General features: G+C 42.3%; 1 protein-coding gene across 1 annotated transcript; it reads right to left on the bottom strand.

Annotated features, from left to right (window-relative positions):
* Positions 1-43,696: 43,696 nt before the first annotated feature.
* HNF1B (HNF1 homeobox B) lies at positions 43,697-110,447 on the bottom strand. The gene is made up of 9 exons (XM_044286182.1): positions 109,932-110,447; positions 100,382-100,581; positions 97,417-97,681; positions 96,325-96,569; positions 62,304-62,461; positions 59,118-59,259; positions 54,709-54,900; positions 52,848-52,966; positions 43,697-44,715 (listed from the first exon to the last, which is right to left on the bottom strand). Exons 1-9 carry the CDS (start codon positions 110,267-110,269, stop codon positions 44,695-44,697), a joined length of 1,680 nt encoding a protein of 559 aa, XP_044142117.1. The 5' UTR covers positions 110,270-110,447; the 3' UTR covers positions 43,697-44,694.
* Between the last annotated feature and the right edge of the window lie 33,732 nt (positions 110,448-144,179).

Below are 144,179 nucleotides of genomic sequence, written 5' to 3'. Positions count from 1 at the left end.
TGCCGGGTGGATCCTGCTTTCTTCCCAGGAAGTGAGATCTCCATTTGATTTTGTTAACATGCACATAATTATGGACACTTGCATGAAATTATATTTAACTATGTTTAAAAAATTAGAATTGACGGACTTATGGATTTTATAGTATTGTAAATGTAATATTGGTATGTAGTTTTTGTATGATAATAAATAAAATATTTAAATAAAAATACTGATTGAGGGGTGCTATTGCTATATACCTTCTTCCACCAAATACTGATTAAGAGCTGCAATACACCTGCTTCTACAAAATACTGATTGAGGGGTGCTATATACCTGTTTCCGTCAAATACTGATTGAGGGGTGCCATATACCTTCTTCCACTAAATACTCATTGAGGGGTGCTCTTGCTATATACCTTCTTCCACTAAATACTGATTGAGGGCTGCGATACACCTGATACCACAACAAACTGATTGAGGGGTGCCATATACCTGTTTCCACCAAATACTGATTGAAGGGTGCTATATACCTTCTTCAACAAAATCCTGATTGAGGGGTGCTATATACTCGTTTCCGCCAAATACTGATTGAGGGGTGCTATATACCATTTTCGACCAAATACTGATTGAGGGGTGCTATATACCTTCTTCCACTAAATACTGATTGAGGGGTGCTATATACCTTCTTCCACTAAATACTGATTGAGGGGTGCTATATACCTTTTTCCACCAAATACTGATTGAGGGCTGTGATACACCTGTTTCCACAAAAATACTGATTGAGGGGTGCCATATGCCTGTTTCTGCCAAATACTGATTGAGGGGTGCTATATACAGTGGGATGCGAAAGTTTGGGCAACCTTGTTTATCGTCATGATTTTCCTGTATAAATCGTTGGTTGTTACGATAAAAAATGTCAGGTAAATATATCATATAGGAGACACACACAGTGATATTTGAGAAGTGAAATAAAGTTTAGTGGATTTACAGAAAATGTGCTATAATTGTTTAAACAAAATTAAGCAGGTGCATAAATTTGGGCACCACAAAAAAGAAATGAAATCAATATTTAGTAGATCCTCCTTTTGCAGAAATTACAGCCTCTAAACGCTTCCTGTAGGTTCCAATGAGAGTCTGGATTCTGGTCGAAGGTATTTTGGACCATTTCTCTTTACAAAATATCTATAGTTCATTCAGGTTTGATGGCTTCCGAGCAAAGACAGCTCTCTTTAAGTCACACCACAGATTTTCAATTATATTCAGGTCTGGGGACTGAGATGGCAATTCCAGAACATTGTACTTGTTCCTCTGCATAAATGCCTTAATGGATTTTGAGCAGTGTTTAGGGTTGTTGTCTTGTTGAAAGATCCAGCCCCGGCGCAGCTTCAGCTTTGTCACTGATTCCTGGACATTGGTCTCCAGAACCTGCTGATACTGAGTGGAATCCATGGTCCCTCAACTTTGACAAGATTCCCAGTCCCTGTACTGGCCACACAGCCCCACAGCATGATGGAACCACTACCATATTTTACTGTAGGTAGCAGGTGTTTTTCTTAGAATGCTGTGTTCTTTTTCCTCCATGCATAACGCCCCTTGTTATGGCCAAATAACTCAATTTTAGTTTCATCAGTCCACAGCACCTTATTCCAAAATGAAGCTGGCTTGTCCAAATGTGCTCTAGCCCACCTAAAGCAGCACTTTTTGTGCTGGGGGCGGAGAAAAGGCTTCCTCTGCATCACTCTCGCATACAGCATCTCCTTGTGTAAAGTGCGCCTAATGGTTGAACAATGCACAGTGACTCCATCTACAGCAAGATGATGTTGTAGGTCTTTGGTGCTGGTCTGTGGGTTGACTCTGACTGTTCTCACATTCGTCGCTTCTGTCTATCCGAGATTTTTCTTGGTCTGCCACTTCGAGCCTTAACTTGAACTGAGCCTGTGTTCTTCCATTTCCTCAATATGTTCCTAACTGTGGAAACAGACAGCTGAAATCTCTGAGACAGCTTTCTGTATCCTTCTCCTAAACCATGATGATGAACAATCTTTGTCTTCAGGTCATTTGAGAGTTGTTTTGAGACCCCCATGTTGCTACTCTTCAGAGAAAATTAAAAGAGGAGGTAAAATTACAATTGACCCCCTTAAATACTCTTTCTCATAATTGGATTCACCTGTGTATGTAGGTCAGGGGTCACTGAGCTTACCAAGCCAATTTGAGTTCCAATAATTAGTTCTAAAGGTTTTGGAATCAATAAAATGACAACAATGCCCAAATTTATGCACCTGCCTAATTTTGTTTAAACAATTATAGCACACTTTCTGTAAATCCAATAAACTTCATTTCACTTCTCAAATATCACTGTGTGTGTCTCCTATATGATATATTTAACTGACATTTTTTATCGTAACAACCAACGATTTATACAGGAAAATCATGACGATTAACAAGGTTGCCCAAACTTTCGCATCCCACTGTACCTGTTTCTGCCAAATACTGATTGAGGGGTGCGATATACCTGTTTCTGCCAAATACTGATTAAGGGGTGCTATATACGTTCTTCCCCCAAATGCCGATTGAGGGCTGCGTTATACCTGCTTCCACAAAATACTGATTGAGGGGTGCCATATTCCTGTTTCTGCCAAGTACTGATTGAGGGATTCTATATACCTGTTTCTGCCAAATACTGATTGAGGGGTGCCATATACTTTCTTCCACAAAATACTGATTGAGGTGTTCTATTGCTATATGCCTTTTTCCACTAAATACTGATTGAGGGCTGCGATATACCTTCTTCCACAAATACTGCTCTTCTCTACGGACTTAGGAAGAGGGTAATTTATAAAATGACAGGCAGAGGAAGATGCAGACCATTCCGCAAGGATTGTAAGGGTCGGGCAGGTGCACAAGGCCAGAGCCTATGTGGTAAGTTGGAGAAGGCGCGTGCGATAACTTCAAAGGGCGCACCAGAGTTGGTTGAGCACCCTCCTCATCCTCTGTATCTGCACCCTCCTCACTCTCTGCTGTGTGCACCCCAAAGACACCACCACCACCACCACCATAGCCCCTCCACTCGAGTCAGAGGAATTATTTTCCCATCCATTCCTAGACCTTACCAATGCATAGCCATAGCCATTCTTGGCATTGGATGAGGAAGAGGAGGTAGCAACTGCCGCGGTCTAACGACAATAGCCAGATCAGCCCAAAAAGGGTGGTCCCTGCTGTTGCTGCCTACTCTTAGATCTCTAATGTCAGTGGTGGTAAAGGTGACGATGGTGACGTGTTGATGGACGTCACGTGGGTGTCCACATGAGAGGAAGAGGAGGGGAGTTCAGAGGGAGAGACAGAGCAGCAGATAGGGAGGAGAAGGAGGAGAAGCAGGCAGAACTCGCAATACAAAGGAGGCAAAAAGCAGACTTCAAATGTATCTGGAGTGAGCCATCCACAATGCACGGTCACATCTTGCGCTCCCAGGATGCCGGCACATGGCTCTGCAGTGTAAGCTTTTTTTTAACGTGTTAGCTGCTAATAATAGTGTTGCCATCTGCAGCCTGTGCTGTCAATGCATAAGTTGTGGTAAACTCAACACTCACCTAGGGACAACCACCTTAAGAAGCCACCTCCCATCACCGAGCCCAGTGGGAGCAATGACGTCACAACCCAAAAGCCACAGACTTATGCGCCAATTTGATGAGTTCACCAAACTGGTCACCAAACCTTCTTGTGTCGTGTCATTGATCAAGCCGTCGAGGAGCAGGAGATGGAAGATGAGGAAGTCGCAATGCTGAATGAATACCCAGGGGGCTACTCCATCTGAGACAAGTCAGAAGGAGTCTAAAGAGGATTCAGAGGAGGATGGTGGCTGGGGGGAGGAGGAGCAAGAAGAGCACGCTTTAAACTTTTCGCGGATCCCTGGTGTTGTCCGTGGCTGAGGGGAGGAGACTGAGGACTAGGCGATGTGATCCACCGCTTCCAATTTAGTGCAAATAGGAGCTTCATGCTCAAGTGTTTGAAGAGGGACCCCCATATAAAAAGCATAAAGGTCATGGACAAGTACTGGGTGGCAACATACTTAGACCCCCAGTACAAACACAAAATGGCGGACACATTACCAGCATCACAGAGGGCTGTCAGAATGCAGCATTCTGATGTTGCGGGCACTGGCAGAAGAATTTCCACCCACAGCGGAACAGGTGCGGGTACCAATCCTACCATGCCTGCAAAAAGAGGGCGGTTTGAAGATGTGTTGGATATGAGATTATTCTTGCAGCCAACACATCGACAGCAGCCCTCCGGATCCAGCCTCAGGGAACGCCTAGACTGACAGGTTTCTGACTATATCGCGTTAACAGCCGATGTGGACGCTCTGGGAAGCCCTTGACTACTGTGTGTGCAGGAGCTGGCACAATTTGCCATGGAACTCTTGGCTTGCCCCTCGTCGAGTGTCTTGTCCGAAAGGACGTTCAGCACAGCAGGGGGGATTGTGACCGACAAGCACTCTCGCCTAGCTCACGACAGTGTGGACTACCTCACATTTTTTTTAATGAATGAGGCATGGATCTCGGAGGAATTCAACACCTGTGATGACCACATGTAAATGAATTTCCTCATGCCAGCCCACACATATCCCCCATCACCCAGAACAAAGAATGGTATTTGCCTTATGTATATACAGCGGCCTAAAAGGCCTTTTTATGTCAGGTGAATGCCTAATTTTTGGGGCCTGTACTGGCCGACAGATATATTTTTATCCTGTGACCGCCTAGCTCCAGCCACAGAATCCGAAGTTCTTTGCTGTCAGGTGAATGCCTATTGCCTAATTTTTGGGGCCTGTACTGGCCAACAGTTACATTTTTGTCCTGTGGCCGCCTATTGTAGCTCCAGCCACAGAATCCAAAGTTCTTTGCTGTCAGGTGATTGCCTATTGTCTAATTTTTGGGGCCTGTACTGGTCGACAGTTACATTTTTTATCTCTAGCCACATAACCACACCCCTGTCTCACTCCTCTGCCTCTCATTACGGTGGTGTATGAACTGCATTCACCATAAGGACCTTTTAATGTCACATAGATTCTAGTGTATTATACTGTGCCCTGTATTTCCCGGTAGAAAATGATCCTTGGGAAACACAGTCCCCATCCTTGACCACCAGAACCAGGTAGTGCTCTGTCAGTACATGGCAGCCTCCCCTCTCCGCCACGCTTATCCGCTGTGTACTGGTGCTTATTCTGACACTAGGGCTGGGTTCACATACTATTTTTGCCATCCATTTAATGCATACCAAAAATGTATGCGTTAACAGATGCTTTACACTAATGCCGTACAGTGGCGTCCGTTCACCATACAGTTCCGTGATAGAAAAAAAAAATTACGTTAACATATGCATTTTTTTTATGGACTCCTGCACATTTGCATACATGAAACTGATAGGAAATGACATTTTTCTAGGCTCTGGCAGGGCACATTTTTGAGAGTTTCCCTTTAAGACACATAAAAATGGCCCCTGATTAAAATACATATTTTTTATGGGAATTTTTGCCAATGATCCCCCTCTGGTATATCACTGTCCATGTTTTGGGACTATTTGTGTACTTCTAGTAAGTGTTTGCTGGCTGCAAATATGACCTGAAGGTTTTTCAGGTATGCCTGCCAATAAAGTGAAGTGGGGCCCGTCACACAAATCAATAGGTCCTGGCTTTGTTGCTATTGTGCTGCCTCACCACTGCTGCAAAAACATTGCCCCAGTGGGCCATGAAATACTTGTACTGTCCCTGCCCCTAACAGCTGTTAGAGGTGTCCACAGTGGTGAACACTGTGCTGCAGGATGAGAATTGCAATTTTAAACAATTGGTTTGGAGAAAAAAAATGGATAGCTTGGCAGAAGTATGAATATCATAAAGCAAAATTGTATTCTGTTGAAGGTGCAGACCTATGCCACCATTACCACATCTAAGGGGTATGGCAGCAACTCCACTGACAGCAAATTGGCCAGGTAAGGGTTCATCTTGCACATAAGCTAATTGCTGGCCAAGAATAGTTTTCTCATGGCTACACATTCTGTTATGGATGTCTTATGATGAAGTAGAGGACAAGGAGGAAGAGGAGTCTGAGCAAGAGAAGAAATAGCTGATGATGGTGACAAAGACACTGTAATATTTGGGGATGCGGATGGCTCCAACAAAGAAGACCAGGAGGACAGACTTGTTTGGATTCGGGATGCTAGCCAGTTGTATTTTCCTACAGGTTCCGCTGATCCTCCTCCTCATGTGCTGCAATAGAGCCCTGGTACATATGTTTGTGTTTGAACTCCCATGGCTTATTTTAATCCTGAAGTTGTTGTACACAGCTGTGGTTTTGTCTGCCGGCCTTGTGGAGAAAAAAAATATACAAAGTTGCTTGCACAGAGGATGGGAGCTTGGCCTAGGACTGGCATGTTTTGAACCCTAAGGATCAGCGGCATCACCAGTTCCCAGACTGACCAGAATAGAATAAACAAAAAATACCAACCAGCCCTAATAACAAGCACTAATAACACCTAAATCACATTTATACAGTACACTGTTCTTAAGCACTACCTGCATCTACTATAGTAACCAAGGTACCAGCTCAAAAACTGCAAACAACCTAAAAAGAAGAAACAAGCCCAAAACGGTACCCATAAAATATAATAAAAGCTTTATTGTGTATAAAAATAACATAAAAAGTTTTTATTACAAATCACATGATGCAATGACAGGTGGCAAAAAAAGGATCCTCCAGAAACCAAATAATTTACAAATGGGGGTGAATATGGAAAGATGTATATATTATAATGTATGGTCTGGACTACATCCACTGGGATAGCACCCTGTAAACAATGTAGCTACAAATAGTGCCAGGAATGAATAGTAATAACTGTGTCCAGACCATACTATAAAAAACTACTTCCAATATTCAAACTCACCTATTTGCAATTGTGGTCAATGTTGGGCGCGACCCCAACGCTCGTTTCGGCGTACTTTCGTCTGGGACAATTGAAGCATAGCTGCTCTGCCAGTTTTTGGGAGGTTTTTGTTGTACTTTGCCTTTGTTATCTATTACCACTGTGGCCACCGCCCAGGTTTGGACTGGCCCACAGGGGTACAGGGAAATCCCCAGGTGGGCCCCTGAGCAAGGTGGGCCCCTAGTCTCGAACCCCTGCACAAGTGGCACATAACACATTAGATTTACTGCACTACATACATATATTCAATGTACAGCACCTCAACCAGCCTATGTTCACATAAAAAACTTGTTAGATTATTTATTATATTTTAATGTATCCGTACAGTGGGCCCCCAAAATAAGTTTTACTGCTGGGTCTTAGGTACCCCACTCCGACACTGCCACCGCCCTTCTACTCTGTGTAACCTCCTCCTTAGCACCCTGATCTTTCCAGGTCCTGTCTAACAATTATGATCATAGTCCTCGCCCCCTCCTGCCATTTTTATCACACTGTCATATGTCACTTGTGGGCTTCTTGGCCCCTCTCCCGATTTCCTGCTCTGTATTTGCCCAGAGTGGCATTGTTGCTTCCACTGTCTCTACCACCATTACTTTGGCTACAAGTGCCACTACTACTACTACTTCTTCTGGCTGGTTCTGCTACTGCTGCTATGAAGCTCATTCTGACTCTGAGATCACAAGGCCAGTGTCTTTTGTTTTGCCAATTTTATTATGAGGCCTATAAATGAAAAGTCACAGGTTTCCTATAATTGAAAAGTCACTGGTTTGGTACACGCAGATTATTAAACGGTACTAGCAAAATTGCAAGTGTTTTTTCTGTAATTTAAAGACAGAGGTACAATTAAAAGTCCCCTTCTATGAACACACTGAACACTGGTATTGACAATGTATAATGGTGATAATGCAATTTTTGCTATGAAACATGTTTGAGCTACATACATGCAGTAATACTAGCCAATCGCTAAAACATGTGTGTGACAACGCCATTTTTGTATTGATGTAAAACATTTTTTGAACTAGACACGGATGGAATAATGCCTTCAGTAATTATTATTATTTGCGTTACTGATTTAAAATGCATTTGCTGCTTTGTCCTATCCACCCATTATCTTGCAGCAAGGTACAACGCTTACAGTAACACAGCTATGTTAATGGTGTTATGATTGCTGTATTATTATTGCAGTAACATAATTGAACAATTCTTTTAAAGAATAACATACGTTCACTGAAACACATCTCACAATACAATTTTTTTGCTGTGATGTGAAACGTCTTTTGAACTAGACACTGTGATGCAGTAATGCCTTCAGTAACATTGTTATAATTTGTTAATGATGTGAAATTCATTTGCTACTGTATCCTATTCACTCGTTATCTTGGAAAACGGTTTCTAAAAGGAAGGGGGGGGGGGGCAATTTCTCAATGTTTGTGAGAATGTAATGTGTATTGAAATATAGAAAGAAACTTTTTTCCTAAAAAAAATTAGTTTTTTTGCAGGAATCTGTAATGCAGAACTAGCTGCCAGAAGCTGAGCTGATAGTAGCCTTCCAGAAAATATACATGATAGTGACCAGTTCTTACTCCCTCATTCATTTTTATTTTTTTACAACTCTTAATATATCCCAAATTCTAAATATATCTCCTATTGTCTCTCTATAATCTTCTGGCTGATCCAGGCTGCCTTTTAGGGCCCGCCCCGCCCCTCCACTTCCTCCTGGTGCCATGCGACCATCCTTCTTTTTCCTCCATCACGGTTTTTGCCCACCAATATGGACAGTAAAATGGCTGTTATAAGCCAGCTGCATATGTAGAATATAATGAGGGAGACTTACTGTTCAAAATGTGCTAGAAATGTAGCCAAAAACTGTTGTACATACTTTGAGCTTGAACCATATTTGTTAACTATTTTAGACGCTTGTGTAGACTTTTTGCAAGTCGTCAAGGTGACAGATTTATTAATGTATATATATATATATATATATATATATATATTTATACAATCACCTAAAGAATTATTAGGAACACCATACTAATACGTGTTGGACCCCCTTTTGCCTTCAGAACTGCCTTAATTCTACGTGGCATTGATTCAACAAGGTGCTTATAGCATTCTTTAGAAATGTTGGCCCATATTGATAGGATAGCATCTTACAGTTGATGGAGATTTGAGGGATGCACATCCAGGGCATGAAGCTCCCGTTCCACCACATCCCAAAGATGCTCTATTGGGTTGAGATCTGGTGACTGTGGGGGCCATTTTAGTACAGTGAACTCATTGTCATGTTCAAGAAACCAATTTGAAATGATTCGAGCTTTGTGACATGGTGCATTATCCTGCTGGAAGTAGCCATCAGAGGATGGGTACATGGTGGTCATGAAGGGATGGACATGGTCAGAAACAATGCTCAGGTAGCCCGTGGCATTTAAACGATGGCCAATTGGCACTAAGGGGCCTAAAGTGTGCCCAGAAAACATCCCCCACACCATTACACCACCACCACCAGCCTGCACAGTGGTAACAAGGCATGATGGATACAAGTTCTCATTCTCTTTACGCCAAATTTGGACTCTACCATTTGAATGTCTCAACAGAAATCGAGACTCATCAGACCAGGCAACATTTTTCCAGTCTTCAACAGTGCAATTTTGGGATATCTCGTGCAAATTGTACCCTCTTTTTCTTATTTGTAGTGGAGATGAGTGGTACCCGGTGGGGTCTTCTGCTGTTGTAGCCCATCCGCCTCAAGGTTATGCTTGTTGTGGCTTCATAAATGCTTTGCTGCATACCTCGGTTGTAACGAATGGTTATTTCAGTCAACGTTGCTCTTCTATCAGCTTGAATCAGTCGGCCCATTCTCCTCTGACCTCTAGCATCAACAAGGCATTTTCGCCCACAGGACTACCGCATACTGGATGTTTTTCCCTTTTCACACCATTCTTTGTAAACCCTAGAAAGGGTTGTGCGTGAAAATCCCAGTAACTGAGCAGATTGTGAAATACTCAGACCGGCCCGTCTAGCACCAACAACCATGCCATGCTCAAAATTGCTTAAATCACCTTTCTTTCCCATTCTGACATTCAGTTTGGAGTTCAGGAGATTGTCTTGACCAGGACCACAACCCTACATGCATTGAAGCAACTGCCATGTGATTGGTTGACTAGATAATCGCATTAATGAGAAATAGAACAGGTGTTCCTAATAATTCTTTAGGTGAGTGTATAGTGAGGCAGTGACAGGCCTCATACATAATAGAGGTGTAGATGGCGTGGATATTTCAGTCCACACCTCTATTCCAACACAGGTGAGGCCAGCTGGGTTTTATCACAGGGGGATAAACCAGCCCTCAGTGTAGGAGTCCAGAGAAGACTTGGTAAAGGAAGCCTGCAGAGGCTCTGAGTCGTTCCAGCCAAGAGGGCTGTGGGCCACAAGGCTGTGTGAAAGCCAGGAGGGTGCTGGATCTTATGGATGAGGAAAGCCAGATCTAATCCTGTGGTGAACTGCGCTCTATAGGTGAGGTAGAGATGACCTATGTATTAGGTAGTGCCTAGATGGGCAAGTGTTTATTTTGCTTTGTTTATGTTGGTGTCGGTGTTGAAGAGCCAAAATAAAGCACCGTATGGACTTTAACTCCACCAATAAGAGTGGTCCCTTGCCAATAAGCACTCTGATTGGTTAGTGTCTACAGACCAACCAATCGGAGCGCTTTAGTGTTAAAATGCCTGTTTCAGGCTGTAAGACCCCTTGTGTGCCCCCAGAGCCTCTGATCATGTCTGTGGCCCCCTAGTGCCTCTGATAATGCCCCCCATATGCCTCCAGATGCCCCGATTGCACCCTGTATCCAGCTTCACTGTGATGGCAGCGTCTCAGGAATGGAGCTGCCACAATGAGCAGAGAGTGTTAGCTGTAACTTACAGCTAACACTCTGCTGCTATGGCCAGTATCGGTGCTGGCACCGATCTTGGCCATTTGACCCCATAGATGCCACAGTCAATAGCTGCCCACGGCATCCATGGGGTTGAGAGGGAGGGAGCTGCCTTTCTCTAACATCGGCCCGCAATGACAGTGGCCCAATGGTTGCCATGGCAACCGAACGCGTCCGGGCTGCCATGTACCTAAGGCTGATCAGACTCTGAGGGTCTAATCAGCCTTAGTCTAAATGTAGCAATGACTATACAGTGCATTGCAATAGATGACTATTGCAATGCACTGTACAGCCATCAAGCCCACTGGATCTTCAAGATCCAAATGGGTCTTGATAAAAAAAAGTGTAAAAAATAGTACAAAATGTAAAATTAAATAAAAATTTAAATAATAAAATGAAAATTGTGTTTTCTCATATCCATTCATTTCGGTCACAAAAAAATGAAAGAAAAAAAGAACTACACATAATTGGTATCACCACATCGTAATGACCTGATCTATAAAATTATCATGTTACTAATCCTGCACCGTGAACGCCGTAAAAAATAATGTAAAAAAAATGACGGAATTGCTGTTTTTGTCACCTCACCTCCACATTAAAATAAATAACAGGTGATCAAAAAGTCATAAGTACCCCAAAATGATAACAATAAAAACTACAGCCCCTCCCGCAAAAAACAAGCCAACACACAGCTACATTAGTAAAAAAAATTAAAATGTCATTGATGCTAGTATATGGTATATACCGTATCAACCCATAGAATATAATTATCATATCATATTTACCACAAGAGGTACCCAATAAAAAAAATTTAAACACTGAAACAATTGCTATTTTTACCCAATTCATCTCCACAAAAAATGTTATAAAAAGTGATCAAAAAGACTTACAGTGCTGTCCATAATTATTCATACCCCTGGCAAATTTTGACTTAAAGTTACTTTTATTCAACCAGCAAATAAGTTTCTTTTTTTTTTTTATTCTGTCTCTCAGAGTGGGAATACACCTACAATGTGAATTTCAGACCCCTCCATGATTTCTAAGTCGGAGAACTTGCAAAATCGCAGGGTTTTCAAATACTTCTGTTCTTCACTGCATGAGGCCTTACTATCCGGGAAAGCACTTATTGGTTAACCCTTTAATGACCAGGCCTGAAAAGGCCTTAATGACCAGTCCAGTCCTTAGCAACCATGCATGAAAATCGCATTGCATCCGCACTTGCTTGCGGATGCTTGAGATTTTCACGCATCCCCATTCATTTCTATGGGGCGTGTGTTGCGTGAAAAACGCAGAATATAGAACATGCAGCGATTTTCACGCAACGCACAAGTGATGCATGAAAATCACCGCTCATCTGAACAGCCCTATTGAAGTGAATGCGTCCGGATTCAGTGCGATGCAATGCGTTCACCTCACACATTGCACCCGCACGGAATTCTTGCCCGTGTGGAAGGGGTCTATGTCCCCCCAAGAGGTCCTTAAAACAACTCTGTGGGACACTATTTATTATTTTTTTGCACTTTTTTCCCCCTTTTTTTTTTTTTTTTTACTGTGTTTTCAATTTTTTTTTACGTTTAAAATATATATATTTGCTACATAATTTGTCCATAAAAGACCTTTGGGGACACATAGTGCAAAAAAAAAAGTATTTCCACTTTAACTGGAGCATCCAAAGGAGCCCGAGTTACAAGAAAAAACAGCCTCCTGACGAGGCTTTGTACAGGACAGAGCTGGTAAGGCTCTGCAGTTCTCTGCCCCTGACACCCGGCCATTACGTGATCTAAACTGCACAGCGCGCCGCTCACCTGTGTGAGGAGAAGGGAGAAGCGCTGATACACTGCTTCTGCCGTCTCCTCGGCTCCCCCACTGTCTCTGACAGCTGGGGATCCATTCTGCTCCTGCTACAGTGTGGGAGCAGGAGCTGTAATTCTGCAATTGTGCGGCGACCCCAGCAGAAACACAGCTGATCGCATGATCAGTTGTGTTTCTTTCCAGCAGGACGGGGGCCGCAAACAATGTCTCTGGGGTCCGCAGGTTGTGCATCCCTGCTCTAGATGCTCACCAACAAGTATTCTGGGTTATGCCCGCCATACTGGGCTTCCTGGATATGGGGCCAGAGACAGATACCACGGTGGCTCTGACCTTTGTAGCAGTCTATGATTCTGTACAGTGAGAGCTCTTGAAATGCGAGACCCTGGAGGTAGAATTTGTGCTGGGCAGAGACCTTCTGTGTTTTTTGGCAGCTATGGAGCAGAGAAAGAGCTTCAATCTGTGTGGCTGGAGAATCAGAAGAAAAGTGTGTGACTCATCATCCTGAGAAAGAACACTGGATTCAAGGTCAAGGCATAGCCACAAGAAAGCTAATTGCACTATATAAACGCTTACAACAGTCCTGCTCAAGATATATTAAGTCCTAAATCAATATAATAATGGGGACACAAAAAGCACAAAGTGTTGCAAGTAAACTGATAGAGTTTGCGGTCTCCTTTACAGCAGCAAAATATGCATACTAGTGCTAGCACTGTATTAGATACTGCAATCCCTGCAATAACTCCTGAGGAAGCTCACAATGTACCCACCCTTAAACAAGTAACAGCACAAGTCCTAGAAGCCATCACAGCCTGCAAGACATCTCTTACAGGGAAATTGGATGAATTTAAGATTGATCTAGGCCTCCTGCATCAAGACATGCATAACTTGCGTGACAGAGTCCAACATACTGAAGAACGCATATCATGCATAGAAGATACAACGGCCACTGTTCCCAGATCCATATCCGAGCTTAATACTAAAGCATAACTCTGGAAACAGAAAGCAGATGACCTAGAAAATAGGCTCCGGAGAAATAACATAAGAATCTGAAAGAGCAGAGAACCAGATGAGTTTATAGAAAAGTGGATAAAATAACTTTTCCCGGATGCAAACTTCTCTTTGGCCTTTGCAGTTGAAAGGGCTCATAGAGTGCCAGCTAGACCTCCACCATCTGGAATCCCACCTCGACCCATGCTCGCAAGATTCCTTAATTGCAAAGATAGAGATAAGATAAGAAGACGACAAGAAATCAAATATGATACACAAACAACTAAGATGGGAGGCAAAAGAACTTGTCATTAATACGGAAAGCAGATATGTCTTTGTTCATGCTCTTATTGACAATGTACAGTGTGTTTTATTAGGGGTATATGACCCTCCCCCTGGTTCCATGCAGATCTTACACCTAGCAGCCACCTAAATCTTTTCATAAAATGCTCTATTTTTGTTTGCAGAGTCACATTTACAGGTATCTCCCTCAATCAACAACAAAATGATGCAATTATAAATCATGCATCAGACATATTTAACACAAACTAGGATGTATAGAATGGACAGAGTGTCATCCACAGCATGTCCGCGATGCAGGGAATGGGAGGTGGACTTCTGGCATACGATATGGAGCTGCAATCCAATAGCCATATTCTGGAGGGAAGTGACTGACTTTCTTTCCCTTCTACTACCAGTTCCAGTTCCTTGCATGCCTGAAGTTCTACTATTAGGGGTACTGAATGAAGACAATTGGGATCATTATATGACAACATTCCTGAGGGAATCCCTGTTTATGGCACCTAATTGTATTGCTTTGAGATGGTACAGCCCTAATACAACAAACTTGACCATGTGGAAATTGCAGATAAATCAGATTCTACCATATATAATACTAGTATACAAACATCGCAATAAACCGCAAAAGTTTGATAGAGTTTGGGGCCTATGGTGTGGGGCAGCACAAACCATGTACTCAACCTCGAGACTGTGACAAGCTATATCAGCAGCTCGAGGAAGCGTGGCTGAGTCGGTTTAGTGGGGATACCTGTACTGATTAAAATGTGTAATGGCTGAAATTGTTTAGTCGGTTGCTGTATTTTTTGTTTGTTCATATAACTGTCTGTATTAAGAGAAATGGATCACATAGGTCTTCTGTCCTATATTTCTACACTGCATTTGGCAACAAAAGTGTATAAGAGGTATGTTGTTAATTTACTTCTGTTAATAAAACAGTTGAAAAATGTATGTGATTTAAAGATGCTGATTGATGTGGAGAGCACGCAGCTGAGGGAACCCACTGTGACAAATGTGCAGGAAAATGTGGCAGTGCTGCAGGGTGTACCATACGTACCAGGTGCGAATACTTAGTTTCCACACTGTTCTATAGTTAGTGAGCTCTGATGCAGGGTTGATAATGATGAATTACAAGCCAGAGAAGATGCCAAGTTGCACGTAGAAGTTAACCTGCAAGCTATGAGGGCACAATTTGAGAGAGATCTGCAAGGACGTGATGAGCACAGTGAAGACAAGAAGATAGAACTTGTCAGACAAGTAAATATAGAAGAAGAGCTTGAAGATGAAATGAAGCAACGTGAATTGGCTGTAGCAGCCAGAAAGAAGCTTGAGATGGATCTAAAAGACTTAGAGGGACAAATAAACTCTGCAAACAAAAATAGAGCATTTTATGAAACAAATTACTAGAGAGAGTTGGAATATAATCCAGGGATGATATTTTAAGTCAGTCTAAAGAAAATGAAAAGAAACATAAAAGTCTGGAGGCGTAGAGAATCCATATGCAGGAGGAGCTTTCTGCGGCAGAATGGGTCTGGATGAAGGTGATGCTGTGGTGCCGACCGAGGCAGATAAGATAGAAAAAGTTGATGCAGCTGATGTGGAAACAGAAGCCAAGAGACTCATGGCAGTGAGTAACCGGGACCTGGTCATGAAAGACATCCCCTCCACCGTCAATGCCTTCCAGGAAGCAAGCAGCCTTCTGGGGAAGAAATACGGGGAGATGGTAGACGAGAGTGCAGATGCCTTCTACTTCTATGGGATAGGTCTCCTGGAGCTGACATGAATGGAGAACAATGTCCTGGGTAACATTCTGGAGGGAGTGCCAGAAGAGGAAGATGAAGAGTCTGATAAGGACCCCAATATCCACAGTGCTTCCAACCTCGATGAGAAAGAAAGGAAGAAGCTCTGCAGAGTAAAAGAGGAAATGCTGGCCTGGGTGTGGCAGAACAAAGGGAAAACTGTAGGTAATGTGGATGCCCTGCCACGAGCATCCTGTTTTGGTGCCAGTGTTCACCCCAAAAGTTTGAACAGAGGAGGGGGGTATGTGAGGCAGTGACAGGCCTTATACATGATGGAGGTGTAGAGGGGGTGGATATTTCAGTCCACACCTCTATTCCACCACAACTGAGGCCAGATGGGTTTAATCAATGGGGGATAAACCAGCCCTCAGTGTATGAGTCCAGAGAGGACTTGGTAAAGGAAGCCTGCAGAGGCTCTAAGTGGTTGCAGCCAAGAGGGCTGGGAGCCACGAGGCTCTGTGAAATCCAGGAGGCTGCTGGATCTTATGGTTGAGGAAAGGCGGATCTAATCCTGTGTGTGAGTTGCGCTCTATAGGTGAGGTAGAGATGACCTATTTATTAGGTAGTGTCTAGACAAGCAGGTGTTTATTTTGCTTTGTTTATGTTGGTGTTGATTTTGAAGAGCCAAATAAAGAATCTGTCATCGCCGCCCTGCTTGAAAGATCGATCCCTTACAATATATAACTGCTGGCTACTTTTTTTTTTTTTACAAATTTCACTTACTGTTGGATAGACTAAATGTAAATTCTGTGGTATATATATATATATATATATATATATATATTTCATTCAATTTACCAATCAGCCCAAAAATATATGTTGTCATAAAGGTGTTTTTTATTATTTAGTACCGTAAAGTCACTAGAACTGCCTTATATATAATTGTGATGTTGTCATATTAAGGTAACAACTATTATCATGACCAAGGTTAACAGAGTAAACACATAGAATACTGTCAGAACTATTGATACATTTAATTTAAATGACAAAATGATCACACACAGATATCAGCCACACTGAAGGTCTGTATCTCCTTTATAAATAACAGTATTTGCTAGATTTTGATATAGGTCTTTCATTTTACTTTTCATGAATTTTTATTACATTTCATTGAGGAACTGCTTTAATCATAGTTAAGTTTCCATGCATCAACTCCTTGTTTCCAATGTGTTGCGTTGGACAGGATTATGAGACCAAAAGGCCAATCCAAAATTTTGTTACTTGAGCAAATGAAAGCACACAATTTTCATGATTTGAATGATTTATTTAACATTTTTTGCTTCTATTGCATTTCAGCTTATGGCTAGTTTCACACTAGAGGTATGAGATCCGGCAGACTATTCTGGCAGGCTGTTCTCTCTGGGGGGGTTTTCCAGCCTATTCTCGCCATGTTTGCTGTTTTGCAGCCAGATCTCTGCTGGTTCCCATTCTAGTTTGTTGGGGCCGGACAAGAATGCAGTGGCTTCTAGCAATGTCAGATCCAGAGAGACCTGGCAGGCTGTTTCCTAGTGTGAAACTAGCCTTTACAGGCAGATGCCTAAGGATTCCTATATAAGATTATAAATTCATGACAGTTTTTTTCCAGAAATAGAGCCGACCAGGAAACAAGTTAATGGGACTCTGAACAAGGGGTTTTCGGCTTTTTTATATTGATGACCAACCCTCAGGATAGGTCAACAATATCATATCAGCAGGGATCCGGCTCCTGGCACCCCAGCCAATCAGCTGAAGAAAAAACAATGCTTGTACAAGCATTGCCTTCTCTTCATTGTTTACCTGCTTGATGTCGCAACCACAGCAGCGAGTAGGTCTAATTACGACTAAGCCATCCCATTCATTTCAATGGAATGGCACCTTCCTATTCACCTGAATAGTAAGGAGCTGTCCCATTGAAGTGAATAGGACAACTGAGATGTAATTACACCTGCTCGCCACTGTGGTTGTGATGGCGAGCAGGTAAACAATGAAGAGAAGATGGTGCTTTTGCAAGGGCTGCCTTCTCTTCAAACAGCTGATCGATGGTGGTGAGGATAGGTCATCAATATAAATAAAAATGGATAACCCATTTCAACTCCATATGCAGCCCATGAATAAGTATTTAGTTGTTTCTAGGCAAATAAGGAGGTAATGTTATTGTTATTTGATACATTTACAAATCCTTTGAGAATTATCTGCTACAGATCAGAAATTAATGGCTCTTTTAGTAATAGCTGCCTCAGTCATGAGGTAACAAAACATCCCAACATCATCGTGACAGCACCATGTTTTTCTGATGTATTGAGAAATGTTTTGTCTACTTTACCTAATAGAACCCGTGAAGTACAAATTGTTTCATTTCTATTACATTTGTCCATAGATTTACTTCAAATGGATTGGGTAAAATCAAGTATGTTTGCAAATGATCAGCGAGTATTAATGTTAACCCCTTCCCAACTGCCCACTAACTATATACATCCTATCTGCACATACCCTGTGCATATTTAAACGGTCAAGCAGCCCTTTAATACCAATGATATACAGCGCTAGAATTAAAGCTCCTGCTCCTGCAATCTACAGACACAGCGGGGACCCTGAGGAGAAGACAGTAGCTGTTACCGCTCTTGCCTTCTCCAGTGTCAGTGTGTACAAGAGCAGGAAGCGGCCAAGCCGCTTCCTCTATTAGTCCTGGTGGTCACTCTCAGGGCAGGAGCAGAGCTGTATGGTCTAAGGAGACCCTGATAAGCTCTGCCTGTGTGTAATGCCCCCATAAGGTCTGTTTTCCCTTATAACTGGGGCTGTGGCACCTGAGGGGTTAATTGCGCGGATCACAGGTCGGGTGTTGGTACTGTTCTTCAGTCTCTGCATTGGTGGCAGTGGGCACAGGGTCCCCCTCCCCCCATCATTGGTGGCAGTGGTCAGTTCCGATCGGAGTCCCAGCAGTGTAATGCTGGGGCTCCGATCGGTTACCATGGCAGCCAGGATGCTACTGAAGTCCTGGCTGTCATGGTATGTTAGTGAGCAGCATTATACTCACGTGCGCCGTGGCCGCCGGGCGCTCCTTCTTCTCATAGGTCTGTGCGGCGCATTGCTAATTCTATAAGCATTAGCAATGCGCCGAACAGACAGAGGAAGGAGCGCCTGGCGGCCACGGTGCATGTGAGAATAATGCTGCTCACTAACATACCATGGCAGCCAGGACTTCAGTAGCATCCTGGCTGCCATGGTAACCAATCGGAGGTTGAGTTACCAGAGGTGGCTGATAAGAGGGAGAGGCTGGGGGGCACATGAGAGGCTGGGGGGCTGATGAGTGGCTGGGGGGGATGATGAGTGGCTGGGGGGATGATGAGAGGCTGGGGGGCTGATGAAAGGCTGGGGGCTGATGAGAGGCTGAGGGCTGATGAGAGGCTGGGTGGCTGATGAGAGGCTGGGGGCTCATGAGAGGCTGGGGGGCTCATGAGAGGCTGGGGGCTGATGAGAGGCTGATGGCTGATGAGAGGCTGGGTGGCTGATGAGAGGCTGAGGGCTGATGAGAGGCTGGGTGGCTGATGAGAGGCTGGGGGCTCATGAGAGGCTGGGGGGCTCATGAGAGGCTGGGGGGCTGATGAGAGGCATGGGGCTCTAATCTGAGGTCAGAGTGAGGGTCATTCACATTGAGGTCTGATCTGAGGCGTCATGAAAAAAAAAAATGAAAACAACCAGACAAAGAAATACCATATAATGGCCGCACATCAAAGTAGAAAATAGAAAATATTTTATTGAAATATCAAAGTTAAAAACAGCATGCACATGGGGCAACCCCAAGAATGGTGCAGTAAATGGTGTAACAGTAATTATGTCAACATTACAATAATGTCCCACAAAGATGACAATAAATAAGCGGGATAACCATAAAATCACTGTCAAGAAATTGTATCCCTCAATCCTATGGTGAGAACATAATCAATGGTAACACACAAGGCATACAAAACCCATCCAAGAGGAATGCACAGCAGCCTAACGCGTATCGCTGGTTCCTAGACCAGCTTCCTCAGAGGTCCATGTGCATTGTGATCCTAAAACTCAGCTTTTATAGTCAATATCATTAATTGAATAAATGTTACATAAATTGTGGTCATACCTGATAGGGCAATTTAGGTATTCTTCGGTAAGAGGGTCGACAGGTATCACCTGTATATGTCCCGGTGCATGGTCCACGCGCACCCGCGGATGCCAGCTAGGCCGGCGTGTTGACATCGCGGGTGCGCATGCGCAAAATGGCTCCCGGAAGTGACCCCAGCCCCACGATGCGCTCCAAACGGCGGAAGTACACCGTGGAGCCCGACGTCACATCCGTGAGCCACGTCGCAAGATACTCCCCATATGACGCAAGGCGCGAGCACGCACAGCCACAGCAAAAATTGCTAATATACAATGCTTATGCGATATTCTTAACCATGATTAGGTCCTCAAAATGCATGATGATGGAACAATATGTGAGAGAAATAATCCATTTCGGAGTATTCTCTTAAAGATGGATCTTATATCCCACAATAAATATACAATAATACAGAAAGTGTAAAAAAATGCAAAATATATTTGCAGTGTATATTTGTTCATGTGATCCACAATAATCTTAACAATAGCAATATAATTTATAAAACCAAATTCATAGAATTCTAGGGGATATTACATATCATACATGATTGAAGGAAGAATGAAAAATCATCATCATAGTGTGCAAACATACAAGAATATATATATCATGAACTATACAATCTGATCAATATAATTTATAAAACCAGTTTTTTTTAAAGAATATTACATATTATACATGATTGAAGAAAAGGTAAAAAATCATCATCATAATGTGCAAGCACACAAAAATTTCTACCGCAAAGACCATGATTATATATGGGGCCATAATTCATATCAATAATCAATAACCATAATATCTATTAGCATATTACAATTCACCAAAAATATATTTTTATGCTGAAGCGGTGATCGCACACGCACCCCGCACATCCAAGGGATTTATGGACCATGCACCGGGACAAAAGGGACCAAACAAATGCAAGCGCATATATGAGCAAAAAAAGAGCAAGCCTGGAGCACTCATGGAGGGATAAATAGTACATGTCTGAGTTACCAATTATCAGTTACAGATCCCACTATTATTATACCAAAATCAAATTATCAGTGGTCCATGCAACATACAATTACCTACTACATATTACAAATCCCACCATTTTCATACCAACACCAGATTAACAGCGATTCATACAGCATGTGGATGGAGATATATAATATAAAAATGTAAAAAAGGGGCTGGGTAAACATCAGGATGGGTTAAAATGAGGACATTATGTGTATTAGAAAGAAAAGAAATATGGCCTAGGGTCATTGGAATCGCGCAACCATCCAGCGAGTCCAAGGATCCGAGGTCAGTGAAAATATATATTAGAAGTGTCAGTTTGATAAGTCATCCCTCTGTTGTAGGGTCAATGTAGACAAAAGATCCAGAGGAAGAGATATTCGTGTTGTAGTGAGTCCATGTTGCAGTGAACTTTAAACCTGTGGTCCTAAACACAAATTTTTTTATAAAAATATATTTTTAATGAAGTGAAAAAAAAGAAGAAAAGAGGAAAATCAAACAAAGTAATATATAGGCCCATGACTATAAAGGATGGGTCTACATATAAAAACCAGTGAAGGTGAGTTCCTCATTGAGCCCCCCCGGCGATTGTGAACCGAGGTTATATATCCATCTTGCTTCAGATCGGAGCAAACATCTGGAGATATGTGTGCCCCTAATGTTCCCCCGGATCAGATCCAATCCCACCACCCGTAGGTCATCATACCTGCCGTTGTGGTGGTCCAAAAAATGAGCTGCCACTGATGTAAGTGGTTTCTCGCCCTTGCTACTATCTCTTGCTGCCAGTCGAATATTGGATGTATGTTGTTGCACTCTTTTCCTCAATTCTTGCATTGTCTGGCCCACATAGATCTTCTCACAGGGGCACAGAAGAGCATATACTACGTTCCTAGAACGGCAATTGATATAATGTTTAAGGTATACTCTAGAGTTGTCCCCCTGGGAAAAAGTGTTTGAGTTCAACATGAGTTGACATGTATTACAATTCCCACAGGGATATGTACCTTTGAGGGTAGTGCCTCTACCCGTAGAGGTTGTCGGGCGTTGAAAATGACTGGATACTAATGTATCTTTTAAATTGGTTGCCCTCCGTGCTATGATCTTGGGTTTGACATCAACATGTGCTGCCAATTTGGCATCCGATTGGAGTAGAAACCAATGGGTGTTCAAGATTTTATAGAGGTCCGACCATTGGTTGTTGTATTTGGTGATTAACCGTACCTTGCCATCCCTTGGTTTGGGTCTAGGTATAAACAGATCCTCACGTATTGAACCTTTTGCATTCTCAAATGCCCGTGATATAACTTTTTTTGGGTAACCCCTCTCATGAAGTCTCATGGATAAATCTTCTGATGCCATCTTAAAATCATTCATTGTTTCTACTTGGTCTATTGAGGTTTATTTTATTTAAGAATTATTTCTTATTTCGGGATGATTACTATGTACAGTTAAGAGGGACCGCGATGGGGTCCAATGTGGAGCCCACCTATGCAAATATATACATGACATTTTTGGAAGACTCTTACATCTATGGGTGCCGCCACTTCAGCCATGTGCTGGGGTGGTGGCGCTACATAGATGATATTTTTATGATATGGGTGGGTGCTACAGAGGACCTCATGGCTTTCCACTCATTCTTGAATGGCATTGACCCTAGTGTCAAATTTACGATAATGTATTCTCATGACAAATTACAATTTCTTGACACGGAGGTGGTGATTCAGGGTGATACTCTGGCCACTGACCACTATGTGAAGCCTACAGACAAAAATACTCTTGTCAGATATGAGAGCCACCACCCGAGGCCAATGATTGAATCCCTTCCCCTGAGCCAGATGTTGCGTGTGGCCAGGATAGTAGGTGAGGGCCCAGTGAGGGATCAGCGGTTATTAGAAATGGCTAGTAAATTTAAGGCCAGGGGTTACCCCAATAAACTTGTTACAGCGAGCATACAGAAAACTAGAGTCAGGCTGAGAGATGGAGACCAGATGAGATCGAGGGAGTCTACACAAAGGATCCCGTTGGTATCGGACTATTGCAGTAGTAGCCCCCAAGTCTCCTCTATTGTCAGGAAACACTGCCCAATTTTAGCTAGTGGCTTTGACAATATAGAAGAATTTAAAGTTCCTCCTTTATGCTCTTTTCGGAGAAGCCGAAATTTGGGAGACAATTGTGTCAATTGCCCCTACATGCTGAGGGGTGATTCATTTGTAAATCCAGCCTCTGGGAAGACAGTTCGAATCAAACAGTATTTGACTTGTGATTCAACATATGCAATTTATCTTTTATCGTGTCCTTGTGGACTATGGTATGTTGGGGAAACAACCTGGGATGTCAAAACCAGATTAAATCAGCGCAGGTATACCATTAGAAAAAAGAGACTAGATTTACCTGTACCTAAGCATTTTACTGAAGCAGGCCATTTAGAGCGTGATTTAAAATTTAGGATACTTGAACAAGTGCCCTTACCCAGACGGGGTGGGGACAGGACGATACGTCTCAAAAGAAGAGAGCTCTATTGGATTTTTGAGCTCAAGACTCTGAAACCAAGGGGGCTGAATGTAGATTTCAGAGTAGTTTGACTCTCTCGGTCTTGTTTCGTGTTCTTTCTCCTTTTCGTATGTTTGTCGTCATTGTAGGTGACCCTTTGTTACCCTGTCTTGTGAATTTTATGTGGGGTTCTGATAAATTCTCCTCATCCCAAGTGGAAGGCTGTCTTTAAGTGCATCTGTTGAATTAAATTGATTAGTAATATTGCCTCTCTATATTTTTCAGATGAACGTGAGGTTACATCTGAGTATTGGAGCATCTCTAAGAATACTGGAGGATGGCAGGACCTACCGGCATTAAATAATTGTTATCTTTGATCTTTTTTATAATATTGTGCGGTTTATGGGCAGATGTCTGGGGCCTGGGATTTTCGTGGGGGCTGGGCATCGGTGGCGACCTGAGACGTGGCTCTTCCTGCCAGACATGAGGGTGGGCAGTGACATGACACATGTGTGATATGGGTGCTACTGCTAACATGTGCTCTCCTAATGGGGCAACTGTGGTACAGAGTCAGCCTTTGGTTAGGTCTCTGTCCACATATGCCCTAATTACCGGTGACTTCTGAGTGGTACTCGATTCGAGTCCTCTGACATAGGAGACACCAATTTGAATGTATGTGATGCACGGCTATGCAGGGCCTTAATAATTAATTTGTTAACATTATGGGGATGAGGCAGCTAAATATGTGAGTGGTTTTCCCACTGTTTTGATAGAAAACTGCTGGACCCCCTTTTTTGTTTCATGACACTGTAGTTTGTGATCATAGATCGCTGCAAGCCCGTCACGTGCTGTGTATGTGTGTATCATGTGACTGGTCACATGATTGTCAAGTCTGCCGACCGTGTCCACCCATGTTTGGGAACGAGCGTGCGCAGTGTGCCTCTGCTGCCTGGCGGCCATCTTGGTTGCGGGCCTCCGATCTCTGCCTGTTATAGACAATATCGCGGTACGAGAGATGTCCTGCGCATGCGCTTTATCAAGTTCCGGACGCCGAGTGAACCCTGCTCTCTCCCCCAGTATGTGAGATCTCCATTTGAACTTTTTTAAATATTTACACAATCATGGGCACCTGTATGTAATTATCGTTAATCATGTTTATAAATTAGAATTAACTTGTCTATGGATTTTATATTTTATATGATATCACAAATGGAACACTGATATGAATTTTGTATAATGATCGATTATATATATATGTCATGAATTTGGATCATGTATTTTTCACCTTGTTATAAAAATTCTTGTATAATCATGTAAATTATATTGTAATTATAAGCACCTGTGTGTGCACTGACTGTTATGGCTTGACAAAGGCTCCATAGAGAGAGCTGAAACGTTGCTGTCTTCACATGGGGGAATAAACACCCTATTTTTCATGGATTTTTGTGTGCTGTCTTGGATTTTTTCTTTGCATATCTGAATTGGATCCAGTCTGTGGTCTGCCCCAAGGAATTGCACCTTCCTAGTGTGTGCTGCTCATCTACTTTTTGTTTTCTAGATAGATAGATAGATAGATAGATAGGAGATGGATAGATACAAGATGGATAGATTGATTATAGATAGATAGATAGATAGATAGATAGATATTAGATAGATACGAGATAGATATGTTATAGATATTAGATAGATATAAGATCGATATGAGATAGATAGATACAAGATGGATAGATTGATGATAGATATTAGATAGAAGATAGATAGATAGATAGATAGATAGATATGAGATAGATTATATATAGATAGATATGAGATAGATAAATAGACAGACAGATGAACTATATATATATATATATGAAATAGGAGATATATAGATATATAAGAGATAGATGATAAATAGATAGGCAGATATATAGATATTTCATAGATAGACTTACATGTTTATACTGTACTGATCACTTTATTTTCTGTGAACGGAATAATCTTAATTCATTGCTGGTAATGAGAGATTCTCATCATTAGGGAGCATTCACATGACTGTGTTTTTCTTCTGTGTCCGTTCCGCAATTTTTCCGCATTCATTTCTATGGGTCCGCAAAAATTGCGGAATGCCTTTCATTGTCATCCGTGTGCTGTCCGTTCCTTTTATTTAGAACTATACTTGGCTGCAAATTGCGGTCTGTGGACCCATAGAAAGTAATTGGGTCCGTAAAAAACTGATAGCACACGAAAATGCATCCGTATGTCATCCGTTTTTTTTGCGGATGAAAACATTCTAGTAAACCCCATTTCAGTTTTTTGCGGACCGTGAAAGCACCACGTCCGTATTATACGGACTTACGGAACAGAAACGGTAAGATAACTGAACACACAGATCCGTGATTTGCGGACCGCAAAACCAACACGGTCGTGTGAATGCTCCCTTATGCTGACTTGTCTGTGATGAAATGACACCTGAGGTGCTGTTGTTACTATGGTATCATAGTTGGCCAGGGATGTCCTGTGACCACTCCTCCGAAGATGCTTGCTGTGATGCATGCTGGGATTTTTACTTTCACTTTGCAGCTGCTCCACTAACACAGTCTCTCATCTATGAGAGCATACTATGCTGAACACATTAGAAAAATTATACATACACAGTATATCTCTCATTATACTAATACCTCTTGGCTTTAATTATTATCTGGGACAATTTTTTCTTCTTTTGCATTTAATGATCTTGTAGAAAGCTTGCACAGTAAAATATCAATTTTTACAGATGACACTAAACTGTGTAAAGTAATTTACACTGAAAAGGACAGTATACTGCTACAGAGGGATTTGGATAGATTGGAGGCTTGGGCAGATAAGTGGCAGATGAGGTTTAACACTGACAAATGTAAGGTTATGCACATGGGAAGGAATAATGCAAGTCACCAGTACATACTAAATGGTAAAACACTGGGTAACACTGACATGGAAAAGTATCTAGGAATTTTAGTGAATAGCAAACTAAGCTGTAGAAACCAGTGTCAGGCAGCTTCTGCCAAGGCCTATGAGATAATAGGTTGCATCAAAAGGGGCATAGATGCCCGTGATGAGAACATTAGTCCTATCACTTTACAAATCACTAGTCAGACCACACATGGAGTACTGAGTACAGTTCTTGCCTCCTGTGAATAAGGCAGATATAGCAGAGCTGGAGAGGGTCCAGAGGAGAGAAACTAAAGTAATAACTGGAATGGGGCAACTACAGTACCCTGAAAGATTATCAACATTAGGGTTATTCACTTTAGAAAAGTGACTGAGGGGAGATCTAATTGCTATGCATAAATATATCAGGGGACAGTACAGAGATCTATCCCATCATCTATTCATTCCCAGGACGGTGACTGTGACGAGGGGACATCCTCTGCGTCTGGAGGAAAGAAGGTTTGTACACAAACATAGAAGAGGATTCTTTACGGTAAGAGCAGTGAGACTATGGAACTCTCTGCCTGAGGAGGTGGTGATGGTGAGTACAATAAAGGAATTCAAGAGGGGTCTGGATGTATTTCTGGAGCGTAATAATATTACTGGCTATAGCTACTAGAGAGGGGTCGTTGATCTAGGGAGTTATTCTGATTGGAGTCGGGAAGGAATTTTTTTCCCCTTAAGTGGGGAAAATTGACTTCTACCTCACAGTTTTTTTTTTGACATCCTCTGGATTGACTTGCAGGATAACATACCGAACTGGATGGACAAATGTCTTTTTTTCTGCCTTATAAACTATGTTACTATGTTACAAAAACTGCATATTTCCATAAGCATCAGAGCTACTTTGCTCTAATAAATACAATGCCTTGAAAAAGTTTTCCAATCCCTTGAACTTTTCCAAATTTTTCACATTAAAGGGACACTGACAGGCCCAATAGATCCGGCGCATGCCCAATACAATCCTATGGGCATCGGCCTTTAGTATTAACCCATTCTGAGGTGTAAGAGAGCAGCGCTCTGAAGCACTGCTCTGAACAGTGCCCGGTGCATGCGCATACCGAAGAGGCTGATGCGACCTCGAAGATGCTGACTGAACGCAGGCGCGATGTGATCCCGGCCAGTGAGGGTGCCGGGCGCATGCGCTGAAGATAAGACGGAGGCCGATGCCCATAGGATTGTATTGGGCATGCACCGGATCTTGTGCAGTCGGGGACAGTAGTAGTCGCCCAGCGGCGCTTCAAAACGGCAGTTGGGGGCGGCTGGCTGGGTGTGGAGATGAAACGCCGCCCCTTGGGCAGAATGAAAACGCTTCACCCAGGTTATAAAACCAGTTTACTGTATTTATAAGGTGCATAGGATTTGAATACACTTTAGAAGACCTGTACTGTCATATATATACCTAAATATGATTATTGGGCCTGTCAGTGTCCCTTTAAACCCACAAGCGTAAATGTATTTTATTTGGATTTTACGTTATAAATAGGGATGAGCGAACCTGAACAGTATAGTTCGGGTTCGTACCGAATTTTGGGGTGTTCGTGACACGGACCTGAACCTGAACATTTACGTAAAAATTTGAATTTTGTAAGCCTGCAAAGCAACCAATCAGCAAGTGTCATACTACTTGCCCCAAGAGGCCATCACATCCATGCCTACTATTGGCATGGCTGTGATTGGCCAGTGCAGCATGTGACCCAGGCTCTATTTAAGCTGGAGTCACGTAGCGCCGCACGTCACTCTGCTCTGATCAGTGTAGGGAGAGGATGCAGCTGCTGTTAGGGCGAGATTAGGCAGTGATTTACTCTTCATAAACACTTAATGAAGTGATCGATCTACATCTGTGAATCATTCAACCTCTGCTATTTAATTGCTCTCTGTTTTTAGGCTGCTCAGAGCGTTTTGCTGTCACTTTTTTCTGGGGTGATCAGCGGCCATTTTGTGTCTTGTGGTGCGCCAGCACAAGTTGCCACCAAGTCCATTTAACCATCAATAGTAGTTTTTTTGTTGTTGTTGCTATATCCTACATCAGGAGCTTGGCTGTGCTTATTGTCACCCCTAGAAACTCAGGATAGAATTTTCTATATTTTATTGAGGGGTGAAATTCACTTGCAAAAATAGCAATCCCCTAAATCTGGTGTTCCAGCTGTGGCTAGCCAAGTGTAATACTGTCTGCTGTCTGGCAAAGGATATATTTTTTTCTGGGGTGAAATTCAATTGCCAAAATAGCAATACCCTAAATCTGGTGTTCCATCTGTGGCAGGACAAGTTTTATAGTGTCCGTCAAACATAGCTTTAGTTCTGGGGTGAAATTAAATTGCCAAAATAGCAATACCCTAAATCAGTGGTTTCTGCTGTTGCAGGCCAAGTGTAAATCTGTCTGTAAAAGGGTATATTACACTCAGCGTGCATCTCCAAGTGTATTTTTTTCCGTAAAAGGGTATATTACACAAAGTGTTAAATTACCATTGCTGATAGCATAAGCCTTTAAATTTGCACACACTATTGTGCATCTCATAGTGTCTTTCTGTCCGTAAAAGGGTATATTATACTCAAGGTGTAAATACTAGTGCTGATAGGGTCATCCTCAATAACTTCACAAGCTACCGTGCATCTCCAAGTGTAATTCTGTCTGTAAAAGGATAACTTTCATCCAGGGCCAAAATACTAGGCCTACAATTTATATTCAGCTAAATCTGTGGTTACTGCTGTGGCTGGTCAAGTTTTATATTGTCCGTCAAAGCATTGTTTTTGTTCTGGGTTGAAATTCAATTCCCCAAATAGCAATACCCTAAATCAGTGGTTTCTGCTGTTGTAGGCCAAGTGTAAATCTGTCCGTAAAAGGGTATATTACACTCAGCGTGCATCTCCAAGTGTATTTTTTTCCGTAAAATGGTATATTACACAAAGTGTTAAATTACAATTGCTGAAAGCATAAGCCTTTAAATTTGCACGCACTATTGTGTATCTCATAGTGTATTTCTGTCCGTAAAAGGGTATATTACACTCAAGGTGTAAATACAAGTGCTGATAGGGTCGTCCTCAATAACTTCACACGCGACCAGGCATCTCCAAGTGTATTTCTTTCCGTTAAAGGGTATATTACAATAAGTGTTAAAATGCAAGTGCTCAAAGCATAATCCTATATATTTTTTTCACATGCTACTGTGAATCTCCAAGTGTAATTCTGTCCGTAAAAGGATACCTTTCATCCAGGGCCTAAATACTAGGGCTACAATTGATATTCCCCTAAATCTGTGGTTACTGCTGTGCCTGTATTAGTGTAATACGGTACATAAATAGATAGCCAGATAGTGTTAGGTGCCTGTAAAAAAAGGCCTGAATTTGAATTCAATACATTGGGCCAAATCATTTTTTTCTTATTGTGGTGAACGGTAACAATGAGGAAAACATCTAGTAAGGGACGCGGACATGGTCGTGATGGTCGTGGTGGTGATAGTGGACCCTCTGGTGCTGGGAGAGGACGTGGCCGTTCTGCCACAGCCACACATCCAAGTGAACCAACTACCTCAGGTCCCAGTACCTGCCAGAATTTACAGCGACATTTGGTGGGGCCCAATGCCGTTCTAAGGATGGTAAGGCCTGAGCAGGTACAGGCATTAGTCAATTGGGTGGCCGACAGTGGATCTAGCACATTCACATTATCTCCCACCCAGTCTTCTGCAGAAAGCGCACAGATGGTGCCTGAAAACCAAGCCCATCAGTCTGTCACATCACCCCCATGCATATCAGGGAAACTGTCTGAGCCTCAAGTTATGCAGCAGTCTCTTATGCTGTTTGAAGACTCTGCTGGCAGGGTTTCCCAAGGGCATCCACCTAGCCCTTCCCCAGCGGTGGTTACATAGAATGCACTGACACACAACCACTTATGTTTCCTGATTATGAGGACATGGGAATACCACCTCAGCACATCTATGATGATGACGAAACACAGGTGCCAACTGCTGCGTCTTTCTGCAGTGTGCAGACTGAACAGGAGGTCAGGGAGGAAGACTGGGTGGAAGACGATGCAGGGGACGATGAGCTCCTAGACCCCACATGGAATGAAGGTCGTGCCACTGTCTTTTCAGAGTTCAGAGGAAGAGGCAGTGGTGAGACCGAGACAACAGCGTAGCAAAAGAGAGAGCAGGGGGCAAAAGCAGAACACCCGCCGCCAAGAGAGTTTGCCTGTTACTGGCCACCGCCACCTGGGACCAAGCACCCCAAAGGCAGCTTCAAGGAGTTCCCTGGCGTGTCAGTTCTTAAAACAATGTGCTGACGACAAGAACCGAGTGGTTTGCACGCTGTGTCATCAGAGCCTGAAGCGAGGCATTAACGTTCTGAACCTTAGCACAACCTGCATGACCAGGCACCTGCATGCAAAGCATGAACTGCAGTGGAATAAACACCTTAAAAACAAGGAACTCACTCAGGCTCCGCCTGCTACCTCTTCTGCTGCTGCCTCGGCTTCTTCCTCCACCTCTGGAGGAACATTGGCACCTGCCGCCCAGCAAACAGAGGATGTACCACCAACACCATCACCTCCGTCACCAAGCATCTCCACCATGTCACACGGCAGCGTTCAGCTCTCCATATCACAAACATTTGAGAGAAAGCGTAAATTCCCACCTAGCCACCCTCGATCCCTAGCCCTGAATGCCAGCATTTCTAAACTACTGGCCTATGAAATGCTGTCACTCAGGCTGGTGGACACAGACAGCTTCAAACAGCTCATGTCGCTTAATGTCCCACAGTATGTTGTTCCTAGCCACCACTACTTCTCCAAGAGAGCCGTGCCTTCCCTACACAACCAAGTATCCAATGAAATCAAGTGTGCACTGCGCAACGCCATCTGTGGCAAGGTCCACCTAACCACAGATACGTGGACCAGTAAGCACGGCCAGGGACGCTATATCTCCCTAACTGCACACTGGGTAAATGTAGAGGCGGCTGGGCCCCAGGCGGAGAGCTCTTTGGCGCACGTCCTTCCGCCGCCAAGGATCGCAGGACAACATTCTTTGCCTCCTGTAGCCTCCTACTCGGCTTCCTCCTCCTCTTCTTCCACCTGCTCATCCAGTCAGCCACACACACCTTCACCACCAACTTCAGCACACCCTGGGGTAAACGTCAGCAGGCCATTCTGAAACTCATATGTTTGGGGGACAGGCCCCACACCGTGCAGGAGTTGTGGCGGGGTATTGAACAACAGACCGACGAGTGGTTGCTACCGGTGAGCATCAAGCCCGGCCTGGTGGTGTGCGATAATGGACGAAATCTCATCGCAGCTCTGGGACTAGCCACACATCCCTTGCCTGGCGCATGTGCTGAATTTGGTGGTGCAGAAGTTCATTCACAACTACCCCGACATGTCAGAGCTGCTGCATAAAGTGCTGGCCGTCTGTGAGCACTTCCGGCGTTCACATCCTGCCGCTGCTCGCCTGTCTGCGCTACAGCGTAACTTCGGCCTTCCCGCTCACCGCCTCATATGCGACGTGCCCACCAGGTGGAACTCCACCTTGCACATGCTGGGCAGACTGTGCGAGCAGCAGCAGGCCATAGTGGAGTTTCAGCTGCAGCACGCACGTGTCAGTCACACTGCGGAACAGCACCACTTCACCACCAATGACTGGGCCTCCATGCGAGACCTGTGTGCCCTGTTGCGCTGTTTCGAGTACTCCACCAACATGGCCAGTGGCGATGACGCCGTTATCAGCGTTACAATACCACTTCTATGTCTCCTTGAGAAAACACTTAGGGCGATGATGGAGGAGGAGGTGGCCCAGGAGGAGGAGGAGGAGGAGGAAGAGGGGTCATTTTTAGCACTTTCAGGCCAGTCTCTTAGAAGTGACTCAGAGGGAGGTTTTTTGCAACAGCAGAGGCCAGGTACAAATGTGGCCAGCCAGGGCCCACTACTGGAGGACAAGGAGGATGAGGAGGAGGTAGAGGAGGATGAGGATGAAGCAACGCAGGTCGGGCCCATCACTGGTGCGTGGCTGGGGGGAAACGGAGGATGATGACGATACTCTTCCCCCAGAGGACAGCCTTACCTCTAGGCAGCCTAGCACACATGAGCGACTACATGCTGCAGTGCCTGCGCAACGACAGCAGAGTTGCCCACATTTTAACGTGTCCGGACTACTGGGTTGCCACGCTGCTGGATCCCCGGTACAAAGACAATGTGCCCACCTTACTTCCTGCACTGGAGCGTGATAGGAAGATGCGCGAGTACAAGCGCACGTTGGTAGACGCGCTACTGAGAGCATTCCCAAATGTCACAGGGGAACAAGTGGAAGCCCAAGGCGAAGGCAGAGGAGGAGCGGCCAGCTCCTCTGAGAGCAGGGTTAGCATGGCAGAGATGTGGAAAAGTTTTGTCACCACGCCACAGCTAACTGCGCCACCACCTGATACAAAACGTGTTAGCAGGAGGCAACATTTCACTAACATGGTGGAACAGTACGTGTGCACACCCCTCCACGTACTGACTGATGGTTCGGCCCCATTCAACTTCTGGGTCTCCAAATTGTCCACGTGGCCAGAGCTAGCCTTTTATGCCTTGGAGGTGCTGGCCTGCCTGGCGGCCAGCGTTTTGTCTGAACGTGTATTCAGCATGGCAGGGGGCATCATTACAGACAATGCAGCCGCCTGTCTACAGGCAATGTGGACAAGCTGACGTTCACAAAAATGAACCAGGCATGGATCCCACAGGACCTGTCCATCCCTTGTGCAGATTAGACATTTATAACTACCTCCCCTAAACCATATATTCTTGTACTCCAGGGCACTTCTTCATTCAATCCTCTTTTTTTAATTTTACCATTATATTGCGGGGCAACCCAAAGTTGAATGAATCTCTCCTCTGTCTGGGTGCTGGGGCCTAAATATCTGACAGTGGCCTGTTCCAGTGGTGGGTGACATGATGCCTGATTCTCTGCTATGACATGAAGCCTGATTCTCTGCTATGGGACCACTCTCCTCTGTCTGGGTGCCGGGGCCTAAAAATATCTGACAGTAGCCTATTCCAGTGGTGGGTGACATGAAGCCTGACTCTCTGCTATGACATGAAGCCTGATTCTCTGCTATGGGACCTCTCTCCTCTGTCTGGGTGCCGGGGCCTAAAAATATCTGACAGTGGCCTGTTCCAGTGGTGGGTGACATGAAGCCTGATTCTCTGCTATGACATGAAGCCTGATTCTCTGCTATGGGACCTCTCTCCTCTGTCTGGGTGCCGGGGCCTAAAAATATCTGACAGTGGCCTGTTCCAGTGGTGGGTGACATGAAGCCTGATTCTCTGCTATGGGACCTCTCTCCTCTGTCTGGGTGTCGGGGCCTAAAAATATCTGACAGTGGCCTGTTCCAGTGGTGGGTGACATGAAGCCTGATTCTCTGCTATGGGACCTCTCTCGAATTGATATTGGTTATTTTTATTTTTTTTATTTTAATTAATTTGTCTATCCACATTTGTTTGCAGGGGATTTCCTACATTTTGCTGACTTTTGCAGCCCTCTAGCCCTTTCCTGGGCTATTTTACAGCCTTTTTAGTGCCGAAAAGTATGGGGTCCCCATTGACTTCAATAGGGTTCGGGGCGAAGTTCGGATCGAGTTCGGATCCCGAACCCGAACATTTTTGGGAAGTTCGGCCGAACTTCTCGAACCGAACATCCAGGTGTTCGCTCAACTCTAGTTATAAACCAACACAAAGTAGAAAGTATGTGTGAAGTGAAAAGAAAATTTAATAATTTATAATAATAAATAGAAATCTGGAAAGTGTGGCGTGCATTTGTATTCAGTCCCCCTGAGTCAATAGGACCACCTTTCACTGTAATTACAGCTGCAAATCTTTCAGGATATGTATCTACCAGCTTTGGGCTGAAAGTTTTGCACATTCTTCTTTGCAAATGGTCTTTTACAACCTCTACCAGATTTTCTTCCAGGATTTAGTTTTCACAGGGCCCCCCTTTGCAGGAACGCACCACCAATTATGTATCACTGTCCGCAGAATGACGATACAGTTAAATGCTGCAGCAGGGCCCAGGATTAATGTCTCCCTGCCTCTGATAGGCTTAATCCTCATCACTGAGGAAGCGATCACACGCGAAACGTGCGTCGAGGAGCGCCATCACCTTCTTATTACCTCCCTCCACATTGGTATGTTGCCATTTATGTAGCATTAGTAGTTAACGAGTATACATGTTTGCAACTTTGCTGCTCTTTATATGCACTGGTCACTTTTTGGCACATCCTCACACTCATATGCACTTTATGCAGATTCGACCGCCATACCCTGTATTGGCATTTGTTAGTAACATCTTTTGAGGTCGCTATTACTGTTGCATTTTGTCATAGTTGGAGAGTCCGTATTTGAGGTGGTGTATAACTGTCCGTTTGTCCCTACCCATTCGCAATCATGTACTGGGAATATTACTTATAACATTTGTTATTAATAAACTTTATATTTTATGACTTATTATTGGTATGATTTGCACTCGTTTCTGTGGTATATCTATTATCCTCATCACGACACCTGGGCCAGGCAGCATACAGCTCATAAACCAGGCCAGAAGAGGCCTGCACACAGGCGGACAGCTGCATGGACCTAAGTATTTGAGTTTGTTATTTTTTATTTAACACAATGCTGCTGGGCTACCATGGGGGGCACATATTATGGGGAGCACTATGGGTACACTGGCTCTATTGGGGGCATTTTTTGTACTGGCTAACATTTTAAGGGGTTATTTTTTTGTACTGGCACACATTATAAGGGTATTTTTGTGCTGGAGCACATTATAAAGGGGTATTGTTTGCACTGGAATGGATTATAAGGAAGTAATTTTTGTACTGGCCCTCATTGTGGTGCATTTTTCTACTGGCACACATTAGGAGGCCTACTACAACTGGGGAATTAAGGGAAACATGATTATTAGTATGGGCACAATTAGGGAATTATTACTATTGGGGGCACTGTTAACACTAAGTGCACTCTGGCAGAGGATTATTACTATTGGTGGGACTTTGGAGAGCACTATTACTGTGGGGGAGACCTTCACACAGTATTAGCTTTGCACAATTATTTTTGGGGGCACTATGTTTATGGCATTGTTATTGTCAGGGTCACTATTAGCTGGGCACAGTTAATTTTTAGGGCACTGTGTGCCAATAATTATTGAAGGGGTATCTATGTGGTACTAATATTGTCAGGAAGTATAGTCTGCAGTATAGTATTGGGGAGCACAGTTTTTGGGGCTGCAGGATGGGGTGTTAAGAAGTTGTTAGGATGATTGAAAACTAGGAAACTAAGGTGTCTCTTTGTCAAACATCATGGTGGTCTGGTCCGAATGCATAAGATGAGGAAAGAGAACATCTACATCAGAGGAGACATAACTGAATTTAAGAGGTATGTAGTGCCCTATTACCCTGTGTGTCTTGTAGCACTGTATGTAATGTTTTCCAAGTATATCTTTAACAGTAGGGCTTGAGGGAAGGGGTCAGATTGAGAATTTGGCATGTTTAAATTCTCCCTTCAGGCAGCAAAAAGTCTAGGTGCACCCCTGCCTCTTGCCACAAATTACTAAGTGTAAGCTGAACATTTGCACCAGGACCCATAAGCCTTTAGCCACTTTGTGGTCTATAAAAATCACTTTTATGCAGTCATCTCCTTATTATAGAGTCAAAGCACATGTAAATCAAACAAATCGCTTTATTACGTCAATTAATTACATACATATAAAGATGGACAATTAATATTGAAATAGCTGAACAGTACTTCAGAGGGGACTGGTTTGTAAATCTACATATCAAAAGCTAGACTAGTATCTGCGGCTGCAAAATACACTCATAGTGTGGTCCCATAATATGGAATACAAGGAGAAGAGAACTATTCATCAATAAATTAGTAAAAAAAAAATAAAACTGCTCACTCACATGTATGCCAGAGACCCACACCTCAACGTGCGTTTCGCACTTCTTAAGGAGGCAACAGTAGCTACCTCATGTATATGAACAGCCTTATATATAAAGGACTTGTCTCATCTCGCTATTACTAAGGCAAGATGAGACTAACCGCTGACCACCAGGTGTCCATATTGCATGTCAGAATGTTGGACACCATTTTTTCTGTATTTCTGCTCCTTTAACAGAGAAAACTAGAAAATAAACATCTACATATCATTTACTGTACATAGTAACATAATTTATAAGGCTGAAAAAAAAAATCTGTCCACCCAGTTCAGCCTCTTATTCTACAAGTTGATGCAGAGGAAGGCAAAAAAAAAATGTTAGGCAGAAAGAAAATCCTTCCCGACTCCAATCAGGCAATCAGAATAACCCTGGATCAACAACCAATCTTACTGCTCTTACCGCAATGAATCCTCTTCTATGTTTGTGTACAAACCTTCTTACCTCCAGATGCAGAGGATGTCCCCTCGTCACAGTCCTGGAGATAAATAGATGATGGGTGAGATCTCTGCATTAACCCCTGATATATTTATACATAGTTATTAGATCTCCCCTCAGTCGTCTTTTTTCTAAAGTGAATAACCCTAATTTTGATAATCTTTCAGGGTACTGTAGTCCCCCCATTCCAGTTATTACTTTAGTTTCCCTCCTCTGAACCCTCTCCAGCTCTGATTTGTCTGCCTTATTCACAGGAGCACAGAACTGTACTCAGTACTCCATGTGTGGTCTGACTAGTGATTTGTAAAGTGATAGGACTAATGTTCTCATCACGGGCATCTATGCCCCTTTTGATGCAACCCATTATCTTATAGGCCTTGGCAGCAGCTGCCTGACACTGGTTTCTACAGCTTAGTTTGCTGTTCACGAAAATTCCTAGGTCCTTTTCCATGTCAGTGTTACCCAATGTTTTACCATTTAGTATGTGCGGGTGACTTGCATTATTCCTTCCCATGTGCATAACCTTACATTTGGCAATGTTAAACCTCATCTGCCACTTATCTGCCCAAGCCTCCAATCTTCACAGATCTCTCTGTAGCAGTATACTGTCCTCTTCCGTATTAATTACTTTGCAAAGTTTAGTGTCATCTGCAAAAATGTATATTTTACTGGGCAAGCCTTCTGCAAGATCATTAATAAATATATTGAAGAGAATAGGGCCCAATACTGACCCCTGAGGTACCCCACTAGTGACAGTGACCCAATCTGAGTATATACCGTTAATAACCACCCTCTGCTTTCTATTACTGAGCCAGTTACTTACCCACATACAGTGCCTTGCAAAAGTATTCACCCCCCCCCCCCTTGACTTTTTTCGTATTTTGTTACATTACAGCCTTAAGTTCAATGTTTTGTTAATCTGAATGTTATGTGATGGATCAGAACACAATAGTCTAAGTGAAGTGAAATGAGAAAAATATATAAATAAAACTATTGTTTAGAAATAGAAAACAGAAAATTGGCATGTGCGTATGTATTTACCCGCTTTGTTAGGAAGCCCATAAAAAGCTCTGGTGCAACCAATAACCTCCAGAAGTCACATAATTAGTGAAATTATGTCCACTTGTGTGCAATCTAAGTGTCACATGATCTGTCATTACATATACACACCATTTTTGAAAGGCCCCAGAGGCTGCAACACCTAAGAAAGAGGCATCACTAACCCAACACTGCCATGAATACCAAGGAACTCCCCAAACAAGTAAGGGACAATGTTAGGCTAGTACAAGTCAGGGTTAGGTTATAAAAAAAGCCAGGGTTAGGTTATAAAAAAACATCCAAATCTTTGATGATCCCCAGGAGCAACATCAAATCTATCATAATCAAATGGAAAGAACATGGCACAACAGCAAACCTGCCAAGAGATGGCCGCCCATCAAAACTCACGGACTGGGCATTAATCAGAGAGGCAGCACAGAGACCTAAGGTAACCCCAGAGGAGCTGCAGAGTTCCACAGCAGAGACTGTTGTATCTATACATAGGACAACAATAAGCCGTACGCTCCATAGAGTTGGGCTTTATGGCAGAGTGGCTAGGAGAAAGACATTACTTATAGCTAAAAACAAAAAGGCACGTTGTGAGTTTGCGAAAAGGCATGTGGAAGACTCCCAAAATGTATGGAGGAAGGTGCTCTGGTCTGATGATACTAAAATTGAACTTTTCGGCCATCAAAGAAAATGCTATGTCTGGCGCAAACCCAAAACATCACATAACCCAAAGAACAATAACATGGTGGTGGCAGCATCATGCTGTGGGGATGTTTTTCAGCAGTCGGGACTGGGAAACTGGTCAAAGTTGAGGAAAAGATGGTTGGTGCTAAATACAGGGATATTCTTATGCAAAACCTGTACCACTGTGTGCGTAATTTGAGGCTAGGATGGAGGTTCACCTTCCAGCAGGACAATGACCCCACACTGCTAAAGCAACACTTGAGTGGTTTAAGTGGAAACATGTAAATGTGTTGGAATGGCCTAGTGGTATCCCAGTGGTAAGATGTGGCAAGCTCACAAAGACTTATCCAAAGAGACTTGGAGCTGTGATTGCCGCAAAAGGTAGCTCTACAAAGTATTGACTTTAGGGGGGTGAATAGTTATGCACAATGACTTTTTCTGTTATTTTGTCCTATCTGTTATTTGCTTCACAATATAAAAAAAATAATAACATCTTCAAAGTTGTGGGCATGTTATGTAAATTAAATAATGTAAATCCTCAAACAATCCATCTTAATTCCAGGTTGTAAGGGACCAAAATACAAAAAAAGTCAAGGGGGTGAGTACTTTTGCAAGGCACTGTACAGACATTTTCTCCCAGTCCAAGCATTTTCATTTTATATACTAACCTTTCATTTGGTACAGTGTCAAATGCTTTGGAGACGTCCAGATATATGACATCCATTGATTCGCCGCTGTCAAGTCTAGAACTTACCTCCTCATAGAAACTGATTAAATTAGTTTGACATGATCGATCCCTCACGAAGCCATTCTGATATGGCATTATTTGCTTATTTTCATTGAGGTACTCCAATATAGCATCTCTTAGAAAACCTTCAAACAGTTTACCCACGACAGAAGGCCTATAGTTTCCGGGCTGTTTTTGGACCCTTTTTGAATATTGGCACCACATTGGCTATGCGCCAAACCTGCGGAACACTTTCATATTGCTTGAATTCTGTTGTTATAATTAAACACATGGAAGTAAAGACAAAACACTAAGTAGTTTATGCATATTTTTGTTTTACTTGAAAAATTGTCTTTACAGCAAATATAAATATGATTAAAAAAGATTGGCTTCAATTTCTTACAAACAAATAATATATTACAACAAATCAAGTGGAATCTTCCTTCCCTATAGAGAACTGAATCTTTGGCAGTAACTTGGTGAACAGACTTTTGTCAACTTGTTCTTTTCAATTCTAGTACACAAGAGAGAAATGTTTGCCAAGAATCCGTAGTGGGAAGACTTTGTCCAGTGTGAACACTAATGTTTAAGCATCATTAGATAGACATATTCTTTAAAAACATTACAATGAAACAGAAGACCCGAATTAAATTAATACTGTTACATATAAAACATTATCAAATGATCTTTAAAAATACATGGCATGTACTGTACAGTTAGAAATGTACTGTAAATTAAGGACGTCTTAAATAATACTGTTCAGTATGCAATGGACTTGTTTGCGTTATGTTACTGCTGTCTGGGTTTGAAAACCATTAGAAAGGGACAATCATAAATGTCCGCTGATGTTAGCCCACTGTTTCCCTAGTAATGTATTGATGTTTAGTTTTTTCTTCCTTTCCCAATTCCTTTTGAGAGAATAGTGGTATTTAAATGACCTTTGTTCCAATTCAGCAGTTTAATGGTTTCTATAGACTGTCAATCTTCCAATGAGAACTGTATGAAGGTGCTAGTTTGTGTAGTGAGGCTTAAAAACAGGGGTCACGTGACAGGGCCATATGTCAAACTCACTTCTGTTCTCAGTTAAGAATTGAAAGGTTTGAGATCACTAAATCTGGGAATAATTGGTGTGTGTGTTATAACAGTTGTGCTGTGGGAAACAATAAAACATTCACAAAAAATGTAAAACTTAATGTGTACTGTGCAGATACAGGATGTTCCTAATGCACTTAAAAGGGTTGTCTCACTTCAGCAGATGGCATTTATCATGTACAGAAAATTAATACAAGGCACCTACTAATATACTGTGATCGTCCATATTGCCTCCTTTGCTGGCTTGATTCATTTTTCCATCACATTATTCACTGCTCATTTCCAGGGGTAACGACTACCCTGTAATCCAGTGTCAGTGGCCGTGCTTGCACACTATAGGAAAAAGCACTGGCTTGGACCCTGGGAGTGTGCATAGTCCAACACTTTTTTTTTACAGTGTGCAAGCATGGCCATCTCTGCTGGATTGCAGCGTGGTTGTAACCATGGAAATGAGCAGTGTATAATGTGATGGAAAAATTAATCTAGCCAGCAAAGGAAGCAATATGGATAATTACAATATATTAGTAAGTGCCTTGTATTAACTACATTATAAAATCCATTTGTGGAAGTGAGACAACCTCTTCAATACACAAAGAAATACACTTTTATTAGAAAGTAAAATATATTTTTTTGTTGACTTCCTAGCCCCATTGTCCGCCCATGGATGTTGTGTATTGCATTGTTTCCCTACAATAAATAAACCTTGATGAACACACAGATTATAATGGTCTTCTGCTGGGTAAAGGGAAAATATCAGGAAATTAATACACGTTTAAAAAAATGTTTTCTTTGGGGTCAGCCATTCTGTTTGACTTAGAGCCTAACCTATTTGTGGTAACAAATACATTTTTCCTGAAATGGCGGTAAAAAACTAAAAAATACCTACTCACCTCATCCATTTGCTTGGGGAGAGGCCATCGTGGCCATCTGCGTGCTGCCATGTGATGTCATCACATCAGCCCGTGAGAGATTTTGCCAGTTTTCTTCAATCAAGATGGCCGTGACAGGGTCTCCACAAACAAATGGATGAGGTGAGTAGTTTTAAAGTGACTGTCAGAAGCCGTGATCAGGGTTGAACGTTGAATCTGAGGGGTTCAATAACGAGGGCAGCATGATCACTGTTCCCCATCATTGCACCCACTGCATACAATGGAATGTGATTCGTGGCGAAATAATGAATCACAAATCAAATTTGTTTGTGAAATTTGGTGAAGCAACCAAATAGAATATTTACAAACTTCGCTCATCTCTAAACACTATGGGGGTCATTTATTACAACTGGTGTAAAGTAGAACTGGCATAGTTGCCCATTGCAAACAATCAGATTCCTCCTTAAATTTTTTAAAAAAAGGAGCTGTCCAAAATGAAAGCTGGAATCTTATTGGTTGTTATGGGCAACTAAGCCAATTCTACTTTACACCAGTTTGATAAATGACCCCATATATGTAGATAAGCAGTATAAGTGTGTTCTTCCTTCAGTTACAGAGCGTCAATACTGTCAATAACTATCTGGAAACCTAGATAATGTCATCTGAGCACAGGTCATTTCCCTTAGTAACACTGGCCTAAGTGTGTGATATGATAAGATGTAATTTCATACTATGGGAGTCGTACTTTCAATTATTTTAGTTTATACAGTGAAATGTGTTTTGGCAGTGATAGAATAATAGTAAAGGTATATCAAATAACTTAGATGGTAGTACAAGATTGTTAACCTTACTGGCCAGCATAATGTAATTTTTCTACAGTACTGTGCAAACGTTTCAGGCAGGTTTGGAACAAATTGCTAAGTAAGAATGCTTTAAAAAAAAAAAAGAAATGTTTATGTTTTGTTTTTTTCATCAACTAACAAAATTCAAAGTAATGGTACAAATAAGGAATCAAATTACTATTTGGAGTGACCACATTTTTGCCTTCTAAACAGTATCATTTCTTCTAGGTACAATTTCACACAGCTTTTGAAGTAACTTATCAGGAAGGTTGTTACAAACATCTCAGAGAACTAACCACAGGTCTATTGTGGATGTACAAAAATATCTCTCAGCCTTTTCATATAATCCCAAACAGACTCAATGATGTTGAGATCACTTCCAGGACTTCTTATACTAAAGATACTGCAGTTCAATAAGGCAGAAGAAAATTATACTGCTTCAGCAAGGTCTCTACAAGGCAAAAATTTCAAAGCAGACTGAGGTTTGAATATGTGCTGTTCAACAATATTAAGGATCACAGATGCAGTGGTTGACCAAAGAAATTTAGTGAATCAGATGAAAGTTTCCTGTGGATGCTGGAAGCATTTCCTGGGTTCCACTGCTGGAACCAGTGGAACCCAGGTATACCCATCTACCTTTGAGAGAAGTATGGCCAGAAGTGGTCTTCATGGATGAATTCTGACCAAAAAGCCATACCTTTGATATGAAAACAAGGCCAAGCGACTTAACTATGCATGAAAATATAAGAACTGGGTTACAGAAAAATGGCAGCAGGCACTCTAGACTGATGAGTCAAAATTTGAAATATTTGGCTGTAATAGATGGTAGTTTGTTCACCGAAGAGTTGGAGAGTGGTACAATAAGGAGTGTCTGCAGGCAGAGATGCATGGTGGAAGTGCCTTGAAGTTTGGGACTGCATTTCAGCAAATTAAGTTGGGGATTTGGCCAGGATTTATGGTCCTCAATGGGAAATTCAGGCAGATACCATGCAATACCATTAGAGAGGCATCTAATTGGCTAAAAATGTATTCTTCAGCAGGGCAATGACCCTAAACATACAGGCAATGTCATTAACAGCTACCTTCAGCATAAAGAAGAACAAGGAGTCCTGGAAGAGATTATATGGCACCCACAGAGCTCTGATCTAAACATCATCGAGTCTGTCTGGGATTACTTGAAAGGGCAGAAGGTTTTGCACAAGCCTACATCCACAGGAGATCTGGGGTTAGTTCTCCACAGCCTCCCTGCTGTGTTTCTTAAAAAACTGTATGCAAGTGAACCTAGAAGAATTAGTGTTGTTTTGAAGACAAAGGGTGGTCACACCAAATATTGATTTGATTTAGAAATTTCTCATTTGTACATTTACTTTGTATTTTGCTAACGGATAACTGTCATGTTTTCATCCAAAAAAATCTATTTTAGCATATGTTACTGCTACAGTTGCATTATGCATAAAGCAATATTTAGTTTCTTCACATACCACCGTTTTCCTTGGGTTTTCCCCTTAGTTAAGGCTGTCTTGAATCCTACAATATGAGGATCTTCTCAAGATGGCTCCTCTGCCAGTTCTCTGAGGCCAAAACTGCATTCCCTTACTTCCCATACACACTTGCTGTAGCCAGCAGCTTCCTGCCAGCAAATCAGATTGGATTCCTGAAAGACACGCCTCCTCACTCTGAAGCCTAATGCAGGCATGCAGTGTGAAGGACCGCCCCTCTGTCTTCTGTTTACATTAAGTTGGGAGAAAGATGAGCCATAGCAATGCTCTTTTAAGTGAGCAGTGGAAAGGGACAGGAGAAATTAATGAAAGCTGTTATTATAAGGTAATTACAGATCTTTTAGCAATCATTGACTCAGGTATGCATGCGTAGCTCTAATAAACTAGCAAATTAAAAAAAATATGACAGTCATCCTTTAACTGATTAAAACTTCTAATTTGAAAGCATTCTTACTTTGCAGCCTTTTTTCCACACCTGCCTAAAACCGAGTTTGCACAGTACTGTACTTTAGACAAGGACTAAACAACAATTTAATAAGAAGACGTGTTACATATTGGTTCCAATGCTATCAGTATGGCGACATCCTGAACGGCATCTTGCACAATACACAATACTGAAAAACCTTCTTTGTGCAACATGGCAAATTCATCCAATGGTTTTATCTATGTTGATCAAATGCTTTCTTTTTGGCTATTTGACCTATCCCGTTAAACAAAGTCAAACTTTATATTATGCATTATATACAATATAATTGCACTTTTTTACAATTTACAACTATTCAACAGATTAACGTCTATAGCAATCGCTCACTGTTTTATTCCAACAATATTTACAATGGCTCAGTTCAGCTTTGTGTCCTTTTTGGCACCTGATTTTGTAGTTTCAGTCACACTGATCCAGTAGCACTCTGTACACACCTCATGGGTTTATAGTTTTGCTCAAATATAAGTTTACATTTATGTCTGGTTCATGAAAATGAGGGAAACACTTCTTCAAGTTCAAATCACCTGAGGAGCAGACTGAAAATCAAGCACTGTCATTGATATTAGAGAGTATTCATCTCTAAATAACATCTATCTTGTTCAGAGTTCATAGCTCTCAATCATCCAGCATCTAAAATTGATCTTGAGTCAGATCGGCTTGGCAACATCAGAGTTCTAAATGTTTTCACTGAGATGTTCATGTAGCTATGCAAAAGGAAGATAAGTGCAGTAGGATATCACCAGGCTTGCAAAGGACACTGCAAGGGGAAAAAAGAAAAAAAAAATACTTTTTTAAACTGGTTTTCATAATGATAAATTACCCTAATTCAGCAACATGATTTTATGGCGTAGCAAATAAATTTTATGACATTGTTACTTGGCCATGGATTATAGACATTTGCCCTTACTACAGCAATGAGATATATACATAAGTATGTATGCACCAGAAAGCATAGAATACAAATTCCAGCAGATCTGTGCAAGCATCAGGAAAGAAATGCAAATATAAAAGAACTACAGAGCTTTATTACTGTAGAGTTGTGTACAAGTATATTTGTGAATTGAGATTGTGAAGGAAAATGCAAAGATCAAACATGCTGAAAAAGCAGACTTGCAGATATTTCATTCTCTGCAAACATTGTTAAGATAAGATGACACCAGAATTCTATAATATACCTAAGATACAATATTTTATGTTGACATATTCTTAAAGGAACTATATGGCCTTAAATATAGCTGAACACATACTGCTACATCCTATTTTGCATTCAGATTCTACCAGAGTACACATTTTACAGAATCAGTAGTGTAAAGGTCCTTTACACAGGCAGATTATCGGGCTGATTACCAGGAACGAATGTTTGCATGAATGCTCTTTCCATGTCATAGTTTTATTCCGTCCGCCTCTCGGCATGTTTGCCAAACTTGCCTATCGTGAGTGTAGATGATTGCTGAATTGCTGTATGGGGATGAATGATCGATACTACTGTTCTTAGTTATTAATAAGCTGCCATCACTAGAAAACTGTGGTTGTTCTTGCCCAGTAGGAAGGTATTTTCTCCCTGTCAACAGTGACAATTGTTTTTGGGGAAATGGCATCCATCCATTCCTCATTTGTTGGTGCTTTGAAAAGTCATTTCATGTATATATTTATGTTACTTACTTATATATTGTATAACTATTCTGCAGTGCTTTACGTACATTATCATTACTCACTGTGTTCTGTGGGGCTCACAATCTAGAACAGTATGAACCTTAAAGGGGTTGTTCAGGATGTAACTATTGATGGCCTATCCTCAGGATAAGCCATTAATATCTGATTGGTGGGGCCATGATTTCGGGGTATTCTGTGTAGTGGGTGGAGCTGGTTACTGCAGTGCTTCTTTCATTCACATCAGTGGAAGCAGCACTGCAGTAACCAACTTTGTCCACTAAACAACAAAAGGAAACGGTAGTTTCAGTGCTGACTTCCAGGGCTGGAGCTACCCCAAAACAGTTAATTGGTGGTATTGTGGGGCCCCACTGATCAGATATTGATAACCTATCTTGAGCACATGCCATCATTAGTAACATTTTTTTTTACAAATCCTTAGAGCATTTAATCACTAAAATTACAGAAAATGGTAATGACAATAGTTGGACACTACTGCTCTTTTGGAATTTGAAAGCCTAGAATTTACAACTACAATACTGGTTAAATGCCTAAAATATTTAGTTAGCTAGAGGGGAAAAAAGAAGAGAAATAAACAAATTTGACTTATTTAATGTTACTCTTGTCTGACAAAGTAATGAAAATGTAATTTCTTGTATCCTGGTCAGTTCTTTTTCTGATTTCCCACTCTTTGTAGTCGGGAGAAAACATTTATCTAACCCCACAAATCATAATCAGTCAGGCAATCAAGCACATCAAGGTTCCACGGAATACTATTTCCTTGAAAGGGCTTATCAATCCATCTGGTGGGTACTCAGCCCTAACCAAACCTGATTAATTATTCATCTTGCCCAAGCAGACTTTGATGCTTGTTGAAACAAGCCCTACAGATGCTGGACCTAATTATCTAATCCAAGTACATTAGGATTCTGCCTGATGGGGTGTCACATTTACCAACAACTACTGATCCATTAAAAGTGCAGTGATTAAGGTTGAATTTGATGCTCTTTTTGTATTCTGCATCATGTATTTGTGAGTAAACTTTAAATGCACAATTCTACTGCTATGCAACTGTCTACAATATTTCAATAACCATTGTCTACTGTACATGGAAAATGTATTTATTAGAATATGAAGTGGTGTGAATGTTACCTTGAAAAGGCTATGATGCCACTAGTTGCACAAAAGATTATTACTTTGTAAAAAAGTATTTCTAACATCTTGAGGGTATTGCCACATGTAGCGTAAATGCTGAGGAATTATTTTTTGTGTGTAGAAAATACAAAATGTTAATAAATTGTTAACAAACTGTAACAGTGAAGCGGATGAGTTTTTTAAAATCTTATCTACATGCTAAGGAATTATTCAGCAAAAATATCAGCACATAACAACATACAGTGCAGATTTTAAATCTGCACCGTGTCAATTTATGTTGTGGATATCTGCCACAGATTTCACCCTTTCCACCGAATATCAGTTATATTTTTCACAAAAATCAGCTACACTATTTGGGGATAATTTTGCTGCAGAATACTGGCAGATCCGCTTCAGACTATCTGCTGTGGAGTAACGAGACTTTCCATGTGTGAACTATCCCTTATGAATTACTATATTTCAAACAGGCTGCTTTTCACATTTACCTTAGATGAAAAGGAAGATTACGTCACTGCTCAAGGATGAGGAGAACAGCATAATAATATAGAAATATCTTCTATCAGAGACACAGTCCAAACTTATTTTTTTTTTTTACACATACATATATATATATATATATACATATATATATATATATATATATATATAAAAAGAAGTATCTGACATGATTATTTACAGATATTCATTGTATCTCCTAACACTCTTAGGCCTCCTGCACACGAACGTGTGCGCCCCGTGGCCGTGCTGCGGGCCGCAATGCACGAACACAGCAGCGTATTGCAGACCCATTCACTCTAATGGCTCTGAGATATGCCCGTTCCGCAAAAAGATAGGACATGTTCTATCTTTTTGCGGAACGGAAGTACGGGACGAAACCCCACAGAAGCACTCTGTAGTGCTTCCATAGGGTTCTATTCCATGCTTCCGTTCTGCACCATTCCACATCTCCGGATTTGCGGACCCATTCAAGTTAATGGGTCCGCATCCATGATGCAGAATACACATGGAGCAGTGCCCATGTATTCCGGATCCGCATATGTGGTCCGCAATACAGCAACGGAACACCTACGGTCATGTGCAGGAGGCCTTAGCAGGATTCTTAGATGTCCTGTGGATTTTAGGTGTCCAATAGAAATGAGAAATTCTATGATTAAAATAAGTTTCAGTATCTCAATTATTAATAACATGGTTATGGCTTTTCAACCAGCTGCAAAGCAATTTCAACTTATCATGCTTATGGCATGTATTATGGACGATGTAAAATATGATCTTTGAACAGGAATCAGATTTTTAAGTTTAGGAAACAGTGGTGTCACTGGTACTGAATTGAGTTATGTTTCAGGTTCCTTCTTTTTTCCCCAGGCTTAGTTCCTCACCTCTTCTCCAAGGGTAAGGGGGTAAGTAATAGATTTGTTTCCCTTTATTTTTCAGGATATTAAACTTTTTTTCTCCTTGTTTTTTAATTGTAATAAATAATAATCTTTATTTATATAGCAACAACATATTCCACAGTGCTTTACAATTCAGATGTTTATGTATAAATAGTAGTGTTGGGTGCGAATATTCGAATCGCGGATTGTAATGGAGAATATCGCCACTTCGAGAATATAGTGCCATATATTTGTATTCTCCCCCCCCCCCCCCCCCCCCAAAAAAAAATCACCAGTAACCTCCCTTCTTCCTTGCGGGCCAATGAGGAGGCTGCAATGTCTTTGTCTGGGCTTAGCAACACCCCTAGCAACCAATAGGAAAGTTGCCTACCCCTTACTATATAAGAACCTCCCCAGCAGCCATTTTCTGTAGTTTATTTGTAGTTCTGAGAGAGACAGCAGTGGCATTGCTGTGCTCTGTGTTTTACTGTTTAATTACATTAGTTAGTTATTTAGCATATATATATATATATATTACAGATAGTTAGGGAGAGATAGTCAGTGTAGGTTAGATAGTGATATAGTGTAGCTGATAGGCTCCAGTGCAGGGTGTTAGGTAGTGTGATAGGTTCTGTTGTTCATACATACATAGTGCTGTGATGTCACAAGTTCACAACAATACTTAGTGGACCAATCAGTAATATGTAGTCAGACCTGCAAATATGTGAAGTTGCACATGTTGCGCAAAAATATGCGCATCATTATTTGCCGACTTGCGCAATCACAAATACATTGGAGCACTCTATCTGCATATACAGGGAGTGCAGAATTATTAGGCAAATGAGTATTTTGACCACATCATCCTCTTTATGCATGTTGTCTTACTCCAAGCTGTATAGGCTCGAAAGCCTACTACCAATTAAGCATATTAGGTGATGTGCATCTCTGTAATGAGAAGGGGTGTGGTCTAATGACCTCAACACCCTATATCAGGTGTGCATAATTATTAGGCAACTTCCTTTCCTTTGGCAAAATGGGTCAAAAAAAGGACTTGACAGGCTCAGAAAAGTCAAAAATATCTTGCAGAGGGATGCAGCACTCTTAAAATTGCAAAGCTTCTGAAGCATGATCATCGAACAATCAAGCGTTTCATTCAAAATAGTCAACAGGGTCGCAAGAAGCGTGTGGAAAAACCAAGGCGCAAAATAACTGCCCATGAACTGAGAAAAGTCAAGCGTGCAGCTGCCAAGATGCCACTTGCCACCAGTTTGGCCATATTTCAGAGCTGCAACATCACTGGAGTGCCCAAAAGCACAAGGTGTGCAATACTCAGAGACATGGCCATGGTAAGAAAGGCTGAAAGACGACCACCACTGAACAAGACACACAAGCTGAAACGTCAAGACTGGGCCAAGAAATATCTCAAGACTGATTTTTCTAAGGTTTTATGGACTGATGAAATGAGAGTGAGTCTTGATGGGCCAGATGGCTGGATTGGTAAAGGGCAGAGAGCTCCAGTCCGACTCAGACGCCAGCAAGGTGGAGGTGGAGTACTGGTTTGGGCTGGTATCATCAAAGATGAGCTTGTGGGGCCTTTTCGGGTTGAGGATGGAGTCAAGCTCAACTCCCAGTCCTACTGCCAGTTTCTGGAAGACACCTTCTTCAAGCAGTGGTACAGGAAGAAGTCTGCATCCTTCAAGAAAAACATGATTTTCATGCAGGACAATGCTCCATCACACGCGTCCAAGTACTCCACAGCGTTGCTGGCAAGAAAGGGTATAAAATAAGAAAATCTAATGACATGGCCTCCTTGTTCACAGGTTCTTGATCTGAACCCCATTGAGAACCTGTGTTCCATCATTAAATGTGAGATTTACAAGGAGGGAAAACAGTGTCTGGGAGGCTGTGGTTGCTGTTGCACGCAATGTTGATGGTGAACAGATCAAAACACTGACAGAATCCATGGATGGCAGGCTTTTGAGTGTCCTTGCAAAGAAAGGTGGCTATATTGGTCACTGATTTGTTTTTGTTTTGTTTTTGAATGTCAGAAATTTATATTTGTGAATGTTGAGATGTTATATTGGTTTCACTGGTAAAAAAAAAAATTTGAAATGGGTATATATTTGTTTTTTGTTAAGTTGCCTAATAATTATGCACAGTAATAGTCACCTGCACACACAGATATCCCCCTAAAATAGCTAAAACTAAAAACAAACTAAAAACTACTTCCAAAAATATTCAGCTTTGATATTAATGAGTTTTTTGGGTTCATTGAGAACATGGTTGTTGTTCAATAATAAAATTAATCCTCAAAAATACAACTTGCCTAATAATTCTGCACTCCCTGTAAAGCTATTGTAATGTTCTGTCGTGCCAACCATTTTCTCCAATCTGAGGAAACTTCTAGCAGCTTCAAAAATGTGTTGCGCACAATACGCGCATATTACATTGACGATTTTCACAATCAAGAAAATAATCACAAATTATCAAATATATGGCAAATATTCGCCCAAATATTTGCGAAATGTCGCAAATTCTAATATTGCCCCTGCCGCTGATCACTAATAGTCAAAATAGCACAGCAACAGACAACTCAATAATTAGAACAAGAGGAATAAGGGTTCTGCTTGCAAGACAAAAGAGATGGCATGATATACATTATAGCATGGCTGCAAGCATGAAGTAAAACAAGACATAATTACTTCTATTTTTTTTTATAACTTTCAAAAGAAAATATAAATGTCAAATGCACAGAAAATACCATTAATAGCAAATACAGTCACTGCAGGTAAGCCCTATGACAAGTGCATAGTTTATCCTCAAGGTGTTGCTACAATTTAGGGCCTATTTACACAGGTTGAAGATCGGGCAATTATTTAAAATAAACATTCAACACAGTGCTCATTCCTGATAATTGCCCTGTGTGAAAGTGCCGTAAATTACCTGACAAACGAGCAAATGCATTTTTGATCTGGTACCTAAAATCCTCATTTGTCATTAGTACTTTGGCCTCTGTAAACAGGAGTGTATCACTGATAAACAGACCGACTAAGGCGCTCTCTCCCCAAGGAGAGATCATACCCCCCAATTCCTGACTTAGGCCTCTCGCTCAGTTAAGAAAGTACTCTTTGCACTGATGAGGGGAAATCACTCTGAAACAGCTGTCTGCAGAAGAGATGCTGGCTTATTTTAATATCCAAATCATGTCTAAAGGCCTATTTAAAGGGTCAAACACTGACTTATAGGATAGCTGCTTTACATCTGGTGGCATTAGAGGCATAGCTTGTTGACAGCTCATCCCTTTCTTCCCAGAATTCCAGAGAAGCATGTATGGCCTATAAGTCTCCTCACACCGACTAAGGCTACTTTCACACTAGCGTTCGATCGGATCCGTTCTGAACGGATCCGATCATAATAATGCAGACGGAGGCTCCGTTCAGAACGGATCCGTCTGCATTATTTTTAGCATATAACAGCTAAGTGTGAAAATAGCCTCGTACGGATCCGTCCAGACTTTCAATGTAAAGTCAATGGGGGACGGATCCGCCTGAAGATTGAGCCATATTGTGGCATCTTCAAACGGATCCGTCCCCATTGACTTACATTGTAAGTCTGGACGGATCCGCACGGATCCGCACGCCTCCGCACGGCCAGGCGGACACCCGAACGCTGCAAGCAGCGTTCAGCTGTCCGCCTGTCCGTGCGGAGGCGAGCGGAGCGGAGGCTGAACGCCGCCAGACTGATGCAGTCTGAGCGGATCCGCTCCATTCAGACTGCATCAGGGCTGGACGGCTGCGTTCGGGTCCGCTCGTGAGCCCCTTCAAACGGAGCTCACGAGCGGACCGACGAACGCTAGTGTGAAAGTAGCCTAAGGCTACTTTCACACAAAATTGTTTTGCAGATCCGTCATGGTTCTACAAAAACGCTTCCGTTACAAAAATACAACCGCATGCATACGTCATGAACGGATCCGGTTGTATTATGTCTTCTATAGCCATGAGAGATCCGTCTTAAACACCATTGAAAGTCAATGGGGGATGGATCAGTTTTCTATTGTGCCAGATTGTGTCAGAGAAAATGGTGTCCGCTTCCAGAGCAGAATGGTGACTGAACGGAGGCAAACTGATGCATTCTGAGCGGATCCTTTTCCATTCAGAATGCATTTGGGCAAAACTGATCTCACACACGGAAAGCCAAAACGCTAGTGTGAAAATAGCCTAAGGCACTCTCTCCCCAAGGAGAGATAGTACCCCCAACTACTGATAAACAAGTCATAGTAACAACCATTCATCAACAATCATTTCTGAATGTAAATGCAGAAAACAAGCAGGTAATGATCAGAAAGAAATCATTTGCCACTGATCATTGCGACACTATAAGCCCTAGTATATTGACCCAAACAAAATGTTTTCTTTCTGTCTGACAGGTCTCTTCATGGTGCAAGGATGTCTTCAATATCTACTGCAATGCTTGTACTGTAGCAACCATTCACACATACAATAGGCTTTTTGTGGTTGTGTTCTCATCTACTTCTATTTCTTGTGCTTAACTGTTCCTATCTATGAATGAAGATCCCCTTTAGGCATGATAATTGCATGAAGCTAATGTCATTCTGCATCTATGCAGCTATATGGAAGCTTCAAAATAACATTCCATTGAAACTACATTCATTTTGTAACAGAGTCAATAGGCTTTATAACCTTGATTATCTTACCTGTTTATTAGAAGACATGTTTGATAATGTGCTGATACTGCTGGTATCTGTGACAACCATTGCTGAAGGAAAACGTGATGTGTGTGAATACTGGGGAGGTTCCTGTTTATGTGCATACACTGTAAATAGAGCACAAAAATTAATATGAATGGTACTTTAGTCTCTGTTGCCATATTGTGATGAAATGTTAATACCTACCTGCTAATAACTTCAGACCCGTAAAATAAATATACATTTTAAGAGTTCATCATATCATCAAAACCTCAAATTTAATTTGTGGTAAAGAAAATGCAATGACTTTACACATATATTTGCTTCTGGTACCTTACAGTTTGAAAGGTATACTGCATTATACAGTAGATCAACAATAAGAGGTGCATAACAATGTACTACAACTCCAGAATCTGCTAAATCTTCCTGAAGCTCTTTTTCAGTCAAGCGGGGGGTTCTGATTTGCCTTTCTATCAATCCTACAAGCAGCTGTTTGAACTTTTTCTTGGTCTTCCACACCTTCTCTTGACCCCCACTGTTCCTGCTAAATGCCATTTCTAATTTATATTTCAAACTGAGGAACTGGCAACCTGAAAATGCTTTGCTATCGTTTTATAGCATTCTCCTGCATTGTGGGCCTTACACATTTTGATTTTCAAAGTGTTAGGCAGCAGTTTAGAAGCACCCATGGCTTATGTTTTTTGGAACAAGGTTAGTGGATTCTGGGTATTTATAGAGCTTTGATAGTTGCATCACCTGGCCTTTCCCAACAATGATTGTGAACAAGCCTTCACCATAACAAATTATTTAAGGTCTCAGACATTGGTCAAAGTTATCTGAACACTGAAATCTCCTTGGGTTCCCATACTTTTGCAAGGTACTCTTTTCCTTTTTTGACTCTAAAATTGTACAAAACCAAAATAATACACTGATATTGTTTAAAATGTTGAAAAGTGTGTTTATGCCTTTTCAAGATCATTCCATCTTCAACTTTCTTAACTGTTCACAGTAACAGTAATTGTGATCCCCAGGGTTGCCCACAATTTTGCATGCCATTGTGTGAATATATATATATATATATATATATATACTGTATATATCTGAAATGATAACCTTTCCATGGCAGATGTAGCCATGGATCAATTCCTTTTCTAAATACATATCTACAGGTTAAGGCCTCTTTCACACTACAGTTTTTTGCGTTCCGTATACGGTCCGTTTTTTGCGTTCCGTATACGGTCCGTATACGGAACCATTCATTTCAATGGTTCCGCAAAAAAACGGAATGTGTTCCGTATGCATTCCGTTTCCGTATTTCCGTTTTTCCGTTCCGTTGAAAAGATAGAACATGTCCTATATTTGGCCGCAAATCACAGTCCGTGGCTCCATTCAAGTCAATGGGTCCGCAAAAAAAACGGAACACATACGGAAATGCATCCGTATGTCTTCCGTTTCCGTTCCGTTTTTTGCGGAACCATCTATTGAAAATGTTATGCCCAGCCCAATTTTTAATATGAAATTACTGTATACTGTATTTGCCATACGGAAAAACGGAACGGAACAACGGAACGGAAACGGAACCACAACGGAAGCAAAAAACGGAACAACGGATCCGTGAAAAACGGAACGCAAAACACTGAATTCAACATACTGTAGTGTGAAAGAGGCCTAACAGTTTTAAATGCTCACTATATACATTTAGTTGTTCTTGACTAATTAAAAGAACAAACCCCAAATGCCACTGAGAATCTCTTGGGTTTCATTTAATTTGATTTAATCTCAATATCTCTTCTATGGCATGAAAAGAATACAAATATGTTGCCAAGTGAGTAGTATGCCTAAAAGTTCCAACGACGTTAAGAGTACTTACTGTGAGAATTTTGAAGTTGAGTCATAGTAGCCATAAATGGCTGTTGTGTCATATGACCAGAAGAATGTTGCATTAGAGAATGTTGATGTGGACTGTGCAGCTGTGGTGAAAACTGCACTGACTGTAAAGCTGCTAGGCTTCCTGCAACACTGTTGATGACAGGGACACTCTGTGCTTGAGTGGTGTTCAAATCTAAATAAAAGAATGCCACACAATCATTTTAAATATTTTCATTAATATTTGCTTTTATATGATATATAAATGTCCAAATATATAAAATTTAATGATATACAAGAATGGAAATCATGCCATTTCACCATACATATACCATTCAGTTTGGTTGTCTACATTTTAAACCTAAACTTGTCATAAACCTGTGACAGAAACTTGCCATTGCATAGACCAGTGATTGATCTATAATACTTAAGGCCAATAACAATACAAAGATATGCCACATACTGTATATGCTCAAAGAATGTAAAATATTAAAACAAATCACATTTATGGAAGCACCTTTCTAGCATTAATATCCAAGTTTTTTCTTGTGATTTAAGAACTATTTCTTTTTTTCAGTAGGTTAGGCTACTCTCACACTTGCGTTCAGAGCGGATCCGTCTCAGACGGATCCGCTCATATAATGCAGACGATGGATCCGTTCAGAACGGATCAGTCTGCATTATATTGTAAAATACATTCTAAGTGTGAAAGTAGCCGCAGACAGATCCAGACTTTACATTGAAAGTCAATGGGGGACGGATCCATTTGAAAATTGCACCATATTGTGTCACCTTCAAAAGGATCCGCCCCCATTGACGCCCTGCAAGCAGCGTTCAGGTGTGCAACGTTCAGGTGTCCGCCTGCTGAGCGGAGCGGATCCCAAACGCTGCCAGACTGATGCATTCTGAGTGGATCCACATCCACTCAGAATGCATTGGGGCTGGACGGATCCGTTTGTGAGAGCCTTTAAACGGAACTCACAAGCGGAGCCCCGAACGCAAATGTGAAAGTAGCCTTAATTTGCTTTGCCAGTTTTATTTCCTTGAATACTGTACAGACAGCTGTGACATTTCTAATAATAATCTTTATTTATATAGCACCAACATATTCTGCAGCATTTTACAATCAGGCGGTTTATCTACAAATAGTTATAAATATTATAGCAACAAACAAGTCAAAAATATATTGAATTTTTTGTAATGTTCAGCGACTGTATATTATTGTTTTCTTTCTAGGAAATTTGCTTGGTAAAATTTGCATACTATGTGTAAGAGTGCCATCACTTCATCACTGCATTTTTGTATCATTTAGCCCATATAGTGTGTTTTTTAGCCTCTGACATTTTTTTATGGAATTTTTTGGAATCCTATTTTTTTTTTTTAGATTATACTAGGTTGCCCCCTGTGATGTCATTTTCTCTGTAGACATGTTGCTCCTAGAGAGTCATTTGCATATATTAAAACTTTGTTTTTCTCAGCAATATGGGCACATATGGACATGGGACCAACACAGATGCATTCAGCTGCCAAGAGCAGATGCAACAGATCAGCCAGTTTCAAATCTGACAGATGCCGTTTAATAAAGAAATCTCTATCTAAACCCTCCATTCCTGGAATACTGTGCAACATGACTTTGGATGTATACGGATATACCTCACTTTTAAACACTGCATCCACTTACAGGTGACTGTGCAGTCATATGCTATTTCTTGGCATCTGATCACTTTTTCTTGACCAGAGACTGTAAAGGGGTTGTCTCACTTCAGCAGGTGGAATTTATCATGTAGCCAAAGTTTATACAATGCACTTTCTAATGTATTGTGATTGTCCAAATGGCTTTCTTTCCTGGCTTTATTCATTTTTCCATCACATTATACACTGCTTGTATCCCACGCTTGCACACTATAAGAAAAAGCGCCGGCCTCTCTGGTGGCGGGGAGCATGGGAGTGCACGTAGATGCTTTTTACTAAAGTGTGCAAGCAAGGCCACCGCTGCAGAATTATAGGGTGGTCGCAACAATGGAAATGAGAAGTGTATAATGAGATGGAAAAATGAATAAAGATGGTAAAGGAGGCAATATCAGCAATCACAGTACATTATAAGTGCCTTGTATTAACTTTGTCTAGATGATAAATGCCATTTGCTAATGTGAAACTACTCATTTAAGAGATGTCACAGATGAAAGGACTCCAAGATCAGGCTAATCATGGTTTGTATCTGTAACCATAGAGACACATAGATCTGCATTGGAGCTGCATACTAAAAATGGTACGATATTTTTATCAAGACTAGTTGTAGATAATCTAGTAGAGACCACCTGAATCAATTGAAAATATACGGTAAGTGATCAGTTTAAAACTTAACATTTAATACACATAATATAGAAAATTTGGTCCCATGATGATTGGATACAATTGTAGAAAATAAAAGGAGCAGCGCGGTGGTACACCTACGGAGAACAGGTGCAATCAACCAGAACCCAAAAACAGACAATGGTGCTCGGCGGCACTCAAATTAAACCCGGTGGTCCTACCGCTTAGATGAGAAGCTCCTTGGATTCACGACCGCCCGTCCAGTGCTGATAGATATACACACCGTTTGGTGACGGCAGACGTGTGCATCAGGGTGTAGGAATGCTAGGATTGCTGGCCCTAATATCACCCTCGGGCCCTACAATGGCCTAAATGGCGTGACCACGGTATTCCGCGATCAGCCAATGCAGGAACCTACCCCTGGAATTGGTGCGCCCTAATAAGCCCTCAGCTGCCTAGTCCCTACACGCATGTTTCGCAAACATAGAAGAGTGAATGACTCATCAGGGGAAACACGGAGCCTGGGCTGAGACTGTGCAAGGAGCGCTGACAGATGTCATCAGCGGACACTGCACAGAGGCAAAGTTCAGACCACAGTCCAGATAAAAGGAAAATGTGGCCAAACCTAATAACCAGTGAGAAGGACAAACTGATACTCGTCCTAGCCACTGCTAAACACTAATGGCGCATGGGCTGATGTAGCCTGGGGAAGCGCTCAAAACCGCCACCTTTTAAACCAGGACCGCCGTGTGGTCTCGTATAAACAAACGGGATCGGGCGCGGTGACGTAACCATGCTCACAGGCGTCTGCTGAAGAGACCTCCCCCCTCTGTGCGATCCGTTTTTTTTTTTTTTTTTTTTTTTGTTTTTTTTTTTTTTTTTTTTTTTTTTTCGCGCATGCGCGCGTTTTTTCGCGCGCGCGCGCATGCGCGCATATGCGCGCGCGCATCGCACTGTCTATCATGGGTGGGAGTGTCCTGACCAAGCCTCTTTTTGAGGCTCGGTCCTGGTTTAAAAGGTGGCGGTTTTGAGCGCTTCCCCAGGCTACATCAGCCCATGCGCCATTAGTGTTTAGCAGTGGCTAGGACGAGTATCAGTTTGTCCTTCTCACTGGTTATTAGGTTTGGCCACATTTTCCTTTTATCTGGACTGTGGTCTGAACTTTGCCTCTGTGCAGTGTCCGCTGATGACATCTGTCAGCGCTCCTTGCACAGTCTCAGCCCAGGCTCCGTGTTTCCCCTGATGAGTCATTCACTCTTCTATGTTTGCGAAACATGCGTGTAGGGACTAGGCAGCTGAGGGCTTATTAGGGCGCACCAATTCCAGGGGTAGGTTCCTGCATTGGCTGATCGCGGAATACCGTGGTCACGCCATTTAGGCCATTGTAGGGCCCGAGGGTGATATTAGGGCCAGCAATCCTAGCATTCCTACACCCTGATGCACACGTCTGCCGTCACCAAACGGTGTGTATATCTATCAGCACTGGACGGGCGGTCGTGAATCCAAGGAGCTTCTCATCTAAGCGGTAGGACCACCGGGTTTAATTTGAGTGCCGCCGAGCACCATTGTCTGTTTTTGGGTTCTGGTTGATTGCACCTGTTCTCCGTAGGTGTACCACCGCGCTGCTCCTTTTATTTTCTACAATTGTATCCAATCATCATGGGACCAAATTTTCTATATTATGTGTATTAAATGTTAAGTTTTAAACTGATCACTTACCGTATATTTTCAAGACTAGTTGTAGACTAGGTTTTCAAAGTTCCTACATTTTACATTAAAGATGCAAAATAATATTGAAATGGTGTTGTACATATCCTTTAACTTTTATTAAAGTCTAAATATACTTTAAAAGACCAAAACGCCAACATATACAATTAAAATAATTATACATGCATCAAATTCATTATGGACATATTCAATTCTATCAAGTTGCATTATGTATCAATTTATGAGAAAAGATTATCTGATGGTAAGGCTTGTCATCAAGTCTAAAATTGCACATTGATACCTCATTACTATAGTAAGAAAATCATACAGCTTCAAATGCAGGTCTGTATTATTTACAGGTTCCATAAAAGTATCCAGCTTGTGCAGACTTACTTTGTGCTATTGCCATGACTCCAGAAATAGGTGCCATGATGAGGTTCTGTGACTGTTGGGAATTATTGTGAACTGATTGTGACAAACTGTGAATATTCGTCAAGGTGCTTACAGGTGGCAAACCTCCTCCAGAAACAGGAATCTGTTACGAAATAGTGAGTTTCACAATGTCACATTTATATATAACTGTGTAATTAGAAACATTAATACAAAATTGGCCATTCACAGCTGGACATCTGTAGGCTTTGAGACATCTCCCTGCCTTTTATTTTTGTTGTGAAAGCATAGATCAGATCACAAAGACACAAGGAACAAGGATATTTTAAAGAGCAGCGATGCCCAACCTGTGGCCCTCCAGCTGTTGTAAAACTGCAACTCCCACCATGCCCTGTTGTTGGCTGATAGATGGAGACTGTCCAGGCATGCTGGGAGTTGTAGTTTTGCAACAGCTGGAGGGCCGCAGGTTGGGCATCCCTGTTATAGAGCCTTGCAAAATCATATTGTGTGAAAAATGTTTTTTTTAAAGAACAAATTTGAAACAATACAACAGGCATCCTCAAACTGCGGCCCTCCAGCTGTTGTAAAACTACAACTCCCACAATGTCCTGCTGTAGGCTGATACCTGTAGGCTGTTCGGGCTTGCTGGGAGTTGTAGTTTTGCAACAGCTGGAGGGCCGCAGTTTGAGGGATGCCTGCAATACAACAATTATACTGTGCATAATTCAATAAAAAAAAATCACATCTATCATAATTACTTACTAAGGCCTCTTTCACACTACCGTTTTTTTTTTCCGTTTTGCGGTCTGTTTTTTGCGTTCCGTATACGGTCCGTATACGGAACCATTCATTTCAATGGTTCCGCAAAAAAACGGAATGTGTTCCGTATGCATTCCGTTTCCGTATTTCCGTTTTTCCGTTCCGTTGAAAAGATAGAACATGTCCTATATTTGGCCGCAAATCACAGTCCGTGGCTCCATTCAAGTCAATGGGTCCGCAAAAAAAACGGAACACATACGGAAATGCATCTGTATGTCTTCCGTATCCGTTCCGTTTTTTGCGGAACCATCTATTGAAAATGTTATGCCCAGCCCAATTTTTTCTATGTAATTACTGTATACTGTATATGCCATACGGAAAAACGGAACGGAACAACGGAACGGAAACGGAACCACAACGGAAGCAAAAAAACGGAACAACGGATCCGTGAAAAACGGACCGCAAAACACTGAAATGGACATACTGTAGTGTGAAAGAGGCCTAAAAGAGGAACACTTTTTTTAAAAGAAAAACCAGTGTATGACATGTTGACTTGCTGTTGAATAAAGATACAAAGCATAGACTAAGGGTTCATTCACACGTCCATAAGTGTTTTGTGGATCCGCAAATTGCGGATCCACAAAACACGGACACATGCAATGTGCGATCCGCAATTTGCAGACCGCACATCACAGACACTATAATAGAAAATGCCTTTTCTGGTCCGCAATTGCGGACAAGAATAGGTCATGTTCTATTTTTTTCAGAAACGGAATTGCAGATCCCGAAAAAACGGATCCTGACAAACGGATGCAGATCCCAAAAATGCGGATGTGGATCCCGGAAATGCGGATTTGGGTCTGCAAATTGCAGAAAAAATGCGGACCTAAATTACGGATGTGTGAATGAACCCTAATAGTAACATATATATATATATATATATATATATATACACACAATACATACTTGTATTGACTGTAAAGCTGTAAAAATGTTATCTTATGAAGTTTGACATGAACAAAGCTGTTAGGCCCCTTTCACACGGGCGAGATTTCCGTGCGGGTGCGATGCGTGAGTTGAACGCATTGCACCCGCACTGAATCCTGACCCATTCATTTCTATGGGGCTGTTCACATGAGCGGTGATTTTCACGCATCACTTATGCGTTGCGTGAAAATCGCAGCATGTTCTATATTCTGCGTTTTTCACGTAACGCAGGCCCCATAGAAATGAATGGGGTTGCGTGAAAATCGCAAGCATCCGCAAGCAAGTGCGGATGCGGTGCGATTTTCACGCATGGGTTCTAGGTGACAGTCTATTCACTGTATTATTTTCCCTTATAACATGGTTATAAGGGAAAATAATAGCATTCTGACTACAGAATGCTTAGTATAATGGTGCTGGGAGGGTTAAAAAAAATAAAAAAGTTAACTCACCTTATCCCCATGATCGCCTAGTTCCCGGTCGGTCTCTTCTTTAGCTGTGGCTAAAGGACCTTTGGTGATGTCAGATCACATGCTCCATCACCATGGTGATGGACCATGTGATTGGAGCATGTGATCTGACATCACCAAAGGTCATTCAGCCCAAGCCCACAGCTAAAGAAGAGACCGACCGGGAACTACACGATCATGGGGATAAGGTGAGTTAACGTTTTTTTTTTTTTTAACCCTTCCAGCACTATTATACTAAGCATTCTGTATTCAGAATGCTATTATTTTCCCTTATAACCATGTTATAAGGGAAAATAATAGAATCTTCAGAACATCAATCCCAAGCCCGAACTTCTGTGAAGAAGTTCGGGTTTGGGTACCAAACATGCGCGATTTTTCTCACGCGAGTGCAAAACGCATTACAATGTTTTGCACTCGCGCGGAAAAATCGCGGGTGTTTCCGCAACGCACCCGCACATTTTTCCGCAACGCCCGTGTGAAAGGGGCCTTAAGCCGTGACTAGATGATTATTGGAACTTTTGGCATGGCTGAAAACTCTCAATTGACAGCTGCTTAAACAAAAAAGTTTTGAGTGTTGAAAAGAGAAGCCAATGACTGGAAATGAAAAGGGAAAGTATTTTGCCAAGTGAAAAAGTCTGTACGTGGCCCACCCCTTCAAAGAGCAGGCTTTTGGAGAGTCAGTTTTATCAATGTGCATGTCATCTGTAAAGAAAAACAAACACTGTTCCACCCACTTTTCTACTTTCTAAGGTATTTAATCAATAAAAAGTGAACAGCTCTTTGTTACATTTATTGGTCAGCTTCAAAAGGGCCTTAAAGTGGGTCAGAGAGCTGTTTTAGTGCAAACTGTCCATTCAAAATTTTTAGTCTACAATGCTTCTTTGTTTACTGCTGACCCTGTGAGCACTGTGTATTTTGCTTGCTTGTCTCTCTTATCTTATCAGCACTGCAGCTACAATAGACCAGGTGTACTCACCAATTTACCATCAGGTGAAAGCATGCTATGGCCAGGATCCAAGCTCACTGGAGAAACCTGCTGGAGGACTGACTGACTGGTCAACATGGCATTGTTGCCATGGTGATTTATTGTTGATGAAGTGACCTCGTTGTTTCCTTGTTGACTGAATCTTACTCCTGCAAAATAAAACATGCACATTATTCTACTGTGCACATGAAATTATAAGAGCACTGCCTCTACCATGTGCTTGGAAGCACACAGTATCCTTGTATAACATAGCTATGCTTCTTCTTCTAGAGATATATATGAAATATTGCATCCATATTAACATAGAATAATAAAGAATATTACCGTATAGTATTTCTGTCTGATGTCTATGCAATAAAGAAAAACTGGAGACATAAGCAGGTATATTAGGAACCCATAGAAAACTAGCTTTTTAAATATATAAAATCAATAATAATGATATTTTTATTTGAATTAGGGTTATTTAGTTTAGACAAAAATATGACAAAGGCCCCCTGCACACGAATGTGTGCTTCCCGTTGCCGTATCTCAGACCGCATTTGCGGATCTGCAATACACGGGTGCCGTTCCATTGCCATTCACTTGAATGGGTCCGCAAATCCAGAGATGCGGAATGGTGCAAAACAGAAGCACAGAACAGAACCCTATGGAAGCACTACGGAGTTCTTCCGTGGGGTTTCGCCCTGTACTTCCATTCCGCAAAAAGATAGAACATGTCCTATCTTTTTGCGATCCGCTGCGGCTGCCCCACGGACTGTGTTCGTGCAAAATGCAGGCCGCAGCACAACCACGGAGTGCACACGTTCGTGTGCAGGGGGCCTAAAGCTAGTTGCAGTCCTCTGCACATTGCCAAAGGTTTGTAAGGCTCCATCCAGCCCCATTCACTGCAATAAATATGCCGAGAATCGGACGGAAGAGAACCGCCGCATGCAGCAGTTTTTTAACAGCTGATTCTCTGCATATTTGCCGGAAAAGCGGACAGATCTCGACCAGTCCCTATTATAGTGAATGGGGCCAGATGAACCCTTACAAACATCTGGCAATGCCAGGGTGCACGGAGGTCCAGCAGGCTGTTCCCTGCCGTAACAGCATGCCGGATATCTTAAACGCTAGTGGGGGAAACCTAATAACCGTTTGAGGTTGACACAATATGGTGCAATTTCAAACGAATACGTCCCCATTGACTTTCAATGTAAAGTCAGGAGTCCCTTTTATACCATCGGAGTTTTCTCCAATCCGATGGTATATTTTAACTTGAAGCATCCCCATCACCATGGGAACGCCTCTATGTTAGAATATACTGTCGGATATGAGTTACATCGTGAAAACTCATATCCGACAGTATATTCTAACACAGAGGCGTTCCCATGGTGATGGGGACGCTTCTAGTTAGAATATACTACAAACTGTGTACATGACTGCCCCCTGCTGCCTGGTAGCACCCGATCTCTTACAGGGGGCCGTGATCAGCACAATTAACCCCTCAGGTGCCGCACCTGAAGGGGTTAATTGTACTATCATATCCCCCTGTAAGAGATCAGGGCTGCCAGGCAGCAGGGGGCAGACCCCCCCCCCCCCTCCGCAGTTTGAATATCATTGGTGGCCAGTGCGGCCCCCCCTCCTTCCCTCTATTGTAATAATAGGTTGGTGGCACAGTGTGCGCCCCCCGCCCTCCCCCTATTGTAAGAATTCGTGGGTGGCACAGTGTGCGCCCCCCATCGGCCCCCCCCCCCTCCCTCTATAGCATTAACAACATTGGTGGCCAGTGTGCGGCCTCCCATCTCTTCCACCCCCCCCCCCCCCCCCGATCATTGGTGGAGTTCCGATCGGAGTCCCAGTTTAATCGCTGGGGCTCCGATCGGTATCCATGGCAACCAGGACACTACTGCAGCCCTGGTTGCCATGGTTACTTAGCAATAGTACAATAGTAGAAGCATCATACTTACCTGCTGGCCGCCGCACAGACCTGTCACTTACCAGTAGGTGGAGCTCCCGGCCGGACACAGAAATCGCAGCAGCCAGCAGGTAAGTATGATGCTTCTACTATTGTACTATTGCTAAGTAACCATGGTAACCAGGACTGCAGTAGCGTCCTGGTTGCCATGGTTACCGATCGGAGCCCCAGCGATTAAACTGGGACTCCGATCGGAACTCCGCTGCCACCAATGATCGGGGGGGGGGAGATTGGAGGCAGCACACTGGCCACCAATGTTGTTAATGCTATAGAGGGAGGGGGGCCGATGGGGGTCACACACTGTGCCACCAACGAATTATTACAATAGAGGGAGGAAGGGGGGGCCACACACTGTGCCACCAACAAATTATTACAATAGAGGGAGGAAGGGGGGGTGGCGGGGGGGGGAGCACACTGTGCCACCAACAAATTATTACAATAGAGGGAGGAAGGGGGGCGGCACTGGCCACCAATGAAATTTAAACTGGGGAGAGAGGGGGTCTGCCCCCTGCTGCCTGGCAGCCCCGGATCTCTTATAGGGGGCTATGATACGCACAATTAACCCCTTCAGGTGCAGCACCTGAGGGGTTAATTGTACGGATCACGGCCCCCTGTAAGAGATCGGGTGCTGCCAGGCAGCAGGGGGCAGTCTTGTACATAGTTTGTAGTGTATGCTAACTAGAAGCGTCCCCATCACCATGGTGAAAACTTAGATCTGAAAAAGCTTTTATGCAGACGGATCTTCGGATCCGTCTGTATGAAAGCAACCTACGGCCACGGATCATGGACACGGATGCCAATCTTGTGTGCATCCGTTTTTTCACGGACCCATTGACTTTAATGGGTCCGTGAACCGTTGTCCGTCAAAAAAATAGGACAGGTCATATTTTTTTGACGGACAGGATACACGGATCACGGATGCGGCTGCAAAACGGTGCATTTTCCGATTTTTGCATTTTCCAACGGTCGTGTGCATGAGGCCTAAAAGGGTTGTCTGCTTTATTCATATTGATGATCGTGTAATAATATTAGAGATCATAGTTCCTAGATTTCTTGAGAAGGGTTGATGATCCAGGGAGTTATTCTGATTGCCCGATTGGTGTCGGGAGGGAATTTTTTTTTTTTGCCAAAATTGAGGAAAATTGGTTTCTACCTCATGGGAGTTTGCCTTCCTCTGCATCAATTTTGCAGTATAACAGGCTTAACTGGATAGACGTATTTCTTTTTTCAGCCTTACAAACCTTTCAGCCTTATGTTACTATTATTCCGCAGTTGTTTAATCTGAACTAAAACAAGTTTTTTCATCTGCTAAAATGGTCTTTATAGAAGTTAGCAGACCGGCAGAATTGCCCGAGCTTGTAACAGTGTAAACATTAATTAACCCAAGCAATGTTACACGCATTCTTCTGCTGTATTTCTAACCTCATGCATAGCTGCATAGTTATTAAGCTAAAAAAAAAAACTAAGTCCACAGAGTTCAACCTCTCCATATTACCCCACTGTTGATCAGGAAAAGCAAACAAAAACCTAGCGTTAACCGCTTTCAGTTTGTCACAGTGGAAAAATGTCTTCAAAACACAGTAATGTTTTTTTACATTAATGAAACAAAAATAATATTTGCACATACAAAGGAAGAAAAGTGATAATTTGTTTTCTAATTTCAGACAGTGTCAGCTGGGACATCATTTACAATATAGCAGAAATAATTGGTTTGAAAAAGTCCTTTAAAGTATCTGCCAATGTTCACACTGGAAGTGATGATGGTCTATTTCCATTCATGTGACTGCTACAGCCTATCACTGGTCATGTGTACATGAATGACATGTGACCGTTGAGCCTATGCAGTCACGTGCTTTTCTTGCACATGTGACTGCTGACACCAGTGATCGGCTACCACAATCACAAGGTGATGACATGGCAGACCTTTCTAAGGCCTCGTTCACATGGGCGTGTGCGCTCCATTGCCGTATTGCGGACCGCATTTGCGGATCCACAATACACGGTGCCGTTCTGTGGGCATTCTGCATCACAGATGCGGACCCATTCACTTCAATAAATGGGTCTGCATCTGGCCTGAAGAGGATTTGCAGGAACACGCATTCATTTGTGAATATATTCATAAATTACTAGGAAGAATAACAGAGGAATGACACAATGCAAAATTACAAGAAAAGGTGATCCCGAATAGTTATTTAATGGTGACTACAAGTATTTACTTTGTACAGTGTCTGTCCTTATGTAATAGTAAATGATAATCCAAACCCAAGTGATAAGAAAAACAAAGTACACCCTCTTTAAAATCTGTGGTTTTACATGTCAGGACGTGATTTAGAAAAAGAAACTGCTTGTCTTTAGAAGTTCTTAAAATTAGGTAAATACGACTTCCGATAAACAATACACAACAGATTCCACCATCTTATTATTTAACAAAAACTAGGCCAAAATGCAACTATTATTTTTTTTTAATGCTTCTTTAACAATGAAGAGAGTGAATAGGTCTTGATAATCAAAGGCCCTTTATTAATTGACCATCAGTAAGTACACAATGACAGATAGGGCCCAACTACACCGTGACATTTTGTCGCAGCAATGACGAGCGTAAATTTTTTGCAACTGTCACATCGCAGTCGCAGCATGTCGCATGTTGCAAAGCGACACCATAGACTATAATTATAAAAATTGTTGCAGGACATTGGTGCAACAAAATGTCGCATGACAAATGTCGTCGTGTAGACCTAGCCTAAAAGCAAAGGTTCTGGCAGTTTGCTAGTCTGGAGCATTCAGACATGTGTTAACACAATGCCAAGGAGGTAAGACATTAGCAATGATCTTAGAGAAGCAATTGTTGATGCCTATCAATCTGCAAAGTGTTATAAAACCATTTCCAAATTTGAAGTCCATCATTCTACAGTGTTTATTCGCAAGTGGGAAACATTCAAGATAGTTAACAATTGTCACAGGAGTGGAATTCCCAGCAAATTCATCCTGGAGGTCAGAGTGTGCAATGCTCATAAAAATTGCAAAAAAAACCCCAATAGTTCTAAAGCTGCATTTACATGAGCCAATAATCGTCCAGATTATCGGGAATGACAGATTATCGGGAGCGCTTGTTCATTGGGTGATCATAGTTTCTGGGCAGCAGATTGTGTGATATAAACAGCGGTCTGCTGCTCAGAAACCATGATTTTGTATGAGGACGAGGAATCGCAATAGCGATCCTTCGTCCTCTTACAGTGAAGGATATCACTACATGTAAATGCATTGGTGTCCTTCAATAAGCGAGCAGCCGACTGTCGGGAAGAAACACTTCATTCCTGACAATGGGCTGCAGAATCGTCCCATGTAAATCCACCTTAAGACTTACAGGTCTAAATGTTCAAGTTAATGACAGAACAATTAGAAAAAGAATGGAGAAATATGGCTTTACTTGAAGGGTTGTCAGGAGAAAGACTCTTCCTTCTAAAAAGGACATGCCAGCACAGCTTAAATTTGCAAAGCTGTATCTGAACAAATCACAAGTCTTCTGGAACAATGTTCTTCGGACAGAAGAGACCAAAGTGGAGATGTTTAACCATAATTTACAAACATCTCATACAGCTGTTAAGCACAATGGTAGAGGGGCTATGATTTGGGTTAATTTTACAGCCACAGGACCTGGGCAGCTTGTAATCTTGTAATCAACGATGAACTCCTCTGTACATCAAAGAATTCTAAAGTTAAATGTGTAAAGTCAATTCTATTCAAAAGCTAAAGCTTGGCCAAAAGTGGGTTGTGCAACATGACAATGATCCCAAGCGCACCAGCAAATCTACAACAGAATGGCTGATTAAGAAAAGAAGAGTGTTGAAATAGCCCAGTCAAAGCCCTGACCTCAACCCAATTTAAATGCTGTGGTGGGACTCTAACAGGGGGTTCAGACCTGAGCATTCTGAAACAAGCGCTCTGTATGCACGATTGTACGGGCGTTTACAATCGCGCATACAGAGACAGGCGTGCACACATTGTCGCGCGTTCCCGAATATCTATGTGCGGGAACGCGCGACAAACGCCCCAACAAAAAGCTCAAGAACTTGTTTGAGTGTCAGGCGTTTTACAGCGCGATCGTACGCGCTGTAAAACGCCCAGGTGAGAACCATTCCCATAGGGAATCATTGGTTTCTCCGTGTTGAGCGTTTTACAGCGCGTAGGAACGCGCTGTAAAGCGCTCAGGTCTGAACTTAGGGTTAGGCCTCTTTCACGCGGACGTCCCAGATTTGCTCCGGATGAGTTGTGTGTGAATTGCGGGAAACCTGGGTGAGTGCGCACACAATTTCAGTCAGTTTTGACTGCAATTGTTTTGCGTTGTTCAGTTTTTATCACGTGGGGCAATGCGTTTTACACGTGCGTGATAAAAAACTGAATGTGGTACCCAGACCCGGACTTCTTCACTGAAGTTCAGGTTTGGGTTAGGTGTTCTGCAGATTTTTATTATTTTCCCTTATAACATGGTTATAAGGGAAAAAAATAGCATTCTTAATACAGAATGCTTACTAAAATGTCGATTGAGGGGGTTAAAAAAAAATAAAAATTAACTCACCTTATCCACTTGATCGCACAGCCTTCTGCGCGATCAAGTGGATAAGGTGAGCAATTTTTTTTATTTTTTAACCCCTCTATCGACATTTTAGCAAGCATTCTGTATTAAGAATGCTATTATTTTCTCTTATAACCATGTTATAAGGGAAAATAATACGGTGAATTTACTTTAATGGGGTCCGGGGTTGCTCATCCTTATCATCTCCTAGCAACCATGCGTGAATATCGCACTGTATCCGCATTTGCTTGCGGATGCTTGCGATTTTCACGCAGCCCCATTCATTTCTATCGGGCCTGCGTTTGCGTAAAAAACGCAGAATATAGAATGTGCTGCGATTTTCACGCAACGCACAAGAGATGCGTGAAAATCACCGCTCAGCTGCTCAGCCCCATTGAAGTGAATGGGTCCGGATTCAGTGCGGGTGCAATACGTTCACCTCACGCATTGCACCCGCGCTGAATTCTCGACCGTGTGAAAGGGCAGTGGTCCGGCAGTCATTGATATTCGGACCCCTGCTGTATGCGCCGGCATCGGTAAAATCACTGATGCAGGCGCATTAACCACTGCACTGCCGTGGTCAGCACTGACTGTGGTATGTGTGGGCTTCAGACATATGCAGGGTGTCCATTGAGTCCCCACGCTGCTGTGACGGATCCACGCTGCTGTGACGGGCATTGTAGCTGCCTTCCCAGAGAGCCTGTGAGATCCAGCCCCCTGGATCTCACAGGCAAGCAGGCTGTAAGTGTATTACAGTCTGTAATACACTTACAGCCAATGCATCACGATACAGAAGTATTCTGAGGCAATGTAAAGGGGATCAGACCCCAAAAGTTGAAGTGCCAAAGTAAAAAAAAAAAAAAATGTAAGTTTCAAGTAAAAAAAAGTGTCCTTTTCACAAAATAAAGTTAAAAAAATAGGGAAAAAAATAAACGTAGACATATTAGGTATCGCCGCGTCCGCATCGATCGGCTCTTTAAAAATATCACATGGTCTAACCACTCAGGTGAATAAAAAATAAAATAAAAACTGTTCTCAAAAAACAATTTTTTTGTCATCTTACATCACTAAAGGTGCAACACCAAAAATTAGCCCCTACCTAAGACAATCGCCAAAAACATGTAAAAACTATGGCTCTCAGACTATGGAGACACTAAAACATGTTTTTTTTTTTGTTTTAAAAATGCTTAAAGTGTGAAGTGTAAAAAAAGAAGTTGTTGATATATTAGGTATCGCCACAATCATAACAACCTGCTCTACAAAAATACTACATAACCTAAACCCTCGGGTGAACACCATAAATAAATAAATAAAAACGTGTCAAAAAAACATTTTTTGTCACCTTACATCAAAAAAAGTGTAATAGCAAGCGATCAAAAAGTCAAAGCCATTTTTTGTCACCTTACATCACAAAAAGTGTAATCGGGTGAACACCATAAAAAAAAAAAAAGGGTCAAAAAAGCAATTTTTTTCACCTTACATCACAAAAAGTGTAATAGGAAGCAATCAAAAAGTCAAATGCACCCCAAAATAGTACCAATCAAACCATCATCTCATCCTGAAAAAAATGAGACCCTACCTAAGACAATCGCCCAAAAAATTAAAAAAAAACTAGGGCTCTCAGAATATGGAGACACTGAAACATGATTTTTTTTATTCAAAAATGTTATTATTGTGTAAAACATAAATAAATTAAAAAGTATACATACTAGGTATCTCCGCGTCCACAACAACCTGCTCTATAAAAATACCACATGATCTAACCTGTCAGATGAACATTGAAAATAACAAAAAATAAAAACGGTTACAAAACAGCTATTTTTTGTTATCTTGCCTCACAAAAAGTGCAATATTGAGCAACCAAAAATCATATGTACCCTAAAATAGTACCAACAAAACTGCCACCTTATCCCATAGTTTCCAAAATGGGGTAATTTTTTGGGAGTTTCTACTCTAGGGGTGCATCAGGGGGTCTTCAAATGTGACATGGTAGCTTAAAATGATCCCAGTGAAATCTGCTTTACAAAAACCATATGGCATTCCTTTCCTTCTACGCCCTGCCGTGTGCCCGTTCAGCAGTTTATGACCACTTATGGGGAGTTTCTGTAAACTACAGAGGCAGGGCAATAAATATTGAGTTTTGTTTGGCTGTTAAAGTGGTTGTCTGGGATCAGAGCTGAACCTTGACCTACCCTTATTTTCACCCAGGCAGCCCCCCTTAAGCTAGCATCAGGGCATCTGATGCGCCGATGCACTCCCTTGACCTGCGCTAAATCGTGCAGGGCAAGGTCTCTTTTGTTTTCAATAACACACTGCCGGGTGGAAACTTCCGCCCGGCAGTGTGTTCAGTGACCTCACCGGCTCTGATGGGCAGGCACTAGCGCTGCCGTAGCCATTTTACTGGCTAGGGCGGCGCTAAATCCTGCCCATCAGTGACAGTGACATCACCGGGCTTCCTGGCATCCCCATGGAGAGCCCCAGATCTCCAAAAAATGCCTTTGCTCTGCATGATTTAGTGCAGGGCAAAGGGGAGCATCGGAGCGTCGGGGGGCTGCCGGGGTGAAAATGGAGGTATATGCGGGTTCAGCTCTGAACCTGGACAACACCTTTAATCCTTGCTTTGTTAGTGGAATTTTTTTTATTAAAATGGAAAATCTGCCAAAAAAGTTAAATTCTGAAATTTCATCTCTATTTTCCATTAATTCTTGTGGAACATCTAAAGGGTTAACAAAGTTTGTAAAACCAGGGGTGTCGTTTCTAAAATGGGGTCATTTTTGGGTGGTTTCTATTATGTAAGCCTCACAGTGACTTCAGACCTGAACCTGAAAGTGGGTTTTGGAAATTTTGGGAAAAATTTTAACATTTGCTTCTAAACTTCTAAGCCTTCTAATGTCCACAAAAAATAAAATGGCTTTCACAAAATTATCCAAACATGAAGTAAAAAATATGGGGAATGTAAAGTAGCAACTATTTTTGGAGTTATTACTATCTATTATAAAAGTTGAGAAATTGAAATTTGGAAATTTTCACATATTAAAAAAATTTGGGTAAATTTTGTATTTTTTTATATTTATAAAAAAAATACCAAATTTACCAAAAAATTTTAAAAATTTGAAAATTTCCAAATGTCTAATTCTCTACTTTTATAATAGATAGTAATAACTAAAAAAATAGTTGCTACTTTACATTCCCCATATGTCTACTTCATGTTTGGATAATTTTGTGAAAGCCATTTTATTTATTAAAATGATATTTTTTTTACTCAGTTTTACCACTGTCATGAAGTACAATATGTGATGGGGAAAAAAAATCTCAGAATGGCCTGGATAAGTAAAGGCGTTTTAAAGTTATTACCACATAATATGACACGTCAGATTTGCTAAAAATAGACTGGACAGAAAGGTGAAAAATGGCTTGGTCCTGAAAGGGTTAAACGATCAGCCCATGAACTGGAGAACTACCTTCCACTGTAAACAGTGGGAGGCAGACACCATGCAGCCTCTGTCTGAATTATGGTGAGGTGACTGTGCCAAAATTCCGGGAAATTTGTGTGAACAGACTTCAATGAACTAAAATAACATTGTAAGGAAGAGGGGGCCAAAATTCCTCCAGAACGATATGAGAGATAGATAAAGTTATTGTTGCTAAAGGCGGTTCTACAAGATATTAATTCATGGGGTGTACTTAGTTTTCACACATTGATTTTCCATTTTGGCTTCATGCTTTGTGGGATCTGTTGTGTGTTGATGTTCATCTGTGGTTGCATTTACCTAATTTCAAATTTCTATGTAAAACCACAGAATTCAAAGAGGGTGTACTTTGCTTTTCTCAGGACTGTATATAGATTGCAATTTGCAGCTCCCTGACATAGTGGAGTGTGGGAGAAAACCTACACAAACACAGAGAGAACATACAAACTCCATGCAGATGTTGTCTATGGTCGGATTTGAACCTAGGACCCCAGCGCTGCAAGGCACCAGTGATAACCACTGAGCCACTGTGCTGCCCACATGAATATGTGTCTTCAATGTGTATTCTATTGCGTCTATTCCATTGGGAAAGCAGACTAAAGTCTGTATTACACTGGCAGATTTTCTGCCCGATGATCGCTAATGAGCATTCGTAGTAACGTGTGGCACTGTAATACTGCCGCCGATTATCAGGCAACTCATTATCAGGCTAACGCTCGTTCATCAGGCAACTGCGATCTTGCAGCATGCTGCTGCCGGCAAATAACTAGACAGCATGGGGACGAGCGATGGCATAGCGACTGCTGTGGAGGAGATTACTGCATGTAATAGCAGCCGTCTCCTCTGCTAAAGAGCCCGACAATCGCCTGCAGATATCTGAGCAATTTCTGTCCAATTAGACCAATAGTTGGCATGTATAACAAAAGATCTGTGTGTAAACGGTAAGGAGTAAAGCCTGTATTACACTGCTCGATTTTTCAGCAGATAATCGCTAACGAGTGTTCACATGCCGCCGATTGCCCAATGAATGAGCGAACTCTCAATCATCAGGCAATCCAAATCTTTTGACATGTTAAAAAATTATCGTTTGCAGGTGGCAGATTGTAGTGTCTTATAACGATCTGCCACCGGCAAACCACTTTACAGCATGGGGACAAGCGATGGCATAGCGATATAATGCATGTAATAGCAGCAGTCTCCCCTCACTAGTGGGCAGGCGCTTGCCGGAAGGGAACGCTTCCCTCCCGACAATTGTCTGCCACATCAGGCTGTGCAATACAGCCTTAAGATACCATTACTAACAATAAAGTTCCTGTTATGCAAGCCTATGCAAATGTTAATGCAGCAAGCACTTTGTAGTACCCAAGGCTTTCTATGGATGCCTTCTAGGAATAAATCTTTGTTCTCTAGTGATTGATTATTACAGTTCTTAGAAATAAAGCTGTTGTCACATCATGTGGCCACTGATCAGCAGAACTAAGAGTAAATCGTATATGTGTATAACTGTTATAACGTGTTATGTTATGTTTATATTGAAGACATAGGGGGAGATTTATCAAACTGGTGTAAAGTAGAACTGGCTTAGTTGCCAATAGCAACCAGGACAATCAGGACAATCATCATTAGTCATCAGTCATCATCAGTAAAGGTCTCTACACAGGACGATATTGCAGCAGATTGTCGGGAAGGAAACAGATTGTGTTTTCCGGCAGCAGATAGTGTTTGCACAGCACAATCTGCGGTCGGCAAATGAGGGTTGAGGTGCTGTACATTCAATATATGTATCTAGTGCAGTCAGTCTACTGTGTTATGTGCCACTTGTTCAGGGGGTGGGAGATTAGGGTCTACCTTGCTCAGGGTCCCACCGGGGGATTTACCTGTACCCCTGTGGACCAGTTTGAGACTGGAGTGAGCTGCTGTCTCTGGCATTACTCACTGTTCCCTGGTCCTCTTCTTGAGGCATCTGCACTTTACTGTCAGACTGACAGCATACAGCTTCAAAACATAGTGCACATGGGCATGTACTATGACCTGACACTGTGTAATGTCAGGTCACAGTGCATCGTGGGAGCCCAAAGGAAGAGTGCACAAGATGAGAGGTGCAGATTTTTTTTTTGTCTGGTATGAAGTCTGCATTTAGGGGACAGTTTATGGGGGCCACAGGACAAATCTGGGGTCTGAATGAATTAGGAGTCGAATCTAGGGACTGTATGAATTAGGGAGGGTTGATCTAGGGTCTGTATGAATTTAGGGGGCTGATCTGGTGTCTGTATGAATTTGAGGGGCTTCTTTAGGGCCTGAACTGGGTGTGTATGAATTTGGGGTCTGTTATGGAGTCTGTACAAATTTGAGGTCTTGATCTAGGGTCTTGTGAATTTGGGGTCTGTATAAGTTTGGGGTCTGATCTGTGAGCTTATTTTTGCTCTGATTGAATTATCTGGGGTGTTATGAATTTGGGAGCTGATTCTGGAATTTATTTGTGGTCTGAATTAATTTAGAGCTAATTTGGAGGTCCACTCTGAGGTCTGTAGGAATTTGTGGAATGATATGGGGTCTGTATTCATTTTGGGGTTCAATTGGAGGTCTTTATTCATTTTTGGGTCTGTATTAATTTTAGGGTCTGGTCTGGGGGTTTGTATTCACTTTTGGGTCTGTCTGGAGGTCAGGTTATTTATTTTGGGGTCTGGAGGTTGAGGTCTCATGTGGGGTCTGTATTAAGAAGGGGTTGCCAATCCATATAAAATTTACTTTTGGAAACTGATTAGAATGTCATAAATAAAAGTAGTGATACCTTTCTGATCCCCTACTGCTCTCCTTCTGCTGCTTCCCTCTTGACTCATGTGACTGCCATGGTCAGTGATTGGGAAGCGAGCTGCAGGGATTAGGTAGGTATCAACACTTTTATTATTTCGGAACATTATAAATACTGGTGTCTTCTATATGGTAGTGGGCTCCACACCCCTGGGCAGAGATCATCGTATGGACCAGATGAAGATGAAAACAAAATTAACAACTGAAATCTGAGATGTCACCTGTGAGTCACTGGGTTAAGGCTAGGGCTACAGTGACCTTTTTGTAGCACAACTGATTTTATAGCGGATCTGACAGCAGATTTGTACTTATGAAATTGGCTGACCTGTTGCATGGGCATTTGACAACTGAAAGTATCTGTGTTAGTCCCATGTTCATATGTGCCTGCCTTGCTGAGAAAAATTATGTTTTAATATGTGCATATGAGCCTTTAGAAGTAATAGGGGCTTTGCTGTAAGCAGGGCTAACACAAGCCACCACAGAAGTAGAAAGGGCCAGCAATACCATAGTGCAGCACAAAATACCACCCCAGCAACACCACATCCTCTGGACACAGATACAGTTAAATTCAGGAGGGCATCTGCGGCTGCCAGCAAGGTGAATAGGCACTTGATGCTTCAAGCATTAATGCTGAGATTGTTTTGTAACTGAGCCCACCAGCCATTAGGAGGGCTCAGGCGGCCCATTGTTCATCGGCCCACCTAGAGTCTATGGCCAGTCCACCACTGTGTAACTGCAATGCCTCAGTTGCTACTATGGAATTATTTGCATATATTGAAGTATGATTTTTCTCAACAATACAAGCACATATGAAAATGGGTCCCACACAGATCCCTTCAGCTGCAAAGCACACATGTAACAGGTCAGCCAGTTCATAGGTAGAAATCTGCTGACAGATGCCCTTTAAAGGGGTTATCCAATTTCTTAAACCCGCCCCCCCCCCCACCATGTGCCGGGCCCCTCACTTGTAATATACCTACACCGCTCCCCGCACCACCACTGCTACTTCTCCCAGCATATGGATGAAAACACCAGGTGTCGGGGGAGCAGCCAATTGCAGGTGGGGATGGGGACGAGCCTCCATAGTGTCACCTGCAATGTTTTCATCCGTGTGCAGGGAGAAGCAGCAGCGGCGGTGCGGGGACAAGGAGCGGCATCGGGAGCGGGCTAAGTATATTGCCGGTGAGGGGCTCGGCACATGTGGGGAGGGGAGTTGAAAAATTGGATAACCCATTTCATTGAGCTACAGCATTAGAGATCAGAGCTGCAGATCCTTGAATACCACCTTCTAAAGTGACGGAATGTGACTATGTTGTTGTAACAGTATTTAAACATTTCTGGCCCCACTTTTCATTTTGTCTAGGGTCACACTTTGTCTAAAACTTACCCCGGATGCCATAAAAACAGGATTTGTGTAATGGAGGAGTCGGTAGCAGTAGATCATGACAAAGATGAAGCTAAGTCTCCTATACACTGCACAATGTAGCAGATGAGTGTCAGGAAAGAAGCGTTCCTTCCCAGCAAGCGCCTGCTTGTCAGTGAAGGAGACAGCTGTATTTACATGCAATGATCTCCTCCACAGTATGGGGAGGGGCGATCACTAATCCCATTGTTCATCCCCATACAGAATCATTGTTTGCCAGCAATGAGCAACAGCAGAGGCTGTTGCGAGGGCTACTGCCAAATGAAGAAACATTTGGTGGCACCTTTACGCCAGAATATAATTGCTAACGAGCATTCCTACAAACGCTTGTTAACGATTATCTGCCCAATGCTCTGCCAGTGTAAAGGGGCCTTTAGGCAGCTGTAACCCAGGGATATATATAGAGAGAGAATCTACAGAAGTGAGTGCTTGACACAACTGGTTCAGATACTTATATTTTTTCCTTTATGCTAAAGGTGTTGGAGTCTGAAAACGTGAGATCCCTTCCCTACTTTCCTTCCCAATTTTTCCTCCTGTTGGTTCCTTCTCCGGTTTCCTTTTTGGTGAGTGACTGTTTCTGGCCGTGTCTGCTTTGTCTATCAGCCATTCAATCCTATGTCTGTTAGATGGTCGTTTAAGTTGCATTTTCATGTTATATTTATTTTATGCACAGCGCTTTACAGACATTAGCATCACACTGTCCCTAATAGGGCTCACAATCTAAGTTTGGGATATGGGGTGAAACCAGAGTATTCAGAGGAAACCCAAGCAAACATGGGGACAACATACAAACTCCATGCAGATGTTGTCCTTGGTGATGCCCAATACCACCTATATATTCTATGATTGCTGCTTTTTTCTTTCTGAAAATTTAATAAATATTGATTTACCTTAAAATTGTGCAGCATCCTTCATAGCATTCATCACTTTTTAATTTTGTAGATTTTGACATAAAAGCATTTATGACTAACAAAGGCAAATTAAGAATCACTTAAAGCCCCATTACATTGGCCAATTTTGCAGGCAATTTTTGGGAAGGAAGCATTGTTTGCCGGCAAGCACCTGCTCCTCAGTGGAGGAGACTGCTGCATTTACATATAGCGATCTCGTCCACAGTATAGAGGTCTCATCGTTTGCCAGCAGCAGAGGCTGTTTACACAGCACAATCTGCTGCCAGCAAATGACAATTTAGGTGCCCACACAAACGTTTCACTCGTTCATCGGGTAATCGGCGGCACCTTTACACCGCCAGATAATTGCTAACGAGTGCTCCTATGAACGATCATTAGCGATTATCTGACTAATCGTTGGCCTGTGTATAGGGCCCTTTACTAAGGCTCATTTTTAGTTTCCATGTGGGCAAAGAGAAAGCAGATAACAAAGGGATCCTGCAAGATTTTCATCTTTAAAGAGGTTTTCAGGGCCTTGATATTGATGAAGGGTTATCATTTTGATAAACCCCGCAAATTTTACATTATGGCTAAAAACATTATGTTGCATTATTATATTGTATGTGTAAATACTGCAACAGTATATTTTGTTATGAACTTGCAGAATAAGGCGCACCTGTGAAGGGTTTAATACACTTTCAAACTTTTCTTTAAAAAAAAAATGTTGTATGATTAAGTGGTAAGTACATTTCAGCGCAGGAACTTTAACAGTGTGCAGTTCACATTGCTATCACTGTGCACCCTGCCTCCCCAGTCATTATATTGGAAGAAATGCTTAGATCCTTTCTTTATTTTACAAAAGTGCTGTAAATGTATTAAGTGATCCCACCGTTGTTCAATAGTGCCTGGCAACCAAGTGTGTTCTTATCAGTAAGTCAATAAAGATAAGGAGTCTGTGATGGGGGTGGGGTAAGGTGGTTGAGCAACCATTTGCAAAAAAAACCTGACATCTGTCAAAAGAAGAACACACCTCCAGTCAAAGGGATAGCTTCTAGCTATGATATTTATACAAAGGTATGGAAAGCTATACTTTACCTATACTATAAGAACACCAAACGTATGAGAGACATGTAATGGCTTGCTTGCTTTTAAGTAGCATAGCCCTTTACATACCCTGACATCCATGCTCCTTGAGAGTTATTGTGTCACAAAAAGTTATAAAGTGTGGCTTTTATGTCCACCATAAACTGGTTTATTGCAACCAACCCAACCCATTCAGCAGTGGTTTCAAAGCTCTTAATACCCCAATAAAATGAAAAGATTTTTCAAAATCAGAATGTAGCGGCATGACAGTGCAACAAATACATTTTACTTTTAATGTAAAGCATTTCAAGGTTAATTGATATTTCTTCTCAAATTCATGTTCACGTCAATACATAATGAAGAAAGAAATATAAATAGTACTGCCATGTTCTATTATTTCATAAAGTTTTTTTCTCTAGAACATTTAAGTAACATTTCAGATACTAGTGATTCATGGTTTACAATTCTTAATATATGTTAGACAATTTTTTTGGTGTGTGGTGTATGCGTGGAGTAGACAGATATATTTGGTAAGACAGATTTACATGGGGCGATTGTCAGACCATTATCGGGAATGACTGTTAGTACAAACGCTCGTTCCTGATAATCGTCCATTAAAGGTGCCAGAGATCACCTGATGAATGAGCAAAACATTTGTTCATTCGTTCAGCAGTTTACTGGATAGGAACGGTTCCTTCTCGAAAACTGACTACTCAGTTGGCGCACATAATTGCACCTTTATTGTTAATTAATTTTATCCTATTTTTACATTTCTGTTTTGCTACTTATATGTAATATGTATGTAGTGCAGCACATAAAAATCTAGACAATTTTATTTTCACCAGGTATTATCAGGGCTGCATTCACACTTGGCTATGCTCTAGGCACTGTGTGTGCTTGCTTTTTAAATTAGCAATAATACTCCAACATGATTGAGCTCCATTACCCAAGTCCTGTCTAAAATTATTTTTGTGGAGAAATCGAGATATGTAGTTAGACAAGGTAATTAGAACACCTCCATTTCTGTACTGCCCCCACCATAATCGGTGATCTTAGGCCCTTCCCCTAGTTTGCCTATATGTTAAATAAAGTCATGTATGCAGTAAGCCATACTTTGACACATCTATAACACAATTACTTGAGCATTGAAACAATGTCTCCAGCTGATTATAGGACAGCTGATTTGAAATAAAAAGTAACTTATAAAGTACAATAGTGCATGGTATATATTTACCATAGTAAATAAAAGTATTATTCGTAAGAAGTCAAAGGTCCTAGGGGGAATTTAGCCATGGAGTACAGTGAGACAAATTTATTAAAAAACACCCGGTTCTTAAGAAATCTGATGCATAGTTTGTCCGTTTGCCATAAATTATGGTAAATCTTTTGACGCATGTGAGGTCACACTGCCGTCGATACAACATCACCACTTTTCAAGCCACTTTTGAAATGTGTTGCGGGAAGCAAAAAGTCACCAAAAGTTGGAAATTTGATACAGAAATCTGGCATAATTCAGTTGCTAACTTCCTCCCACAGTGTAAAGCTGGCTATATATACTAGATTTTTTAATTGCTAATGTCAGACAGAGGCTTATTAACTCTGTTAACAAAACAGTAAACAAATTTATCAAAATGTAGTTATAAGGTAAACTTGATGGGTTGCTGCTATTTTAAATATGTGACTTTGCATAAGTCATATAGCACTAAATGGGGAGAACACCATGCATGTACGGCCACCCCTCCATTCATCTCTATGGGACTTCCGATAGCCTGCTTAAGTCTCATAACAGTTCATGGAAATAGCAGTGCCCCTTTCTTGAGATAGGAGTGAGTGACAGAAGTGGAACTCGCACCTATCGAACTTTTATGGCATATCCGATCAATATGTCATAAATGTCTAAATTGGAACAGATGGGAATACCCCTTTAATATGTTGTTTTGGGCAACTTTATTTCCTCTTATACTACCTTTAATTTCTCTAGATTTCCATGGAAAATGCAGAACTTTGATTTAAACATCTTATATGCTTTGTAGAATAATGATAAAGTTGTTTGGTATGTATTAAGCTCATATCAGGGCTCCAGACAAAAAAAAATATCAAGGAGCCATTGGCTAATAACCTGAAAAATTTAGTCGCCAAATTTAAAATACATATAATTACGGTAAAAAAAAACAAAAAAACATATGTCTTACCTAGGGTTGTCACGATACCAAAATTTTTACTTGATTTCAATACCATAAAAAAGTATTGTGATACTCAATACCGCGTGAAAAAAAAAAAGCCTTTTGCATTCCACATTTTATGGAATGTCTGGACCATAATAGAACAGTCCTAACCTAATTTTTGTCAGGACAAGGTGACCCAAAAATGGTAAATTGCACGTTTTTTTTTTTTTTTCTGTTACAGCGTTCATCCGGAGATATTTTTAAATATTTTAATAGTTCGCACTTTTTTGGGCGTGGCAATATGTAATTTTTTTATTGTTTATATATTTAATATGTAAACTTGGGCAAGGGGGTGATTTAAATTTAATATTTTGGTGTTTATTTTTTTTACTTCTTATTTAATACCTATTTACCCTCTTAGGGGGCTAGAACCTGGGATCTTTCATCCATTGTCCTATTCACCCTGATAGATCTCTATCAGGGTGAATAGGACTTCACACTCTCCTTGCTGCCCTGTGCATAGTGCACACAGCAGCATAGAGCTGACTATGGCAGCCAGGGCTTCATTAGCGTCCTGGCTGCCATGGTAATCGATCGGAGCCCCAGGCTTACACTGCTGGGGCTCTGATCGGAACTGCCACTGCACCACCAATGATAATACCTGGGGGATGGGGAGATTAGGGTTTGGGGGCGCATTGCACCACCAATGATTATAATACTTTGGGGGGGGGGTTGGGGGCGCACTGCACCACTAATGATTATAATACTTTTGGTGGGATTGGGGCGCACTGCACCACCAATGATTCTGATTTATAATATTCGGTGCACTGCACCACCAATGGATATAGGTTATGCTTAATGCAAATGCAGGCTGCCCTGTGGGTGCCAGACATGTCCCATACCCGACACGCAGCCTCTATGACTGCACGCTGCGATCAGCTACTATTAACCCCTCAGGTAATAGCGGCAGATCACAGCACGCAGTCATAGAGGCTGGGTGCCGGGTATGGGATATAGCTGGCCCCCGCAGCCTGCGTTTGTATTTCGGCATAAACTATATTCATTGGTGGTGCAGTGGCCACAGCCCCTCCCCTCCTCCTTGCTTCTATCAGTCCATTGGTGGCAGTGGCAGCAGCGGCACAGGGCAGAGGGACTGCCTCCTTCTCCCCTGTGCTGTTGAGAAGAATATGGCACGCGCTGAGAGCAGCGCGTGCCATGTCAGTTTGTGAAAGCGGCAGAGCAGCGGAGGGTCTAGGCGCAAATGGCGACAAGACTACAAAGTCTTGTCGCCATTTAGCAATTCTAGGTCGCCATCTGGAGCCCTGCATATAGTTGTCTACTTGGTTGCACTCATGTAAGAAAACTTTGTCCCTCTATTGCAACCTTGACCAGCATCTGTGAGCTCTCCTACACTATTTTTTTAAAAGTATACAATTCCTGAGATGATTCACATTATCATTATTAAGTCAGCTGCAAATTCATTTTTAATTCATTGTTTTTTTAATGTTTTTTTTTTAAACCCAGTACTTTCCACTCAATCACGGAAGTCATTCAGCCATGTCTAAGTCATTCCAATCACACATATATTTCTAATTTACTGCAATAGCCTGCAGCTTTCTAGTTTTACAATCTTTATGCATTAGCAAGCTTATCAAGGTGTAACAATAGCCATTATAACCCCTGTGACTGTTAGGTGGCCCAGAACCATGGATGAACCATATTTCTCCATACTGAAGTTAAATAATTACAAATAGACAATTCCAATATCTGAACATTTTCGAATTTTGTATTGATAGAAAAGTGAAAACTATTTGGTCAGCTGTACCCAATACTTTTCTACAAGTGAGAATTTTTTATTTAATTTGAATTCAATAAGCCTATTAAAAGTAAAAAGTAAAAGTTTTAGCTTACATTTATTTTATACTTTAATGTATTCATAATTTGCTGTTAAGTAATAAAGCACTGTGATGTAATTCTTGATCTCTTTTGGACAGACTGTTTAATGTAAGTGTATGCTCTTTATTATTGTCACAAACAACTCAATAAAAAGAGATTTGTTTTAAAAAAAAATGCTGTTAAGTTTTAAAGACATCGCTATAGAGATGCATTTAATATCTGATGTTTTCAGAATTTTGACCATCTGGCCATCAGCTATCAGCCTGACTTCTTCATCAACATATGCATTCATCTCAGCCAAACAGAAAACAATAGGACTGTCAGGTAAATATAACTTAGCCCTATTTTACCCTAGGGAAGCAGCAAAAAATTACCTCTGTGAGTCTCCTTTCACATCTGCATTGGAAGCTTCATTCGGGGCTTCAGTCACATAAATTGTAAAAAATAGGAGAGAGAAAAGTGTGCAAGGACATGCGACACATGGAGCACAGTCAAAAGCCTCTATGAAGTCACATTAGGGCCTTATTCGCACAGTCAATGTTTGGTCAGTGATTTCCATCAGTGATTTTGAGCCAAAACCAAGTGTGGGTCCAAAACAGGTGCAGATCTTTCCCTTCTACCGTATGTCTGTGTAGGATCCACTCCTGGTTTTGGCTCACAATCACTGATGGAAATCACTGACCAAACACTGACTGTGTGAATTAAGCCTAAAGCCTCAAAAAGATTACACCAAAGCCCTCACTAGTACAATCCACATAAAGAAGGAAGAAGCAGCACTCCAGAAAATGATCATAAAAAATCCAGTAATGTATGCACCCAATGAACTGCAAAGTTTCTGCCCCTCTAAGGAACTATGCTTGAGAATGGTTTCATAGAGGAACTGCAACGGTGTTCATTAGAACATCTAGAGTGTTGCATCTTCCTTTTTTGTGTAGTGTGCAAGGACATTTAACAAACTGAACTGCTTGAAAACATGGCAAATTGAATTATTTACCTAAAATCTAGGAAGTTTTGCAATGTGTTTTACTGACCAAATGAGTAGGCAAATGACTTCTGAACTCCTCCTTAGTCAGCTGTGAATGGCCTCCTGTTGTGTATTTCAGTAACCCTGGTGTAATGGCTTCCTTTGTTCACATGAACCTGAAGCCTGCTGTGCATAGAACACATTTTAACTTGTATTCCCAAAGACTAGTTCTATAACATAACATATAGCTCATTCACGCTAAGAATTTAACTTTAATTTCCCTTTTATGCCAATTTTGTAGGATTTGTTATCTCAAAAGATATTGCAAGCTATAAAGGCAAGTTCATCTGCCCCAACAAAGATACAGGGTAGCTTTTCGATCTCGTCTGCGGGGGTCATCTTAGGAATCGCGGCATGGACTGCTTTCCGGGCATAATAGACATTCGGGGTGGCTCCTGCTGTCTGCAAAGCCATCACGTGTTGTAGCAGCAACTGGTTAGTCTCCTGCTACTGCTAATCAGCCTCGCGTTGCTGCAGGTTGGTCTCTCGCTGCTGAAGATTAGCCTTCATGAGGGCCTTTACAACAGCCTCCATTTTGTCATGGGGCACCGGTTGTAATACAGCTGGTTTAATGTACGACATACAACCATGCCTGAAAAATGCAGAAACCAAAACTATCGGTGTTCACGCCAGCCTCACTGATCTTGCACGCATCCTCCACCAATTGTGGGGTTTCGCTCTGGTAGATAGGGTAAGCGGGCGCAGTACAGAGGGAAAATACAAACTCTTAACTCAAAACATCAGTATTTATTCACACTTGAAACAATTACACAAAACAGCACGTAACTTTGCAGTCTTGGTGCTAATTCACACACAATGGAAAGTTCATATAACAGAAGTCACCTTGCTAGCAGTTCTGCCTCCAGTAGTCCACAGCAAGCTTTAGGGGGCCTGTTTCCCCAACGTGCGGCTCTCAGCCCTCCAGTACGGCACAAAGCCTCAGATCCCCAAAAACAGAGACATCTCTGCCAAGCCCAGCTGCCTCTTTAAGGACAGCCGGGTGCTGCCAAAACCCGGAGCGGCACTTAAACTCCGGTCCGGTATTTGACCTCACCTGGTCCAGCCACACATGCTGGGAGCAAAATACCTGCCTTGCCAGACACAAACCCTCACTGTGTCACAATATATAATGTTATCTTTGGTTTTAACCTATTTTTCTGTTTATTTTTACTTTTAACCTTTCTATAACTGATGTATATTACTTCAGGGGTTATGTCAAATTTACTTACAAGAGATTGTGCCCCTATTTTAAAATGTAACCTTTAATAATACTATTAAAACCATATAAACATAACTACACAAATACACTGCGCAAAAATATAAATTCAACACTTTTGGTTTTGCTCCAATTTTGCATGAGCTGATCTCAAAGATCTGAAGCATTTTCTACATACACAAAAGACCCATTACTTGGGTTGTGTAAATTGTGTACAGTCCTTGCAATATGGGGCCGTGCATTATCATGCTGCAACATAAGGTGATGGTCGTGGATGAATGGCACAACAATGGGCCTCAGGATCTCGTCACAGTATCTCTGTGCACTCAAAATGCCATCAATAAAATGCACCTGTGTTCAATCTATAACATACACCTGCCCATATCATAACCCCACCGCCACCATGGGCCACTCGATCCACAATGTTGACATCAGCAAACTGCTCACCGACACGATGCCACACACGCTGTCTGCCATCTGCCCTGAACAGCGAAAACCAGGACTCATCTGTGAACAGAACGCCTCTCCAACGTGCCATACACCATCGAATGTGAGCATTTGCCCACTCAAGTCGGTTATGACGACAAACTGCAGTCAGGTCCAGACCCCGATGAGGACAACGAGCATGCAGATGAGCTTCCCTGAGACGGTTTCTGACAGGTTGTGCAGAAATTCTTTGGTTATACAAATCGATTGTTGCTGCTGCTGTCCGGGTGGCTGCTCTCAGACGATCATGGAGGTGAACATGCTGGATGTGGAGGTCCTGGGCTGGTGTGGTTACATGTAGTCTGCGGTTGTGGGGCCAGTTGGATGTACTGCCAAATTCTCTAAAACGCCTTTGGAGACAGCTTATGGCACAGAAATAAACATTCATTGCATGGGCAACACCTCTGGTAGACATTCCTCCAGTCAGCATACCAATTGCACACTCCCTCAAACGTTGCGACATCTGTGGCATTGTGCTGTGTGATCAAACTGCACATTTCTGAGTGTACTTTTATTGTGGGCAGTCTAAGGCGCACATGTGCAATATTCATGCTGTCTAATCAGCACCTTGATATGCCACACCTGTGAGGTGGGATGGATTATCTTGTCAAAGGAGAAGTGCTCACTAACTCAGATTTAGACAGATTTGTGAACAATATTTGAGAGTAATGGGTCTTTTGTGTATGTAGAAAATGTTTAAGATCTTTGAGTTCAGCTCATGCAAAATTGGAGCAAAACCGAAAGTGTTGCGTTTATATTTTTGCTCAGTGTATATATAAATAGCACATGTCTGGCATCAATATAGGTTCTTTTAGGGTAAATTGATAGCCGGTGGGGCTTCTATCAATTCTTTATCAAGCCCGTCTTTACATACAGTCGTACACCATGATCGAAGTAAGGAGGCAAATGTAGATTCCTTTTCATGGATCTCTTTTCTTTGCTCAGACAGGTTTTCTCAATTCAACATGATTTCTGAAGAAACGTGGGGTTCATTTGTGAAGCCAGGTCAGCTGTCCCTGATTTCTCCCTTTCACTACTCCTGTCTACAAGCAGAGCACTCGCCCTGAAAGGAGGGACCCCACTTCTCAGAATACCTTCAAATGACCCTATATATGCCAGGCTTCTACTTTTCTGGATCCCAAGTCACGTTCCAACGCGTTTCTCCTATAATGTATTGGTTCATCAGAGGACCTTAGATTAAATAGTAATGCTACACTGGTGATGAGTGGCCTCTTTTCATGTAGGAAAAGGTGCGTTGGGCTGTGACTTGGGATCCAGAAAAGTAGAATCCTGGCATATATAGGGTAATTTAAGGGTATTCTGAGGGCTTAGCCACCGAGAAGTGGGGTTGCCCCTTTCGGGGCGAGTGCTCTGCTTGTAGGAAGGAGTAGTGCAAGGGAGAAATTAAGGACAGATGAACCCCACGTTTCTTCAGAAATCATGCTGAATTTAGAATACCTGTTGATGAGCAAAGAAAAGAGATCCATGAAAAGGAATCTACATTTGTCTCCTTACTTTGATCATGGTGTACGACTGTAAGTAAAGACGGGCTTGATAAAGTATTGATAGAAGCCCACCGGTTACCAATTTACCCTTAAAAGAAACCTATATTGATGCCAGGTATGTGCTATTTATATATACTTGTGTAGTTATATTTATGTGGTTTTAATAGTATCATTAAAGGTTACATTTTAAAATAGGGGCACAATCTCTTGTAAGTAACTGTTAACCTTTCCTGCATTTATTTCTACCCAGCATAGTTTTCCTTCAGAATTATTTCCTTCTTCTATGGAATCTAATCAATGTGCGCACCAGTCTCCAGCTTATTCAATCAATTTTCACACCGACCTTATGTGACCTCTGTTTCTGCAATCACATTATGGAGGTAACCATCACTCCTATCTAGTGAAAAAAAAAACACAGAATAGGCTGCCACTATACCTCCTGTATCAGAGGACAGCTCCTGCTGTCTCAGTCTAGTGCCAGTAAAATAAACTACACCTTTTAGAGGCCTTCTCAGTAAAGATAAATGAACACTAGTACAGTAACTGCAGACCCTTTAAGAGAAAAAAACAAAGGGTGTCATAGTGTGACTGAGTACGCAATGGGAGGATGAGGGAACATCAAAGACTACAAGACTTGTACAAAGACACAATTTAATTGTCTTAAGTATGCATAAAGGCAACAATACCATGACAACAGTAGGCAACATGCTGGTGTATTATAGCACGACTAGTGAACCACACTGAAAACAGCTGACTTTGCTGACAGTGTGGAGCTTTGGGACATCTTGCCAGCTATCTGTCTCTGAGCAGAACTTGTCTTTTTCTCTTCTGCCATTCTATTATTTAGGACATTCCTGACTTAGGGTCACATTTTGGTTATCCAAGGAGGAGGTCTACCAAATATACTTTACCTACTCATAGTCTGATTGTAGCCCACACAATAAAAGGCAAGACAATCATTTCCGAAGCTGCTACTGTATGGCTAACTTTACATACATTGTTTTCAATATCACTAGCAATTCAACTTAACCAATTTGGGGAAAAAACTACACTGTTGCCAGTGTTACAAATTGAGGATTGAAGAGTGAAGATTTCCTAAACTAAAGTTACCAAAAATCCAACAACAAGTTAATAGCATGTACAAAATTTATGTTAAGGGTATTGAAGCTCAGTTACCATTTTAGTAAAATGTTTGATCTGAGGATTCACAATCTTTTCATGTATTCTCTTGCTCTATGGATTGTAATTTATTATTTCGGGTGTTTTCATATTGTTTGTCAGGCCAGATGTTAAAAGAGGGCTTATGCCTGTAAAACACTATATCTGATATGACATGTTTGGACATATTTACACACCAGGCTAGATATATGCAAATATTTAGGCTAATGATAAAAGGGCCAGAAACTGAGACAAATTATTGAACAAAAAAACTGAAAATCATCAGCCCCAGAATGACATTTCTACAAACAATGCAGGGCATAAATATTTGAACTGCATTTTGTGTTTTCTGTAATTCGATAAAGCAAGACTGTACAAATCTTTTTTTTTTCTCCAAGTAATAGATGTTACCTCCAGAAAGCCAGGAGCATATTTTATAGCATTTTCCTTGGCCATGCCAATACATGTCTTTTCTGACAATAAAGCCTCATTCACACATCAGGGTTTTGGTCAGTGATTTCTAATGGTGATTGTGAGCCAAAACCAGGAGTGGAGCCTCCACAGACATAAGGTATAAGGGAAAGATCTACAGAGTTCTATGTTTAGACCCGCATCTGGGTTTGGCTCAAAATCACTGATGGAAATCACTGACCAAAACACGTAGGCATGAAGTATAAGGATATTTTCCCTTGAAAATACATGATGCATACATGATTTAGTTTGGATTTAAATGAAGATCATTTTAGAACTGTATTAATTATCCCAAGTTATAATACATTATTATATGTTACTTTTCTAAAGTGAACTATGCTAGGCTAAACAGTTATTCCCACCTTAAACATTAATGGCCAATCTGCAGGCTGGATAGGCTCAGCTGTCTCCGTGACTACTATATAAGTGAAAAGAAACATGGCCATTTCTCCATTCATTCTATGAAAGAGTGCACCGGCTGACAGCTGCCTCACCTGTTGGGATGGCATCCAGGTCTTAGAGGTAGGATCCAAACCTATCAAGCATTTATGGCATATCCTGTAGATATGCTATAAATATTTAAACAGTTAAGGGCTTGGTGGTTGGGGAACAAAATGCATAATTTGAAAATATTTTTAAGAATTAACACATAAATGGTTAAATCAAAATTTCAAAAAGAGAGTCCCCAAATAAAAGAGACTATACAAATTAAATGGTAAGTTCACCCTGCGGAAATTGGCAGGTTCCATCAACATTTAATATTTATATATGTGGCCCACTGTCTCCCATCCCCACTGTTCAGCCTCATAGGTCTCAGACCACTAGACCTAAAGTAGAATGGCACAGGCGGTCAGGTCACAATGACATCATTGCGACCTCCTGCATGGGGTCATGAGCGAAGCAATGACGTGGTCACAAGGTAAACACCTCATCATGGCGCCTATGATTTGATGCAGGAAGTTGCGGTGATGTCAACATAAGCACATTGCGGTGGAGAAGAACAAGACACAGAGTAATATGATTGTGGTTTTTTTTTTTTTTTATATGTATGGCACTACATACACGGAAGTATGGGACGAAACCCCACAGAAGCACTCCCTAGTGCTTCCGTCCCATACTTCTAATTGGGGGCATTATGTTACAGGGGGAGCTATATATATATATATGAGGGCACTATACTACAGGATAACAACAGGAGGGGAGAGCATTATTTAAACAAATACATTATACTACAGGGTGAGCATTATATCAGGGCTTTATACTACAGGGGCATTATACTTCTAGAGGGGGGGTGGTAGGAGAATTATACATGCTAGCACTACAGGGGCATTATAATACAGGGGACACTATGGGAGCATTATAATACAGGCCAGACCACCACAGGGGGAATTATATTACAAGAGGCACTACTAGGAGCAATATAATACAGGGTGCATTAGACACCAAAGGGGGGGAGCATTATACGTACTGGCAGTAGTGGGGCATTATAATACAGGCCAGACCACCACAGTGGGAATTATATTACAGGAGGCACTACTAGGAGCAATATAATACAGGGCGCATTAGGGACCAAAGGGGGGGAGCATTATACGTACTGGCAGTAGTGGGGCATTATAATACAGGGTAGACTACAAGCAGTCATTATAACTACAGGGTACAGTGCTTTGGGGCTTTATAAATACTAAGGCTACTAAAGGGGGCATTATAAATACCGGGGCCACTATATGGCTTTATTACTACAGGGGCTCTAAAGTGGTGCCTTATAGAGGGACCTTGTTACTGCTAGTGGCACTATACAGGGGCTTAATGCCCTATTGGGGCATTGTTATTATTGGGGGTACTATGGGGGCATTATTACTAGACCAAATATGAAGGGCATTTCTACTGATGGGGTTGCTATTGCGGGTACTATAAGGGTGCACAATTGCTCCCTGTGCAGTCTGGGAGAACTATTATTATGGGAGGACTGCTGTGTGGCACTAATATTTCTTCAGTATAGTATTTTAGGAGCAGAGCAGGCACAGTATTGGGGGTAGCATCAAGATGTCAATGATGGGGAGGGTGATGGAAAAGTGAGGACCCTAACATGTCTGTGTCCAACTGCAGAGGCAAGATGCAGCTGAAATATGTCATCATGGCTTTCTGCTTCCAATGGAGAAGATGAGAAGAGAACATTTACATCAGAGGAGACATCACTGGATGTAAGAGGTATGTAGTGCTGTATTCTCATGTATGTGTGATAGTGCTGTATGTCTTTAACAGTAGGGTTGGTGGGGAGGGGTTGGATAGAGAATTAGGCTTATGGGGGAGAACAGCATTTCAATTTTCACCTCAGGCAGCAGAAAGGCTAGAATCGGCCCTGTCCTGACAGACATCAAAAGGGCATAGATAGATGCACATGACAAGAACATAGTTCTACTACTCTGCATATCACTAGTCAGACCACATATGGAATATTTTGTCCTGTTTTAAGGCCGAAATAAGACACAGCAAACCTTGACTTTGTTTAAATAGGGACAAACAAGACAGCGAATGGAATGGATGGACTACAATAACCAGTACGATTATCAAAGTTAGGGTTATTTAGGTTAAAAAAAAGTTTGCAGATGGGTGACCTAATAACTATGTCTAACTATACCAAAGGTTAAGGCCTCTTTCACACTACAGTATGTTGAATTCAGTGTTTTGCGTTCCGTTTTTCACGGATCCGTTGTTCCGTTTTTTGCTTCCGTTGTGGTTCCGTTTCCGTTCCGTTGTTCCGTTCCGTTTTTCCGTATGGCAAATACAGTATACAGTAATTTCATATAAAAAATTGGGCTGGGCATAACATTTTCAATAGATGGTTCCGCAAAAAACGGAACGGAAACGGAAGACATACGGATGCATTTCCGTATGTGTTCCGTTTTTTTTGCGGACCCATTGACTTGAATGGAGCCACGGACTGTGATTTGCGGCCAAATATAGGACATGTTCTATCTTTTCAACGGAACGGAAAAACGGAAATACGGAAACGGAATGCATACGGAACACATTCCGTTTTTTTGCGGAACCATTGAAATGAATGGTTCCGTATACGGACAGTATACGGAACGCAAAAAACGGACCGTATACGGAACGCAAAAAACTGTAGTGTGAAAGAGGCCTAATTCAGAGATTCCTTACTTTGCAGCAATGAGCCTATTGATTGTAAGCTCTTGCGAGCAGGGCCATGACTCCTACTCCTAATGTTTCAGTTGCATATTAGCCAGTTACTTTTGTTTTGTACATGAACCCTATGAATTTGTAAAGCACTGCGGAATATATAAATAAATTGTATTATCGTTATTATTATTGATCTCTCTGCCTAACTGAAGACATTCATGATGTCATTCTTAAGTGCAATAATTTTACAAGTTATGGCTACTAAATTTCTAGAGGAGGGTTGTTGATCCAGAGATTTATTTGGATTTAGGAAGGATTTTCTTTCCAAGAATGAGGAAAATTGGCTTTTGTTTTTTGTTTTCTAAATCAACATTGCACGATAATACTGTAGACAGAATGGGATAAAAATGTCTTTTTTTCTGCCTTAGGCCTCCTGCCCGTTGCCGTATTGCCGACCACCTGTGGCTCCGCAATACGCGGGTGCCGTTCCATGGGCATTCCGCATCACAGATGCGGACCCATTCACTTCAATGGGTCTGCAAATCCAGAGAAGCGGAATGGTGCGGAACGGAAGCACGGAACGGAACCGTACGGAAGCACTAGGGAGTGCTTCTGTGGAGTTTCGTCCCATACTTCTGTTCTGCAAAAAGATAGAACATGTCCTATCTTTTTGCGGAACGGGCGAATCGCTGACCCATTAAAGTAAATGGGTCCACGATGCGCTGCGGCTGCCCCACGGTCAGTGTTCAGGGAAGCTGCGCGGCCACGGGGCCTACATGTTCGTGTGCAGGAGGCCTTAGGCTATGTTCACATCTGAGTCACAGGCTCCATTCGGGGCCTCCATTGCAGATTCCATCAAAAAGAGTGGACAAAAAAAGCCCTGCATGAATAGTCTGGTAAAAAACAAGGGGATCCAAAGTTGAAACTAAACTGACCCAATATGGTCAAGTATTATGTTAGTTATGTGCCACATCCAGGGCTTCCATTCTTTTCATTGTTATGGCCCATATTATTAGTACTGGTGTAAACCCAGCGTAGCAAACTATGTTACTAATTTTTTATTCTACGGCAGATACTTCAATGTTATGTCCTGCTAAAAACAACCAAATATGCATAAAGAGATATAATGCATATGGAGACTGTTATTTACTTCGGTCTTCTTGAACCACTATATATCTGGACTGATATTTTGATATTGTACAGAATGATAGAATTAATAAATACAAATTATAGTCTTCACTAAATCATGTATTACAATATACATGATTTCTTTAGAACAACATTCCACGTTTCTAAACAATCCTGTGTATAAACAGGAGCATATGATATTGTCAAATGCCACCACTGTGTTACCGATAGCAAGGTTCATGAATCTATTATACTAACAGTATACTTTTGTTCATCTCATTTGTCATCCTCATTTACATTTCACTGAAAGCCCACCTTGGAGTGGAGAACTTAAATTAGCACACAAATGTTTGAATAAATGGGGCAGCTCTACAGAAAGAGATGTGAGCTGTAACCCTGATCTGACCCTTTACTAACCTTTGTGCTTGTCAAAGTCAGCTTTCTTTTGTTTGACTTTTGAGTTAGTTGGTGTTAAGATTACAGGTAGATGGACAATGGATGCTATCATACAATACCTCCTGTCCTACTTTTCATTTTGCACCTTGTGGTCTGCTAGTCTGGAATCTTATCACCTGAACACACTTTAACAATGGGAGAGAGATCCAGCAAAATAACCAACTCTAAAGAAACAATATATATCAAATGTGTCATGGGAGGTATTTGTAAACAGCAGATGATAAGTGTGCACCACTAACAGTGGAAAACCAGATAATAATCATAATGCTTACGTTATGCAGTGAACTTATAATTCCCTCCACACCAGTTTTCTGGCAGTAAAAACGTTTCTGACCTCACCACTTTCCCAAAAAGGGGGCATGGCAAAGGTGAGGAGGGGGTGGGGCTCAGTGGGCCTTGCACATTTATCTTCTTATATGCCAGTTTTCTGGCAAAAAAGACGACTGAATTCTTCACCAGCCAAGAGGTGGTATAGATTTTAGTTTAGGTGCACTGACTGCCGGAGACGTGCATAATTTATGACAAGGCATGTGCAGGTGAGAACATAGACCAACGTAAAATGCTGTTCTATTATAAATTCCGCACAATGAATTTATGAACCTTGAAAAAACTGCTTTCTATGAAAGGAAAAATATATAATCCTGTACTGTACTGTAATATATAAACCTTTACTAATATCTGACTAAGGACAACATGTGCATGGAGTTTGTATGTTCTTCCCGTGTTTCCGTTGGTTTCCTCCCACATTCCAAAGACATACTGATAGAGAAATTGGATTGTGAGCCCCATTGGGCACAGCATAATGTTAATGCTTGTAAAGAGCTGCAGTATATGTCAGCACTATATAAGTGTGTAAAATAAATAAATATCTGTACTGGTAAATAAGGCTACTTTCACACGGGTTTTGAATTCCGTTTGTGAGATCCGTTTCAGGGATCTCATAAGCGGCCCAAAGCGGATCAGTTCAGCCCCAATGCATTCTGAATGGATAAGGATCTGTTCAGAATGCATCAGTTTGGCTCTGTTCCGCCTCCATTCCGCTCTGGATGCGGACACCAAAACGTTGCTTGCAGCGTTTTGATGTCCACCTGGCGATGCGGAGCCAAACTGATCTGTCCTGACTTACAATGTAAGTCAATGGGAGCGGATCTGTTTTCACTGACACAATATGGTGCAATTGAAAACTGATCCGTCCTGACTTACAATGTAAGTCAATGGGAGCAGATCAGTTTTTCACTGGCACAATATGGTGCAATTGAAAACTGATCCGTCCCCCATTGACTTTCAATGTAAGTCAGGACGGATCCGTTTTGACTTTGTTCTTTATAATGCAAACGGATCCGCTCTTAACGGATACAATCGTTTGAATTATAGGTGCGGATCCATCTGTGCAGATACCAGAGGAATCCGCACCTAACACAGGTGTGAAAGTAGCCTAAGATTGTTACCCTAATTATTCTGCATTGTTTAAATAGCTGATTTTTGTATACCTCCCATTAAAACAGGTGTAATGAAAACATATAATAATACTTGCTTTTGGAGTATAAGTATTACATTATTATTATTATACACCCCAGAATAATACTTGCATTTGGAGTATAAGTATTAAGTATTACACTATTATTATTATCATTATTATTATACACCCAGTCTTAATTGTAGACTCAGAAAGAGGAAGTAAAATGATCTATCCATGGTCAAGGCAATTCTCAAGTAAGGGTTAATGTAAGTTCTCATTAGCACTTCAAAACAGAGAACAGGCTAAAGAGCCTTGAGGAAGTGTCTGAGAGTCTGTATTATAAAAACAAGCTCAAATACATGGAAATCAAGAAGAGGTATTTTATGAGCATGTCATTCCAAGGATGGGTTTTACATTATAGCGATAGAACATATGTATAGAAAGTGATGCATGATCACAGATAATCAAGATATCCACTTCCACTTCGCAGCTGTTAAATCTTTCTCTTTTTTACAGGGTATGGCTACTGTATATTTGATGTTGCTGAACATATATCCAACAATCCGCTAATGGAGACATTTATTAAATTCTTTAGTTACGGGTTATATACCATTATCACATATTAGTTTAAGGAGGATAAAATGAGCATATATCTGAGTGAGCAAGTTAATGACCATACAAAAATGTCTGAAATTTAAGTAACTTAAACATTTTCATGCAACGAAAAGAAAAAAAGCATGTATCAGTGTATGGTCACAAGTCGTGCTGTCAAACAAGTCATCGCCTATCTTGAGACAAACATTAATTTATTATATTACTTATCATTACTGAGATCTAACAACATCTTAAATTCTACCATAGGTTATTATTTCTTTGTGTATGCCCCTCCCTGCTGCATTAAGCTAACCATCAACATAATATCAATAAATGCCCCAAAATGTACATGTACTAGTTTAGAAAACTATGTTTTTTTGAAAGTCTCTCTTATCTGGTGACTGTTTTTTGGTCCATTAGATGACATCATACACATAACAATGCAAAGAGTGTGATGTAAAATCCAAGGCCCCCTCGAAGTGGCAGCATGCCATAGTAGAATTTATGTGTAGTAGAGCTTCAAAGGTTAAACAGTGTTAACAGAAATCCACATTCCAGACAAGCACCACTTCCCCAAAACACATGAAAGTGGATGTTTCATTCTCTGACTAAAGGCAGGTTTACATGGCCCAATAGGACAGGCAATTATTGGGAAGAAACCGTTCTTTCCCAACAATTGGACAATTACCTGCTTGTCAATGGAGGTGAAGTAGTTCATTTCCATGCAACAACCACTTCCACTGTATCAAGACATGTGATGGTTACTGCTATCGCTTTCCCCCATACACTTGCATTGTTTCCACAGTTACAATCTCCTGCCCAGAAACAATGATTGAGGTGTCCGCATCAACAATCATTTCACCCAATGACAGAGCGTTTCACTTGTTCATCAGGTGATCAGCGGCACCGTTCCATGGGCTGATTATCTGGAATGATTTGTGCGAATGTTTGTTCCAGATAATTGGCCTGAACATCAGGCCATGTAAACCCTCTTTAATATATAAAGTTTAAAATAATATGAAAGTGGAAGGTATAAATGAATGCCCTCTGGGTTTTATTATGGGGGGATGAAATGATGCCTTTACAAACCAAACAACTTAATTTCTTACCTTGCAATTTGGTCGGTGGAGAAGAACTTGACTGTGTATGATGTGGAGACCCGTGTGACATAAGTGAATTCATGTTGTGTGGATGTGATGACCCTGTACTGTAGGCGTCCATGGCTAATTTCTGTCGAAATGCCTCTTCTTTCCGCCTGTTAGCAAACCAGTTATAAACACGAACTTCTGTCACTAAATTTGATCCCAAGCCATGTGCCTTTGATGGAGATACTCCCCGCTGTAGACATTCTGCTCTACAAACATAAATCAAAAGGGAAAATAAGCTTCTTGTCAAATATCTTTATCAATGTTTCTTTCTTTTAATATTTCTTTTGACATCTTGTCCAGTGTTGAGAATTGCAGTTTTATTTTTTATTCCTTATTTATAATGAATAATTTATAGAGCTTGTGTTCTAAAGGGATGAGGGCTATGATCAGAATGTACAATTGTGGAGCGTGGACCAGCCACTTGTCAGTAACAGGGATTATAAATAGTGCTAAATGAGTGAGTGATTTCCACCTACACTGGTAGGAATAGGGAGGCCAGGAGACTCAAGAAGACTTTGAGTTACTTGTTATGAACTTGTTAGGAAGAGTCTTGGTCGATTAGGGAGTATTTATGCACAGTAGCCAGTGTGCCATGAACTTTAATCAACCTTGCCTTCAAAATTCACCAGTATCTTTCAGAACATTCTCAACAAGCATTTTAGTCATGTTTATGTGAATGTCTTAGTTCCTATGATATATTTATATCTTCTACTATGATCTTGTTTTGATCATGTTCCTATGTTGTGGAAGGACAAAAATAAAAACATACACTGTGTAAAAAAAATATAGCATTTTTGTGTAGGACACATTTTTTCCTTTTTTAGCAGGATTTTGATGGATCCATCATTTTTTTTATATTTCAAGTAAAGAGGTTATTCAGAGATTAATGACCTAGCCTGAGGATAGGCCATACATATCAAATACCAAGATAACCCCTTTAAGTCAACTCCTGTTAACTCTGTTATGCTTTAAACAACAGGTGGATAGAACACTTTGGCCACAAAAACTCCTCTGTATTTAGAATATCCCAGACAAATGACTTGCCATCATTACCTGTTACATTCTTCTACCAAAGCTTCTCTTTCTTCTTTGCTGGGGTTCTTTTGTCTTTCATATGCCTGGTAAAGAATATGTTGGGAAGCAGGCCCCCATTTGAAGCGATTACGTCTCATTTTCTTGCTTGCAGGTTCTGAGCAAGAATCATCAGATTGCCCTGCGACTTGATTTTGTTGGTTAAACTCTGGAAAGAGAAACAGCAGCTGATCCTGACTGCTTTTGTCTGTCATAATTCCAGAACCCTGGATTGTTTGGCTGAATTCTGTAAAGAAAGGGGAAAATAAATCTAGCCATAGAAAATACACATGACCAAAAGAACATAACGCCATTTGTGTCCTATACATTTGTTAAGAAACAATAAGGAATGGTAAGAAACATGTATTTTATCAATTACTAAAATTAAACTCAAGCTAATGTTTTACTTGCCAGAATGATATAAAGTTGTGGAAGGTTGAATTGTACCAAATGTAATCACCCACAATGTTCCACAATGAAATGACAATTACAGCTTTATTGGAGTGTACAAATAACCACTATTACCAAAAGCAGCTTAATAGAAATATTGATGGACATTTATTAATACCAGCATTTTCCACGCTGGTCCCTCTGTGCTCCTGGAGGAAGCACCAAAGTTATGTATAGGCTCAGGCCTCACATCTCATATTTTATGCTGCCCCTCGCCATATTCCCTAAAAGGGTAGTGGCATGGGCAGGAAGGAGACGTGGCCAGTCACCACAACAAATCTATCCTCATTTATGTCAGTTTTCTGGTGCAAATGAAGCCAGAAATCTACAGCAGCTCTAAGCTGTTGTAGTTCTCTGTTTAGGTGCACGAACTGCACGAGGATGTGCCTAATTTATAATGCAGTGTGCACCTAATCATAAATTAGATGCATCCTCCAGAGGAGCAAGGGATATCAAGACTGACACAGAAAGCACCGGTTTAGATAAATCTCCCCCTAGTGTTGTATATTCCTGAGACAGAGTAGGTACATTATAGACACATTTTATTCCATCAGAAACATATGTTACCAAAAAGCTATGGATACCAATAAACAATGCAAAGACAGGATCTAATGAACATGAAACATTTGGAAAGGGGCTGTGTGGTTTAGAAAACTCATTGTCAAATAGAGCAGGGACCCACAAGACCCTTAATTAGCCAGAGTGGCTACAAAGAATGTCTCTTACCCTGGCCAATACAGTATGTCTATACATGGACAACCCGTAGATTTCCCTAGGAACTGTCCAAAGCTTTGAAGGAACTTCAGGCGATCTGAATACTTGGTGTGGGATTATCTCACAGAATTCCAGCAATAGAATGCTCTGGTCCAGGGGTGGATTAGCAATAGGCCTTTTCAGGTAACTTCCTGAGTGGCCGATAACAAGGAAGCCACCAGAAACCTTCTCATGTCCACTGTCTGGGTACAGAAGGACCTGGTGCTAACAAGTTTTAATTAAAGCTGGAAGTGTCAGGCCCTTATCTACCCAGCTGGCAGCCTGTAATGTCATGAGATTGCCTTACTGAATTCAACTGTATCACCATTCTCAGTCAATGACTCTTTGCCAATCCATTCATTCTCACTGGCCAAAGACATTTTACTACTGTGGCTACTATAGGCAGGCATTACTACTGGGGACACTATATGGAAGCACTATAAGGGTTGAAGGTCCTCTGCTTAGCGCAATTATTTTGTAAGGTACTAAGACTATCTGTATGGCACTATATTTTCTGCATTATATTGTTTGGGGGCATTTGGGATCACAGCAGGCACAGTATTGGTGGTGGCAGCAAGATAAAAGTGCAACGGCACCATTATATGGAATTTGTATTGAGAAGGAGGATGAAAAACTAATGAACCTAAGATGACTTTTTGGCAAACTCAGCAGAGATGAGCCGTGACTGGAAAACATTTTCATGGCAATCTGGGCTGAACTGAGAAAATGAGAAAAGAGAACATCTATAGTCGGAGACGTCACTGAAGATAATAGGCATGCAGTGTATAATTACTCAAACTGCAACCCAAAACCCACTTTTTTATCGCAAAGTGCCAACACAGCAATTTAACCTGAATACTACAGTCCAGTATAGTATATCTTCTATGTACTTTATCATTTAGCTATAATAGCATGGCTACATTCAGTGCGCTGCTCGTGTTGAATGGCAGGAAAAGTCTAAGGCATATTGGTACACCACAGACCTTTTCCAGGTTTCCGGTGCCCACAGAGAGGGCTCTGAGTCCTGCCTCTGGCACCCGTGCCATAGGTACGCCACCACTGTCCTATATGCTTGCTAGCAATAAAAGACCAGTCAGCTTGCTGAGGACAGGGCCAGCTCAGTACTGTGACCAGCATCTCACATCCTCAGCCCCCTCCACCATATTTCCACAACTGGAGGGGGAGGAGGACATAACATGGCAGCCATTGCTAGCCATCACAGAGGAGCATCTTCTGGTGAGGTATTTGGTTCTGCTAGTGCAGTATTTTGTGCCACAATATGTGCTGGGGTGGTATTTTGTGTGGCACTGTGGTATTTGGTTCTGCTGAGGCAGTATATTGTACTCCCACTGTGGTGTTTGGTTCTTCCCGGGTGGTGGTTAGTGCCGCACTATAGTATTTGGTTCTGCTGTGGCAGTATTTTCTGCAACACTGTGGTATTTGGTTCTGCTGGGGCCATATTTTGAGCATCACTATGGTATTTAATTCTGTTTGGGCAGTATTTTGTTCTGTACTTTGATATCGCTCACCATGCCTAGTTGTTTGGGCCTGCCTTCTGCCAATCTGGACCAAGCTCCAACATGGAGCCACTTTGAGTTTTTTTCCAGGGCCACTTTAAGTTCCCACTCTGCCCCTGCTCTGATCAGATTATGATCTGGGTGCTACATCATGGTAGCTGGTAATGACACGATATCTATTAAAATCTAGTAAAACTTAGAAGAGTATGTGTGGGATTTGTACTTACGTCTTAGTATCTCCCTTTGCTTCCTGACATACCAGGTATATAGAGCAGCACGTTTTTGGGTTTTCATTGGCGTTCCTTTGTTGAGATGTTGGGAAAGATGTGATTGGTTCAGTCCAGTAATGTCAACCACTTCTCTTTGGGGAATGTTATGTTGCTGCATATATCCTTTAATCATCTTTGCAGCTCTCCATGGATCTTCACTGAAAGAAAATAGGTAATGTTAAGTAAATATATCTGGTGACACAAACACGACAGTGACAATCAAGAAAAAAAATGTATCATCAGTAAAACCTTTTCTAACAATATTTGATTCTCATGTATTTTGCCACAGACATTCCAGCATCAGTTACTGTTTCATATAAGGCTACTTTCACACCTGTGTTATGTGCGGATCCGTCTGCACAGAGAGATCCGCACCTATAATGCAAACGCTTGCATCCGTTCAGAACGGATCCGTTTGCATAACCATGATGATAATGCAAACGGATCCATTTTGACTTACATTAAAAGTTAATGGGAGGCGGATCCGTTTTCAATTGCACCATATTGTGTTAGTGAAAACGGATCCGTCCCCATTGACTTACATTGTAAGTCAGGATGGATCAGTTTGGCTCTCCGCATTGTCAGGCGGACATCAAAACGCTGCAACCATTCAAAACACATGTACAGTCGGCTCAGAACATACGTAGGGCTTGGCCCAGGCATTGGCAGGTCGTAAGGATCCCATATCCCTCCACAGCCATCGCTACATGCCCCCGTTGTGCAGATCACAAAATTTGACGATGGGGAATGCAGCTAATAGAAGGTGACCTTCCCCCTTGCATCGCGGCCTACTATTGGGGTGCACCCCCCTATTGCTGGAAGTTGTGATCTGCACGAAAAGGGAGATGCAGTGATGGCCATGGAGGACTCTGGCATGACACAGGCATCAGGGACCAAGGAAGTATTGTCTGTATGAGGGGCCTGGGCACTGTGGGGGTTACAGCTTTGGATAACCCCTTTAAGGATATATATATTTTTTTTTAAAACACTGCCATTTTATATGCAGTGTTTCTAGAAAACCTGAAAGTAGATTTTAATGAACAGGAGTTAAAGACTTCTATTTCTCCATCTTACTAATCCACCTCCGGCTTTAGCTAAAACAAAATAATGAGACTGCTCCTAGATTTTGGAGTAAATTGTGCCAAAAATAGGCACAATTTGGCACATCTGGTTTCAGAGAAAGTTTCTGCACCTAGTCCAAAAAGGGGTGTGGCATGACAAAAGAAATATTGCTTTACATGAATGGGGTGTGGCCTAATATGCAACATTTTGCACAAAAATGTATCCACAATTCTGGCATTAAATTCTGTCTCAAAGTATGCTAACTGAGAGTTAGTATAGAGATATGGCCCTGGAAAAAAATTCTAAAAGTGGCCCCATGTTGTAGGCAGGGCAACACAAATAGACGGGGTCAGCAATAGCATAGTGCAAAATACTGTCCCATCAGAACCATATACCACAGTGTAGCACAATATACTGCCCCAAAATCTGTCCCTCTGTGGTAGCCACCAATAAATCCCATTTTCTAGCCACCTCCAGTTCTCTCTGATTAGGATATGGAGCAGTGGGCTTAAGAGGTGACATGTGGTCCACAGCAGTTGAATTCAGGAGGGCATCTGCCGGGCACATAAGTACCTGATTGTCCCTGAGAGCTCATTATGTACCTTGCCTGGCACCAGTTTTATCATCCATCCTGAGCCACTTTAATAAATCTATAAAGTAGGCACTGCAGGCTTCATAGGGAAGGATTACATATTCCAAGCTTAGCATGAAGTACTGAATATGACCAGCTCTACAGGAGCCTGTGACAGAAAAAAAAAAAGACAATTTCGACTGCTTGCGACTTTGAGTGCAGATCTAGACAGCCTGTCTAAGTCTATGCCATCTAGAGGTTTAGCAAATCTGCCCCAGTGTGTGTGAAACCACACTGAAAGTCTATTATATCTTGTGCTTTGGAATTATTTCAAGACGTCTATAAAGTGGGTGCTGCAGCCTTCACAAGGAAGGAATGCACGTTCCAAGCTCAGCAATTAAAGAACATAAGTGCTGAATACACCAGTTTATACAGGCTGGTTTTTAGGCATTCCACTGATATCAGATGAATGAATATTTTGTCAACAGGATAAGAACCAAATAAACCTTTATGAGAAATATACAATTCACGATGCTGCGGCTTTGTGCTAAAAAAAAAAAAAAAAAATCAAGTTTTTCCAAATCATTCTGCACTTGATACCCCATGACAACATGAAAAGAGAGGGAAGATTTATCAATTTTGGCAAAATTTGCACCATAACTAAATTTAGAGATGGAGATGAAAGTGGTGAAAGTTGAGACTAAATTTATCAAATGTCATACAGGGCATTATAAATGAGACGCATGCAGATTTGTGACTTTTTTATGCCAAATGTGACATTTTCCAGCATTTGTGACATTTTTAGGCAAGTTTGTGGGAGAAGAGCAGGAAGTACTGAATATGACCAACGGTGCAGGGGGCTGTGATGTTATAGCAAAAAGTCTCAATTACGATTGCTGTGTGCGACTTTTCATTCGTTTACACTTGTATGGTATGCTTACATCACCTATATTTGCACCTTTTCTCTGATAACATTCATAAATCTGAAGGTCCTAACATGACTTTATTAACCACGTCCACTTTTCTCAGCAGATTTCTATTTCGCCGTGAATCCTTCTTTATGGAGTGTATACTGACATTGGCATGTGAGAAATGTGAAACTAGATGGCTTGTAATTTTGGCACATTTTGCACTACTTTTGGTTCAGATTGATTGGTAAATCTCCCCCACAGCCTTTAAAATCTTTGGTAATTTCTTAAAAAGGAAAAACTAAAATACAGCATTGACATACAGCCATAGCTGTGGTAGTTACAGGGAAAGAGTTACAACAGAAAGGATCTACGCACTGAGATGTGATAAGAGCTGTAGCAGAAAGCACACACCTATACAATAGGACGCACCCACCACGCTTCCAGCCTGAAATAAATCTTGAAGAGTTGGAACAATGAATTTGGAGATTCCATGTGAAGTACAAGAAATGGTTCTAGCTTTGTTAGCAAGAAATTGGCCTGTACTATGTGTCTTTGACTGAGGAGAGGCTTTTCTCTGTCCACTCTGCCATGAAGCTCCGATTGGTAGAGTGCTACGTTTCTCCCATTGGCACACCGGGATCTTTGGAGATCATCCAGAGTGACCACTGGGTTCTTTGCTGTCTTTCTTACTGAGGCATACGTTATCGCTTAGGCTACATTCACACAACAAATTGCTGATCCGCAAAAAAAGCGATGACATCCGTATGGCATCCTTTTTTTTGTGGATCCATTGTAACAATGCTTATCCTTGTCTCCAAAAGGACAAGAATAGGACCTTTTTTTTGCGGGGCTACAGAACGGACATACGGATATGGACAGCACATGGTGTGCTGTCCACATTATTTACTTACCAATTGAAATGAATGAGTCTGCATCCTATCCGCAAAAAAAACTGAACGGACACGGGAACACAATACGTTCATGTGAATGTAGCCTTATCCACAGGATAGTGGATACATATTAGATTGGTGTAGATCATACATTCAAGAGAACAGGGGCTCGTTCCTCACGGAGACCCCCTGATAATGAATGGAGCAGCCGGTCGGGCATGCGTGATGGCCGCTCTATTCATTTCTATGGGAGTTATGGTGATAACAAAAAGAATGGCGCTCAGCCATTTCCAGAACGCCCATAGAAATTAGTGGAGAGGCCGTATGCATGCCTGACCAGCCCCTCTGTTCATTTTCTCAGGCTCCACGGGCTACAGATCCCACATTTTAGTCCTACAAATGTAATAGTTATCGCAAATCTTTTTTTCCTCACAGAAATGTAAGACTTTTTTGTTTTTGTGCTGCATTCACCACTTCAGAAAACTGGGTAGCAATGTGGTCTTGGTTAGCTAGGCAAAGATGTTTTTTTTACACATATGATTTTTTTTTTAAATACAAAAATATTACCTAATTTCATCTCTAGATATTAAACATCATGTAGCATCTCTAGATATTAAACATCATGTAACATTTTATACATTTGGAGCCTATTATCATTAAATCCTGCTCATGAAAATCTCACCTTATGGGGGAGATTTATCAAGATGGTGTAAAGTAGAATGGATTGGTTTCTATGGGCAACTAAGCCGCTTCTACTTTACACCAGTTTACATCAGAATGCATCAGTTTGCCTCCGATCAGTCTCCATTCCGCTCTGGAGGCGGACACCAAAATGCTGCCTGCAGCGTTTTACTGTCCGTCTGACGATGCAGAGCCAAACGGATCCGCTCTGGCACACAATGTAAGTCAATGGGGACGGATCCGTTTTCTCTGACACAATCTGGCACAATAGAAAATGGATCTGTCTCCCATTGACATCTTGGCTATGTTACAGATAATGCAAACGGATCCATTCATGATGGATGCATGAGGTTGTATTATTGTAACAGATCCGTTTTTGCAGATCCACGACGGATCTGCCCAAAACGCGAGTGTGAAAGTAGCCTAAGTTTGTCAATTTCTGTTATTTATGAACAGGGAGAGGCCAACTTTTTGGAAGGTGGTCTCAGTTTTCAGCCATGCACTGTCACATAGACACAAATGTATACCCTGCTGAAGTTAATAAAATGCAGATCATTCTTCCAAATACATTTTCAAAATAATATTTAGGTGTAAATGCCACATTAAAAGCATCTGACAGTAAGGAAAGGGTATTATAAAGATGGAAAATTGCAAAAGATAGTGCTTGTGTATGAGCCCATATTATAACATTTAGATGAGCAAATATTTTTTTAAAAAAATGCTTACAGTTCTGAGATCAGGCGAAACAAGGAAACTTCATTATAGAACTGGAACAATTCACAATAAATGATAATTTATTCAAGCAATAGATCATGCAAATCCACTGACAAATGAGTCATTAGCGTAATAAAACATTCATATACAACTCATAGTCACAGCACCCTGAAGAGGCAGGTTACTGCTGGAAACCTAATGCCAGTCTAGTGACAATGTGTACATTATGACGTCCTGCATATGTGAGCAGTCATCCAGGCTCAACAGAGGGACATTCCTCATTCATGAGATAATATACATCTACCAGGTTATTGATCTTTAGCTACATGATATATGGATCAGATAATATTCAAGTGACACAAAGTTATAAGGAACGCTCAGCTAGTCCTGAAAATTAGACATACATAAAAAAAACTGTTTTCTAACTTCATGAAAATTGTATAATCTTCATAAGATGTACAAATCATGAAAGCAAAACTTCCTTACACAACTCTTCTTCTACTGCTACACTGATACCAGCCAGTATTAGGCTATATTTACATTTGTGCAGTAGTTCTCCTCAGTTCTGCTTTAAGGGGACGCAATCTGCAAGCAGTATGTTACAGATCAGAAAACACTGTGCAGACGGATACATCGTTTTTGTGGGAAAAGATTCCATAAAACCTGTCATTTGTGCATTTAAACTTCTTTCTGAACTTAAGGCCATCACTGACAGCGGTCTATGTATACACACTAAAGGCAATATTGGACTTTCAGGTCATGATTTTCTTCCTCATTCAGTTTGCATTGGCCCGTGTAATCAGGCCAATGTGAACGAGCATGGGTGGTTGTTGTACCATCCACACGCTGCTCGCACTGCCCGAACATTGGGGCGGTATAATACAGCCCTTACACATAGAACACTATCAATCACTGATAACACCTTCCCTGTGTACAACTGAGATCAGAGACGTCACTGTATACATTATACGTTTTACTGAACCTTTCCCACAAATCTAGATATCAACCCTGCTCTATAGCATGCTGCCTGCAGATTGCACTGAGGAGGTCCTCTGTAAAATTAGTATTTACAACGGTAAAAAGATGAAAGATCCGAGAAAAAGTTGTTTGTCAAGGTCTGCTTAGTATATAAAAAATACTGCCATTTTTACACCATTTAAATGGATACACACAAGTATTTCTAGTCACATCACCTTACTAAGTAGTTATTTACTAAACCCTCCCAGTAATACTAGGATAAATCCAGAGCTAACATTGATACTCATCACCCGCAGAAGTAATGAATATACCAATGGCCCTTGTTTAAAAAAAATAAGTAAAACCCCAAACTGCTTTGCTTTGCCAAGTGAGGACTTGCCGTTACTTGAGTTAGGCTATTCACACGGCATGTCCGGTCACGATAATGCAATGTCCATAAGTTTCTATGGGGCAGAAATTGTATTAACCTGGTATGTGTTTGCCAGGCGTACTGTTTACAGAAGTGCTAGCATATGTGGCATACATTTTCACGTCTTGTGACATTACATTTTGTATTTTTTTTTAAACATATACAGTAGATTTTGATGCAAGATTAAAAATACTATCCATTCTTTTTATTATAAAAAATATTCCTCTTATCTCACAACTGCCTTGGTCTTTTACGTTTCAAGCTGGCATTTCAGATATAGTAGTATCGTAGTATAAACAATTGTCTAACACTTTTAGGTGATAGGATGATGTATGAAACAGCAAGATAAGTCAACTATCCTGAAACTCTTACATAAAGTCTTAGCACTTATTGATACTGTCAGGTTTACAAAATATTTAAAATACTACTGGAAGTAACTCCACCCAAAATGCATATTTTCTATGGCGTTGTTATTTTATGGAAATCTGAAAGAGCTCATTTAGGGCAGGTGCACTCATGTGGTGTATGGCTCAGGCAGAAGTGCACAGGAGGAAACTTCAGACCATTGTTGGGTGATTGAGGTGCGCGCTGTATTGTTCTAATATGTTCAGGCCGCCTCCTCACATCTCTTTTATACTTGTAGACATAAATTATGGCAAATGCACCTGAACAATATGTGAGGTAACAGCATGACATTTTGGTAGCAGGAAAAAATATTACTGCACAAATTTGTGTTACAAATATGTTGCAAAGTTGCACAGTAGGTTGTCATTTCTACTAAAACACACAATATAGTGTTATAAAGCTTCCTTCTTGTTATAGGCCACGTGAGGAACTCTACTATGATGTATCCAATTTCTCAGAATTCTCTATTGGAGAAAACCTATCATATACATTCATAGAGAAAGTCTGACAACTCAGCTTCTACTACAAATGGCATTGTTCTCCCCACTGAACATATGGTAAAGTACACAATGGTGGACATACCCACCTTCTCCTTCTTCACAAATGATCCTCCTTAGACCTCATGCACACAAGTGCATTTTGATTCCGTGTCCGTTCCATTTTTTTTGCGGACCATATACAGAACAATTCATTTCAATGGGTCAGAAAAAAAAACGGAAGGTACTTCGTATGCATTTGGTTTCCGTATGTCTGTATTTCCGTTCTGCCAGAAAATAGAACATGTCCTATTATTGTCCGCATTATGGACAAGCATATGTCTGTTCTATTAGGGGCCAGCTGTTCTGTTCCGCAAAATATAGAATGCACATGGACGTCATCATTATCTTTTGCGGACCGCATAATACATACGGTCGTGTGCATGAGGCCTTAATATGTTTTGTTAATACACAGCCACAAACAGACAGCAAAAGGCATCAAAACACCCCAAGGACTGGCTACAATTGTAACTTCATATCTGTCCTTATTTAACTACATGTAAACTATATCTCTGTTGTTAGAGCAAACCATGCAAGAAAAATCCAAAACAAAGAGATATAAAACATTTCTTAAAAAACCCTCCTGGTTCATACAGATGGGTGCATGATATAAGGTGAGCTAGGTGGCATTTGTATCTGCCCTCAATTGTCTACCTGCTAAGGAAAGTGTTCCCTATGGTGGTAGATGCCAAATGACATCCACATAATGCCCTTAGTATATTAATATAGAGTCAAATATGAAAAAACATGGACATTTCTCTCTGAACCCCAAGCAGAATTAAAGTCATTCATAGGATGACAGGACATGATGTGGAGGGTGTGGAGATACAAAATCTAGATAAAGATAGATAATAGATAGACACTATTAATTATAGGAGCGCAGACCCGCTGAAGGGGGTGACTGTGTGTGCCCCCTCCCGAGCACGTGAAGCCCCAGGTCTCCTCCACGGTGTGGGCCCTGGTAGAAGCTGCAGACCCGCTGAAGGGGGTGACTGTGTGTGCCCCCTCCCGAGCACGTGAAGCCCCAGGTCTCCTCCACGGTGTGGGCCCTGGTAGAAGCTGCAGACCCGCTGAAGGGGGTGACTGTGTGTGCCCCCTCCCGAGCACGTGAAGCCCCAGGTCTCCTCCACGGTGTGGGCCCTGGTAGAAGCTGCAGACCCGCTGAAGGGGGTGACTGTGTGTGCCCCCTCCCGAGCACGTGAAGCCCCAGGTCTCCCTCCACGGTGTGGGCACCTGGTAGAAGCTGCAGACCCGCTGAAGGGGGTGACTGTGTGTGCCCCCCTCCGAGCACGTGAAGCCCCAGGTCTCCCTCCACGGTGGGGGCCCTGGTAGAAGCTGCAGACCCGCTGAAGGGGGTGACTGTGTATGCCCCCTCCCGAGCACGTGAAGCCCCAGGTCTCCTCCACGGTGCGGGGCCTGGTAGAAGCTTCCAGGTGAGCCTGCCTCCTTCTCCCTCACCGCGGTTCATTGGTGTCTTTCAGGAGGAATTCCTTCCTTCCCGTCACCTTGTAGACACGGATATTGTGCCGGCGATTCGGAATAAAACTCACTGCACATTATGGCCGGTAAATGGTTATAAATACTCTCTCTAAACCCCTAGTATCTATCTTAGAAATATTCAGATTTCGGCTCAAAATGATTATTCCAGTGCGATACATACAGTACACGGACCTCGTGCTACCTCACACATACAGGCACAGGAAGGAAAACGAATACTTTCACACTTCTTCAATTTTTCGTTATTTTTTAAAATTATTGTGATATATGCATTTTTTTCTCTCTCTCTCTACATATATCTATGTGCTATACTACATTTATTGTGGTAGATAGATAGATAACCAACACATGCATTTCATTAATAATACTTCTCTGAAAAACAAATGTATTTAATGTTATAGGTTTGTGTACCTGCAATTTTTTGTAAGATCTACATTTATCTCTATTTTCTATATATATATATATATATATATATACACACACACACGCATATATATATACACACACACACACACACACATATATATATATATATATATATACACACACACACATATATATACACACACACACACACACACACACACACACATATATATATATATCTATATATATAAAAACACATATTAATGAGGTATGAAATGTCACGATAGATTTGTCTGCTCACTGTATTTGAAAATGAAAGAGATGTTACTTATAAATAGTTATATATATATATATATATATATATATATATATATATATTGCTGTGTTTGTCCTAATCGATTTCTCTGCTCACTGTGTATGGAAGTAAAAGAGATGGAATGAATGGAGCCAGCTAATATTTGTAGCAATATAGTGCCAGTTCTCCTCACCTCAGCATTCTGTCCACCTCAGCCCTCTGCTCCGCCGCCTCCTCGGTGTTGAGAGATTGCAGCTCCTTGAGGATTGGTGGGGTGTCAAAGTCTTCCCCATCCTCTGAACCCTCATCTCCAGAAAGTTTGCCCTTGTGATGGCCATTAGTAAGAGTGTGGAATACGGGCTTGATGTCAGGGTCCTGCCCAGGAGACATGTGCATGTTCTCCAGCTTCACCCCAAAGCTGGGTGTGGGGATGAGGTCCTCCAGGGCTTGAAGCAGCACGTCTTTGGTTATTCCAGAGTTCAGCAGAGCACTGAGAAGTTCCTGCTGCAAAGACGATAATTTGGAGACCATTTTACAAGGACAGGGGAGGGAGGGAGAAAGTGAAGGAAAAATGAATCAATCCCCTGGCACTGAGCACCTGTTCTGGTGCCTTCAGAAAACTCTCAGGAAACTCCTACACAGGGCCAGCTTCTTCTTCTAAGCAGACATGCTCTCCTCCATGGGACATCATAACACATGCAAATGAGTGGGAAGGCAGCCCCATCATCCAGGGTGCAAGGAGAGGAGGAGAATGGAGGCTGGGCTCATTTTCCCTTTTTATGCTGGTGACAACACACTCATTTATTGGCTCTGTTTATCGCTCAAACACTGGGTGAACTTTGGACTTGTTAAGCAAGAAGCCACCAAGTGCTAAAAGAGAAAAATCTCTATTGGCTTCCAGCAACCAACATATTGTCTTCATGATCATAAGTAGTAAATGCAGTGCAGAAACAAGTTACCACCAGACAGCTGGTACTGGCATTTAACTGCCCATACATGTAGTAAATACTGTATGTATGTGTTCTTATGTATCTGCTTGCATTTCTCAACTGATGGAACTTATTTGAAGAAAATAGGAAAAAGTCCTTATGATTAAGTCAACAAGGACTGCTGTTATATAGATATATTTGTATACTATTTCATATTTGAATTAAGCCCATGGAAGACACCACAACATTGTCTTCTCAACCACATTCAGGTAGTTTGATCAGGTTATCTGTAATGTTGTTATCCCACATACACCAATTCTATTGTAAGTGCAAAGTGTATCAGTGTAGGGATGACCCCACTGGTTGGGCTCATGTAAGTGACCTCTATAAAGCTTACATTTGGTAGCAAGATCAGAACAGTCTACAACAATGCACATTTGTTTTTTTTTTGCAAACAATTGATGACTTGAAAGATAGCAGCAATATTGTTATCTAAACTGTGTTTTCTATAGGTAATTCTACACTTTTATTTAGGCCTCTTGCACACGACCGTATGGCTTTTTAAGTATTTTGCGGTCTGCCAAAAACGGATCCGCAAAAATCCGAATGATGTCTGTGTGCATTCCGTTTTTTGCGGAACGGAACAGCTGGCCCCTGATAGAACAGTCCTATCCTTGTCTGTTATGCGGACAATAATAGGACATGTTCTATCTTTGAACAAAACGGAAAAACAGAAATACAGAAATGGAATTCATACGGAGTACATTCCGTTTTTTTGCGGACCCATTGAAATTAATGGTTCCGTATACAGACCGTATACGGAACGTAAAATACGGAAAGTAAACTGAAAAGAAAAACGTTCGTGTGCAAGAGGCCTCAGGTAGGAGCCACCTCCTTCCTACATTAAGGCTAGGTCTACACGACAACATTTTTTTGCGCAATATTTTGTTGCACCAATGTCGCGCCACCATTTTTATGATAGCAGTCTATGGTGTCGCACTCCAATATGCAACATGCTGCGACTGCAACGCAACAGTCGCAGAAAATCCATTCGAGATGGATTTCTCTGCGACTGTTGCAGTCGCAGCATGTCGCATGTTGCAGTGCGACACCATAGACTGCCATCATAAAAATTGTGACGCGACATTGATGCAACAAAATGTTGCGCGACAAATGTTGCAGTGTAGTTGTGCCCTATCTGTCGTGTGACTTATTGTCGCGCGACAAATGTCATTGTGTAGACCTAGCCTAAATCTACTTTTGGCTCCCTGCACACGTGTACTTCCTATTGCCGTATTGCGGACCGCATTTGCGGATCCACAATACACGGGTGCCGCTCCGTTGGAGTGCTTCCGTGGGGTTTCGTCACGTACTTCCGTTCCGCAAAAAGATAGAACATGTTCTATCTTTTTGTGGAACAGCTGGATTGCGGACCCTTTCAAGTGAAGGGGAGCTAAGTAAAAATCTATATTATTATTATTTTTCATCATTGTGCTATCTTTCTCACCCCCCGATGATCCTTGCCTTAGGTGAAACGCGTAGGGTTTTTTTGTTTAAGGAAATGTTGGTGTATGATTACCTGCAGTGCACCAGACATTATTCATACATTTATGCATTATCTTCTTTCTCTATCTATTTTTGTTTGTTACGTTCTCTGTCTATAGGATTTTAACAGGGTTAGGCTACTTTCACACTAACGCTTGATCGGATCCGTTCTGAACGGATCCGATCATATTAATGCAGACGGAGGCTCCGTTCAGTACGGATCCGTCTGCATTAATAACTTAGAAAAATTTCTAAGTGCGCAAGATGCCTGAGCGGATCCGTTCAGACTTTCAATGTAAAGTCAATGGGGGACGGATCCGCTTGAAGATTGAGCCATATGGTGACCTCTTCAAGCGGATCTGTTCCCATTGACTTACATTGTAAGTCTGAACGGATCCGCTCGCCTCCGCACGGCCAGGCGGACAGCTGAACGCTGCAAGCAGCGTTCAGCTGTCCGCCTGTCCGTGCGGAGGCGAGCGGAGCGGAGGCTGAACGCAGCCAGACTGATGCAGTCTGAGCGGATCCGCTCCATTCAGACTGCATCAGGGCTGGACGGAGGCGTTCGGGTCCGCTCGTGAGCTCCTTCAAACGGAGCTCACGAGTGGACCGACGAACGCTAGTGTGAAAGGAGCCATATTCTAGGATTAGGCACGGGGACAGGGAACCTCCACCACTAGGGGGCAACCCTGGGCTGAGGATAGACTAGGGTATTACAGGGATAGCATCCCCTGTGGTCCCCTGATCATCCTGTTTTCTTGATTAATCTTTTTCCCACTGCCATATTATTTATATATCTCCCCTGGAGGATTACATCACGTATTGTTAGTTATTAAGTACCGTTGTACCAATACCCATTACTTTAACATTAAAGGTATTTTTAAGTCACGTTCGTTTTCTATGCTGAGTTTGATTTGATTTATAAACGTGATTCGGTTGAATTTTTTCTGTGTGAAATACTTTCAAGTGAATGGGTTCGCGATCCGCTGCGGCTGCCCCACGGACTGTGTTCATGCATTGCGGCACACGTTCGTAAACATGGGGCCTTAGTCTTTTGCGATGCATGTGGTTTGTGCCAGTTTGATTTGACAAGCGATTGCCGGGAAGAAAGCGTTCCTTCCTGACAATCCCTTGCTCATCAGTGGAGGTGACCTCTGCGATCTCCTCCACAGTATAAGGTGCAGCTATCGCTAATGCCATCACTTGTTCCCATACAGAATCATTGCTTGTTGGCAGCAGAGTGCTGTTTAGACAGCAAGAATATGCTGCAGACGATGATTTAAGGGACCTTTACATCGCACAATGTTCAGGCAGATTATCACTAACGAGCGTTCGTATGCACATTTGTAATCTAATCTACTTGTGTAAAGTTGCCACCGATTATCTGATGAATGACCAAAATGCACCATTCATTTCAATGGGGCTGTGTACATGAGCATTTTTTTTCACGCATCACTTCTGCGTTGCGTGAAAATCGCAGCATGCTCTATATTCTGCATTTTTCACGCAGGACAGGCCTCATAGAAATGAATGGGGATGCGTTAATAACGCATTGCATCCGGCTGCAATGCGTTGCGTTCCGTTTTTAACGCAGGTTTCTTAGCAACACTTGAAAAAAAAAGTGATTAGACAGGAAGTGAGTTTTTTTCAGAGCTGCATGTCCCAACCTGGTTTGGCTGCTGTTGTTCTGAGGACCTGGAAAAATGCCAAGACAAGCCAGCAAGCCCATGGACGTGGAGAAGATGATTGTGGAGTTCCAGGGTAGGCCCTGTCTGTGGAACAGTCGGTCTGGTGACTACCATGACTGTAATAAGAAAGATGCTGCCTGGGAGGAAGTAGCCAAGGAGGTGTTTGCAAACGTTTGGGGCAAAACACCTGAACTCAAGCACAATACTTTAAGTGCACTGTCCATATATATATATATATATATATATATATACACATTTGTGATAATGACTTTATGTTCAAAGTAGCATAGCACATGTGTAACATTGTCCTCCATTTTACATAGCACATGTTTTATCCGAGAAGATAGTTTGCCATTTGCTATGCTATAGAGGACATCCCTACAAAACCACATGGTAGTCATACAGTATGTCATGTATTAATTCCTTTTTTTGTTTTGTTTTTTTGTAGTTGATGAAGTAAAGAATAGATGGCGGAGTTGCCGGGACCAATTTCGCAAGGAAATGGCCCATCAGGCCGCAGTGGTTCAGGGCCACTGAAGAAAAGCCCTACATTTATAAAGAACAGCTATTGTTCCTCCGAGACATAATGGACGTGTGCCCGTAAGTACATATGTAATCCTATATGCTTACTATAAAATAAATCCTAAATAATAATTATCGTATAGGCCAAAATAAATTGAGTATTTTTAAAGGGAACCTGTCATCAAGTTTATGCTAACCTCCCTGAGGGCAGCATAAATTAGTGACACAAATGCTGATTTCAGTGGCCTGTCACTTATATTATATGACCTAAAAGTAAGTTGGTTCTGAGAACCAGGATCAGACTCATTGCAGGCCAGGCCTTGAAAAGAGTCTCAGAAGAGTCATGGTTATTCATAATCTCCTGCTCTCCCCGACCAATCTGCTAATGATGGACAGACTGACAATCAGCAGGTGGTCATGTAGAGGCAGAGTTTTTGAGTAAAAACCATGACTCTTCTCATGTTATTATCGTGACAATTTTCCAGACCCAGTCTGCAATGATTGTGATGTGGCTATTCAGCAAAAAATGCCTATTGAAGGACTGAAGACAACCTGGAGAAAGAGACAGAGCAGGCTGCCCAGCAGCATTCTTCTGCTGCTGAGGAAGAGATTCCCTATTCCCTGGACACAGAGGAGATGTCTGAAACTGGACCATCCACCAGCTCCACGCCCCATATCCCTCCTGCAGAGTCTGCACCTTCACTTCAGCTGGGAGCACGTCGGAAACGGTCAATGCCCACAGCTGAAGTGGAGGTGAATATTTGGGTACTGGACTACTTGTCCAAAGTCCGGCAGGAGGACCATTATGAATTATATGGGCGCAGTCTTGGAACACTATTAAAAAAAATTCCAGAGGATCTTTATCTGCGGACCCAAGGCGCCATTGGGATCATTATTTAGGCAGCCACTCCGCCAAAAGATCCAACAGAATTGTTTATAGCACTGGAAAATTGGCGCTTATTTGGGAACATCTATGGGCCACCACCTAGGCCTCCTTCACAGTTTCCGAACAGGGCTCCCCACTACCCTCCTCCTCCTCGGCAACCATACCTCCCTCCACCCCAACAATATGGGCCCCTATACAGTGCAGAGGCAACATATCCTCCACCTGCACCCTCCATAGCTCAGGCTGCTCCACCACAGCACTTTGCCCCCTCTTCTCAGGGCAGTTACCAGCCATCACAATCAGATGTTAACCCCCCCACACCCTCACGTTACTACAACTTGTAAACTGATGGAAGTTATATATTGTTGTCAATGTGATTATTTATGTCAAATATGACTATATTGTGTGTACATATTATTTTTTTCAGTAAACCCCCCAAAAAATCAACACAATTTGACTTTATTTTTATTTTTTTATTACTAGTAAGATACACAGTACAGGAAAGATGACATTATGAGGGATTAGTTGATATTTCACATGCATTTTAAAAAATTAGTTATGCAGGTGAATTATGTAAGCTCGCAACCCACGTTAAGGGTCCTCATAGCTTAATAAAAAATAACAAAAGAAAATAAAAATCCATCCAGGATACATACAATGTATAGTCATCGTGACTTTATGTAAACAATATTATCTTTGACCAGATAAAAAGGGCTGTTGATTAAATGTAAATGAACCAGAAGGAGATATGAAATAATTCTCTCACTCTCAGTCCTGCTGAACCAGCTCTTCCAAGTAGAGAAGGGTCTCCATGGGCTGCTGAAGTCAACACCCCTGCATCGTCATCTGGACTGGCCTCATGCATGCTAGTGAAATTATGGAGCACTACACATGCTTTAATAGCATTGTTTACACTCTCAGGGGCAAGCTGAATAGCAGAATGAAAAATACGCCATTTGCTGGCTAAAATCCCAAAGGCACACTCAACATACCTTATGGCCCTGCTTAAACGAAAGTTGAATGTGCGCCTTTGCTCATTCAATCCTCGCCTAGGGAAAGGACGCATCAGGTTTGGCGATAGAGCAAAACCCTCATCACCAACTATAACATATGACGCTGGTGGGCCAGAAGAGCCAGGAAGAGGAGCTGGCTGGGGAAGGTCCAGTTGATTGGACTGAAGCCACCAACCAATTCTGGAAGCCCGGAAGATGTGAGCATCTGCCGAACTTCCATAGGCCCCGATATCTACAATTATAAACCTGTAGTTTGTGTCAGCCAAGGCCAACAAAACTACAGAGAAAAACTGTTTATAATTATAGAATCGGGACCCTGAATTCGGTGGCTTCTTCACCCGTATATATGCTTCCCATCAAGGGCACCTATACAATTGGGGAATTGTGCCCTCTCCTGGAAGCCCTGTGCAATCTGAAGCCACTGCTGCCTTGTTGGTTGTGGCAGCAAAGCAGCTCGCAGTCGCAACCATATGGTGGCACAGATAGCCCTCACTATTCCTGCTATAAATGTAATGAGGCAAATGAGTTTACTGTTGCCAAAAATCTGTGAAAGCATAAAAAAAAGATAAACGTTATAAACAATATCACCATCACATTTCTCATGATATTATGCAGCTTTAAATCAGCTATATATCGGACATAAAATACATTGTTTTTTTCCTGACTGCTCCAAAATTTACATACCTCAGAGTTATAATTAGCCGTTCCTCAGCTGAAACACAACACCACATGTTGGTGTTCATGAACGTTAGGCCAGGCCTAATCTCCCCCAAAAGCAGATCAAATGTAAGGATGGACATTCGGCAATAACAGACAAATTTGTCAGGGTGCTCACGCAGGTCAGCATACATAGTTTCAAACTGCCCTTTGCAAGCCCTCTGTGCAATTATTGGGTGAACCCACATCCTCTTCCTCCGCGGTTCCTCCTCAAGCATTTCTCTCCACTCTCCGAAACAAGGAAACACCAGCCAGTGCAAAAGAACAAGATCAGTAGTTGATGCGGGCAAAGACGACATCCAGCTTACAAAAGGAACACCTGAAAATACAATCCACACACTTTATATAGATCCACACAAAATGGAGCTGCCACAAACTGAAGAGCATCTTGGGTGTGTTTATATTGTGTTTCAAGTGAACATGTGACTCAACAGGATGTTTGCGGTTTTTTTCACTCGCGTTAAAAACGCATGTCATCCGGATGCTATCCGCGCTGAAAAAATGCAAACACTGAACACCATCGCTGTGAAAACTGACTTGTTTTAGCTCCAAAATCGCATTTATTTAACTTAATGCATCCTGAGCCAAAACGTCATGCCCGTGTGAACTCAGCTTAAGGCATTTCTGCAGCATATCCACACCAAAATCCACAATGTCTAGCAGCGGTTTTTGGTGCAGATTTGATGTGGTTTTGCCACAGATCTCACCCTTAGGGCTCATACACACGACCATTGTTGTTTTGCGGTCTGTTTTTCACAGATCCGTTGTTCCGTATCTGAAGTTGTTTTTTCTCAGATTTAAGTCCTCTACCGTTCGGTTATTCCACAAAACGTTTCCGTATGCGATCCGTTTTTGGCGGATCGGAAACGGAAACAGTAACTTATTAATCACCAAACACATGAGCAATATGGGCTGGGCATAGTATTTCTACAGTATGGATCTGCAAAATATGGATGACATACGGATGACATACGGATGTGTTCCATGTGCGTCCGTATTTTTTGCAGACCCCTTGACTTGAATGGGGCCTCGGACCGTGATTTACAGACAATAATAGGACATGCACAATTTTTTGGCGGAAAAGAAATACGGAAACGGAATGTGCACAAAGTACCTTCTGTTGTTTTTGCAGACCCATTGAAGTAAATGGTTCCGCATATGGTCAGCAAAAGAAACAGAAGTGGAAAGAAAATACGTTCGTGTGCATGAGCCCTTACAATGAAAAAGTGAAATCCGCATGGAAAAAAACTGCAAAGTGTGTATGAGATTAGCATAATCTCATACAATATGCTGGTACTGTGATACACTGTGGGTTTTCTGCACAGGCATCTGTGAAGAAAAAATGCTCATATTCCGCAACGTGTGCAGGTGGCCTAAAGAGCCCTTTATATTTGCCAGTTTAAGGGCTCGTTCACACAAACGTTTTTTGCGTTCCGTATACAGACTGTTTATTGCGTTCCGTATACGGTCCATATACGGAACCATTCATTTCTATGGGTCCGCAAAAAAAACTGAACACATACAGAAATGCATCCGTATGTCTTCCGTATCTATTGAAAATTTTATGCCCAGCACCAATTTTTTCTATGTAATTACTGTATATGCCATACGGTAAACGGAACTGAAAAACGGAACAGAAACTGAAACATAAAGGAAACAAAAAACGGAACAACGGATCCATGAAAAACGGACCGCAAAACACTGAAGAAGCCATACGATCGTGTGAAAGAGGCCTAAGGCTACATGCACACGACCGTATGTGTTTTGCGGTCCGCAAATTGCAGATCCGCTAAAAAAAGAATGACATTCCGTTTTTTTGCGGATCCGTTGTAATAATGCCCATCTTTGTCTGTAAACTAGAATAAAATAGGACATGCACTATTTTTTTGCCGAGCAGCGAAACGGACATACTGACAGCACACAGTGTTGAAATGAATGGGTCTGCATCCTATCCGCAAAAAAAACTGAACGGACACAGAAGCAAACAACGTTTGTGTGCATGTAGCCTTATACTGGACACAACATAATCTTTTAAGTTACAGATGAAGCTTTTCTAAACTTGAATGTGATATCACTTCTCACCAGGGTGGATAAAAATCAATGATTAAAAAAATATATATATATAAAAAAAATCTGATTTTTTAATTTAAATCAGATTTTTTTTATTTAAATCTAATTTTTTATTATATAAGATGCTTTTTGAGGAAAATATATTACCAACCAAAGGTTATTCCATCATGAAATAAAGATTCGTTTTTAAATTATGTAGAATAAGGCTGTATATGTTAATTTTTTGGGGTAAATAAATTCTATTAATCCATTCAGAAATGTCATGCTCTTCCAGAGGTTTTTGTAAGATTATTGGGCAGTTTCTCTGCCTACAAGATATTGTCACAGATGCTTGGTTTACTTTTGCAGTTCTCAAAACTGAATTTGACTCAGCAGAGATCACATGCCTCTTCTTCACAGCAAAAATGTTATAACATGAACAGAGTTGAGAAAAAGACCCTAATCCGAACTTCTACAAACCTATGAATACAGAATCAAACTAATTTTGAAAAGTTGTTATTCTAAAAATCTTTATCTACTTACATATTATAAGTTATACCAGCAAGAATTAGTCTTTATGTAGAAAACTATGATTTAAATCAAGCCTTACTGACTAGTGATTTAAATCAGTTTGATTTAAATCAAATCCACCCTGCTTCAATAACATCTGTACATGTTATTGTGCCTATTAGGTCATCTACGGAAATTAAAAGTCTGGAAATGTATCACTACTGTATGCGACTTGATGATTCTTGAACCATGGTAATGATCATAGCCTACTTTGGCTGACAACAGGCTGTCCCTAACCCCCTCCTCCCCCTCCACACACACACATGTTCAGCTTGGCCGAGCATGCATGTGTTCTGAATGGGAAGAGGGTACAGAGCCACTGTCAGACTTCTCTGACCTTGGATTATCTCCCAGAAAACAAAAGAATAAAATCTTTTAAAAATGTATCATGTATACATACAAATCATGAGATCAGATTATAATTATAGCTAGTGTTTTCATACACATTGCGGCCAAGCTGCAATAATCGATAATAACTGTGCTCCATCTCAAACCTGATCTACATGCAAACTGAAACCAAGGTAAGTAATGGTGTAGCAATTAGCAGTAATCCAAAGGCTTGGCAGCAACCTATAGGAACCCCCTCACACTGTATTCACACATGCTAGACTTCTTATGGTGTTGTGAATATCAATGCACTCCTAGGGGCCTACACTGACTAAGGATAGGGAGAGTAACAGGAACAGTAGTGTACCGCCAATAGAGGCAGACCACGCCATTGCTACAGGGCCCGTGAGGTTGGGGGGCCAAGGCCAGCTGAATGGCGCCACCGACTTTCCGAAGCAATTGCACAGTAGCATTGGCTCTCTAGTCTGCTGGCCTACTCCAGCAGAAGCAGAAACAATGTAAACTAATGCCTGCTCTTCCTATTGGCTCCCTTTCTGTCAGCAAACTTCAGCTGCCTATTAACCCCATAAGGACCCACACCGTACATGTACGGCGGAATGGGACGTGACTTGAGAACCAGCGCCATACATGTACAGCACAAGGTCCATGGGGCTCGGAGGAACGATCGCCGGGGCACCACGGCTGCTCTTACCGGCAGGCAGCCAGCTGTTATGCCCCTTTCACACGGGCGAGAATTCCATGCGGGTGCAACATGTGAGGTGAACGGATTGCACCCGCACTGAATCTGAACCCATTCACTTTAATGGGGCTGTTCAGATGAGCGGTGATTTTCATGCATCACTTGTGTGTTGCGTGAAAATCGCAGCATGTTCTATATTCTGCAATTTTCATGCAATGCATGCCCCATAGTAATGAGTGGGTCTGTGTGGAAATCGCAAGCATCTGCAAGCAAGTGCGGATGCGGTGCGATTTTCACGCATGGTTGCTAGGAGATGATGTAAGTAAATTGATCAAAGTCAATTTACTGTATTATTTTCCCTTATAACATGGTTATAATAGAAAATAATATCATTCTTAATACAGAATGCTTGCTAAAATGCGTCTTTAGGGGTTAATAAAAAAAAATGTTTTACTCACTTCATCCTGTTGTTCGCGCAGGAGTGGTGAGCGCGGTGACGTCAGCGCAGGTGCTGCTGAATGAAGATAGAAATCTTCTGTCCTCATTCATCAGAACCTGCACTGATGTCACTGCGCTCACCACGTGGTGAGCGCAATTACGTCATCAAAGGTCCTTTGGCAGGTCCTGAAAGAAGAAGAAAGAAGAAGATGTCGGCTGCGCGAACAACAGGATGAGGTGAGTTATTATTATTTTTTTTATTAACCCCTAAAGCCACATTTTAGTAAACATTCTGTATTATGAATGCTATTATTTTCCCTTATAGCCATGTTATAAGGGAAAATAATAAAATATACAGAACACCTAACCCAAACCCGAAGTGAAGAAGTCCGGGTTTGGGTCTGGGTACCACAGTCACCCACGCGATAAAAAATGAACATCCGAATGCAATCGCATTTAAAACTGACTGCAATTGCGTACCTACTGGCACGATTTTCCCTGATCTCAGATGCAACGCATCCGGGCCTAATTCAGACGCGCTTGTCTGCAAGGGGCCTAAGAGCTGCGATTGGCCGGTCAATGAAGACTGGCACATCGCGGCACCGGAAGCTGTATAGGACGGGTCTGGGGGAGGTCAGGGAGAGGTGACCGGTCTCCTCCGATGTGAGGCAGGGGACACCGGTGTTTGGAATCCTCTGCCAGCGCTGTGATTGGCTGGAGCAACGCAACCAGACAATAGCAGTGCTATAGCTGCACAGGAAAGGGCAGAACCTCCCTGCATGCAGCCATTCTAGCTGGTGACTCCATGCAGAGAGGTTCTGTGCTTTTCTGTGCTGTTGGCTTTCTGGGTCTTGTTGTGCACCACCACTGCTATTTAACTCTTTCTTGCTGAAAGAAGAAGAAAAGAAGAAGAACATCTGGAATTGCTGCACAGATTTCACACTACCGTTTTTTTTTTGGCTCCATTCAAGTCAATGGGTCTGCAAAAAAAACGGAACACATACGGAAATGCATCCGTATGTCTTCCGTTTCCGTTCCGTTTTTTCTGAACCACCTATTGAAAATGTTATGCCCAGCCCAATTTTTTCTATGTAATTACTGTATACTGTATATGCCATACGGAAAAACGGAACGGAACAACGGAACGGAAACAGAACCACAACGGAAGCAAAAAAACGGAACAACGGATCCGTGAAAAACGGACCACTAAACACTGAAATGGACAAACTGTAGTGTGAAAGAGGCCTTAAGGGGAGATCTAATTACTATGTATAAATATATTAGGGGTCAGAGATCTCTCCCATCATCTATTTATCCCCAGGACTGTGACTGTGACGAGGGGACATCCTCTGCGTCTGGAGGAAAGAAGGTTTGTACACAAACATAGAAGAGGATTCTTTACGGTACGAGCAGTGAGACTGTGGAACTCTCTGCCTGAGGAGGTGGTGATGGTGAGTACAATAAAGGAATTCAAGAGGGGCCTGGATGTATTTCTGGAGCGTAATAATATTACAGGTTATAGCTACTGCTGTTGAGCGCGAATATTTGAATTTGCAAATTTTATTAGCAAATATCGCCACTTCAATAATTTGCGAATATTTAGAATATAGTGCTATATATTCGTATTCACGAATAGTGTTGAATATTCTAATCGCAAATTTATCGCAAATTTATTGCAAATATTCATTGCCGATTTTCACAATCAAGTTAACAATGACGAGATCTCGAATTTGCTAATTTATAGCGAATACTCGGACAAAAATTCGCAAAGTATTGCGAATGCGAATATTGCCTATGCCGCTCATCACTAATAGCTACTAGCAGGGGTGTTGCTAGGGTCTGAAAACATCCGGGGCACTTGAAATTGCACATTAAAGGCATGCTTAAAGGGGTGTTCTGGTTTATGCAAATTAAGTGCAGTACTGCAGACTGCAGTCATTATATAATACAACATTCGGTAACTTTCCAATATCTGTTATGTTTAATTTCCTCACCACTGCAGAAATCTTTGCTTGGGCCCTTTAGACCCCTTTCACACGGGCAAGAATTCCGTGCTGGTGCAATGCGTGAGGTGATTGCATTGCACCTGCACTGAATCCGGACCCATTCACTTCAATGGGGCTGTGCAGATGAGCAGTGATTTTCACGCATCACTTGTGCATTGTGTGAAAATAGCAGCATGCTTGATATTCAGCGTTTTTCACATAATGCATGTGTATCATCCCAGAGTGAGGAGTGGGGTTCCTGCAAGATAGCCACTCTGGTTCAGAGATCTTTGTGGGCCGCCGCTCTGTGAAACTACATTATCTACCACAGGCCCGTCACAACCTGTACGCAGGGGATCAGTCCAAGGCCCCTTTGTTGCTGGTGTGACCCTGCTGGCCAAACCATTAACCCCTGCAATCACCCCAGAGACCTGGCAGGAAGACCCAGGCTCTGCAGGGAAAGTGAGATCTTTACAAGAAACCCCAGATGGCAGGTTGAGATTCAGAGAGCAACCCCAGCCAGACTCATCCCTGACCTGGCTGCACCACCAACACTACAGGTGGGCCAGATAAATAACTCTGTGCTGACATTTAATCCTAGAGTGCAGCCATATGTTCTTCCTTGAAAGCTGCCCCATGCACCTGCAAGTAGCCTTCCAGAACCCCTTCAGCCGGAGGTATTAACGGCCTCTGCACCGGCTAGGGGCCCCAGCTTGCAGCAGGTCACAGCTGCTTTCTCCAGGCTGTCTGCACAGCCAGTACCTACAGCCACCACCAGAGGTCAGTGGTGTACCACTATTGCTGCAACCCTGAGCTACCAGACGCAAGAGCGCCCCCTGATCCGCTTTAGTAGCTCCAGCAGCGAGGAGGACATGGATGTCTTGCTTCTTCTTTCAGGACCTGCAAAAGGACCTTTGATGACATAATCATGCTCACCACGTGGTGAGCGCAGTGACGTCAGCGCAAGTCCTGCTTAATAAAGATAGAAAGACCCGCCGCGGGATCATGCGCTGCAGGACGGGATAGCGGATCAGCTGAACAAGTACAAGCGGGGTGGGGGGATGATCTGTGGTGGGTTGCCCAGGTCCAATCAATATTAAAGGTCCCTGGAAAATTTAAAAAAATAATGCTACCAGGCCAGCATAACATTCGGGGCACTGGACAAAACATCCGTGGTTCAAGCCCCGAATGTTTTGACCTAACAATGCCCCTGGCTATGGGCGTTGTAATAAAAACAAACGTTAGACAATATTGGAGTTCGGACATTTTCTACCAGACTCCAATTTACAGTAACATCATGACCCGGAAGCGATTTGAGTAAATTTGGAAATTCCTACACTACAACGACAATTCACAATGCCTACTCCAAAACGACCCAACATTTGAAAGTCTGTTCAAAGTTAGGCCTGTCATTGACCACTTTAACACCAAGTTTGCTAAGGTGTACAACCCCGATAAAAAATGTCTGTGTAGAGTCCCTATTGCTCTTCAAAAGGAGGATTAGATTCCGCCAGTACCTGCCTAGCAAACAGGCAAGGTATGGCATAAAGATTTACAAACTTTGTGAGAGTAGCTCCGGGTACACCCACAGGTTCCACATTTATGAAGGGAAAGATTCCCAGATGGAACTCCCAGAATGCCCCCCCATCCTAGGAGTTAGTGGGAAGATCATGTGGGACTTACTGCACCCACTGCTGGATAAGGGTTACCACCTCTATGTGGATAACTATTATACCAGCATACCCCTATTCACGTCCATAACTGCCAGAGGTACTGTAGCTTGCGGCACAGTGCGCAAAAATCTGAGAGGCCTCCCTATTTCCCTGGTAGGGCAACCACTGAAAATGGGTGAAAGTAGGGTTCTCCTCCTTGAGAACATGCTGGTGGTTAAGTACAAGAGGGACATCCTTGTACTGACCAACGTTCACACTAACGCCAGCTCCCCTGTACCTTAACGTGGTACCACTAACACTGTCCCTAAACCAGTTTGTATCCTGGACTACAACAGGCACATGGGAGGGGTGGATCTTTCAAATCAACTTCTGAAGCCCTACAGTGCCACATGAAAAACGGAAGCGTGGTACAAAAAGCTGGCCATACACATTGCACAGATGGCAATGCGTACGTACTCTTTCAATCTGCAGGCCACACAGGAACTTTCCTTCAGTTCCAAAAGATGATTATCAAGGCCCTAATTTTTCAGACCCAGGCCGGGGAGGGTCCCAGTACTTCTGAAAGTCATGGTGCAATGTCGTAACAGGGCAACATTTTCAAGGTCAAGTTCCCCAGACAGCAAGGAAGGGAAGTACCCAAAAAAGATGCAGGGTGTGTTCCAAAAGGGGGATAAGGAAAGACACCATTTACCAATGTGAAACCTGGCCTGTGCATGCAGGAGTGTTTTAAAATCTATCCATAGAGTATTAATTTAATTTCATCCTTTATGCTCTCTGTAATATTTCTATCTCTGATTTAGTCCACCTCGCTTGCATATCCACTTTCCAACAACCACTATTTATTATTTTCTGTGGGACTACTGTTAGGTCAAAATTTCCCTTTCCACCCGTTAAAATGTTCGTACGGGGGTGCTCTTTCCAAAATGTGGTCACTTCTTGGGGTTTTGAATTTCTGGGGACACAGGAATTTTTTTAATGCGACATGGCACCTAAAATCCATGTCTGCCAATACAGGCCAGCCAAATTCACATATAGCTGTTTGCCTGCTGTGCGCCCATACAGCAGGCTACAAGCACATATGGGGTGTTTTCAGAATAAGGAGAAAATGGGGAGCACATACTGGAGTGCATTTTCTCCTTTAACCCATTGTGAAAGTTAAAAAATTGGGATCTACTAGTAATTATATTTTCCCCCCCCACAAATGTGTGCTTTGAAATCCTTTAACAAGTGTTTCTGCCTTCTGTGAGACACCTGTTTGCTAAAGAGTACTTAAAATGTTCGTACCGGGGGTGCTCTTTCCAAAATGGGGTCACTTCTTGGGGTTTTAAATTTCAGGGGACCTCAGGAATTTTTTTAATGAGACATGGCACCTAAAATCCATCTCTGCCAATTAAGGCCTGCAAAAACCATGTTTTGCACTTTGTCTCTAGAGCCCTGCTGTGCACCCATACAGCAGGCTACAAGCACATATGGGGTGTTTCCTGAATGGAGAGAAAATGGGGAACGGGAACATATACTGGGGTGTATTTTCTCCTTTAACCCCTTGTGAAAAAATATGTGCTTTGAAATCCTTGAACAAGTGTTTCTGCCTTCTGTCAGATACTTGTTTACTGAAAAGTACCCTTTCTACCTCTTAAAATGTTTGTACTCAGGAATTTTTTTATGAGACATGGCACCTAAAATCCACGTTTGGCAATTCAGGCCTGCAAAAAACATATTTTTCACTTTGCCTGCTGTGCACCCATACAGCAGGCTACAAGCACATATGAGATTGAGAAACAGCTGTTTGAACACTGTGTGTGGATTAAATTAAATGTTCTGGACTGACGTTTTGCTGTTTTGCCACAAGATGCTGCTGTTTCCTAGGCACAGCTGATTGACTGCATATCTATTTCAATATTCATGAGAGGTGTGGTTCTTCAGAGCATAAAGAAGGAGCTGCAGTCATCTTAAGCCTCATGCACACATCCGTGGAACACGGACCGCGAGATACCAGCCTAGATTCCTGCTGAGTTTAGTGGCGCACAGCGTAATTGGTTGCTATGACGCTGTGTGCTTCGTGCCGGCGCTGCTGTACAATAATACACTCGTATGATCTATACGATCTATAGCAACCAATGATGCTGTGCACTCCTGCACTCAGCAGGAATCCAGGCCTGTAATTAGATGGTTAGGTTCTCTGCTTTGTGTCAGGTCTAAAGAGTTGCTACTGGCACTATAAGGACTCCATTACTAAAAGGGACATTGCACATTTGGGAGCTCATAAACACCCTCATGAACTCTTCCATTTCAGCATTTTGCTCAGGAGTAATAATCAGGCACGTGCTACTAGACTAGCTATGGGAGTGGGAATGATATAGAGCACTTTAAGATTGTGAACTGTTGTGTTGCACCACAGGCCAGCCCGTACTAAGCACCCAACCAATTGTTCATGCTTGTATCAGGGTAATAATAGGTATGGCAAGGCAGTTTTAGTTGTGCTCACCAGTGGGTAAATTACCATGAAATTTCCACTGGCATCCATCAGGGGGCACCATGCTGTGCAACACAGGGGTCTCAGCCTTTGGGCTGGGTGTATGTAAATGTATTTATGTTCTCAACATTTGTGGTGTTGGAGTTGCTTTCCTCGTTCGTGACTTTTCTGCATCCTGGGGAGCCCACTCCGGTACACGGCTTACAACTTGGCGTAATAGGCAGGATACAGCGACCGTTATGGACGGGAACGCAGTGGGAGACCTTCCCCCGGCTCCAATGGCACCTGTCCAGGACCAAGCTCAGGGTGCCCCAGTGTAAAGCCAGCTTGCCCCTGCCATGCCCGTACCAGTAGGGTACATCCCCGTGGGGACGCTGTTGCATCACCTGCCAAAATTTAACTGTAAAAACATGACATTGCAGGTCTGGACTGAAAGGGTGCTAAGTGCGGTTAGAATGTGTAACCTGACCCCCGAGTAGAGGTTGCATTGGGGGCTCTAGAGGGTGACGTCAGACAGACAATGATGGTAAGTCCTGAATCCGAGAGAGGCACCCTAGAGAAAATATTCTCCCTACTGGAGAGAGTCTAGGGGGGCGTGTTAAAGTAGTGCAGTTGAGGAGCCACTTCTTCAACCGACCACAGCGAAAGGGAGAGACCCTAATGCAGTACTTAAATGCCCTATAGGAGACGCTAAATGAAATATAGCAGAGAGACCAAGAAGCCATGGGAGCCTTTCGCGAGGTGGACCGACTACTAAGAGACCAGTTCATAGTGGGGCTATCCAACAAGTTCTTACAGGACAAATTGAAAGAGATGACCCGGACAATGGCCGACATCACATTCTACAGGATCTACCTAGCCGCCGTGGAGAGAGAGGAAGAGCACATGCCTGTGGTGGCGAGAGTAGCACCCATGCTGCAGGGGACCGAAAGCAGAATCTCCCCGGGCTCCAAAAATGACTCCAGCACCCTGTGCCACTCCACCCAGGATAACTCAGGTGCGGGACACATCAAAAGAGTGCCCCTCTGCTGGGCTTGTCGACAGTATTGCCATATGGCCAGAGAGTGCCCCAAACAGAGTGCCGATGTTAAACTTCTGACTGCCGCAGTAGCTGGGCGTCCTGCGGCATTATACTAGAAGCTAAGCCCTATGCTTGAGGAACACGACTTGTATGCCAGCAGCCCCATTGTGAAGGTAGCTGCCAAGTTGATACAGGGTCGGAGTGCACCTTTATGCCTCTTGAGTTCTTCTAAAAAGACACTTTGGACATATGATGGAGTAAGAAGACAGGAGTGTCATCAGGCTGCCGGCTCTCGACAACAGAGAAATGAACATCTGAGGGATAGTCTGGATGCGGGTCCGACAGTTTGGATAAGACATCAACAAGAAGGGGATAGTGCTTGTGGACCATTCGTCCTGTAAAGGAATGGATGTGACACTAGGTATGAATATGCTGCGAGAACTAAACCATCAACTCTATGCCAAAGAGCCGAAGTATTGGCAATGTGCCAGCCAACCCAGAAGGTTTTACAGCAGATGGTGAGAAGCTGTAGTCTGCAAAAGAGCAACATGTTCGGTCGGCCCATTGGACACGTGAAGGTGCAGCAGAGGACCCTTATTAAGATCCCACCGCGACAAGAACAAATAGTGACTCTGCCAGTGGGGGCAGGACGACAGCTGAATGGACTGCCCCCAGGACTGTTGGTCCTGATTGAGCCTGCTTACCAAGAGGAAATGCAGAACCGCCCACTGGTAGCCCAGGCCCTCGCTATTGTGAAGGATGGATGTGTGCCTGTACGCTGTTTCAATGTTGAAGACTGCGAGTTAACCGTTCCTGGGAATACCTTGCTGGCCAAAGTTTATGTGTCTGAAGGGGACATCCTATGACGAAGGGGCTTCATGCTACAGCTGGATAGGAGATCAGCCTGGACCTACACTGTAGAGTTCCATCAAAGTGAGACCCCAACAACAGAATGAAACAGTCGAGTGATCATGGCCCGGATGGGGGTGGACTGCAAAACCCTGACTCCAGGACAACAGAAGTTGCTGGAAGACACCTTTTGGGAATTACAGGAGGCATTCTCAAGACATGATGAGGACTTTGGGTGTGCTTCCGCAATCGAGCACGAAATCCCTACCAGTGATGCTCCACCAATCTGGGAATGTTACCGGCAAATCACGCCTAAAATGTACCAGGAGGTGAAGGACATGCCTAACCCCTTACGCGAATTGAGGAGTCATTATTCGCCCTGAGTTATGCAAAGTTCTTCGCAACTTTTGACCAGGCCAGTGGGTATTGGCAGGTACCGTTGGCCAAGAGGGACAAAGCAAAGACAGCCTTCATCCTACCTATGGGACTCAATCAGATGCCATTCAGGCTTTCCAATGCCCCGGGAACATTCCAGTTGTTGATGGAGCACTGTCTGGGAGATCTCAACTTCGAGTTGGTATTAATATACCTGGACGACATAGTAGTGTTTGGGGCTTCCTTTGAGGATCACCTTCAAAAGCTTTGACAGGTCCTAAGACGGCTGCGAGCCCATGGGCTCAAGATAAAGCCCAAGAAGTGCCAACTGTTTCGACAGCAAATAGAGTATTTGGGACAATTGGTCACCCAGGAGGGGATAAAGCCAGCCCCTAGGCAGGTGGAGGCTATCCAGAAGTGGCCCCAGTCGAGTACACTACGAGAGGTGCAGGCATTCGTTGGACTGGCCGGATACTACAGGAGGTTTATATCCAAATTCACTCATTTGTTGGGCCCGTTAAACAAGTTATTAAGGGGCATTGCTGGGGGCCTGAAGAATCATCCCATCAAATGGGGAACCCGGCAACAAGAGGCCTTTGAAGCAGTGAAAGAGGTTTTGACCAGTGCTGATTAGTCACTGATCATTTCATAAAGTATGCGGTGCATATACCCACCAGAGAGCAGACAACAGAGTCGGCCGCTGAAGCGGTCTGCAAACACTTTATGCAGGTGTTCGGGTGACCACAGAGAATACATTCGGACCAGGGGGCATGTTTTCAGGGTACTCGAATGAGTTGTGCCAACTGCATGGGATCGAACGTTCCCGCACCACGCTGTATCACCCCCAGGGAAACGGAGCGTGTGATTCCCTCAACTGCACCTTTTTCCAGATGCTGCGGACTCTGGAGGACAGCCAAAGGCTTGGTGGCCCGAGTACCTACCTGAACTGATCTGGGCTTATAACAACAGGGTACACAGTACCACCGGGTACTCCCCACATATGCTCATGTTTGGGAGTGCCGGACGGGAGATTGAGGATCTCCACATGCCCGATCCGATGGAGCCACCACCGAGAAATACCACTGCATGGTTGTGGGGGAGTGCCTGGGACCAGTGGTACACACTAAACCAAGATCAGTGCAGAGGGATGGGTATGCCCCGGGTGATCGAGTGATGGTCAAAGCCAAGCGGCCATCTGGGAAGTTGGTTTGGCGGTGGGAGGCAGTCCCATACATGGTGAAAAAGAAGGTAGACCCTGCCATCCCGGTCTATGAGGTAGAGCCAATAGGGACTGGGGGGCCCTCACAAAATTTGCACCGTAACATGTTGAGGTGTTGTAATTTTGATGAGCCAGTGTGCATGGAAGAGATGCCTACTCCTGCTCAGAATACAGAGGAAATTCCCTTAGAGGAAGAGGAGTGGTGGGTTGCCCCTGCCCCGGTACCTACAGAGGCACCATCTGTGGCAAGTTTGCCACCCCCTCTCCCATTAAATGTACCTGACGTCCCTAGTGCTTCTAAGCCTATCACTCTACTTAGGTCAATAAAGCCAAATGCTGGTGTGCCCCCACAACGGTATGACCAGGATGAGCTTGTATGGGGAGAGTTGCCAAGCACGACAACCTCTAGTGGGGTGACATGTGAGATTGAGAAACAGCTTTCATTGTTTGAACATTGTGTGTGTATTAAATTAAATGTTCTGGACTAACGTTTTTGCTATTTGGCCACAAGATACTGCTGTTTCCTAGGCACAGCTGACTGACTGCATATCTATTTCCATGTTCATGAGAGGTGTGGTTCTTCAAAGCATAAAGAAGGAGCTGCAGCCATCTTAAGAGTAGTGATGAGCGGGAGGTGCCATATTCGATTTTTCAATATTTCACGAATATTCGATTAAATATTCGTCTTACATTCGTCGAAATCGCATATTCGTCATTACTCTATTTATCTCGAATAATATGCGATTTAATTATTCGTGTATTTTCAATAAATAGAATAATGACTCAGTATTCTATTTATTGCAAAAAATAAACAAAGTAATATCCTCGCATTGCAAATACAACTTAGAGCTGTCCATAGGCAACTTTCCTATTGGCTTGCTAGAATTAACGAATATAGAGAATATTTGTTATCTTCGTTAATTCTAGCAAGCCAACCATTAGGAAAGTTGGCTATACCCCGCTCTGAGTTGGATGCACAATGCGAGAAGATTAAGTAATATTACTCGCATTGCACATCCAACTTAGAGCGGGGTATATGCAACTTACTTCTCTATTGTTTGCCAAACACTATGACGAATATTCTAAAAAACTAATATATAGCAATATAGTGAATATTCGTAAAATTCACATATATTGGCTACAATTTAGCTAATATAATGCTATAACCTTTTTTTTTTAAGTTGTAATTTTTCTTCAAATCTGAAGTTCATAACAGAAAAATAATTACGACTATGCAAAAAAGTTTATAGCACTATATTATCTAAATTGCAGTCTATATGTGTATTTTACGAATATTCGCTATATTGCTATATATTCTTGTTTTAGAATATGACGAATATTCTAAAAAATGAATATATAGCAATATAGTGAATATATTCGTTATTAAGAATATTCACCATTTTTAAACCTGTACAGTTGTTCGGCATGCTCCTCCCCTACAAGCGTCTACGTCACCATGGGAACGCCTGTGGGTTAGAATATACCATCGGATCTGAGTTGTCACGATCTCAGGGGAAACTTAGATCTAACCCACAGGCATTCCCATGGTGACGGGGACGCTTGTCGGGGAGGAGTATGCAAACAACTGTACAGATTGGGAGAAAAAAAAGAATATTCTACATAACGAATATATTCGCTATATATTTGTTTCTTTAGAATATTTGTCAATTTTTTTTCCATATGAAAACATGATTCCTTTCTGCTTAAGTTGCTTGTGGACCAATAACTCATTGGCCCACAAGCAAGAAGCAGTGAGGAATCATGTTTTCAGATGCTAAAAAATTAAGAATATTCGATATAGCGAATATATACAGTGGAGGAAATAATTATTTGACCCCTCACTGATTTTGTAAGTTTGTCCAATGACAAAGAAATGAAAAGTCTCAGAACAGTATCATTTCAATGGTAGGTTTATTGTAACAGTGGCAGATAGCACATCAAAAGGAAAATCGAAAAAATAACTTTAAATAAAAGATAGCAACTGATTTGCATTTCATTGAGTGAAATAAGTATTTGAACCCTCTAACAAAAAAAGACTTAATACTTGGTGGAAAAACCCTTGTTTGCAAGCACAGAGGTCAAACGTTTCTTGTAATTGATGACCAAGTTTGCGCACATTTTAGGAGGAATGTTGGTCCACTCCTCTTTGCAGATCATCTCTAAATCCCTAAGGTTTCGAGGCTGTCTCTGTGCAACTCTGAGCTTGAGCTCCCTCCATAGGTTTTCGATTGGATTAAGGTCCGGAGACTGACTAGGCCACTCCATGACCTTAATGTGCTTCTTCTTGAGCCACTCCTTTGTTGCCTTTGCTGTATGTTTTGGGTCATTGTCGTGCTGGAACACCCATCCACGACCCATTTTCAGTTTCCTGGCAGAGGGAAGGAGGTTGTCGCTCAGGATTTCACGATACATGGCTCCGTCCATTTTCCCGTTTATGCGAATAAGTTGTCCTGTGCCCTTAGCAGAAAAACACCCCCAAAGCAAAATGTTTCCACCCCCATGCTTGACGGTGGGGACGGTGTTTTGGGGGTCATAGGCAGCATTTTTCTTCCTCCAAACACAGCGAGTTGAGTTAATGCCAAAGAGCTCTATTTTGGTCTCATCAGACCACAGCACCTTCTCCCAGTCACTCTCTGAATCATTCAGGTGTTCATTGGCAAACTTCAGACGGGCCTGCACATGTGCCTTCCTGAGCAGGGGGACCTTGCGAGCCCTGCAGGATTTTAATCCATTGCGGTGTAATGTGTTTCCAATGGTTTTCTTGGTGACTGTGGTCCCTGCTAATTTGAGGTCATTAACTAACTCCTCCCGTGTAGTTCTAGGATGCTTTTTCACCTTTCTCAGAACCATTGACACCCCACGAGGTGAGATCTTGCGTGGAGCCCCAGAGCGAGGTCGATTGATGGTCATTTTGTGCTCCTTCCATTTTCGAACAATCGCACCAACAGTTGTCACCTTCTCTCCCAGCTTCTTGCTAATGGTTTTGTAGCCCATTCCAGCCTTGTGCAGGTCTACAATTTTGTCTCTGACATCCTTGGACAGCTCTTTGGTCTTTCCCATGTTGGAGAGTTTGGAGTCTGCTTGATTGATTGATTCTGTGGACAGGTGTCTTTTATACAGGTGACTAGTTAAGACAGGTGTCCTTAATGAGGGTGACTAATTGAGTAGAAGTGTCTAACCACTCTGTGGGAGCCAGAACTCTTAATGGTTGGTAGGGGTTCAAATACTTATTTCACTCAATGAAATGCAAATCAGTTGCTATCTTTTATTTAAAGTTATTTTTTCGATTTTCCTTTTGATGTGCTATCTGCCACTGTTACAATAAACCTACCATTGAAATGATACTGTTCTGAGACTTTTAATTTCTTTGTCATTGGACAAACTTACAAAATCAGTGAGGGGTCAAATAATTATTTCCTCCACTGTAGCACTATATTCGAAATATTCACGAATTCTCTAAGTTGCAATATTCGCAAAAAAAATTGTTATTCGAATATTCACGCTCAATACTAATGGGCACCATCTTTAAAGTGACAACGTCCGCTGTACATGTGGATATCGGTAAGGGGTTAAAATGGTTCTCTAGGGTTTAACAATTGATGACCTATCTTTAGACATCGGCAGGGGTCAAACATCATTCACCTGTGCCAATGTGCTGTTAGGGAGTAGCTTTGTCTCTGGAAATAGATGCCAGAACTACACAGCTCTGTCACAAATGGTTGCTGCATGGTTACTCCCATCAAAGTGAATATTGTCAGAGTGGCAGTAACCAGATCAGAGCAGGGTAGTTCTGGAATGCTACTGCTGAACAGCTGATCTGTGGGAGTGAGGGATATTGAACCCCCACTGATCTGATATTGATGACATATCATAGGATAGATCATCAATTGTTAAATCCTGGAGAATCTTTTAAAGGGCAACAGATTTGCACCTATAAAATTGGCTTGTTGCATGTGCGCTTGGCAGCTGAAGGCATCTGTGTTGTTCCTATGTTCATATGTGCCTGCAGTGCTGAGAAAAATGTTTTAATATATGCAAATAAGCATCTAGGAGCAACAGATGCATTGCCATTACTCTTAAAGGTTATGCTCTCTCTGCAACTGCTGCGCCCCCTGCACTTTGTTTGACAGGCCAGGCAGAGAAAACATCATCATGCATTAAGCTGTCAATCAAATTGTAGAGGACACAGCTGTTGCAGAGAGATCAGAGACTCTAAGGCCCCTTTCACACGGACAAGTTTTCCACGCAGGTGCATTGCGTGAGGTGAACGCATTGCACCCACACTGAATCCGGACCCATTCATTTCTACGGGGCTGTGTACATGAGCGGTGATTTTTACGCCATCACTTGTGCGTTGTGTGAAAATCGCAGCAAGCTCTATATTGTGCGTTTTTCACTCAACGCAGGCCCCATAGAAGTGAATGGGGCTGCGTGAAAATCGCAAGCATCTGCAAGCAAGTGCGGATGCAGTGCGATTTTCACACATGGTTGCTAGGAGACCATCGGGTGGTTTTAAGGGAAAATAATAGCATTCTTAATTCTGAATGCTTAGTAAAATAGGGCTGGAGGGGTTAAAAAAATTATAATAATTTAACTCACCTCATCCACTTCTGTCTTCTGTCACCTGTGGTGATGTCACTGCGCTTATCACATGGTCCATCACATGGTGATGGATCATGTGACGGACCATGTGACAAGCGCAGTGATGTCACCACGGGTCCTTTTTCTCAAAGAAGAAGAAAGAAGAGAAGCCAGGCTGCGCGAACAAGTGGATTAAGGTGAGTTAAATGTTTTTGATGTTTGTTTTAACCCCTTCAGCCCTATTTTACTAAGCATTCTGTATTAAGAATGATATTATTTTCCCTTACCATGTTATAAGGGAAAATAATAACATCTACACAACACCTGTAATGAAGTTCGGGTTTGGGTACCAAACATGCCGATTTTTCTCACGCGTGTGGAAAAGGCATTAAAATGTTTTGCACTCACGCAGACAAATCTTGCATTCTCCCGTGACGCACCCGCATCTTATCCGGCCCAAATCCATGACGCCAGTGTGAAAGAGGCCTAAGCGTAATGGCAATGCCCCCATTGCTCTTACATGCTCATTTACATATATTGCAACTTTATTTTTGCAGCAATGAGGGCACATATGAACATGGGACCAACACAGATTCCTGCAGCTGCCAAGCACACATGAAACAGATCAGCCAGTTTCATAGGTACAAATCTGTTGACAGCAGCCCTTTAATATGTTCATCCGCTTCTTCATCAAGCACATCAACAAATCCTTTTCCACCAACTTGTGCCAATTTCTAACAATTTCTTTGACCCCAGGGTATCCTTTAAAATGTTCCCACCCACAGTTTTGTGTATTCCAATAAATATATTTCAACATTATCTTCATATTCTTTCACATTTATTGTTACAACAATTCAAAATGTTGCAACTTTGCATAATAAAATACTTTACTGAGCTCGGTTCTGAAGTACATTAGGAAAGCTTCAACCAGGGTTTAGCGAGTCCACAGGCTTGGACACTTCCCAAGTAGTGATGTCCCGAACTGTTCGCCGGCAAACAGTTCACGGCGAACATGGCTTGTTCGCGTTCGCCGCGGCGGGCGAACATATGCGATGTTCGGTCTGCCCCCTATACATCATCATTGAGCAAACTTTGACCCTGTACCTCACAGTCAGCAGACACATTCTAGCCAATCAGCAGCAGACCCTCCCTCCCAGACCCTCCCACCTCTTGGACAGCATCCATTTTAGATTCATTCGGAAGCTGCATTCTTAGTGAGAGGAGGGACAGTGCTGCTGCTGTTAATCTAATAGAGAAAGTGTTAGCTAGGCCAGTCTTCTGTGTCCACAGACTCATCTGCTGTAAGGACAGCGTCCTGACAGCACTCCAAAAAGCCCTTTTTAGGGCTGGTACATCAGTCTGCTTTTTATATATATATATATTGCAGTTGCCTGCCAGTGTGTGAGAGGCTACAGGCTCACAGACAGTACTGTGTGCACACCATTTATACAGGGTGTCACAGACAGTACCTTGCAGATAACAAAAAGCCAATATATTTTTTTTATATATAATTGCAGTTGCCAGACAGTGAGAGGCTGCAGGTTCACAGACAGTACTGTGTGCACACCATTCATACAGGGTGTCACAGACAGTACTTTGCAGATAAAAAAAAGTCAATCTTATTTTATTTTTTATATAATTGCAGTTGCCAGACAGTGAGAGGCTGCAGGCTCACAGACAGTACTGTGTGCACGCCATTCATACAGGGTGTCGCAGACAATACCTTGCAGATACAAAAAATTCAATTTATTATTTCTCTGGTATATAATCGCAGTTGCAAGCCAGTGAGTGTCTGACCCACAGACTGTACTGTGGCCACTGGCTAGACCTCCACTCATACCGTTACAGGGTGTCACTCACAAATCACAATACCTTGCAGATAAGAAAAAGTCAATTAATTTTTTCTCTGTGATATAATCGCAGTTACAAGCCAGTGAGTGACTGTCTGGCCCACAGACTGTATTGTGTGCACACCAGTCATACAGGGTGTCACAATACCTTGCAGATAAAAAAAAGTCAATTTATTATTTCTCTGTGATATAATCGCAGTTGCAAGCCAGTGAGTGTCTGGCCCACAGACTGTACTGTGGCCACTGGCTAAGCCACCACTCATACCGTTACAGGGTGTCACTCACAAATCACAATACCTTGCAGATAAGAAAAAGTCAATTAATTTTTTCTCTGTGATATAATCGCAGTTGCAAGCCAGACTGTCTGGCCCACAGACTGTACTGTGGCCACTGGCTAGGCCACCACTCATACCGTTACAGGGTGTCACAATACCTTGCAGATAAAAAAAGTCAAATTACTTTTTCACTGTGATATAATCGCAGTTGCAAGCCAGTGTGTGTCAGGCCCACACAGACTGTACTGTTCCCACTGGCCAGGCCACCACTCAAACCATTACAGGGTGTCACAATACCTTGCAGATAAAAAAAGTCAAATTATTTTTTCACTGTGATATAATCGCAGTTGCAAGCCAGTGTGTGTCAGGCCCACACAGACTGTACTGTGCCCACTGCCCACCACTTATATAGGGTGGCACAGTATCTTGCACGCATAGTGTCACTTATCAAAAAAAAAATGACAGGCAGAGGCAGGCCACCCCGCAGGGGCCGTCGTGGTCGTGGTGCTGTGATTTCCACTGGCCCTGGAATAATGCCCAGTGTTCAGAGGTCACGTACCCTGAACCCGAAAAATTCTGAGAACATAGTTGACTGGCTTACACAGAACACCCAATCTTCAACAGCTTCCGCTAAGAACCTTAACGCACCATCCTCCTCCAGCTCAGCTTTGGTCACCTGCTCTCAAGTTACCACTCTCCTGCCCGCCACCACCACCACCACTACCACCACAGCTACCACAGCCGCTTCACTTGATCCGTCAGAGGAGTTATTTACACATTAGTTGGATGAAATTAGTGATGCGCAACCATTATTGCCAGAGGATGTAGATAACAGGGTATGTCTCAGTGAGGCAGCATTACACACACACATAAGTGTGATAATGATGATGATTTTGTACCCGCTGCTGCTTCCTTTGCTGAGGTGTCAGATACAAGTGAAGTGCTTGATGATGACGATGTGTCAGTGGATGCCACGTGGGTGCCTGCTCGAAGAGAACAAGAAGAGGGGGAAAGTTCAGAAGGGGAGACAGAGAGAAGGAGGAGACGAGTTGGAAGCAGGGGGAGGTCGTTGCAAGGAGCTAGTGGCACAGTCAGACAGCATGTATCGGCACCCGGGGTCAGTCAGACAGCACGCCAATCAACTCATGCTGTTGCCACCACCAGAATGCCGTCATTGCAAAGCTCAGCAGTGTGGCATTTTTTTGTGTGTGTCTGCCTCTGATAACAGCAATGCCATTTGCAACCTGTGCCAAAAGAAACTGAGTCGTGGGAAGTCCAACATGCACTTAGGTACAACTGCTTTGCGAAGGCACATAATCTCACATCACAAACGCCAATGGGATCAACACATGAGTACAAGCAGCACACAAACTCAAAGCCACCATCCTCCTCCTGGTCCAGCATCTTCAGCCACGTCAACCACTGCTGTCCTCCTTGCCCCCTCTCAACCACCCGCCACTCCACCTCTCACCTTCAGCAGTTCCATCTCATCTGCCCACAGTCAGGTGTCTGTCAAGGAGAGCGTAAGAAGCCAATGTCACAGAGTCACCCCCTTGCCCGGCATCTGACAGCTGGCTTGACGGAACTCTTAGCCCACCAGCTTTTACCATACCAGCTGGTGGAGTCTGAGGCCTTCAAAAAATTTGTCGCTATTGGGACACCACAGTGGAAGGTACCCGGACGAATGTTTTTTTCAAAAAAGGCAATCCTAAACCTCTACTCAGTTATTGAAAAGGAAGTCATGGCATCTCTGGCATACAGTGTTGGGACAAGGGTCCATCTGACCACTGATACCTGGTCTGCAAAGTACGGTCAGGGCAGGTATATCATGTACACTGCGCATTGGGTCAACCTGCTGACGGCTGCCAAGCATGGAATGCGTGGCTCTGCAGCGGAGTTGGTGACACCGCCACAACTTGCAGGCAGGCCTACTGCCACCTCCTCTACTTCTCCTACTCCACCCTCTTCCATAACATCCTCGGCTGAGTCCTCTTTTGCTGCGGCGTCTGGCTGCACATCAACTGAATCCCCCCAGCTCCCCAGGGGCTATTCCACATCCCAGATACGACAGTGTCACGCTGTCTTGGGGTTTACTTGCCTGAAAGCAGAGAGCCACACCGGACCAGCACTCCTGTCCGCCCTGAACGCACAGGTGGATCAGTGGCTGACCCCGCACCAACTGGAGATCGGCAAAGTGGTGTGTGACAATGGAAGCAATTTGTTGGCGGCATTGAATTTGGGCAAGTTGTCACATGTGCTGTGCATGGCACATGTGTTGAATCTCATCGTACAACGCTTTGCGTCTAAGTACCCAGGCTTACAGGACGTCCTCAAGCAGGCCAGGAATGTGTGTGGCCAAAATGCACTCTGAAAGGACTGACAGTGGGGGATACGTTTGACTAACAAAAGGCCTGATGACATGCCTTGTCCTCAAAATGGTCCCCACGCTGCTGTATTTAATGTCTGCATACCGGATGACTTTCGTGAATTCTCCACCACCAACTAGGGTTCAAGCCGCAATGTTTTAGTCACCTTTCTGCCTGGAAAACATCAAATTTTCCGGCCGCTGCTACAACAGCGGCTGCAACAATACGATTGTTTTTCAGGCATGTGTACATGCCTAATTTTTCTGGCCTCTGGTGCTGCACTGTGACTGCAAAAAAACGGCACATACAAGTGTCAATTCCCCTTTGTGATCGTTACCTTGTTGTGGTGACGGGGCTTGTGTATCACAATGAAGCGATCACCACCTCTATGAGTGTGTTGGCAATGTTGCCACACCCCAGATGATAAGGCCGTTGCTTCATTATGATCAGTCCAAAAGCGATCGGCTGGATAATTTTTCATAGAAAAAACATTAATTTTTTTAAAGTTGTATGGGTTTTTAATACATAAATTTAAAAAAATCATAATAAAGTCTCTTAATAGTTTATTAGAAATAATGCAGACAATTTAAAAAATACCCATCAATTCCAATACAAAGCAAGTACAGAGCTCAGAACTAAATTATTTCAGGATGTCGTAATGGTTCGTTAATTCGACAATGGTTAATCAATTCAACACACGTCCCCGGTAAGGGGACGTAACAGGGATTAAACTGATAGGAATAGTACTAGTTAAGACACCACTCATATAGGGTGTCACAGCACATTGCTCCGTACACGTGCAGTGCCCCATTTGGGAGTAAGAGGACCGACCAAGCTGCTTTTTCCATCTCCCGGTTCCTAAAATCAATTCAGTTTGGTGTATCAGAGTTTGGTCTGTCACTGTGAAGGCAGTCGAATGTACCCGGCCTAAATTTTTTTTCACAAAACGCAATCCCTGATATGGGATGTAACAGGGATTATACTGATGAGAATAGTACTACAGAAAATACCACTCATATCGGGTGTGACAGTAAATTGCACGGCGCAGACACAGTGACCATGGATTAAAACAAAGGGGAGGGAGCCAGCGTTTTTTTAACCATCTTACCGTTCGAAAAATCAATTCAATAAATGGACCCCAGATTGGGGACGTAACAGGGATTAAACTGTTGAGAATAGTACTACAGAAAATACCACTCATATCGGGTGTGACAGTAAATTGCACGGCGCAGATGCAGTGACCGTGGATTAAAACAAAGGGGAGGGAGCCAGCGTTTTTTTAACCATCTCCCAGTTCAAAAAATCAATTCAATAAATGGACCCCAGATTGGGGACATAACAGGGATTAAACTGATGAGAATAGTACTACAAAAAATACCACTCATACCGGGTGTGACAGTAAATTGCACGGCGCAGATGCAGTGACCGTGGATTAAAACAAAGGGGAGGGAGCCAGCACTTTTTTAACCATCTTCCCGTTCGAAAAATCAATTCAATTCGCCTTTCGGGGACCCTCGGTGTTGTACGTGGCTGGGTGGAGGAAGAAACCTTCAATGACATCAACGGGACATGGCTAGCTTGGTATCCAACCTTGTGCAAATGGGGAGTTTGCGGTTGGGCAAATGGACTGTTTGCGGTTGTTTGCGGTGCATTAAAAGGGGAGTTTGGTCTGCCAATGTCTGTGAAGCGGGCGTAACCCTTACACTACCTGATCGATACAACATCATACCTGATCGTATACACACACTGGATGTTTTAAACCACGTTGTTCAAAAAAATTTAGGATTGTTAGGTGATTTATGCCCTTTATGGATTAAAACCCAACTCTGCGTCAACTATGTAATTTTCCATGGGAGTTTTGCCATGGATCCCCCTCCGGCATGTCACAGTCCAGGTGTTAGTCCCCTTGAAACAACTCTTCCATCACTACTGTGGCTAGAAAGAGTCCCTGTGGTTATCAAAACCTACCCCAATTTGCCAGAGCTACTAGTGAAGGCGCGCCACGTGTGTTCCCATTTCCACAAGTCATCCACAGCTTCAGCTGCAGCAGCGCTGCAGCAGCGCTGCAGCAGCGCTTGCGGCTTCCAGCTCACCGACTGTTGTGCGACGTGAGCACGCACTGGAACTCTATGTTCCACATGTTGGCCAGGTTTTGTGAGCAGCAGAGGGCAGTTGTGGAATACCAGCTGCAACATGGTCGTCGCCTTTCAAGTCAACAGCCACTATTCACAAGCGAGGAGTGGGCCTTGATGTCAGACCTTTATGAGGTTTTAAACAACTTTTATGAATCCACACAGATGGTTAGTGGCGATAACGATATTATCAGCGTAGCCATCCCACTGCTGTGTCTACTCAAACAATCGCTGCTCACAATTAAGGACGACGCTCTGAATGTGTCAGATGAGGAAATGGGGGAGGACATTACACAGGGTGATAGCCCACCCACAGTTCGTCTTCTCAGCGCGGAGGAGGAGGAGCTGGAGACAGTTGCCTTTGCTACAAAGGGTAGTACCCATGGAACTTTAATACCATCTCTTCAGTGTGGATGGGCAGAAGAGGAGGATGAGGAGATGGAGAGTCATTCTGATGTCGACATCGACGTCTTGCCTGTTAGTATTCTGGCACACATGGCTGACTTCATGTTAGGCTGCCTTTCCAGCAACACTTGCGTTATACGCATTTTAGATAACACGGATTACTGGGTGTTCACCCTTCTCGACACCTGCTACAAAGAGATCTTCTTATCTCTAATTCCTGTGGTGAAGAGGACGAGCAAAACGGTGCAGTACCAGAAGATACTTGTTCAGAGTTTGCTCCAAAATTTCCATCTGACAACGCGGCCGGCAGAGTCCGTACTTCCAATGCTGACAGGTTGATAAAAATGAACAAGGCCTGGATTGCCCCTCAACTCCACCAGATGAGAGCTGAGCTGATGATGAACATAAAGGCAATTTTAATCTATCATTTATAAAAAACTCATTAATATCAACGCTGAATATTTTTGGAAGTAGTTTTAAGTTTGTTTTTAGTTTTAGCTATTTTAGGGGGATATCTGTGTGTGCAGGTGACTATTACTGTGCATAATTATTAGGCAACTTAACAAAAAACAAATATATACCCATTTCAATTATTTATTTTTACCAGTGAAACCAATATAACATCTCAACATTCACAAATATACATTTCTGACATTCAAAAACAAAACAAAAACAAATCCGTGACCAATATAGCCACCTTTCTTTGCAAGGACACTCAAAAGCCTGCCATCCATGGATTCTGTCAGTGTTTTGATCTGTTCACCATCAACATTGCGTGCAGCAGCAACCACAGCCTCCCAGACACTGTTCAGAGAGGTGTACTGTTTTCCCTCCTTGTAAATCTCACATTTGATGATGGACCACAGGTTCTCAATGGGGTTCAGATCAGGTGAACAAGGAGGCCATGTCATTAGTTTTTCTTCTTTTATACCATTTCTTGCCAGCCACGCTGTGGAGTACTTGGACGCGTGTGATGGAGCATTGTCCTGCATGAAAATCATGTTTTTCTTGAAGGATGCAGACTTCTTCCTGTACCACCTCTGGTGCTGCACTGTGACTGCAAAAAAACGGCACATACAAGTGTCAATTCCCCTTTGTGATCGTTACCTTGTTGTGGTGACGGGGCTTGTGTATCACAATGAAGCGATCACCACCTCTATGAGTGTGTTGGCAATGTTGCCACACCCCAGATGATAAGGCCGTTGCTTCATTATGATCAGACCAAAAGCGATCGGCTGGATAATTTTTCATAGAAAAAACATTAATTTTTTTAAAGTTGTATGGGTTTTTAATACATAAATTTAAAAAAATCATAATAAAGTCTCTTAATAGTTTATTAGAAATAATGCAGACAATTTAAAAAATACCCATCAATTCCAATACAAAGCAAGTACAGAGCTCAGAACTAAATTATTTCAGGATGTCGTAATGGTTCGTTAATTCGACAATGGTTAATTAATTCAACACACGTCCCCGGATAGGGGACGTAACAGGGATTAAACTGATAGGAATAGTACTAGTTAAGACACCACTCATATAGGGTGTCAGAGCACATTGCTCCGTACACGTGCAGTGCCCCATTTGGGAGTAAGAGGACCGACCAAGCTGCTTTTTCCATCTCCCGGTTCCTAAAATCAATTCAGTTTGGTGTATCAGAGTTTGGTCTGTCACTGTGAAGGCAGTCGAATGTACCCGGCCTAAAAATTTTTTCACAAAACGCAATCCCTGATATGGGATGTAACAGGGATTATACTGATGAGAATAGTACTACAGAAAATACCACTCATATCGGGTGTGACAGTAAATTGCACGGCGCAGACACAGTGACCATGGATTAAAACAAAGGGGAGGGAGCC

The sequence above is a fragment of the Bufo gargarizans genome, chromosome 3 (assembly GCF_014858855.1).
Source record: "Bufo gargarizans isolate SCDJY-AF-19 chromosome 3, ASM1485885v1, whole genome shotgun sequence".
Classification (NCBI taxonomy): domain Eukaryota; kingdom Metazoa; phylum Chordata; class Amphibia; order Anura; family Bufonidae; genus Bufo; species Bufo gargarizans.
This window is presented reverse-complemented; position numbering and strand designations above follow the sequence as displayed.

Excerpts from the sequence above, each read along its gene's own strand:
- HNF1B (XM_044286182.1), bottom strand. The coding sequence starts at position 110,269 with ATGGTCTCCAAATTATCGTCTTTGCAGCAGGAACTTCTCAGTGCTCTG. Across the intron at positions 54,901-59,117 it reads AGTCATGGCAATAGCACAAA|ATTTGAACACCACTCAAGCA; the intron begins GTAAGTCTGCAC and ends TCTTTTATTTAG. Across the intron at positions 52,967-54,708 it reads TCAACTTCAAAATTCTCACA|TGTATGCACATAAACAGGAA; the intron begins GTAAGTACTCTT and ends CTCTATTTACAG.